Source organism: Medicago sativa, chromosome 6 (assembly GCF_051527215.1).
Source record: "Medicago sativa cultivar Bolivia chromosome 6, Bolivia_mono, whole genome shotgun sequence".
NCBI lineage: Eukaryota > Viridiplantae > Streptophyta > Magnoliopsida > Fabales > Fabaceae > Medicago > Medicago sativa.
In genome coordinates, this window is record NC_140754.1 from 96,170,682 (window position 1) to 96,292,869 (window position 122,188).

General features: G+C 33.2%; 10 protein-coding genes and 3 long non-coding RNA genes across 16 annotated transcripts; 7 read left to right on the forward strand and 6 right to left on the reverse strand.

The window, feature by feature from the left end:
* Nucleotides 1-516: 516 nt before the first annotated feature.
* LOC146918574 (arginine--tRNA ligase, chloroplastic/mitochondrial-like) lies at nucleotides 517-10,163 on the forward strand. 4 transcript variants are annotated; one of them, XR_015016272.1, is made up of 18 exons: nucleotides 517-685; nucleotides 789-907; nucleotides 3,347-3,498; nucleotides 3,643-3,718; nucleotides 4,050-4,151; nucleotides 4,299-4,517; nucleotides 5,051-5,131; nucleotides 5,746-5,829; nucleotides 5,912-6,016; nucleotides 6,610-6,788; nucleotides 7,038-7,122; nucleotides 7,418-7,604; nucleotides 7,731-7,800; nucleotides 7,957-8,026; nucleotides 8,713-8,776; nucleotides 9,130-9,198; nucleotides 9,398-9,499; nucleotides 9,821-10,163. XR_015016272.1 is itself a non-coding variant. In XM_085720229.1 (18 exons), the coding sequence occupies exons 4-18, from the start codon at nucleotides 3,653-3,655 to the stop codon at nucleotides 9,929-9,931; spliced, it is 1,620 nt and encodes a 539-aa protein (XP_085576355.1). In that variant the 5' UTR covers nucleotides 517-685; nucleotides 785-907; nucleotides 3,347-3,498; nucleotides 3,643-3,652; the 3' UTR covers nucleotides 9,932-10,163. The 4 variants fall into 4 exon arrangements, 3 of the variants coding, with proteins under 3 accessions (XP_085576355.1, XP_085576354.1, XP_085576356.1); XM_085720229.1 differs by having other exon boundaries at nucleotides 785-907; nucleotides 8,713-8,802; XM_085720228.1 differs by having other exon boundaries at nucleotides 8,713-8,802.
* A 1,828-nt stretch (nucleotides 10,164-11,991) lies between these two features.
* LOC146918575 (protein OXIDATIVE STRESS 3-like) lies at nucleotides 11,992-13,417 on the reverse strand. The gene is made up of 2 exons (XM_085720231.1): nucleotides 13,114-13,417; nucleotides 11,992-12,422 (listed from the first exon to the last, which is right to left on the reverse strand). Exons 1-2 carry the CDS (start codon nucleotides 13,350-13,352, stop codon nucleotides 12,137-12,139), a joined length of 525 nt encoding a protein of 174 aa, XP_085576357.1. The 5' UTR covers nucleotides 13,353-13,417; the 3' UTR covers nucleotides 11,992-12,136.
* A 15,878-nt stretch (nucleotides 13,418-29,295) lies between these two features.
* On the reverse strand, nucleotides 29,296-36,244 carry MKK6 (MAP kinase kinase 6). The gene is made up of 8 exons (XM_085720192.1): nucleotides 36,003-36,244; nucleotides 33,172-33,256; nucleotides 31,627-31,761; nucleotides 31,118-31,342; nucleotides 30,832-31,014; nucleotides 30,245-30,468; nucleotides 29,710-29,755; nucleotides 29,296-29,606 (listed from the first exon to the last, which is right to left on the reverse strand). The coding sequence occupies exons 1-8, from the start codon at nucleotides 36,074-36,076 to the stop codon at nucleotides 29,514-29,516; spliced, it is 1,065 nt and encodes a 354-aa protein (XP_085576318.1). The 5' UTR covers nucleotides 36,077-36,244; the 3' UTR covers nucleotides 29,296-29,513.
* A 4,170-nt stretch (nucleotides 36,245-40,414) lies between these two features.
* LOC146918577 (small ribosomal subunit protein cS23-like) lies at nucleotides 40,415-42,626 on the reverse strand. Its single transcript, XM_085720193.1, has 2 exons — nucleotides 42,310-42,626; nucleotides 40,415-40,973 (listed from the first exon to the last, which is right to left on the reverse strand). Exons 1-2 carry the CDS (start codon nucleotides 42,550-42,552, stop codon nucleotides 40,689-40,691), a joined length of 528 nt encoding a protein of 175 aa, XP_085576319.1. The 5' UTR covers nucleotides 42,553-42,626; the 3' UTR covers nucleotides 40,415-40,688.
* A 3,377-nt stretch (nucleotides 42,627-46,003) lies between these two features.
* On the reverse strand, nucleotides 46,004-48,452 carry LOC146918578 (protein MAINTENANCE OF MERISTEMS-like). Its single transcript, XM_085720194.1, has 2 exons — nucleotides 47,239-48,452; nucleotides 46,004-46,942 (listed from the first exon to the last, which is right to left on the reverse strand). The coding sequence occupies exons 1-2, from the start codon at nucleotides 47,992-47,994 to the stop codon at nucleotides 46,166-46,168; spliced, it is 1,533 nt and encodes a 510-aa protein (XP_085576320.1). The 5' UTR covers nucleotides 47,995-48,452; the 3' UTR covers nucleotides 46,004-46,165.
* LOC146918579 (uncharacterized) lies at nucleotides 48,342-48,786 on the reverse strand. Its single transcript, XM_085722068.1, has 2 exons — nucleotides 48,449-48,786; nucleotides 48,342-48,351 (listed from the first exon to the last, which is right to left on the reverse strand). Exons 1-2 carry the CDS (start codon nucleotides 48,784-48,786, stop codon nucleotides 48,342-48,344), a joined length of 348 nt encoding a protein of 115 aa, XP_085578194.1.
* A 3,737-nt stretch (nucleotides 48,787-52,523) lies between these two features.
* Nucleotides 52,524-57,608, forward strand: LOC146918580 (glucan endo-1,3-beta-glucosidase 13-like). Its single transcript, XM_085720232.1, has 4 exons — nucleotides 52,524-52,747; nucleotides 55,355-56,638; nucleotides 56,921-56,951; nucleotides 57,074-57,608. The coding sequence occupies exons 1-4, from the start codon at nucleotides 52,690-52,692 to the stop codon at nucleotides 57,222-57,224; spliced, it is 1,524 nt and encodes a 507-aa protein (XP_085576358.1). The 5' UTR covers nucleotides 52,524-52,689; the 3' UTR covers nucleotides 57,225-57,608.
* An 827-nt stretch (nucleotides 57,609-58,435) lies between these two features.
* LOC146918581 (mediator of RNA polymerase II transcription subunit 4-like) lies at nucleotides 58,436-63,817 on the reverse strand. Its single transcript, XM_085720233.1, has 3 exons — nucleotides 63,676-63,817; nucleotides 59,629-60,953; nucleotides 58,436-58,815 (listed from the first exon to the last, which is right to left on the reverse strand). The coding sequence occupies exon 2, from the start codon at nucleotides 60,874-60,876 to the stop codon at nucleotides 59,671-59,673; it is 1,206 nt and encodes a 401-aa protein (XP_085576359.1). The 5' UTR covers nucleotides 60,877-60,953; nucleotides 63,676-63,817; the 3' UTR covers nucleotides 58,436-58,815; nucleotides 59,629-59,670.
* Nucleotides 63,818-69,124: 5,307 nt separating this feature from the next.
* Nucleotides 69,125-71,206, forward strand: LOC146918582 (uncharacterized). The gene is made up of 3 exons (XR_015016274.1): nucleotides 69,125-70,014; nucleotides 70,134-70,428; nucleotides 70,566-71,206. It is a non-coding gene; the product is annotated as an uncharacterized LOC146918582 (long non-coding RNA).
* A 3,950-nt stretch (nucleotides 71,207-75,156) lies between these two features.
* On the forward strand, nucleotides 75,157-96,222 carry LOC146918583 (uncharacterized). Its single transcript, XM_085722069.1, has 5 exons — nucleotides 75,157-75,298; nucleotides 76,199-76,363; nucleotides 76,531-76,613; nucleotides 95,445-95,537; nucleotides 95,680-96,222. The coding sequence occupies exons 1-5, from the start codon at nucleotides 75,157-75,159 to the stop codon at nucleotides 95,842-95,844; spliced, it is 648 nt and encodes a 215-aa protein (XP_085578195.1). The 3' UTR covers nucleotides 95,845-96,222.
* On the forward strand, nucleotides 93,844-95,334 carry LOC146918584 (uncharacterized). The gene is made up of 3 exons (XR_015014346.1): nucleotides 93,844-93,982; nucleotides 94,919-95,083; nucleotides 95,252-95,334. It is a non-coding gene; the product is annotated as an uncharacterized LOC146918584 (long non-coding RNA).
* A 13,050-nt stretch (nucleotides 96,223-109,272) lies between the features above and the next one.
* On the forward strand, nucleotides 109,273-110,146 carry LOC146918585 (uncharacterized). Its single transcript, XR_015014347.1, has 2 exons — nucleotides 109,273-109,686; nucleotides 109,800-110,146. It is a non-coding gene; the product is annotated as an uncharacterized LOC146918585 (long non-coding RNA).
* A 76-nt stretch (nucleotides 110,147-110,222) lies between these two features.
* LOC146918586 (uncharacterized) lies at nucleotides 110,223-119,024 on the forward strand. The gene is made up of 2 exons (XM_085722071.1): nucleotides 110,223-112,800; nucleotides 118,882-119,024. The coding sequence occupies exons 1-2, from the start codon at nucleotides 110,223-110,225 to the stop codon at nucleotides 119,010-119,012; spliced, it is 2,709 nt and encodes a 902-aa protein (XP_085578197.1). The 3' UTR covers nucleotides 119,013-119,024.
* Nucleotides 119,025-122,188: the final 3,164 nt, after the last annotated feature.

Here is a 122,188-nt window from a genome sequence, read left to right on the forward strand (position 1 = left end):
TTAATCAGTAATCACTATAAGAACAGTGATTCATTTTTCCATACGGTATGAGCAGCAGGTTGATAACAAGACAGCTGATACTGATGCAATCTCATTTCTGCTCTATAGTAATTTTTAATTCAAAATTAAACACTGTCTGAAAAAAATCTAAAACTACTTTTAGATTATGTTGTTCTTTTGGGTTTAAAGATGAAGATAGAGATGGAGATGATGAATATTCTTATTTTTTTTTTATTATTAATAAAAAATAATTATTTTCATACTTTCAATTTGGTCCCTATGATTGACACATCATCAATTAACAGAATTTTTAACGGTAAGGACTAAACTGATAACAGAGATGCACATTCAGGGACTATTTTGTATTTTATCCTGAGTCGGGGACTAAAGTGACAGCGAGGTGCAAAGTCAGGGACCAAAGTGACTATTTACTCTTAAAAAAAATGATTATTCGGACTAGAGTGGTGGTGGGGCCACTAGAGCTATCTTGAGCAAATCAGCTTAAACTGCAACGACACTGCTTCTCCTTACTTCTTCTTCTTCCCAACCGTGAAAGTTTCAATTTGAAAACAAAAAACTGAAAAAGAAAGAAGAAGAAGAAGAAAAATGTTAGGGTTAGGGTGCTTAAACCTGAATCGATTATCTCATTTTCATTCTCCACCTTCTCTTCAACCTTCACGTTCTGGTCAGCTTCTTCTTCTCTTTCTATCTCATTGCTTCTTCTTCGTTTTCGTTTTCAATTTTGAATTTAATAATAATAATAATAATGTTAATTATTTTGTAGACAGATTTACTGAAAGTTGCAACTCGAAGATTCACTGCTTTATCTGTTACCAAAACTCAACATTCTTCATCATCATCATCACTCAGTTCTAAAACTCAATCATCTCCTCCTACCTTATCTATTGTAAGTCTTCATTATTCAATTCAATTCAGTTAATTAATTTACTTATTTACTACGAACTACTTCGTTAATTCGATTAATATCGGGCTCATTTGTTACGGATTATGAAAAAAAAAGTGATTTTGATGCTTAGCTATGAAGCACAAACACTCCTCGGAGTAAACGTGGTGTTAGACACGACAACACGTGTTGAGTCTCATATAGTTACACTGAATTATGAAATTTTCTCAAATTATTAGCGGTGTCGGTGTGTCAGTGTCTGTGTCGTGTCCAGTGTCCGTGGTTCATAGCTTAGTAATAATTTAGATACTATATTTTAGTGTGTTTGGTTGATTTTTGAGTGAATTGCTTATGTAAATTTGATTTTGGCTAAAAGTTAGTTGAATGTAAAGTGATTTATGGATTCTAATTAAGGTTAATGATGAGTTGAATTGATTAAGCTTCCGTTTGTTACTGATTAAAAAAAAAAGTGATTTTGATGCTTAATAATTTAGAAATTAGTTTTTCAGTGTATTTGGTTGATTGAGTGACTTGATTTTGTAAAATTGATTCTTGTTGAAAGTGATTTGAATAATAATCTAGTATAAAAATCAATTCTCAATCATCACCGATTTCTAAAACTCAATCATGTACTCCTACCTTATCTATTGTCAGTTTTATTATTCAATTTGTTCATTAATTCACTACTAATTACTTCATTAATCCAATTAATCTGATTAAGAGACTGTTTGTTACAGATTATAGAAAAGTTATTTTGATACTTAATTGATTTTTAGAAATAGTTTTTTTAGTGTGTCTTTGGTTTTGCGGTGACAAGAATATATTTTGAGTGGAATTCATTCCGGCTAATAAAGTGAGTTGAAGATAAAGTTATTTATAATTATAACCCATTTGGATTGGCCTGGTAATGTTGGCTTGAGATCTTAGAGTTTGCTCATCCTCAAGGTCTCAGGTCGATTCTCCCCATGCCAATTTGGATGGTCTAGTTTAGTTTCTTTTTAAAAAAAAAAGATAAAGTTATTTATGTTTGGATGAATTAATGTAAAAGTGATTTGACTAATTAGTTTAAGTGTAAAAATCAATTGTAGAAGCTAAAAGTTACAAATTCTAGATTCAAGTTAGAATCACTTAATTAATTCGATTTAGTGTCCGTTTGTTACGGATTATTAAAAAAATGTGGTTTCGTTGCTTAATAATTTAGAGCTTGGTTGTTAATGATTATAAAAAGAAAGTGATTTTGATACTCAATTTTAGAGTTTTTGACAAAAAGCAGAAGCTGCTTTGTGTTTGTTTACCGGAATGAAGATAACTTTTAAAAGAAAATCTATTATAAAAAAATGATTTTTTGAGAAGCTACTAATGACGTCATCTCATTTGAGGCAGTTTTTAGATATATTTTCAGATTATGATTTTTTTTGAAAATCTGTAACAAATGGATGGAAACTTTAAAAGTGATTATTTTGTTCAAGAAAAGTGATTTTTTCATGAAAAAAGTTGTAACAAACAGGCTCTTAGAATTTTTTTATTCTTTACATTAGCAAAAGCCGTTGTGTTTGTTTGTTTGAAAACACCAGTCATCAAATATGATTTTTCAAGAGAAGCTGCTCAAATCAACTTTCCATTTGAAGCAGTTTGTTTACTTAATTCGATCAAGAGTCTGTTTGTTACGGGTTATAAAAAAATTGATTTTGATGCTTGGCAATTTAGAGATTGATTTTAATTTGGTTCTGTGGTGACAGAATTGATTTTGAGTGACGTGATTATGTAAAATTGATTTTGGCTAGTCTATATTTGGTTTGATGGTTGGAGCAGTTAGAATTGATTCTAACTTTAAGCTAAGATTTGTAGCTTGTGAGTCTAAACATGATTCTTACTTTGAAATTTTTTGTTCAACTTACTTATGCATATATGTATGCAAACATTGATTTTGAGTGAATAGTTTTTGTAAAATTGATTGTGGCTAAAAGTGAGTTGAAAGTGAAACGGTTTATGGTTAGATATATTCATGTAAGAGTGAGTTGAATAATAAATTCGAGTGTAAAAATCAATTCTAGAATCAAAAGCTTCAAGATAGAATCAATTCTAGCGGCACAATCAATTTTATTCGAGGGCAACTAAACATGTCAATGGTTCCTCCAAACGTGGAATCAAACACACCAGAGATTTTTAAAAAAGATAGAAGTTGTTGTGTTTGTTTAGCAAAATGAAAATCACCTTTTGAAAAAAAACCAGTTATCGACAGTAATTTTCAAGAGAAGCTACTCAAAACAGCTTGCCAGTTGAAGAAATTTTTAGTCTTTTTGGAGTCTCATTGTTTTGAAAATCTATATCAAACAGATGAAAACTTCCAAAAGTTATGATTATTTTACATAATAAGCTGTAATAAATGGATTCTAATTTTGTTTGGTGATGTCAGTTTACGTGTTTTGAATTTGGTTATAGGACATTGATAATCCTGCTAGTGTGAAAAGACAGTTAGCACAGCTGTTTGATGTTTCTCTAAAGACAATTGTGCCTGACGAGGAAGATGTTGTGCCCTTAGTTGATGTTTGCACCGCCAAAACTGGCAGTGTAAAATTCGGTGATTATCAATGGTAAGTTCAATTTTTTGGTCACAAATATGTTTGTTGTAAGTTAAATAAGTTCTAAGGTTTTGTATTTCTATAAGCCAAAGTATTTGCATTGTACATTTGCTACTGGGCATGTGTGGAAGGTAAAGAGTTTTTTAATTGGTGCAGTAATAATGCAATGGGTATATGGTCGAAGCTCAAAGGGAAGGAAACTGGATTCAAAGGTCCCCCTGCTATTGGACAGGTATAATCGGACACATTATTTTGTTTTTCCTGCAACCCATATGTAATTGCATTTTAACTGATTACCAATGAGTTTAATGACTATGTACTGAAAGTGTAAAGCAAGTTTTACAAAAATTCTATTCATAGTTTTCCATCTTACTACAATATAAGTAAATTCTAATATGTAACCTGATGATGTTGTAAGATAGTAAAATATGATTAGATGTTTGTGTAAAACTTGTTGAGTGTATATAGTCGTTAAACTCTTTAGTCATTTTTTATTGAAATTAGGTTTTGATTTGTTGTTGTCAAATCCTAACCTGTGTTTTTTTTATTTTTAATTTCTGTAGGCCATCATTAACAATCTTCCTCCATCTGAAATGATAGATTCATGCTCTTTAGCTGGTCCGGGATTTGTTAATGTTGTCTTGTCAAAGCATTGGATAGCTCAGGTGATTGCATTTTCTATCGTATAATTCTACTTTAGAAAGTCTGATATACACGAATTTTATGATTTTTACTTGCGTTTTGATTATCGAGCTTATTCAAGCCCTCTGTTCATGTTTAATGAAAAAAAAAAAAAAAAAATCCTACTGCAGAGCGTACAAAGGATGCTAAATGATGGTATTGATACCTGGGCACCTCGACTTCCAATCAGGAGGGCTATGGTTGATTTTTCCTCTCCTAATATAGCAAAGGAAATGCATGTTGGTCACCTTAGATCTACCATAATTGGAGACACATTAGCCCGTATGCTTGAATTTTCACGTGTGGAACTTGTTACCCGTCGAAATCATGTTGGTGACTGGGGAACACAGGTAGATTTAATTTCTGAAACTCTGCTATTTTTGTGCTACTTGTTTGAATATAGTGTATGTTTAATCTGGAGATAAATTATTTATGCCAATTATCGGGGCTGGATCTTTGCTATACACTGTAAAAGCTAGGCTTCTTCATATATCTCTTGGCTTTGGGTGATTCATTATTGCATTTACATTAGTTGCACGGGAACTAATTACGTAGGGATGGTGGCTGATGTAAGTTGAGTTTCTAACTGTTTTCTTGATAAAGAACATGCATTACATTCCTCCTAATTAAATGTAGTTATAGTGTGTGCTCTGTGTTAAACAGTTGATGTCCTAAGACAGTGCTCTCTTCCCCTTAAATATAATATTTTAGTTATCAAAATAATCAATTAATTCAGTTAGTCACTAAATTAGTAATGGCCATTGATTTTTCGCTGGGATAGTCTAATGAGATATCTGCTGGAACTCTAAAACATTTTACTAGGAAAGTTCTCATTTTTGGTATTGGCACCATAGAGCTCAAAGTCCATGCATTTGTTTTGCAGTTTGGGATGCTGATCGAATACCTTTTTGAAAAATTTCCAAACCAAGAAGATGTTAGTGAAACAGCCATCGGAGATCTTCAGGTGAGAACATACATTGAACTTACTTCTAGTTAATCTTATTCAGGTGTTTAATCATATATTATTTTATTGGCATTTTTTTGGTTCGGATAGAAGCGACATAACTTTGAGTTCATTGTACCACATGCTCATGCTCACTCTAGTTCTAATTCTTACTGAATACATTTCAAAAAGGGAAGTAAAAACAGTTCCAAGCTATCCAGAAGTGACTTAACCCTTGCTTGGAAATATAAGCTGCTATCACATGACCAATGGCATATAAACGATTGGTTTTCTATGCATGCAGTGTTCAATATAGTCGTTTTATGCTTTGTTTGTATTGTATACTTGTATTGTCACGTTTTCCCCCTTAAGTACAAAGAAATTAAGGACTGACATCGGAAAAAACGATTTCGGTTATGTTTGATAAAAAATGTTGATCCTTGTCAATTCTTATAAATGAACCTCCAGCATTGAAATGACAATGTTTATAGGTCTCTGAGGGATACATTCTCATTAATTGTCATTTGTCACTTATTTTTTCGCCTTTTGGTTTTTGTCTCTTAAATATATTTCCTCCGGAAAAGTGATTTAGTATAAGCGATATTGAAACTGACATGAGTTGCTACATTTTTTAGGCATTCTATAAGGCATCTAAAGTGAGGTTTGATGATGATCCCGAATTTAAGCTGAGGGCACAACAGGCAGTGGTTCTGCTCCAGGTATAGCCCGAGTTTACCCCCTACTCATGAGATATCGGGAAACTTAATTTTGACTTGTAGTATGCATTAATTTTTATCTCAGAGTGGGGATACCAGGTATCGCAAGGCATGGCAACAAATTTGTGATATTAGTAGGGCTGAGTTTGACAAGGTCTATCAACGTCTTGGAGTTCAACTGGAGGAAATGGTAAGGGTTCTAGTTTTGTGTTTTTCATTATCTGTGGATTTTATCCATGATGTCTATGTTTTGTACCTTCCTGGAGGAATTTTTGAACTGTTTTAGTACCATGCGTTATCAGATTATTATGAATTCTATACATGCTTGGTATTAGTTTGGTTTATTATAAATTCTGACAGTTGCTTTGCTTTTTAAATTTATCACGTGGCTTAGATACTCCCATTTAACCAAAACCTACCGTATTATGACCAAAGTTTGATTGGTTTCTGTAAATTAGTCTCAGGAACTTGCGTTATCTCTCTCTCTCCCCCCCCCCAATAACTTGACCAATAACTGTTTTTTGTTGGAGTTACATTCGCAAATGAGATAAAAATAAGGATTTCGTTTGAAACACAATTCCACTAATGCTTTACAGCGTTTGCAATGAAAATTATCATTATTGTGGATGAAGGGACATTGCTTTTTACTGACTATCATTAATGTCATGATGTGCGATTAGTGCATCACTAAATTTATGTTGCAGTAATTGCAGATGTTTCTTACTTCAATCAGTGATTTTGACAATTTTTTTACAGCATACTGAATGATATGTTTGACCACAGGGAGAGAGCTTCTATAATCCATATATCCCCGGGGTTATTGAGAAGCTGGATAAATTAGGATTGGTGGAAGATAGTGATGGTGCTCGTGTGATATATGTTGAGGGTGTTAATATACCAATTATTGCTGTGAAAAGAGATGGTGGCTACAACTATTTTTCAACCGATCTCGCATCGCTTTGGTTAGTTTTCTTCTTACAGTTTTTTTGCACATATTTTTGAGTGATCAAACTTTGTTATTAATTATTATATGCCAATTTTTTTATTTTTTTTTATTTTTTATTTTTATCTTGAATGTCTCAATATTCTTCCCTGTAAATTTTTGGTATGCCTATTTCTATTTTTCTATTATTATATGAGAATAGAACATGAAATATATTGACTTAGGAAAATAAACTGTTTTGTTTATCTGAGCTATTTGAACCGTGTAGGTATCGTCTAAATAAAGAAAAACTCGAGTGGATTGTATATGTTACTGATATTGGGCAACAGCAACACTTTGATATGCTATATAAGGTATATCTCAAGTCATGATTTTCATGGTATATTATGGTTACCACATTATATTGTTGTTGTCACTATCCTTTTTACTTGCTTTACCCTGTAGTGAGTTGTCCTTGATAAGTTGTTATCAACTTCTATGGGTTTTGCTGATATCACCCTTAAATAATAGTTATCTGTTTAAGCACTTTTATTGGATCAGTCGTTTCATTTGCTTTGCTTTTTTTGAAAGAGAATAATCACCGACTAGTGCTACTGCTAATATTTCAATGAGTTAAAATGGCTGAGTTCTCCTTTGATTTTCTTTCAGGCCTTTAGGCGTGCAGGTTGGCTTCCACGGAATGAGAACGCGTATCCAAAATGTACCCATATAGGTTTTGGTCTTGTTCTTGGGAATGACGGAAAACGATTTAGGAGTCGGAGCAGTGAGGTTGTTCGTTTGGTTGATTTGCTTGATGAAGCTAAAAGGCGCTGTAAAACTGCCCTTCTTGAACGTGGTAATGTACAAGTTGTTTCTGCTTGATCAAGATCTATGAGTGACTGTGCCTATTTTATTTTCCTTTGGTGAAGTTTTAGTGTCTAGACATCGGAAAGGTAACATTCCATATTCTATATTCTTCTAGATACAACTAATGATTGGTCTGAGGAGGAGATTGAGAAAACATCAGAGGCAATTGGTTACGGGGCTGTTAAGTAAGCTTCTTTAACTTTAAGCCTTTTTCATTTTCCTGCTTTAAAGCAAAATCAACATCCTGTAATGGAAGTCTTCACAATCATGTCACTTGCAATTTCTAAATGACTCCTAGGCTTATAGTCTCCTATGTTCGTTCTTTTGATTTGTGTTTACAGGTATGCTGACTTGAAGATCAACAGATTAACGAATTACAAGTTCGATTTTGATCAGATGCTTAGTGATAAGGTAAGGTGGCATTCACTACATACAAATTGAGAGTTGGCTTGTGAACTTACAGTAAAGAAGCCGGTAGATTTAGTAGCCTTTTTTTTTGGGCCCTGTCCCACTATATTTGAACCCTTTGAAGTATAGGATAACTTTTGATAACAATGGACTGAAAATATCACTATTCTAAATTTTGATTAAATACTACAGATTCACTTAATTCTAACAAATACCATCATATGGATAGCAAACCATTTATTTGTGGAAATCCGCTCCTTTGATTTTGTTTTCAGTGGTTATCACTTGCATTCAATTTTTAAAAGTGCAATTGATTGGAATTAAAAACCAATTGGAATGAACAATGAAATTGGTTTTGTATTTCTGTCAAGAGAGGAATAATTCCTCAATTACAAATACTGAAGTAGTTTTAGCAAAGGGAATTAAGTGAATGATGGATAGAGCAAATCTTCTTACAAGATATCAGAAAAGAAAAATGTACGAGTCTAAGGAAACCCCCTGCTGAGAGAGAGTCGTTCCTTACTCAGCTAAATTGCTCATGAAAACCTTATGAAAATTTCTTTCCAAACAGCTTAGAAGATTTGGTTTGAAGCTCCTGTAGCAATTGATGAACCATTTCTTCATCCCCAACAAAACTAAAAGATCTGAAGTTATTTATGTCTCACCTTCCTAAGTTTATTGTGTAACAGGGGAATACAGCAGTTTATTTGCTCTACGCACATGCTAGGATTTGTTCTATTATCAGGAAATCAGGTAAAGACATTGAAGAAGTAAAGAAGGTAAGTTTATTTTTCTTCCTGATTTGATGACCTACCATATCTATTATAACTTGAGATTTGATGACCTACCATATCTATTATAACTTGATTTATTTGTTTTTGTATTATATGCTTAATTTTACAATCAATATAAGATACAATACTATTACTTGTGCCTAGTTTAGATCCTATGTGGTTGATTCGATACAAGTCAATTCAGCATCCATCTATTACAACTGTGATATGGCTCAGTATATCATGTGTATACATATTTAGTTATGTTCAGATGAAATCAAGTTGGCATATTTCTTACTGTGTATTTTATGTCCGTCATCTTTGTTGCGACAGAATGGGGTTATTGTTTTGGATCATGAATCTGAGCGTTTATTGGGGCTTCATATACTACAATTTCCTGAGGTAGGATACATTTATAGTTTATGTTGTTTTTGAGCTTTAGACTCTGCATACTACTTATAATATTTATGCGTTCCATTTTCTTTAAACAGGAGTCTTGATATATCATTATTAAAGCGGACAGGCATTTTTGCATAATATTTTATAATCCAAAAAGAGACTCTCGCTCACATACGGCTTTGTGTATTGTTTAATTTTTCAGGTGTTTGAGGAGGCATGCAGCAATTTATTGCCTAATGTGTTGTGTGATTACCTCTATACCTTGGCAGAAATTTTTACGAAAAAGTTCTATTCTAATTGTCAGGTATACTTCTGAAGCAGTCATCATATGCTATATATTCATATTTATATGGCTTTTATATTCCTATTTCCCAGTGACGAGGTTTGCATAAAGCTGCCAAATAGAATACTTGTTGTATTATTTACTGTGCAACATGTTAAAGATAAATACTATACATCTTATTGGTCATTGTTTTGTAAAGTACTTGTTAAATCTCTAAATCCACTAAATATTCTTAAATTTTACTTTCAATGTCATTACACAATCTAATGTCCTATTTAAGATGCTGTCAAGGTACGATTTTTAGATTCAAGCCTTTTGATTCAACTTCTTTACCTTTGGCAGGTTGTAGGATCGCCTGAGGAAACTAGTAGACTTTTGCTATGCGAAGCAACTGCAATTGTGATGAAAAAGTGCTTTTATCTCCTTGGAATTGAACCTGTTTACAAATTATAACCCATCTGAAGGAGTTCAAATGATTTTTTTTTTCATAGGATTATTATTATTTTTTTATAAAAACACTTCCAAAATGAAAATTTGTTTTGGCAAATTATCTCATCTTTTTGTTTATTGTATTTGTATGAGGTGTAAGAAGGAAAGTTGTAATTTTTTATAGCATTGTTGCTGGAAACTAATAAGGTTCTCAAATTCATTTCTTTGTTACAAGAGTCATGTATATTCTGCTTAACTTGTGTTCTAATGGACTAGGCAAAAATGAAAATGTACTTCTGCTTAACTTGTGTTCTAATGGACTAGGCAAAAATGAAAATGTACAAATCATTACACACTCTCAATTTAAGTATAAAAGGACAGTTGTTAAAAGGTTTAGGATTTATGTCGATTCTTTGAGCTGGTGAATTTCATTTGATGTTTGTATGTTTGTTCTTTTTCAATAACCATCACCATATTTTCATTCATGATTTTAGTGTATACTTTGTATCATGGTAAGCTTGCAAATCACTGTGATGAGCCACCTTTATAGCAAACATTCTGAGTGAGATTGTCAAGATTAATGTTGTTAGAACGATTATACTCCATCCGATCCGGTCCTAAGTATAAGAAGAAGAAAAATACCTTTTTTAAGTTCATCGAATAATTGATGTATATAGTCTATAATATAGATTAAACACATCGGTTATTCAATGAACCTGAATTTTCTTTCTTATATTTAGGATCAGATGGAGTATTAAATACCGTCCATTCTGACATGTCGCAATGCATATACGATGATTTCAGATTTATATGACCATTATTGCAGGTCTTTTTCCCAATTCATCTTTTATCTCCACCATGTGCCCATCATCTCTTCATTCCCTTTGTCCCTTACTCTTGTCTTCTTCTGTTGCAATGTATTGTATAGCATGAGACATGAGAGGATCCAAATACTCTTGATTAATGCCTGGATATTGCTCTAGCAAGATCACGAATAACCAATTTTAGTACTTTTCTTCGTTGACTTATGTATAGTTAAAAATTGTGATTGCGGCTACCGACTGAGTTTTCTGTGATTACGGCTATTTGTGATCACTACGACACAAATTGCGACTAATGTAGTTGTGAAATACTTTTATGCTCGCACTAAATATATATTTTCTATATATATAAATTATTAGATTTCTTTATATATTTTATTTATACTTTAAGCTAATCTATATTTAAAATTTTGTTGAAGCTAAAAGTAAAAGTATGATGACTGCAAGTTGTACTCAAATTTTCTTACTCTATGCAGACAAAAATGGTTATGTGCTTAATTGAAGTCAAATGATGATGTATTTGCAAAAAACAACAAGAGCTTATTTTATTTGTCAAATTTTGCTTCCACAGAACATGATTCAGTTCTATTTATTAATTGATATAATTTGAATATGAAACTTGAAGGAATCAAAAAATGGTTCGAATCCTTTTGCATATCCAGGTCAGTTCTGCTCACACTCACACGTTGAACAAATTTTTCAAATATAAGATAAGGGATAACTAGTGACAAGTGTGGCAGACAAGGGATAATGTCACAAATTCACAATAAAAATCCATATTGATTTATTTGAACTTATCTACTAGCATAAGTACTTGTGAGAGCCTATTTTTGGATTGAATTATTTGAACTTAACTATCGACATAAAAACTTTTGTGTCTGTTTGGAAGAGCTTATGAAAACAACTTATGTTATGTCTATAAGTTGTTTTCAACTTCTAGTTTATATGAAAATTTATGAAAACAACTTATGTTGTATCTATAAGATAACTTGTTTTTAGCTTTTAGTTTATATGAAAATCATTTGCGATTATTTTTCCTTTTATTATAGAAGTAACTTATGTATAAGTACTTGCATGATAAACACTTATACTATAAGTATTTAATTAAATTGCTTATCCAAAAAGAGTCTTGATATTGAACCAATTACTAATATGGCTTTAACTCAAAGTAAGCTGAAGTTGTGAGATTAAAAAAAAACTCTGATTTTGTACACGAAACCTATGAAGCACAAACACGACACTAACACATTAACACTGATACAATTTTGTAAAAGTGACATAATTCAAAGTAGTCACTTGCATCAGTATCGTGTCGATTTCAAGACACATGTCAGATACATAACATGTCTTCGATTAGAAGTGTCGGTTCTATCAAGCCTTAAACAAACTATGTCTAATTAATTGAATTTCAGAAGTTCTTGTGTACAACAATTGAAGGTCTAGAACGTTCTAATAAACTCCCTCTTTTGCCTAATAAAGATGAACTTAAGGGCCCTCTTGAAGCTTTTTTTGATATTGTAGCCTTTGGACTATACCATATTCTATGATTATCTAAACCTCCTCCGTAACTTCTACATGACTTCATTCTTTTGTTGTAAGATATGCTTTTCTTTGGAAGATCTTCTATGTTTTGTACCTCAGCTAAAGAAGTGAAAGATTGAGCCTTCCCTTGATAAAACATGGACAACCCTCTCCTGCAAAAGTCATAAACTAATTAATACAAAAACTCATACCAATTCACTACATCTAAAAATTAAAAATTAAAGAACATCGATTTTTTTTTTTTTTGAAGGAAAAAGAACATCGATTATATCAATCTATCTACGACTCTACATATTTATCCAGATCTATGAAGCACAAAAACAAACACACTTACAATACTGACACATCAACACCAATAATAATTTTAAAAAATTAAATATTTAAATACAAGTGTATGTGTTTGTGTCGTGTCAAACCTATATAGCAATTTTCTTTTGACAAAAATGGCTATCTATATTTGAGTCTTTGGTTACAATTTTCAACTATAAAAAGTAAAATAAAAGAACCTTGTATAACTATAATTCCTTTTACCTATTTATTAGTTTATTGTATACGTTGAAATAGCTTTTGCATCTCAATAATTATAGAAACTATAGTATGATTTCTTTACATAATCGAAGAATCATAATTGAGTTTGATTCTTCGGTTATGAAAAAAAAATCAAAGAATCATAAATTTATTTTGATTAACAAGATCATGCAAACCAAAAACTAATCTAAACTAGGCATACATATTTGTCAACTTAGGTGGACACATACATAAATAAATAGATAGATATATATATATAGTAGTGACATTTTTTTTTGAATAAAACTTATAAAAATGAAGGATGAAATTGCATACTTTATAGGAAGATTGTTCATGAGCTCTGAGTAATCACATAATGATCCATTTGAATGTGATGATGAAGAAGAAGAAGAAGAATCAGCATCCTCAGTCAAATCTGATGAACAAGAACACAGAGAATTATTTGAATCTTCAGAGAATGTTCCAATGGATGTTGTTGAATCACTATTACTTTCCTTAACAATCCACTTCATGTTTCTTGCACTATCATCACCCATTATTCCCTTCACATTCATTTCAAGAAATATTTTTTTTGTGCTAAGAAAGAAATGTAACAAACCTTGAAAACACGTTATGTTGTATTTATGAAAATATGTTGAAGCTTATATATAAGAAATATTGGATTGGATAACATTGACCAATTATATCCTAGATTGTATTATAAATTTTTGTCACTATCCGATAATGTTATATATGGTGGGAAATGCATGGGTCGTATGAGACAACTAGGATAAAAGATAAGATCTAAATTTGAACACATCTATATCCATATGTTATTTGAGTCACCTCCTTAATTAACATATTTTAATTTTGGGAGGGTGAAGCTAAGGTCCACATCTACCCAACTTTGTTTCATAAAGGCACGACAGCTTGGTATATGATACATTCCTATCTTTTTAATGCACCATTATCTATGACAACGTATATATCTAATAGTATGTAAATACAAAATTAAGGAAACAATTAAATTACTCCCTCTTGATATTATATAATATATAATATATCTATATATATGTTATACATTGTTTATTTTCAAATTATTTGTTATACAATGTTTATTTTCAAATTATTTGTTAACTTTATCTTATATATTAGTAAAGTAGTTGAAAGTATACGGTGTACAAATAATGTACAAAGATCCTTTAAAAAAGAATAATGTACAAAGATATTTTAGTTTTATTATATTCTTTTAAGGAAGTTTTAATATATTGTTTTGCATTAAAAAGTGGTATACGTATTTTTGGGTAGACATATACATTTTTTTTTTTTTGGAAATTCTTATTTACCCATCAATAAAAGGTGAGTAGAAATTATCAATCTAGGTTGTTATAAGTGTTGAGTTTAAACTCCGACCACTGCATTTCAATGTCATGAGCTACCAACTAAACTACATATTTTATCATTTTTTATATTCAGATTTTTGTTTAAAAGATTTATTAGAATTAAATTAACAACTCATTTTATGTGTCAAATAACAACTCTCAATACATAATATGAGACTTGGGGCTAATTGGAATATCAAATCGTTGAATTCAAGTTTGAGTGATTAGTCGCACACTGATCATAAATGAGATAAATATTAGATATATATAAAAGAGATGAGTCATATATTTATTGTTTTAAGAATAATATTAATAACATTCATTTTAACAAACTATTTTTAATACTCATTTTTTTATTGAGTGGAATATATACGAGTCCGATCACTTTACGTGATGGTTATTTCTAAAGTGGTGGAATTTAGTGTATTTCATCAAATGAAAAAGAAAATGTTAAAAAAATATTAGAATGAATGTTACTATCATTATATTTTAGGCGAAGATGTTACGTTTATCTCTCTTCTACAGTTCTACTTGTGGAATATTAACTTGTTAGTTTTGACACACCCCTTCCCCCAACCCCCAACCCCAAACTCTTCAACAGGAAGAAGAGGAGTTACTCTAAATCATTATTTTTTGACGGTTTCATGCAAAAAAATATTTTGCAAGAACTTATATTTCATGCAACATGCTCAACATTTAATACTTTGTATGATAAAATCCAAATTCTCCACTAGACATCGCCTTGCATATATACTAGCACTCTAGCAGCTAGGAGAGTGAATTTTACTCAACTTCCATATACAACTTTGGATCATTTCCATCCAATGGCTAGTATTATCTTGGTCCAAGTTGGACCAATCTATGTCTCCTTTGTCAAACAAAAGAGCAAAGAAGAACATTATGTCTCCATTAATCACGCATCTCATCACTGTTAATGGTCATATAACGACCAAACCTATTCTTCATCTCTAAAATAAAGACCACTTGAGCTTTGTCACAAATTTTTAACTTAAAAGAGATTAGGATTATTAAAATCATTTAAAATCCTTTCCATATAAAAGAAATCATTAAATTAGTGTGATCTGAGTGATAAGCAGCTCATATAATATAAATACGTGATCATATATTTGATCTTGTTTATTATAAAAAAAAAAAATCACTATTTAAGAACAGAAGTTCTATATATTGTAATTAATTGCAACACAAGTTCTTTTGTTATTTAGAATGAGGTGGATTTGGATAAGAAGATTGACTTGGACTCAAAAGTCATGAAGGGTTGGTGTTTCAATATACGTACGTGGAGAATAAGAGTGCCACTCACTCATGCATATATAGTTTTATTCTTTGAGTCAAACACACAAAATGTTTATTCTTTTTTATTTTTTCGTATATTTTTTTTTTCTAATCTTTTAAATGATAATTTTCAGAAAAGAGAGAGAAAGTTCAATAAAAGAGCACGGATTTTTTAGAGACCAAAAGCAAAAATTATCCTATTTTGATATTAAAAACATTAACAGCCTACATAATTCATTTATTTTTTGTAAGGTTGAACCTCTTACACCAACATTACCTTTGTTCAAGTGGAAAATACCTATTTAAGAAACTATCAAATTACTCTATTTAAAATGAAATATAAACATAAATAGTAGTTGAAAAATTGTTTTATTTTGAATCGGTATATTATAATATAATATGTATCTCGAATTTTTTGTCATTTTATAATACTGATATAATATTTATTTATTCTTTTATTAACTCTACTCTAGTTGAAAATATGTGGTGTAACCAAGAACAGTTGAATGATATGATCATAAATGACCTCTTTCGACTTAACTAGATGTCTTGAGTTCGAATCCAAGTTTTGAGACTTAGGGTATTTGGAATTTATAAACGTTGAATTTAAGTATGAATCTCAAGAATGATTGTTCACATTTCTTATATACTTAAACTCAACTTTTCTTGAGTTCGAACTTATGTTGAGAGTGGAAAAAGTTTTTCTCTTTGCTAGTACATTGTAGTTTTTTCGCATGATTTTTAGTAGGGCATCCTGATTATTAAAAAGAAAAGAAAAGAGAGAGCTTCTTTTCTATTCCACATTTATTTCGTATCGATAAATTAAAAAAAAAAAACTTTTTCTTTTGTTCTCCAAATGGATAAATTCCGACAAAAATGATGTTTTTCATTGTTAAAAAACGGATGAGTGTAGTCTTTAAGAAATCAATTAGGAAGATAAAAGTAACTCTAAAAAAAGAGACAGAATAGATGGATTTTGATTTCCACAATCTCGTTTATTTTCTTGACTAAATTTGCAAATTAATAAGCTTCCATATTTGTTAGTGTAACTTGTACACGATAAACACTAAACTATTATTTTCTTAGTCTCTAGGATCTCATTTGGATTGACGAGTTCTTTAAGTCTTTCTCTCTCCTTTTCCAAAGCTCATTCTCATTCTCATATAGTTGAATATTATGTCTCGTTTGTCAAAATAAAGAAAAAAGAACATTATGTCTCCGTTAATCATGCATGTTTGTTTATCAAACCTATTCTTCATATCTAAAATAAAGAACACTTGAGCTTTGTCACAAATTTCTAACATAAAAGATAATACGATTATTATTAAAAATCCCTCCATATTATCAATTTATTAAAGAAATCGTTAAATGAGTGTTATCTGAACGATAAGCATCTCATATAAAATATGAATATTTGATCATATATTTGATCTTGTTTCTTATAAAAATTCATTGTTTAAGAACAGAAGTTCTATTGTTAAAATGCAACACATGTTCTTTTGTTATTTAGAATGAGGTGGATTTGTACAAGTTGGGTATAAGGATAAGAAGATTGACTTGGACTCACAAGTCATGAAGGGTCAGGTATTAGAGTATTATGTGGAGAATAAGAGTGCCACTCACTCACATGGGTATATCGTTTTATTTTGGATTACAATAACGAGGCAATTTCTTCCTTCAAAAAAAAAAAAATAACGAGGCAATTTCTTGAGTCAAACACACAACAAAAAGTTTTTTCCTTATTATTTTTTCATATACTTTATATAATATTTAAAATGATAATTTTCATAAAAGAGAGGCAAAATCCATCAAATGAGAGGCGAAAAGAGCATTTAGGGGGAATTAATTGTGATTAATTTACGAATGGAAAATGTTTGATGGACACCCATCCATCAATTCTACATTCAGGATAAAGCTCATATTTACACCCTCTAAGGATCAAAATAAGGAGCGAAGTGTGAATTTAGGTCCCATAAAAAATGTAGAATAAATGGATCAGAGATGTAGAATGAATGAATGAGGTGTTTGAAGGTGAGAAAAACACAAGAAGGGGGGTTGAATTGTGTTTTGAAAAATTCTTCGTTTCTCCTAAAAACTGAACACACTGATCAGAAGCTAAGTGAGACAGCTTCTGAAGTGATGATCAGAATCTAAATGCAGCGGAATAAAACAGAGAGAGAGAAGAAGAACGACACAAAGCAAATATACTGGTTCCTTCCACAATCCGGAAGTAGTCAAGTCCCCCTTGCACTTCCAAGGAGATTTCACTAAGAGTAATATCTGATTACAATTGCTCAAGCACACAAGCAAGAGACTTCCTTTGCTCAAGCACACAAGCTAGAGACTTCCTTTGCTCAAGAACACAATCAAGAGACTTCCTGCTCAAGCACAACTGCAAGAGACTTCCTAACTAAACAAAATTACACAGAAAATTGTTTAAGGTTGAACACTTGATATACAATCAGAGGTGCTCACAGTATAAATCAGATACAGACTCAATGGACTTAAGAATTTCTAAGATATGACTTTGAGACACAGAAATTCTAAGTGAATGCAGAACAATTTCAGCAGAGGTTTGACACTTGTAAAAATGTTGTGAGTCTTTCGTTCAGCGTTCTTGCATTACCAAAACTCTAAGTCTTCACTCCTTTATATAGAGGTGTGAAAGAGACGTTGTGAAATTGCCAGCACACCAAAGAGTCGTGGTTGAAGCTTGATCTTTCACCAATGATATTTTGCCTGATTTGGTTGTTGTCCTATGAAGAACAAATTTGAAATCCATTCCTTATCCAAAGGAACATCTTTGCAGGCGAAGCCGTATTCTGAAGCTGTTTTCTTGTCTTGTAGCGTGGACACAAAACAGAGTAGTGGAGAAGGTGGTTGTACTGTTCGTACAGAGGTACAATGTCAACGCTTTCGTCCAAAATTGCAAGCACATGCCTTCAAACACCTTTGAAGTGACCGTTGCAATGTTCCACTAGTTTTCTGCTATGTTTTCGAATCCAATAGACAGCTTTTGCAATGTAGATTCTTCAATCTTTGAATCTTTTGCAAATCCAGTTGATCTTCAGCTTCTGGTGAAATGACTTCTGATGAGGCAGCTTCTGATGATGCAGCTTCTGCAGGTGCAGCTTCTGATGATGCAGCTTCTGATAATGTGGCTTCTGGACCTCTTGTCTTCAGGAGCACTATTCTTCAGGAGCACTATTTCTTCAGGAGCAGCTTGACTTCAGGAGCGCTTTTACTTTCAGGAGCGTATTGCCTTCAGAATCATCTATGCTTCATTTTCTTTTGCTCTTTATTTGCTCATTCAGAACCAATTAATGAAGTAACTTTTTAACTGTGGTCCTGTACACTTGAACAAATATTAGCTAGTCCAATTTACAATTTTTAATACCTTGTTATCATCAAAACTCTTTGAGGTTCATTGTTAAACACATTTTGTTCCAACAGTGTTCACCAAACATTAACTTTTATGAAGATAGAGACATGAAACTTGTGATATTTTTCAGAGATCAAAAACAAAAAAAATATCCTATTTTGAGATTAAAAATATTAACAACCTATTTTATTCAAGGTTCAACCTCCTACACCAACATTACTTTTGTTCGAATGGAATTAAATCCTTTAAGCAAGGTCACAAATTTCAACTTTGTAGATGAAAAAAAAAATATAGCTCTATTTGTAATAAAAAAAAACGTATATCTCCTCTTTCTAAAAAGTCACACATGTTTTACAAAGTGTACTTTTCAACCACATATTTTTCTCTCACTCATTAGTGACCTTCCAAACAACACAATGTTTAGGTTTTATTTTATGTGCCCCAAGTCATGTTAAAGATGAGGAAAGTTCCTACTAAATAATGTCTATGAAAAATCTTATTCATGACTTGTATGATCATGACTCTATCTCAATCTATTGCTTCAATTTTCAAAAGACTATCACCCACAGATTCAATGGGAATGTTTGGTCCCATCACTTCCTGTTCTCTTTATTCCTACAAGATAATAACACTACTCATCACATCAATTATCCTTTGCAACATTAGCCAATTAAATTCAATTTGTACTTAAATTAAATGAATAATCACTCCACATGACCTAAATTAGTAGCTGATTTTTGTTTAAATTTGATCATTTTGGTTCTAAAGAAAAAAAGTTTAATGTATACCAAAAAAGAGTCTAATTATATTTCACTATTTTGTTACGGTGTTATCTTGTTTAAAGAATTAATTGCATATGAATGAGTGGTTATGTGAATGAAATTCCTTACACTGTCAATGTTTTAAAAAACTACTGAATTGATCTTATATGACCATTTTATTGAATACATGAAAGAAAAGGTCTGCCGTGAGCCTATCACTTCAAATAGGTTGTGAAGTCAAGATTTCAACTAGTTGACTACCGAAAAACCAAAAAATGAAACATTAAAGAACTCACGTAGGTTGATTTGATGGTATAGGTTTGAGACATTGTAGTGAGTTTATCTTAAAGTCTCAAGCTCAAATTTTCCCATACTGTGAGTTTCCATAAACTAGTCTATACAGAACTTGCTCTAATATTAAATGAACGTTTTGATAGTGGAAAGTGAAATTGGTCTCTCAAACTAACGATCCTTAGGTTAGATATTAGGTTTAAAAAAAAAACACAAAGTGAATATAATAAAAATGTCAAAGAAGCGGGATAGTGCAGACTGTAGATGATTGGATTTTTCTATCTAATGAATAGCCTTACATTATGATATATAGTGTCTATTGAATAACTTAACCAAACTTTAGAAGTGTTTTAGCAGCAGATAAGAAAAGAGTCTTCATAAAGGTAAATTTCTAACATCTGAAGTACAACACACAAATCCGATAATAATGATTAAGACAATGTAAGTGATTAAAAGTAATCACATGTATCGGTGTCGATCACCAACACATGTTGAACAACAAACACACTTTCAATCCAAAATGTCAATGTTGTATAGAGTTCTAATTCAAATTGCTTCATATTCTTGATACTTGCTAACCTCCAAGCTAAAAGTATAATCTTGTTGTAAATAGTGTATATTTTGAAAAATGGGAACTATTTTCATGATTTTAATAAAATAGGAGGATCAAAAGTGCAATTAAGTCTAAAAAAATACATGTATAAAAAAAATAATAGGGTAAAATCATCCACTTTTATAAATCATTTTTTAAAAAATGTAGAAGATTCTTAAAGATAACATGAAATGCAAAAAACAAAGAAATATATTATGTTAATTCTACGAAATATATTATATTTTAAAAACTTAAGAGTTAAATAAATTTTCCAACCTTAAAAATATAGCGAATTTTGATTTTAGTCACTAAAATATAAACAGAGTGTTTTCACTATACCAAAATTTTATGTTTCGATTTTAGCTTTTAATGTACATAATTTTAAATTTTTCTTTTTTTTGACAAAATTTTAAATTTTTCTTGATATAGACATAATAATATTGACATTCACGTATTGGACATAAATTATATACATCTTGAATATAAAAAGTTTATAATTTGACCTAAATATGAATATAAATAAACCAGTCATACGCGACAAAAAATATGGAACGAATTTTTGTGAGGATGAGAACATCCCATTTTGTGCATAAGGAATTAATCATTTAACTAAATAATTTTAGTAAAATAAACTTCGAAAAGCATCTATGCAGCTAAGGAAAGACAATAATAAACTCATAGTTAAAATGGAATAGCCTTTCTTGCATTCTTCATGTTTTCCAACCTTGATAGAAGTTACATCATCAAATATCTATAAAATAAAGGGTCATTAGCATCTTTGAATTGAAGTTACAACATTTTTTGAACATAACCAAACTCACAACAGTTTTTCATAAAAAATGAATCTTTTTGATAATTTCACTAGGGCCATCACAAATATGGAGGATTGGAAATTAGAGTACGAGATTAGAAAGAATTTATGTGTAACATTATCAAGTTTTCGTTTATGTAATGTGATGTTGCAATGTTAGAAAACTTTAAAATTGTTTTGCACAATATAATTTCACTATATAATGAGAATCATTAAACTAGATTTTGGTAGTGAGAATTAGTATAACTTAAACTAAATCAATTGCATTGAAGTGAGAATCACTAACTATAAAAAACTATTAAATGTAAAAATTTAAATGATAGTGTATTAAAAAGAAAAATTAAACATTGTATTTATTAATTTAAAAAAATGTGTTCCAAATTTTAATTATCCTATTTTTTTTATTTTTTTTGTTAGGATCATGAAGGAAATATGAGTGAACCTCATCAAAAGCACCAAATAAAAAAAAAACTAAGCATACCAACTTGTTCATATTATATATATTGTTGAAATGTTATTTGTATAACTTTTGTAACAAGCAAAACATTCAGGTTATGCCTTGGGTAATTCATTATGTTAATTGTATCTTTCAATATAGAGATGTTATAACAACACTTTTAATATGCACGTAATATAAAGAGCAACAATACTTATCATCGTTTTAAACACATTAAATTGAAAACAACTTTCAATGGATTTTAAGAGTGTCATACTAACGTCACTATCACACATATACATTTTCTCAATATTTTCAAGAACATTGAATCCTTGCATAGTATTGGATGCAACTTTGAAGTCGTTGAACTGATAAATTAATTTCACGTGCAAGACCAAAGGTGATTTATCGATCAATGTCTTTAGTTTTATTGTTTATTACTGTAGTTTTATTTTAATAGAAAAGACAATTTCGATTTTGTGAGAACATATACCAAATATTTCTAACATCGAACAAATGAATATAGACACGAATAGGTTGGTTCTTGGTACAATTTATATGGGTATTTCTTGTTGAAAGTTTGATTTTTGATGATTTATCGTATTCTTATAGTGGTCATTTTTATTTTGGTATTTGCTATAGTGGTTATTTGACAACACTAAGAATAACTATCACTAATAATTACTAATAATTATTGAAGTTATTATTAAAGTTAACGTAACTCACATTATGATAATAACGTCCAGGATTTTCCCATAATTGATATTTGATGATAACAGCAAACTACAATTTAGAGAAGGTACATCAATTAATGTTCAATAGATAGATGAAGAATGTGATACAAATCATACTCTAAAAGAGTTTATCAAAAAGCTTAATAGATACCTAATCTTTATCCCCGCTCTTACGAATTAACTCATTTGTATCATTAAACCAAGGCAAAAAATAAATTGCATTCAATTACACACATTACACCGTACATAATTATTTATTACAATTGACGATAATTTAGTTAAAATATATATCACTAACCTCCTCCCGCGTTCCTTTTTTAACTTCAACGAGTTTGTTTTTGTCATCAATCTGTTAGCATAAGATCATATTAGAGAGGTCGAACATATAAGTTGCCTTGGTTAACATCGTAGTTTCTTTCCACCGCAGTTTCTTTAAGACACTAACTACCGTTTTACTTTTATAGACAGCGTAATTCTTCGAAATCTTCTCATTTTTACTATAATCATTTTTACGAAATTCCTGAACAAAAAACATTTCAAGTCATTGTTATTCATTTAACTAAATAATTTTAGTAAAATAAACTTCGCAAAACATCTATGCAGCTAAGGAAAGACAAGAATAAACTCACGAATAAAATGGAATAGCCTTTTTTGCCTTCTTCATGTTTTCCATCCTTGATAGAGTTTACATCATCAAATATCTATAAAATAAAGGGTCATTAGCATCTTTAAATTATTCATCAGATATAGATAAAGGGTAATTAACATATACGAACTATTAATACCTCAAAAACTAAACCCTAATTAACTTGTACTTCAGATAAGGCGGAGAATGAGTATCAAAACTCTCGAGAACCTTCACCTCAATAATAACCACATTTATTCAAGTAACAAATAATTGAAATTCAAACAATCAGACACCAAACAAAGAACATTTAATTTAAACACACCATAATCAAACAACTAATAATCATAACAATTCTAATTTAAGTTTAAAGACACTATAATCAAACAACTAATAATCATAACAATTCTAATTTAAACGTACACTAATCATAACAATAAAAATTAATCGACAAAATAAGAGCAGCAACAACAATATTCTAATATATCAATCCTCAACTTCATCCTTTGTGTCATCATCATCACCTTGTAGGTGCTTCAGAGGATCAATCTACAATTTCTCCAATGTATCTTCAATCTGATCTCCATTGCTTAACCTTTCTTTATCAGATGTGGAGTTGAATCAATAGGAAAAACCGTATGATATAAGTTTTCCTTCAAATGTACCGTCGTCCTCCTCATCGCTCTCTTCAGGACAATGTCAGGATTTTTTTCTAGTTTATACATGTAGTTTCAGTTGATATTAAATCTCCGTCGCGAAAGTTAAAACGCTTAAAAATGCGATCATTGAAAAAATATTCAATTTTAGTGAAATCAAATATGATCGAAAATCCTAATTTTGAATTTGCGTTATATACAACTTCAATAGAAGTGAGATGGTTCCCCAAAATTTCAGAATCTGTTTTATTCAACTGGCTAACAAGGTTTGTATCAGCCTTAATCGCCTTAAGCCTTCTCCAAATACACAGTGTGTGTAAAAATCAACATAAAGAACAGTTTTATATTGTGTGTGCATAAATAAGAAGAATAGATAGATTACATTTCTCAATTTCATCGTTGAAATCACCACCAGGATCAATACGCAATTTTAAAACCCTAACCTCCAAATTAAGAGAATGTTAGTTGGAATGAATGAATATAATATCAAATATTTTTAGAGTATTTTCGTATGAATGTAAAAAACATAAACATAAGCCTTCTTCAAATACGCAATTTTTGAAATCCTAACCCCCAGATTAAGAGAATGTTGGAATGAATAAATGAATGAATATTTGAGCAATCAGTTCAAGAACTAGAAAAGGAAAGAAGAAGAAGAACAAAAATCCATACCTGCAATCAGTGAGAAAAAGAGAGAACTTCGGAAAGAAAGAGAATGTTCAAGACTTTGTTATTTGGTCTTTATGACCGACCCGACCCAAATTTGTGAAAGAGAGAAAGAGAAAATGCAGTTTCAATTTTGTGAGAAAACTTACAAAATTGTTTCAACATCAAACAAATAAATATAGACACGAATAAGTTGGTTCTTGGTACAATTTATATTGGTATTTCTTGCTGAAAGTATTTTCATGATTTATGATCATATTCTTATAATGATATAATGCTTTTTACTATGTGCTAATTTTTGTACTAACTTTTATTTATAACGAATACATATGCATTTTTCATTCTTAATCAACTATAATCAGAAGACTCAATGATAGAGACAATAATAATGACTATAGAGCAAAATAAATTGTGTAAAACATATACGAATAAGAGTTGTGTTATTTGAACAATCATTTTAATGATAACTTTTGGGACAACCATAAATTTACAAAGAAAATAAGGTATTGACACAAAATCGTAAACAATAAATAGAGATGATAAAAATATAATGTGAGTATGAAAGATAAAGTTATTATAAAAGTTGTCGAAAAATGGTTGTACAAATATCATTTCTCTAAAAATAATAATAATTATTAATAAAAAGTTAACTTCTATTTATTAGATACAAATAAAGGACATATATGAACTATTTATTAGATATATATGACTAGAGGAACAATATTGAATGAACTGGTATATAATTAAAAGTGTTTTTATTTGAATTGTATTGGAAAACTTTATATTTGACTTGTGAATAAAATATAGTAAGTGTCCATCAAACAAGCTTAATAAACATTAAATTTCAAGCAATAACAAAATATGACTGGAACATCTCAATTATATAGACCACAAAAGTTATAACTTAATATAGAAATCGGTCAAAAACTCATTAAGTGTAGGATAGTTAAAAGAATGACACAAAAAATAAGGTATTGCAGTTTCAAAACACAGTAAGCAAAAATACATAACCTATATGAAATTGACAACATTTTTTAACATAACCAAACTCACAACAGTTTTCCAGAAAAAATGAATCTTTTTGATAATTTCACTATGACCATCACTAATATGTTTCCTTTTCTTCTTATACTCTTGTTCTAAGTTCAAAAGGAAAACCATTTCCTCTTCAATATCCTACAAACATAACATTAGAAATAACAAGTTTCAACATATCATGTTCATTCAATGGAAGCAAGTCTAATTACAAATAATATATAAGATTGAAGCATACACATAGCAGTTTGTTTGAAAATATCTAAGTCCTCAAGTATTTTTAGAGAAAACAATCCAGTTAATTAAATTGGCTAATGATTCTTTTTATCATTAACAAATATTACAAACAACCAACTTATATTTAGTTTTGATTTAATAACATATATCTAATGTCGTTTATCACATTGAAAATTAATAAACAACTAATGGATATGAATACCTTTTTGATGTCATGTTGGGTTTTAAAGATATCATCAATTGTCTCCTTGATAATTTCGGATTTGGAATTGGATTCAGATTTGAACAAAGAGTAGACCGACGATCTTCTTATTTGCCCTTGGGTCATATTTCTTCGGTTTTTTTTTGGAGGATTCATTCTTTCTCGTCAGAGTGTAACAATGAGAAAAGTAAGTTAAGTAAAGAAATAGTCAGTTAAATAAAGGTGAAATATTAAAGTAAAACAAAGGTGGGACATTGAGTTAAAAATTATGTTACATGATTATGGTTTTGTTCAAAACATTATTCATAACTTTTTTTTGATGGGAGATTATTCATAATTTATCTATATCTCATATGCTTTGAAACATAAATCATAACATTTGCTTATGCTAATGTTGTATCATATTCACTACTTAGAATATCCTGAAAACATAAAACACATAATTACCACATATGCTAACGACAAGATCGAACAAACTTAAAATTTCTTTTGATTTCATATCAAATTTACCAACTTACAAAATAAAATGTTGGGTTTGATTGTGTAAATATTGGTCCATAATAACTACGACACTAACCAATTTTTTTTCCAAATTTTTGTAATGTCACTTTCAATTTTTAATGTAACTTAAACTACTTTAAAGACTTGGTTTGGTGAATATCTAAGAATAATTATCATTATTAATAGAAAGTTAACTTATCATTATTAATAATGATAACTTGTCAAAAAATGGTTGTAGAGATATCATTTATCTAAGAATAATTATCATTATTAATAGAAAGTTAACTTATATTTATCAGATACAAATAAATTGTAATTAACATATATGAACTATTCATCGGATATATATGACTAGAGGAACAACATTGAATAAAATGGTATATAATTAAAAGTGTTTTTATTTGAATTCTTGGAAAACTTTTTATTTGAATTGTGAATAAAATATAATAAGTGGCCATCAAACAAATTTAATAAGCATTAAATTTCAAGTAACAACAAAATAGGACCAGTACATCTTAATTACACAGACCAAAAAAAGTCATACCTTTTTATCAAAATCAGTCAAAAACCCGTTAAGTGTAGGATGGTTCAAAAACTGCACAAAAAATAAGGCATCACATTTTCAAAACATACAACAAGCAAAAATACATAATCTAAATGAAATTTACAACATTTTTTGAACATAACCAAACTCACAACAGTTTTCCAGAAAAAAGAAATCTTTTTTTATAATTTCACTACGGTCATTACAAATATGTTTCTTTCTCTCCATATATTTAAGTTCTAAGTCCAACAGGAAAACCCTTTTCTCTTCAATATCCTACAAACATAACATTAGAAGTAACAAGTTTCAACAATCATATTCAACCAATGGAAGCAAGTCCAATTACAGATAATTTATAAGATTGAAGCATACACATAACAATTTGTTTGAAAATGTCTAAGTCCTCAAGTATTTTTAGAGAAAGCAATCAACTTAATTAAATTGGCCAACGATTTTTTTTTTTATCATTAACAAATATTACAAACAACCAACTTATATCTAGTTTTGTTTTAACAACCTATATCTAATGTCGTTTATCACATTGAAAATTAATAAACAACCAATTGATATGAATACCTTTTTGATGCCTCGCTGGGTTTTAAAGATATCATCAACCGTCTCCTTGATAATTTTGGATTTGGATTCAGATTTGAACAAAGACCAAACTGACGACCTTCTTATTTGCCCTTGAGGTCATATTTCTTCGGCTTCTTCTTTGAAGATCCATTCTTTCTCTTCGAAGTGTAACAATGAGAAAAGTGAGTTAAATAAAGTAATAGTTAGTTAAATAAAGGTGAAATATTGGGGTAAAACAAAGGTGAGACATTAAGTTAAAAATTATGTTACGTGATTTTGGTTCGGTTATTATTGTAAGATAAAGTACTGTAATTAATTAACTTAGAATTGAGGGATTTTGAGTAACACACTCTCTATGGATACATGCTCTGATTAATAATGTGTAACACTCATTCTACACTGAGTAAAAATGGTCGATCAGTTCTCAAGCAGAGATTAATCATCGATAAGCAGTAGATATATTGCACCAAAAATATGGTCGCTAGTTTTTGGTTCCACCTAATGTTTTTAAGGATGGTTTTGACTAATGTTGATAAGCCTAAAAAATATAATTATTATTAATCAAAGATATCAATGATTGTTTTATTTCATTGTAGCTTTTCTCTTTTTTTCGGGCATGAACTCTCTTTGTAATAAAAAAAAAAAATCTACATGTCCCTTCTTTCTAAAAAGTCGTACATGTTTTTAAAAGTGTACTTTAAACCATGTTTTTCCCTCTCTCTCATTAGTGCCCTTAAAAAAACAACATAATGTTTAGGTTTTATTTTGTGTCCCAAGTCATGTTAGAGATGAGGAAAGTTCCTCCTAAATAATGTCTATGCAAAATCTTACTCATGACTGATATGATCATGGACTATATCTCAATCTATTGCTTCAACTTTCAAAAGACTGTCACCATTGATCCCATCACTTCATGCCCTCTTTCCTCGCACAAGATAGTAACACTGCTTATCACATCAATTATTCTATGCAACATTAGCCAATTAAATTCAATTTGTACTTAAAATAAATGAATAATATTAATCACTTCACATGACCTAAAATAATACTACTCCCGTCTCTAAATATAAGACCCTTTTGCCAAAATAAATAGAATTAAGAAAGTTTATATTTGTATTAAAGTTGTTTGTAATCATTATTGAAGAATTCTTGAAGGCTCTCATTATCAAGACCCAATCTTAAATTCACACGGTCAAGCAAATCTAAACCATTGGAAAAAAATGGTTGACAATTAAAGCAAAATTTCAAGACGTGGCCTTTTAATTTTGTTTCAAAGGCTAAGATCTCTCGTGCAGTCAAAAGTTACATTAGGGAATGTATTTTCTAAAGAAAAAGAGTTTAATGTTATACCAAAAAAGAGTCTAATTATATTTAACTATTTTGCTATGGTGTTATCATGTTAAAGAATTAATTGCATGATGTAATAATATAGTCAAATATGATTGAGTGATTATGTGTATGAAATCCCTTACATTGTCAATGTTTTAAAAAACTACTGAATTGATCTTATATGATCATTCCAAATGGTTTTCAGATGATTTGAGAAGATTGGTTGGGGACAGGCTGAACACATAATTTCGGAAACTTCTACCCTATGAAGCACTATAGCCGAATATAACACCAACACATAATAATTTCAAAAAAGTTAAAGTGGTCAAATATAACCACACGTATCAGTGTTGTGTCAGACACTAAACACGCCTTCAATTCAGTGTCGTGAATTGATTCAGTTTTTGGCATTCTATAAAGCGTCATAAGTGATGTTTGATAACAATTCTGAACTTATGCAGAGGGTGCAACAAGAAGTGATCCATATAGATAAGGACTATTTTACAAATATGAAACAACTATTTTACATATCAGTTTCAAGAAGTTGTAATGAAAACAACAAGGATACAGACTAGTATATTTTATACTTGTACTTTCTAACATAGTAACAGTGACTAGGAGAAACTTAACTCATAAAAGTTATGAAATTCGAGTACAAATTTTACACCATATATCTTAAGGAATTATCTAGGAAAATTTACAGGAGGTTCCAAGCCACCTACTAAAATTCCAAGATCTAGATCTTTATCTTCAAACTTTTTTATGAATGGATGATCCTGAAAGGACAGTGAGAATAGAAGAATCAGAAATGACAAATTTTAACAAAACATAAGAATTAGTTTTTTTTTTTTGACAAAAAGAACAGCTTATCATACTAACCAAAAGCTCCAGCGACGTTGATCTTTCGCGAGGATCCTTTTTTATGCTGTAATTAAACAAAGAAATGAACTTAGAAACAAAACAAAACATAAATATGTTTAGAATCATAAGACAAGTCAACACTCAACAAAGTGACTAAAGTGAAAAAGGTAGTTTATATACTGCAGAAACAAGTAAAAACGTAACAAAGTAAAACTGCAGAATCAAGTAAAAAAGTAACAAAGTAACAAAGCTTAAAACGCAACTGAACAAGTAACAGAATTTAAAACTTAATCACCACATTTTTAGATAAACAAAGTTTACAGTGCAACTGAATAAGTAACAAAAAACAGCTCACAATGCAGTCCTATGTTTGAAACACTTGAGTGTCATATCAGGTTTTTTGGTATTGAGTCTAAATTCTGTTTGAAAACGCGGCGAGCTTCTAATAGACGCACGTCCATTCTGAAGCTCAATATTGCAGCTTTCGCGTTGACGTGTATTGAGACACAGTTTAGAGAACATAGTAAGAAAGTAGTAAGAAGGAAAAAATTACCAGGATGACACAAATGAACAAAACTCCGGCGAGAACTGGTCAGGAGGAGCAGAAGGTGGTGGACTTTCAACAATTGCTTGCAAAAGCTCGTAGAAACTTGGCCATGCTTGCTGATCTTCAGACTGAATATAAGGAAACCGTCCTATGGCACACTCAAGTACTACCATCCCCAAACTCCAGATGTCACAGCTATAATCATAAGTACTCCCACTGATTCTTTCTGGCTACACAAGGAAATCAAAAAACCAATACATTAAGTATCATAACATTCTCCATTTGACTGTGAATGCAAGGGAGAAAAAGAGGATGGGGGCATAAATTTGATAGAAGGAGATGCTATGCAGTTTCCGGTAAGAATATTGCTTATTGTTACAAAGGAGTCTCACAAGAAATGCAAGAATAATACGTTGGAGGAAATAACACCAAACAAATAATAACCGCACACTTTCGCATGTATGATCATCCCAAATTTCATTGGTCAAATATCATATTTTCATGCATTCTTCTTTCTTGTAGAAATCATTTGTAAGAAATAACAGTGCTCGTCTGGTAATATATAACAAGCTTAATGAAGAAAAGTTACGTACCGACATGTAATTATAAGTTCCAACAAATGTATCTCTTTGGCCCATTGTGCTTGCCAGCATAGCACTAACACCAAAATCAGTAATCTTCACCTCCCCTTTGTGGTTTACTAGAAGATTGGATGGTTTGATGTCCCTATGTATGACATGTCTTTCATTGTGCAAATAAACAAGGCCCTGTAAAACCTGGAACATAGACACAAATGATTAACATTTAACAAAGAAACAGAACATTGCAACGACAGAATCTGCCAATTTCAACGAAAAATAAAAGTATGGTCGAGGATACCTGTTTACAAACCACAGCAAGATATGGTTCCAGAATTGTATTAACTTGTCTGATTACATCTACGAGAGAACCACGGTCCATGTATTCTAATACAAGAGATATAACTCCATTGTTATAGAATGAGTGATAGCAAACGACAACATGTGGACACTGTGATGCTTGGTTTATTTTCAGTTCCTGAACAATCTGTTTCCGAATATCCTCTTGTATATTCATTGGAATGGCCTGCAATAAAAAGTTCAACAACATGCTTTAATTTCAAAAGGAAATACATAACAACGACGCAAGAACATAATTGTAAACTGTTTTTCAAAACATGGTTTTATGGATATTATCACATATCCTAAAACAATATACATGATCATATGTTATTATAGAAAGAAAACGATTCCAAACTTAAAACAAGCAATGAGATGGAGAGCACGTTCATACAAATTACAATAATGAGTCAAAAGAATAATCATATAGAAAAATCTAGTGATAAGCTGAAAATGGGGATGAATAACAACCTTTAAAGCAAACAATTTTCCAACCCACTTATGGCGAACGAGTTGCACTACACCACCGCTGCCTTTTCCGATTACTTTGACAGTCTCAAGGTCATCCAACGTGAAGTCAAAGTCGAGATCCTTAGCATCTGAAGGCTGCTCAAAGAGACACATTGCAAGTCTTTAGATTAGATGCTTGAAGCCAAAAACAATAAACAAACCAATCCCTAAACTATACAATTAAAAATTGTTGGTGATAAACTAAACTCAGTGTAAGCATGTACAGTGAAAATAATAAACATTTAACACCATTGTTAAATAAATCAAGGCAGGTGCAAATGTAGCAATGGGCTGTTCAAAGTTCCGCATACTATTTTGTCATGGTGTAATTCGTAGACAATACTCATCTCCGCATAGAAGAGGATTGGATGCGAATTTCAAAATTATAAGTCACAAATAAAGCCAAGTTATTTCTTTGGAGAACTGCAAGAAATTGTCTTCCAACTAGAATTACTCTCCAACGCAAGCAAGTGGATTGTCCTGGCATATGTCCTTGCTGTGACAGTGAGGATGAAACAGATTCGCATCTGTTTTTTTACCTGTGCACAGGCGGCTGAATCAGTATGGCCAGAAGTAGGACTATGGAACTTGCTGACAGCCGGGATAAATTCTGCATGAGACTTTAAGGAGTGTCTCTTTAATCTCCTGGCCTCCATTTCAGCGCTACTTGTCAGTGAGTTTGTCAAGCAGCTTTGGTGCATTTGACGTCGAAGAAATGACAAAGTGTGGGACAATATTTTTAGACCAGTTTGGGTATCAGTCTAAGTAACCGGTGAGTAATTACATGAATGGCGGCAAGAAGAAAGCAAGATTCAAGCAATTTGTCTAGCAGGCAGGAGCATATTGTGCAGACACAGGAGAAACCGGGCAGTGGGAAACTAAATGCAACATAGATGCTGTAATTTTTTCACAACTTAGGCAATATGGTATCAGCATCTAAGTAAGAGACAACTCTGGTAACTTCGTATGTGCAAAAGCAGTAGTTCACAACAGTTTTTTTAGCTTCAAAGGCGGAAGCAGCAGGGTGTTATGAGGTGCTGGTTTGATAGCAGGAGTTGGGTGTTCAAAGCGTGAACATCAAGCTGGATTGTGAGGTAGAGTAGTAGACGGGAACAAGGGAAATCAAACAAATGTAAGTGAATTTGGCTCAATTTTGCAACGATGCAAAAATATTATCCATCATTTACAAAACCTTACGGTTAGTTTTATCATGTAGCAATCGAATTTTATTGCTCCTACTCTTGCAAGAGCATCAAGGACCCAAGGTTTTATGCTAGCTTAAAAGTTTTTGATGATATTCCCGAACCCTAATTGTATAGCAAATTTGATCTTAAATGAAATGCAATAAGTTTGTTACCATCAAAAATAAAATAAAAAAATAATAAATCAAGGCATGCAAATTCTAGATTCTACAGAAAAAAGAAAAAAAAAATCAATCTGAAATAGTATACATCTATAACTGAAACTATTAAAACAAAAACGACTGGAGAAGTGAAATTAACTTACCCTTGATTCCTTTTCTTCAGAAATAAGACGCATCCCTTTCTGGTTCAACATCAGATCTCCATCATGAAATGTACCACTTGCAGTCCTAACAACAATTTCAACACAATCAAGTCAATTTCATAAACACAAAAAGAAGAAAAGATAGCTATTTTTCTGTTGGAAACACCAAAATATGAAATATTCATTTGATTTTCTAACTGAAATAATTAGTTTCAAAATCCTGATAATACCAAAACTAAATTCTAAGCAATGTCAGATTAAAGGGTAGTTAAATCCCTCAAAGCATTCAAAGCCTCAACCAAACCCTCTTCCACAGCACCTTGATCATGCATAGAATCATGGAACTTCACCATTGATCCTTGTTCAGTTCCTCATCGCACTCATCTGTGGGTTCACCTACACCCTTGATTCCACAGACATCAACCAAATCACCCTCAACCCTGCAAGCTACTCCGGCTCACTCACCTCACGCATCTCTTAAATCACCCAACTTGTCACATTATATTATACCTATCTGACAACAACTTCTTTTGCTCAATCCATACGAAGTACAAACACAAACATGCACACCAGACACCACACTAAAATATAGTAATAATTTGAGAAAATGACATGATTTGACCCCTCCTTCTATAATAACCCTCAATCTCTTGACCTTTCACACAATTCTCTCACAACCCAATCAATTTGAGCTTCAACAAACTAACCAATTCAGTCCCAAAACTACCACCCAACTTACCCAAACTCACACTCCAGATCAATTCTTTATCTAACCCTCTTCAAATAACAGCCTTTAAGGGATTAAACAAATTAAACCCTGAAACTAGCAATTAGACCATAGTGATAAATAGGAATAAAAATGCAAACTTTATAGATAAATTAGAGTAATGAATAAAAAAAAATGGGTTAGCAAAAGAAAGAGAAAAATGTATGAAATCAACTCTGTTTTTTTGTTTTCAAATCCAAAATGTGAAATTTCATTTCGTTTTCAAATCATGATAATAATACTAAAATTTTAATCCATTTCAGATTAAAGGGTAGTTGAATCCTTCAAAGCCTTAATCAAACCCTCTTCCATCACACTATTGATCCTTCTCAGTCCCAGAACCTATGAAGCACTGACACATACATGGACACATGACACGACATTGACACCGATAGTAATAAAAGAAAATGACATAATTGACTGTTATCACATGTGTCGGTGTAGCCACGTCTTCAATCAAAAATGTTGGTGCAACAATCCCATAATCGATTTGATCTTCAACAAACTAAACGGATCAAAATGTGATTTATTTTGAAATGGAAAAATCAAAATGTGCAATCTTCAACTTGTATTTTAACTAAAATAAAATCATGATAACAACACTACTCAAACTAAAACTCCAAGCTATTTCAGAGTAAAGGGTAGTTGAATCCTTCAAAACACTGAAGCCCTCAAAGCATTCAAAGCCTCAATCAAACCCTCTTCCATCACACCATAATCATGCATTGCATAGCATCATGGAACTTCATTTGCGAGTTCACCTGCACCCTTCATTCCACATGCATCAACCAAATTACCCTCGACCCTGCAAGCTACTCAGGTTCACTCACTCCACTCATCTCTCAACTCACCCAAGTCATCACACTAGACCTCTCCAACAACAATTTCTTTGGCTCAATCCCCATGAAGCACTGACACATACACAAGACACGACTGACACAACAGTAATAATTTGAGAAAATGACATTCATTGTAATCACACCACACGTGTCAGTTTCTTGAATCTCACGAGACGAGACACTAACAAAGTTCGCAGACACAGACACTAGACACAGACCCGTGTCATACACCGGACCTTGCTACAGAGATCTATACCTCTTAAATATCTTCCCTTCCAATTAAATTCCTTCTCCGGTTAAATCCCTCCTTCCATCACCACCCTCAAATCTCTTGACCTTTCACACAATACCCTATCTGGGTCTCTCGAAACTCCATTAATTCTCTCACAATCCTTCACAGAATCAATTTGAGCTTCAATAAACTAAACAATTCAGTCCCAAAACCACAACCTGATTAGCTAACTCACACTCAAGGCCAAATCTTTATCTAACCCTCTTAAAAAAACATTTGATGGATCATCAAACCAATTAAACCCTGAAGCTAACAATTAGACTATAGTAATAAATAGGAATAAAAATGCAAACTTTATATGATAAATTAGAGCAATGAATCAAAAAAACAAAACGAGAAAGAGAAAAATCTATGAAATCAACTCTCTCTTTTTGTTTTCAAATCCAAACTGTGAAATTTTCATTTTGTTTTCAAATCATGATAATAATACTAAAATTTTAATCCATTTCAGATTAAAGGGTAGTCAAGTCCTTCAAAGCCTTAATCAAACCCTCTTCCATCACACCATTGATCGTTCCCAGTCCCAAAATCCATGAATCATTGACACATAAACGGACACACGACACGACGCTGACACTAATAGTAATATAAGAAAATGACATAATTGACTGTAATCACATGTGTCGGTGTCAAACACATGTCGAACACCATACACGTCTTCAATCAAAAATGTCTGTGCCACAATCCCAGAATCTATTTGAGCTTCAACAAACTAACCGGATCAATCCTAAAACTACAACCCAACTTACTAAAACTCACAATCAAGGTCAAATCTTTATCTGGGCCACTTCAAAAAACAACCTTTAAGGGATCAATTAACAGAGACTATAATAACACATGTTCATAAAAATGCAAACTTTATACATAAATTAGATTAATGAAGCAAAAAATCAAAATGGGTCGGTAAAAGAAAGATGAAAGTTGAAGAAATTACAGGAATGAAGTGATGGGTGTTTCTTGAGCTGGAACTGAGAGCTTGAGCTGCTTCAATGGCGTCTTGGTCTTCATCTTTGTGAATGAAAATTTTCAGTGCTATGGTGTAGATGGTTTTTTAGGGTTTAAGATTCAATGTTGATTTCAAGGTTTTTCATACAGTGAGAAAGAAATGGAAAAAGGGATGAAAAAGAAGAAAGAGAGAGAGAAAAAAAAGTGATTAATTTTGAAGTGTGTTGTGTTGAATATAGAAAAGTGATTATTAAAATTCAAACTAAAGTGGCCGCGAAAATTATTTAATTAATTAAATATATTTTATTTTGAATTGTTGATTGCATATAGGATCCGGTTGTGCACTTGAACCGGCCGGTTTTTCAGACCAACCTGTGAACCCGTGGTTTGTTGGACCGGACTGGTTTTCACATTTTGCATTTTGTTGAAGCTCTCATGGTGGGTGGTGGTGTGTGATGGTATGCATTTTTTTTTTCTTCTTTTTTTGAATTGAGTATCATCTGTTCGTAACTGATAATATATTAAGCACATGTGCAATGAATCTATCAAATAATAAATTTGGTCTTATCTTACATGACTAGCTTAATTGAATGACACTTTGCACTAATTTTAATCATGAGATGAACTTTTTACTCTTCCACTTTCACTATAAATACCTACACCCTTAGCTTAAGTTACTCACAAGCAAACCAAAATGTTTCACTATACAAGCTAGCAACTAAGTACAAATTAGTCACCTTCCTTAGCCTCCTAAACTAGTATCATCTTCTAGCTTTCATTTCATCACCTTAAAGTAAAAATATTAAGTTGGAAGTTGTGCATCTCACTAGTAGATTCTAAAGATGAAATTTTCTCATAGGGTTAATTATGTTTTTGGTCCCTATAAAATTGCGACCTTGTAAGTTTAGTCCTTACTTAATTTTAATAGTTTTTTTAATCCCTACAAAAAATTTCTGCACTCAATATTAGTCCTTACTCGATCCAAATTTGTTTAATTTATGCTTAAACTCATAAGTTTTTCAACAATTTTTTACAGGCGTGTTAAGAACGTTATTAAAAGGTCCTCCGAAAAAAATATCGCAAAAATTTGATTTCTACGTCCATATTTTTGTTACTTATATCTTAAACTTTTGTCGTTTTAAAAAATTCATATTTAATTTATTTCATGTTAAAAAATTATAGATTTTAGTAAATGAACCTTTCATAGTGTTCTAAACTTGTATAAAAAGAATCGTTAAAAAATTTAAGAGTTTAAGGATAATTAAACAAAATTTATTTTAGCAGGGACTAAAATTATAAGTAAATTTTTTTTTGTAGGGATTAAAAAAGCTATTAAAATTAAGTAAGGACTAAACTTAGAAGGTCGCAATTTTATAGGGACCAAAAACATATTTAACCCTTTCTCATATTCACCACACTTTACACTTTTTGTTTATGTTTTTATTTTCTTTAGGTGCATCCCATTATATTTTTATTTTCTAAAGGTAAAATTTTCTCATAATATTAAGCTAGCCATGTAATTACTAAGATAAGATCAAATTTATTATTGGATAGATTCATTCGCACGTGCTTAATGAATATATATTTTTTATTCTAATTTCATGCATCTGGTTACTATATTATCAGTTCATGAATGCATGTAGTTACTACTATTAATTCATTTGTAAGAGAAGTCTAGTCTTTAGTAAATGTATTTACTTGTCTTAGTTGTATGGTAGTACACCTTACGTCACATTCTTTCTAAATTAGTTAATAGGTTTTATTTACTAAATGTTGCATATTTTTATATATATAAATAGTACGACTAATGAAACCTTAAAAATGAATATTTTCTTACATTCGAGACTGGAGGGAGGGAGTAAATAATATTTTTATCATATTGTCAAGTTTATTCAGGAAGTCAAGTAACAGAAAACTGAAAAGCACTGCAGAGATTGAAGAGAGCCTGCAATGTTGGCTCAGGTTCATAGTTTCCAACTCCAAAAGAAAAGCACAACAGTGCATGCTACCAATTGTAGCTGGTTTTTTTGACAAACTTCGATAAAATCAACAAATCATCACAAAACTTGAATAAAATAGTTGATTCAATTCAAAGTTTGAGAGACACGTTTCAAGGCTATGTCGATTTCTACCCAACTGTGGATGCAAGGTTATCAGCATTCTATGGCTTTTATCAGATTGGAGATCAGAGAGTTACAACAAGCAACCAAAGAAGTGGAAGGAGTTTGGTGGGCTATGCCAAGTAAAAGTCCCACCTTTGAGAATTCAATCAAGACATTATATTAAAGTGGCGGTGGAAATGAAGCGAAAAGCTATTGCGACTTGTCTTCATCACATCGGTGAAGTGATTTCTTTTGATGAGTTGGGGTTTCAAATTTTGGATTGTGAGTGGTTCTGTGGTGAAGAACTTGGTCAGCTCATAAAGTTGAATGTTAGAAAGCAGCACTCTTCAGAAAACAACGAATTCATCATTAGCATGAAGGAATTGGAGACAATCTCGAGGAAGTTTACAAAGCCTAACTCCTGGGTATGGGATCAAAGGTATTTGAGAACTTAAATGCTAGTGACCTTGTGAGAATGATGCTAAAACTTGAACTTTGTTATGAGCAAGATCCCTCAAATCGAAATTTGTCATGATTGATTACATCCATTTTTGAGGAAAGGTAGAGGAATGCCTCAGAGGTGGCAGATAAGCTCGCCAGATTGCCTTTAAGCCGGACGCAGTCTTGAATGTGACAATTCAATCCATATGTTTCTAACTCCAGGATTCTTGCCTCGTTTTTAGCAAGAGTTTCTCCATCATGTTTCTCTTTTTTTCCTCCTCAGTTTCAACCTTTTCAATTTCTTCTTTCTCATTATTTTATATGAATTTATCCCCCAACTCAAATGAGGTTAAAAAATGCAAAAACATAAGGTTGTTTGGAGAGGAAACTCATTAGGATTTTCCTATTTTGATTATTTATTATAAGTTTATAACATCATGCACAAAAAACTAACTATATGCTACACATTTACAAACTGATACTATTATGATCTTTATTAATAAGTCTTTATGCTATAATATCTATGATTTCCAGTTTGCATCCTGACTACAATTTTCTGATTTGGTGCTGCAGGTGCACCTTCACAACAGAATAATGGCTCTAATAAATCAACACAGTGCAACTTACAGTCTTGAGAAGCACCTTATTTCAATCAGCATTAATGGAATCTACATCAGATTTGATCTTGGAGATTACAACTTGGTTACTGTATTGACATCCTTGCACAATCCACCAAAAAACTTGACAAAAACTCTAATTTTATGGAATGTTTTGAGGGAATGTAATGTTATGAGGGAATTCAAATACTTTGAGGTGAATTCCATTGTTTGGATGAGGGAATGTAATGTAATGTTGAGGAAATGTAATGTTATGAGGGAATTCAAATACTTTGAGGTAAATTGCCTAGAATTTTAAATTCTTTAAAATTTCCATATTACCTCATCCAAACACACTCTAAGAGTCATTTAGAAACTTATAATCTTGATGATTCAAAGTATTAGCCATGGGATCACCATGACTGAAAATGTCATTAGACCTGAATAAGTGTGAAATTTGACACCCCCTAGATACAGACAAACTCAATGATCCTCTCTGCAGCAACTGAAACATGCACTACTTCCACTTCAGGCAGACAATATGTATGTAGGCCTGTTCATGGTTCACAAAAAACTGAACCAAACTGTGAACTGCACTTGAACCAAACTGAAAATAACCAAATTGTTCACGGTTCAGTAACTGCACATTTATAGCAGTTCAGTTTGATAACCGGAGGGTCGGAAAAGAATAAGTATGACAAGGAAGTGGAATGCATCACCGCCATATGCTGACTGTTTTATAGACTCGCCGTTTCTTTCTTCCAAGTTTTTCTTATCTTTCTTTATGACATCAGAAATTGACTTCATGAATACACAATTTGTTGCGTCCACAGAGAATAAAACGTGAGGTTGAAGGTTCTGTGTGGGTGTTGGTGACATAAGAAGCAGTGCACTGAAGTTCAAAATCAGTTTAGTTAATTTCTCATAAATTTAGGACAGTTAGGTACAGTTCATCAAAACTGTTTTTTAAGTTCAGTTTTGTTTAATTTGGTTTTCTGTATAAACTGAACCATGACCATTCCTATGTATGATTATCAACACACATGGAGTCCTGTCTTGAACTCCGGCAGGCCTATTCTCTGAGTTAGGGTCAGAATCGCTAACAATTTCACAATGGCATGGAGTCACAGACTTGGCCTTTCCATCATAGTGTAAATCAAAGTCCGTGTAATAGTCTTATTTAGCAGAAGCATATATATGTTTAGAATGTCTGGATCATTTCAAAGCATATATATGTTTAAAATCTACATCATAGTAAAAAATTGCACAAAGAAGCAAATATCAATACTTCAATCGTGTGATGCATTCACATTTCACATACAAACACGGTAGCAGAAGCGAAACCGTGAAACAACAAGTTCAGTGATAAAACTACGATAGACCAAAGAGTAATTATTCACCTAAAAGAATGTGGCACTTGTCTAGTGTACATAATAATAACAACAAATGCAATACAACAGAACAACAATAACATTAAAAGGTGAACATCCTATTGACAGAAAAAAACATCGCTTGAAATTATCCTACATTTGAGCCTTAGGAGGACAAGTTACCGCCGCTCTGCTGCCACAAATTGATAATATCGGTGGCTTGATTGAGAAGAATAATCATTTGCTTTTGTGATATCCAAGGCTTACTCTCTAGCAACTCCTTGAGTTCTTCCCAAGCATCTTTCCTTGGCCAAAAGTAATAAGGGCTTAGAGGAATGGTTCCATGGCCAGGTATCAATTGGTCAAGTCCAATACCGATGTTCTTCTCCATCCAAATGAACTTCAACACGAGTCTTGGTTTGTCTGTTGGTTTCACAACCACTCCTAGCTTCTACATCACAACAACCATCGTAACAATTAGAAAAGTTCTTAAATAAGAGAAACTAAAAAGCTTATATTATGTTTGGATTCACGATCACATGCATATCAACTGACATAGAAATGGAAGCTTGTAGTTGTAGCTTCTGCATCCAAACATAGGTTTCATGTGTGTTTGGTTTTATGGTAGGGAGAGTCAAAAGTGATTCCAGACACATAAAATTGATTTAAACATGTTTGAGTGGTGTCTATTGAAATTGATTTGTTCTCTAGAATTGATTCTAACTTGGAGCTGGATTTGTAGCATTTGACTCCAAAGGTGATTTTATACTCAAATTTATTGTTCAATTCATGTTTACATGATTGTATCCAAACATAAACCAATAATTCACATTCAACTCACTTTAAACTCAAATCAATCCATTCAAAATCATTTCTATTACCGCAGAACCAAACATGATTATTTTTTACAATATTTCAATTATCAGACATAGTAATATCCTTAAGTTTTACCTAAAGGTACCCTTTCAAACTTGTGTATTAGTCTACATCACAACCATAATAACAACACTTGTCAAAAAAAAAAAAAAAAAAACATAATAACAACAGCTATGTTACTTGCACATCAAAATACTAACACCATATGCGACACAATATGTGTTTATCTGTATCTCTCTCCTACTTCTAATCTTCTACACTTTACACACATTTAAAAAATACACACAAAAAACACTCACACCTTATTCGACACCAAATGTTTTGAAGGTCAAACATCATTTCTCTACCAACAATTATAAAACAAAAATGCTTAAATTAGAGAAAAAAAAAAAAAAACACTTTTTAAAGATTTCATTTCTTAATGAAACTACAAAAGGGGCCCTAAAACTGTTTTATATTAATACAAAAATGCTTAAATTACAGGGAGAAAAATCATTTTTTAAGATTTCAATAATCAGAGATAACAATATCATATGTGTAAGTCTGGTTTCACTTTTGGAGGAGCCAAAATTGATTCTATAGGTGACATGTTTGGTTCCTCTAATAGAATTGATTCTACTTGAAGCTAGAAAATGTAGCTTCTCATTCTAGAATTAATTTTTACAATCAAACTTATTGTTAAACCCACTTTTACATAAATCATTTTACCTTCAACTAAATTTTAATCATAATCAATTCACTCAAAAATCAAATTTTCTCACCGTAGAACCAAACATACACCAAAATTTCAACACCCCTTTTAAACATTCACACTGAAATTACAATAACATGTTTCTGTATGTTAACACAACAACAATTTAAGCACCCCTTTGAAACAAACTTAGAATTAAGTGCATAGAAAGAGAGAGAACCTGAGATTGAGGTGGAGGTTGAAGAGAAGGAGAGGATTGAGAAGAAACAGCAGCAGCATCTTCAGCAACAAGAGCAGAAACAGTAAAGCGGTTAGTTTTCATCTTCAACTTGTTCATATGTACGCTGTTTGTTTTGATGGGTCGAATTGAAAAGGTTGTTGTAAAAAGAGGCTTTGAAGTTGTTGGAAGAAGAACAGACATTGATGTTGTTGTTGTTGATGATGATGATGCTAACATGTTCATTGTTGTTAGATTCGATTTGAATGATGATTTTGTAGAATGTTGAGAAGTGAATGAACGAACACAAAGTGCACGACAGAACCAGAGTGAGTTATCGTGTTCTAGATAAGGAGGCTGTTTTTACCTGTTTGCACTCGTGTAATTTTTGTAGTACTTCTTTTATTTTTATCATTTTTTTTATAAATAAATGTTGATTTATTTATTTAATTTTGAAGGGATTCATTTTGATTTATCATTAACATCTTAATGTGATTTTTGAAGGAAAAAAATAATATTAGCAAAGACTTTTTAAAATTAGCATTCAATTTAAAATTATTAATTAAAATATATTTAAATATGTAAATTTAATTAAAAAAAGATACGTTCATCTAAAATAATTAAATTTTATGTACCAAAAAAAAAATTAAATTTTTTTGACTAATAATTTGGTTCAACCGAAAGAATCAAACTTGAGTTTAAATAATACACCCTCCGTGTTATTATAAATAAAGCTTTGCATTTTATCTTAAAAAACATTATTTTTTAGATTCATTCAATTAATGATGTATATGGTCTTTATTTTAGACCACATATATCATTTAATAAATGAATCTAAAAGAGTGTATTAGTGTATGTATCCTACAATGTTAATGTAAAAAGTATATATATTTCATGTGTAACCAAATTAAACATTTCAAAGGAACGTACACCCTCCGGTCACTATTATAAGCAAAACTTTGCATTTTAGATTCATTCAATTAATGATGTATATGGTCTTTATTATAGACCATATACATCATTTAATGAATGAATTTAAAATGCAAAATTTTGCTTATATAAATGACCGGAGGGTGTATTAACTAAGAACATAACTTACCAAATGATGGAGGACATAATGCCTTAATTTGAGACAAGAAGGTGATGATAAACATTTGAAACACGCGTGCCATCTACATGCATTTTAATGGCCGAAAGAGAATCACCCTCTATTATGATTTGTTGAAATCCACGTTTCTTAGACATCAAAAGATCATGGTAAATACTTACCTCATAACTTACCACAGGTTATAGAACATTTACCCAGCTTATAGGAAAAAGCCGCAATAAAAGTACCACGGTAAATGTTAATCAGTAATCACATAGAATTCCTCCACACACTCCCGAAGGTAGAGGACGGTGAGCCTGAATATGATTGGTATAAGCAAATAAACCATCCATTAGAAGCTTAAGATAGTTCATCAAGAACTTCACAAGGAGGTGTGAGAATAGCTAAGAAATCATTACATATGTTAGGAGGCAACCATTCCCATAACAAGTCAAAATTCCAATTACATGAAGACAACACAAAATCTTTTACCTGCAAGCAATTATCCACATCATTCAAAGGACGTGTATTATATATGCTGAAAATTGCTGTTGACACATTAGAGAAGGCTGGGACACACATGTAAAATACGCTTTTGCCCCCTCGGCAGTTAACTGCCGAGGAATTTAAAATCCGGCTGCAGTTAACTGCCGAGGATTTCCTCGGTAGTTAACTGCCGAGGATTTCCTCGGTAGTTAACTGCCGAGGATCTTCTGCTACAAGTCTGGCAGAAGCTCTCTCATCTCCATTATTCATCACATCTTCAAATTTTTTTTCTCAAATCTCTCTCACAAATCTCTCTAAAAAACCCAACCAAATCCAACCAAATTTATTCAACAAAATCACAAGTAAGTAATTATAATGCTATTAACTTAAATTTTAGTTGTTATAAATGTTTTTATTTTTTAGTTTTTGAGTATATTTATTTTATTTTAGTTTTTGAGTAGATTTACATAGTATAATTCATTTTTAGAGTAAAATGTTTGTATGATGTTTGTATGATGTTTATGTTATAGTTTAAAGTTTATTGGTTATATTTTAATTTGGTGTTTTAAATTAATTTTTTATTTTAGTTTTTAATTAGATTTTCATGTTATAAATCATTTTTAGATTAGATGTTAGTTGATTAATTTTGTTAAAATGTTTGCATGATGATTATGTTATAATTTAAAAATTTTAGGGTTATTTTTTAATTTGGTGTTTTATATTTTTTATTTTATTTTAGTAAGACTATATGATTTATTTTAAGAGTAAATATAATTTGAATAATTTTGCTATATTTTACGTTAATTTTTTTTTTTTAGACAATTACATTTTAGGGTTATTTTTATGATTTTTAGAGTCTATGTATAATTTGCACATTAAGTGTTTGATGAAATGTTTGAATGAGTTTTTCATTGATTATTTTAAATTTCTATGTGCGTAGATTTGAAACAATGGCCGGATGGATCGACGTTCATGCAACATTCAACGGAGGAGAACCTCAAAGGTTGAAGGTTCGGTGCCTTGATGTAACGTTAAGAGATCTCAAGGATCAACTGAATGAATTCAACCAAGGAGTCAACCCAAGAGACACAAGAAGGGTGCAAAATGTTCGGTATAAACGTCCAAAGCTCGACGAGGGGAGCGTATCATTCACTTGGGTGGAGTTAAAGAACGACGAAAATGTGACGAGTATGTTTTGGGAGCACACCAAGTTCCAGTGGATCGATATGCGGGTGACGTTGCTGAGATCAACTGAAGATATCATCAACAACTTGATTCCGCTAGAAGATCGTCATTAGTTAGGGTAAGGTGCATTCAAACTACAACAATTGTCTTACCTCTGAAATGGGGTGATTCAAACTTGCCAAACGGCTAGGACTCAAGCATTTCGCCTCGCGTTCATGTTTTTCCTTTGAAAAGGTTAAATTCTTGTTAGACTGATTTAGATGATGGTATTAAGTGTCAAGGAATGGACCTCATTTCGTTGGCACTTGAATACCATCATCTAAATCAAATCTGACAAAAATTTATTCTTTTCAAAGGAAAGCATGAACGCGAGGCGAAATGCTTGAGTCCTGTTGTTTGGCAAGTTTGAATTTACCCCATTTCAGAGGTAAGACAGTTGTTGTAGTTGGAAGGTACATTCAGGAATGTAATGTAATTGTTTTTTTTTTAAATACGGCGTTTATGTAATGTAACGAAACCTGTATCGCAATATTTATTCGAACGAATTCATGCTATTGTAATTTACCAGATTAAAAAAAAAACAAATATTTGCTATTGTAATTGCCAAATAACATAAAATAATTTTTTAAAAATTTCTAATAATTTTCTACCACAATTCTATTCTAAACAAAATAAAACAAAAAAAAAATTAAAAAAAAAAACAAACTCGGCAGTTAAGTGCCGAGGAAAACCTCGGCAGTTTAGTACCGAGGAAAACCTCGGCAGTTTACTACCGCCGGTTTCATCATTTCCTCGGCAGTTAACTGCCGAGTCGTCCTGAACCCAGAATTTGCAGAACCTGTTGTAGGCAGAACCTGTTTACAATGTGTTTTTACACATTGTAAACACATTGTTTCGATGCCAAACCATAAAGCTAGTCAAATAAAATTACAAACATAATTGAAATTGAAAATATAATACGGAAACGAGCAATTGTCATAAAAAAATGTCATCCAAACAAAGTAACAACAAATGTACTGGAAGTACTAACAAAACGGCCAAATGTCATGAAAATACACCAAGTCCTAAAAATAAATCCTAAAAATACTACCAGTCCTAATCCTACTGCTGGTCCTGGTCATGCTGGTGCTGCTGGTGCCTCCTCCTCGGTCTCTGGGCTCTCCTCCTGGTAATGATCGGCGCGATCTGCTGCCTAACATCCTGCAAGGCCGCATACAACTCCTGAGGGGTCATGCTCGTCACCTCCTGACCCAAAAACTGATCAGCATGGGCAACATCGCCGCTAACCATGTCATAGGTGTCAGGGGAGCTTCTCTCCTCGTACCGCTCCCACTGCTCTGCAACGATCTGCTCCTCGTTTGGAGGCCTCGGAACATCTCCCGGGAGAAGTGGCAAAATCTGAGGGTGAGACACAACCGTGTACCATCGTACATAGCCCTCTGCCATACGCCATGGTTGCTCTCCTGCCTGCTCACCCCAATCAGCCGCCTTAAGTGTGCGCGGGCGTAAGTCGATGAAGGCTTGCACAATCTCAGCCGGTGTCAGCTCTGCAATATCCGTCGGAGGTCTAGGGACCGACTGGACGTATCCGTACTGCCTCAATACCCTCTCCGGGAGGTGACGGTACACCCTAATATCGCCGCACATGATCCAGCCAGAATACCAGAATACCTCCTCGAACGGCTGGAACTCCCTGTGCCCTTCGTACGGCCTCCAGCATACGTCATCAAACGTAATGCGATCAAGCAATGACCGATACGTGGCCCCCTCTCCATGACCCTTCTGAAGAGTCCACCTCGCTGCAACCGGTAAATTTTCAATGTAGTCTGGGTTTGGATCAACAGTGTAAAACTTAGGGAAGTGCGACAAAAACCATGCCTGCATAAACCATACAAATCACATATAAATAAATTAAAGTTAACTAAAAAAATAAAATTTACAATTAACAAAAAAATATAACAAAATAATAATAGTTAACAAAAAAAAATTAAAGTTAACAAAAAAATATAACAAAATATAACAAAATAATAATAGTTAACAAAAAAAAATTAAAGTTAACAAAAAAATATAACAAAATAATAATAGTTAACAAAAAAAATTAAAGTTAACAAAAAAATATAACAAAATAATAATAGTTAACAAAAAAATTAAATTTAAATTTAATTTTTACTTACAGTGAGCAGTGTCACGCTTCCCCCAAGCTGCCTGTCTCTGGGCAAACAGGCATGAGCTAACTCATCGTACAGGTATGCAAGTGTCATCCCTCCCCACGAATAAGCACGCATCCCCGCGTAGCCGTCCGCCATAGTCGTCAAATAGATCAATTGGATGTGCTTGTTGCTTCTATCCCCAAACAACAGGCATCCAACCAAGTATAGAAGGTAGCACTTCACACAATAAGTCCTAACCCTCTCCAGCTCCTCCAGCTCCCCTGGATCCTCTGTATCCGCCAACAAGTTAGCTCTACCAAGGTGCGTCGTATAGAAATCCCTCAACTTTGGATAACTAATGTATCCACCATACTCTGTATTGCAGATTTTCTCTGCCTCCTTCCTCGACGCACCCAAGTGAGTCATCAGTAGTGCCTCTCCCTCATGTCTCAGCATCTTCTTCCGGTGGCCCAACATCCGCCCTTCAATCGGGACATGCATAAGACATGCGACATCGTCCAAAGTCACAGTCATCTCCCCCATGGGCATGTGAAAAGTGCTGGTCTCGGGATGCCACCTCTCGCATAGAGTCATCAGCAAAGCGTGAGGCACAGTGGCGTAGCCCAAGTAGACCAAGTCATGTAAGCCACTCGCCCTAAGCGGATCCCAAAACCATCTCTGATTGGGGTTTGGACGTCCGAGACTCAAAATCTTAGGGCCGTGATTAATTGACTTTACAACACGCTTCTTGCGGCACTGAAAAAATAGAAAATTAAACATAGTTTAAACAATGTAAACATTTAACTAATAAATATAAAACTTGATAAATGCTAAAATAAAAATAAAGAAAACATATAAAGAAAATAACATATTAATAAAAGTTGATATAATAATTAAAAAAAACATATTAAGAAAACATATAAAAAAAACATATTAATAAAACATATAAATAAAACATATTAATAAAAATTAAACAAACACACACATAATTAAACATATTAAACATATAAAATGGAGAAAACATATTAAGAAAACATATTAAATCAAGAAAGAAAAAATAAAGAAAATAATTAAACAAACACACATATAATTAAACATAAAGAAAGAACATTTTAAAAAAAAAATACTTACGTCATCCTTATTATACCAAAGTGGCAATGCCACATGATTGGCATAAGAGTGAAGCAGATCAATGATCTGCGGTCCTCCAGGAAAGGGAGCGTCCGTAGGCAACACCTCCGGGGCAGCCGTCATTGCAATGCCATCATCGTCTGGCTCCCCTGGCATATGCGGCTGCTCTGGCTCGTCGTACCCACCATCAGTCACATCATGGTGATCCTGATAGTTCAGGTACTCCACCGCCTGGGTCGGGTCAACCACCTGCGACTCTTCAGGCTGTGCCTGAGAAGCCTCAGAAGGCTGAGAAGTCCCTGAACCATCCCCCCCCCTCCGACCTCTTCCCCTCTTTGGGATATGTGCGTTTCTCCTCTCCTTCTCCTTCCGGTAGCTTTGTGTCTGAGCACGCCTACCACCAATCATCTTAGATGGATCAATGGGCTCCTGATCGGCCATATCTACACAAATTTTTAATAAATTAACATCATTTTCCATAACATAATCAAACACATTAAACACACTAGTCATAACTTAATCATTAACATTAACAACAATCAACATCATTTCCATAACCTAAAATCATTCATACAATCATCATTACAATAAAATCAATAACCTAAACTAATCATTTCTATGCACTTACAATAAAATCATTCATACAATCATCATTATGTCCATCATTTCCATCATAACTTAATCATTTCTATACACTTAATCATTCACATCATAACCCAAATACACTAAAAAATCAATATACACTTAATCAAACTATAATTAACATCACTTCTATCATTTCCATAACCTAAACTAACTAAATAATCAAAATAATTTTCATTGAGGCATTTGATCAAACACTTTGTGTGCAAAGTATAAAACATATTCAAATTGTGTTCATTTGCCACCATTCAAAGCCACATTACCATTTAAACAGCATAGGCAACATCTACATTCATTTATCAATTCAAAAACTACACATGCAATCATCAAATTGTCAATTTTAATCATCAAATCATCATTAACCTAACCACATGCAAACTACTCTAATTTTTTTAAAAAATAAACCTAACAAACTAACATTAACATTGCAATGATTAAGGGTACTTACTTGTGATAATGTGGTGATGATTTGCTTGCAATTCGTGAAAATGTGCTTTTGGAGAGAATTTGGATGTGTTTGAAACAAAATATTGAAACTTGAAACTGCTTCTGTTCGTTCTGTTTATGTTCAGAAAACCTCGGCAGTTAACTACCGAGGAAATCCTCGGCAGTTAACTGCAGCCGGAATTAAAATTCCTCGGCAGTTAACTGCCGAGGGGGCAAAAACGTATTTTACATGTGTGTCCCAGCCTTCTCTAATGTGTGAACAGCAATTTTCATATATGCTTAGTCTTCATGGGTCAAGATCCTCTCCATTTATAACTTTTTCCATTTGTTGCAATTTGGAGAGAGATAAACACTATAGAATAGAGGCTGCGTTCTCAATAAGCTTAGTCTTCGGTAATGATAAATTCTTCCAAATAGAACAGAGGCTGCTTTCTCAACTCTCTAACGGTGATTAGCCTAAACTTTATCAAATACACTATATTATATAAAGATCAAATTAAATACAAAATATACTTAATCCAGAGATCAAGATTGATTATGAGTTATTCTTAACCCAATACAACACCATAAAACTTGTCACAAGACCAACACGATATCATCTAAGAGTCAGGGACGTCCCTAAGAAATTGGAGGCTTGATTATTAAATACAAATGTTTATAATGTTTGTTTCATTTTTTTTTAGAGAATAATTATAATGTTTGTCAGTAGAACTTTGATGTTTTATACTATAAGTATGGGTCAAAAATTGCAAGTGCACTAAAAAAATTAAAAAGAAAAAAAAGTTATATTGTATTTGTATTTGCAAATATATATAGTCCAACAAAATAAGAAAAAAAAATAATTAAAGGAAAAAACATGAGTCCTAGCAATGCGGAATGCTACCACTGGACCATCTTCATTTTGTTAAAATACATTGCAATGCTATTTTGGAATTTTAGATGGACAACCATAAGATTTGCATCAGTTATTATGCACAAGTTTCACCTTCATCAAATGTCCCCATAGAAAAATCTGGTAAGTTCTCAAATAGTGAAACATATTACAAATCTTCTACTAGAGCCACTTTGATTCACTACTACAAATATGGACCAAAAATTGCAATTGCTCTAGAAATTTAAAATTGTAACCGCATTTGTCACTTTTGGAAATCACGATGAAACACACCTACTCCCTCCGGTCTCAAATATAAGAAAAGATTCTTTTTTTAGGTTCATTAAATAATTAATGTATCTGCTTTACAATGTAGACCACATACATTAACTACTCAATGAGTTTCTGACATCCAATCTCGAATCTAGCATCCCAATTATCACAATTCCACACATTCATTTGTTTCTGACATCAATAGTCGTTCAATCAAGATGAAACGAACCATATTCAAATTCGATATTTATGATTATCAATTAAAAAATAAAAAACATATTATCTAACTCTTTTGATCAAAATCGAACGACTAGTTGTCGATTATCAGTATCTCAAATGCATGAATGTGGTAATTTTCCAACCAATCTAGTCCTAGTTGTGAATCCTTTCACATCTTGAGGATGGATTATTGTTTATAAATAAATCCAATTTTTTTCTTAAAAAAGTATAGGGGCATTCATTCATCGACTCATTGATAAGGGTGTACGTAAGGGTAGTGGGAGACAGAACAAAAACAAACATACTATTATGCTGTTAATGAATAAACGGAATCGAGAAAAATGTATAAAATTCAAATTGATAAAAATATTTGAGGTCCATTGTTACTTTAATTAAACATATGCTGACACATTACATTACTCTGAGCTCAACCCGATGATACTTCACTATCACAGTGTGTGTAGAGAGTAGCTCTATTTATTTATTCATTCATTTCTGTTTGTGTCTTGTGGGGCCCACAGATACAGTAGATTGCCTTTCTTGTTTTGCAAAATGTTACTTTTTCTTTTAGCTTCACTTGTTTGTTTGTATTATTTTTTTTTTTGAGGGAAAATTTATCTTGTTTGTTTGTATTATTATCATGCATTTAATTATAAAATCATTGTTAAACTTTATGTTAAATAAGTTTTTCATTCTTAAATATATTATAAATTTTGATTTTAATTTATAAAATAAATATGATATTTTTTCTCTCCCAAAATTTTTCATTTTGTTTTTGATCTATAATGAGTAATTTATGTTTATATTAAGTTGTCTTCAAAGTATGTCAAATTATTATGTTTAATCTCATGTTCATATTATTTTTATGATGTATCAAGAACATGTCAAAATTATTTCACAATGTCTAATACACTTTAATCTCACGATAATTATTGCATTTGAAAATTTCATACAAATTTTATTTTAAGTTGGGGGGAGGCGTGTGTGTCGAGATCGAATTAGACTTATGTCTTAGTAGTGCTTACCACTACGCTACATTCATATCTTATTTGTACTAATTACTGATGTATTTTTACTGTCATAAATTCAAAGTAGAAAATAATAGATTTGAAGTGATGCGTATTAATTAGAGAATGCATTTGAAAAAAAATTAAAATTAGATTGAAAATTGAAAATGACAATCTTTTAGATACAATTTGTTTGCAACTGTGATTATTATTTTTATTATGATGATGATGATGAGACAAGAATACAACTATATTACCACAATGAATTTCAAAACGGATAATCTTCATCTATCATTATAGTTTTTAATGTATGAAAATTACAAATACATTCTCAAATTTCCCTAGTTAGCCATTTGATACTTGAATGCGTATTTTATTAGTTATTTTGATCATTAATTAATTTAGTTCATAAAATTAGAAATAAAAGTAACAATGATGACATATTTACAATTTTAATACACTAAAAAACTTTAGTGATAAAAATTCACACAAGGATCAAAATCTCTATTTATCCAATAAAAAACTATGTGCTGCCGTAAATCTTATTAAAAATGATTTAATAAAGGGTCTTGCTAACAAGTGTCCTAAGGGCGTTGTTTAAAGAACCCAAAAAAAGAAACTATGTCTTGAAAATACAAGTCAAACACTTTTATAAGTCATAACCGTACAATTTCCAATGCAAAAATTGTCACTTTTAGATGCTTAAACAATGCCCTCAGGGCACTTGTTAACATTTTCCTTTAATAAATTGTACACTCCATTCTAGACTCTACACAGGAAACAAGTACCGTTACTTTATGTCTTTATCTGAACCAAGCAAACAAGAACAAGAACAAGTACCTTCACTCTCTTCAGAGCAGTGAGAATCTAGAGATAGAGAGAACAATGGCAAGAGGGTTTTGCTTCATCTTGGTTGTTGCTTCAGTTTTGCTTATGCTTCTTGGTTTGTACTTCTTTCTCTTTCGATGAACACTTTGCATTATGTTTATGATCTAAGTACTTTTGTTGCATGTTTCTTGGTTCATGATGTTTTTATGTTGTGTTTTTTGTAATGTACTTGTTTCTAAGTACTTTTTGTTGCATGTTTCTTGGTTCATGATGTCACTATTTTCTCATAGCTATATTTTCTCTCAATTTTTTTTAAAAGTTGTTTGTGATGTTAAGCTTGTTACCCTTTATGGAAAACATGAGAAATGGAAGACTTCTAAGTTTGGAACTAGATAGAAAATAGGTCAAAAGCTGTTTCTAATGTAATTGTTCATAGACATTAATCTCATTAAGTGGCTTGTGTTAGAATAATTAATCAAGTACTTAGTGGAGATATTGGAAAGTTGTGACTATTTAGTTTTAACTCCACTAGTCATTGTATTGATTGTATTGATTAATCTTCCTTATTAATTAGGGGTTAACTAGGAGACTCCTACCTATATAAATGTACATTCTCACCACATAATATGATATAATAAACATATTTTCAGTTTTAATATGGTATCAGAGCTTCTTGATCCAGAGCCATGTCTACTGCTACGTCTTCTTGCCCTCACCAATGACATCTAGTACAAATTTAGACAATTTTGTACTAGATGCCATTGGTGAGGGCATGCTATTAGCATTAATCATGTTAGCTTTCTGAAGAAGGTCCTTGATATATTTGGTTTGAGAGAGAAGTAAAGAGCCAGATGGTGAGTGATGCACCTCTATGCCAAGAAAATAATCTAGTATACCCAAATCTTTAAGGGAGAACTCAGAATTGAGCTGATGAACTAGATTCTGAATAGCCAGTTTTGAGTTTCCAGTGATGATAATATCATCAACATAAACCAATATAAAAATGCAGTTAATGCTTACACCTGCCAGCTCCACTGAACCTATTGCAATCACTGGCTTTTGTGATGCTGACTGGGCTTCAGATCCTGATGACAGAAGAAGCACATCGGGAGCCTGCATATTTCTGGGTCCCAATCTAGTTTCCTGGTGGGCAAGGAAACAGACCCTTGTAGCTAGATCTAGTGCAGAGGCTGAATATAGAAGCCTTGCACAAGCTTTTGCTGAGATTATTTGGATCCAGTCTCTTCTCAATGAATTGCAAATTAAGAGTAAAATTCCTCATGTCTATTGTGATAATCTCAGTGCAGTTTCACTTGCTCACAACCCAGTCCTGCACTCAAGAACCAAGCACATGGAATTGGATATTTTCTTTGTGAGAGAAAAGGTTATAGGGAAGGAACTGAATGTCTCACATGTGCTTGCTCAAGACCAGTGGGCAGATGTCTTGACTAAGCCTCTGTCCACTGCCAGATTCCTTTATCTTAGAGACAAACTGAGGGTTTGTGACACCCTCGGTTTGAAGGGGGGCTGTTAGAATAATTAATCAAGTACTTAGTGGAGATATTGGAAAGTTGTGACTATTTAGTTTTAACTCCACTAGTCATTGTATTGATTGTATTGATTAATCTTCCTTATTAATTAGGGGTTAACTAGGAGACTCCTACCTATATAAATGTACATTCTCACCACATAATATGATATAATAAACATATTTTCAGTTTTAATAGCTTGCATAATCAGTTTCATTTCATGTGGATCTAACTTTTCTAACCATCATTAACCAACCATGTAGTGTGTGTTCGGTTATGCGGTGACAAAACTTGATTTTGAACTGAAGCACGGACACTCCTCGAATTACAGGTGTCCCGTTGTCGGACACATGTCGTGTCTGACACTGACACCGACCCATATAATTACATTGAATTATGAGATTTTCTCAAATTATTAGCGGTGTTGGCATGTCAGTGTCCGTGTCGTGTCCAGTGTCCGTGCTTCATAGATTTTGAATAATTAATTATGTAAAATTGATTCTGCTTAAAAATGAGTTGAATATAAAGTTATTTATGTTTGGATACACTCGTGGACACTTTAGTTTGAAGGCGCGTCTGCGTGTGTCCAACATTCATACGATAGTGACACATAATCACTTTCATTTTCTTAAATTTCTATTTACTACTATGTCTACATATCAGTGTTTGTGTGTGTCCGAGTCCGACGGTGTCTCATAGGGTTTAACTCACATTTGAGAGATTTGGTTTTGATTTTGTAAAAAAAACTATATTTTTGGATATATCAAGCCTAAACTACTTTTGTTCCATTTAGCATGATTAACTAAAACAAAGCTTTGTAACATCGGTTAAGAATTTGTTGGCTAACCATGTTAATGTCATTAGTCAAAGTATCCACTGACTTAGTCGTTGACTGACATTCGTTGGGGAACCTGGTTGACCACCTTTTGTAGAGTCTCCCCTACAACCACATTTGTTCCATCGACAAGGCTCGCACATGAAATATTACTTAAGAGATCCGAGTCCAGTTTCACTCGAATGAATGTAATGTTGGTTGGTTAAGAATTTGATACTGAAATAATTGCAAATTAATAAATTGTTGTTTTGACTTGCAGATACTATTCTCAATTGTAATTCTTATTTCTTCAATTTGATATTTATGGAATTTTGTAATTCTTATTTATTTTATTTGATTTTTATGAATTTATTTCCAGATTGTTGCTACGGGAGTTTTGTCGGAATTTGCTATGGAAGAAATGCTGATGACCTGCCTCCACCTGATAAGGTGTCACAGTTGGTTCAAGATCACAAAATCAAATATGTCAGAATTTACGATTCTAACATACAAGTTCTAAAATCTTTTGCAAACACCGGCGTCGAACTTATGATTGGAATTCCAAATCTAGATTTGCTTCCGTTCTCTCAGTTCCAAACTAATGCAGACACTTGGCTGAGAAATAGCATCCTTCCTTACTATCCAGCCACCAAGATCACATACATAACTGTCGGTGCCGAAGTTACAGAAAGTCCCGAAAACATTTCCGCATTAGTTGTGCCAGCCATGACTAATGTCCTTGCAGCACTCAAGAAAGCTGGACTTCATAAGAAGATAAAAGTTTCCAGTACTCATTCCCTTGGAGTTTTGTCTCGATCGTTCCCTCCTTCGGCTGGTGCTTTTAATAGCAAACATGCTCATTTCCTTAAGCCACTGCTGGAATTTCTTGCGGAAAATCAGTCGCCTTTTATGATCGATCTGTATCCTTATTACGCATATCGTGACTCTCCAACCAAAGTGTCCTTGGACTATGCATTGTTTGAGTCCTCCTCCGAAGTTATTGATCCTAACACTGGTTTGCTTTATACAAACATGTTTGATGCTCAGATTGATGCAATTTATTTTGCGTTAACGGCGTTGAATTTCAGAACGATTAAAGTCATGGTAACCGAGACAGGTTGGCCTTCGAAAGGTTCACCTAAGGAGACAGCTGCTACTCCTGATAATGCACAAACATATAATACCAATCTGATAAGACATGTTATCAATGAAACCGGTACACCTGCAAAGCCGGGGGAAGAGCTAGACGTCTACATATTTTCATTGTTCAATGAAAATAGGAAGCCAGGTTTGGAATCTGAAAGGAACTGGGGAATAGTTTATCCGGACCTAACAAACGTGTACAGCCTAGATTTTACTGGACGAGGTCCTGTTGACATGACCGCAGATGCAAATGCTACTAGTTCAACTTCAAATGGAACAAAATGGTGCATTGCTTCGAGTAACGCAACTCAACTTGACTTACAAAATGCGATAAATTGGGCTTGTGGTACTTCTGGAAATGTGGACTGTACTGCTATTCAGCCTAGCCAGCCTTGTTTTGAGCCGGATAACTTAGTCTCGCATGCTTCATATGCTTTTAATAGCTATTACCAGCAAAATGGTGCTTCTGATGTTGCCTGTAGTTTTGGAGGGACTGGTGTACTTGTTGATAAGGATCCAAGTATGTTCATATCCCATCACTTAATTAATTTGCCTTTCCATTTTTCAGTTTTTTTCGTATACTTATCTTTTCGGCAGCTATTGCATGCTTTTTTTAGGTTTAAATATGTTATGGTCCCTGTAAATATGCAATATTTTCCATTTGTCCTTGCTATTTTTTTGGTCCTGATAAATTTGTTCATCTTTGAATGATCCTGTAATATGTGTAGATGATTTATTGTTGCTAAAGCATTTCTGTAGACCGTTTTTCTTACTGAACAAACTATTTTTTTCGATTTTGCAGCCTATGACAACTGCATCTACATGAAAACTGGGTATGTTCAGTCCTTGAAAATTTCTTTGTTGGTTTTATATCCGTAAATTGTTGTATTACGCCTTATCATTATTAAGACTGAAGCATGACATTTGAGTCTTTTTCTCTCCTGTTTTTGTGCAGAACTAACCAAACTTTGGCAAGTAATAATACAACGGCGACATCAATATCTTCACCTCCGTCCTCCTCAAGCAAAGAAGTCTACTCATCAATCTCGACTAGTGCTCTTCTTTTGATCTTTCTCCTCTTTCTTTTGGATATCGGACAAGCCTAACAAGTTTGATTGATGACAAGAGGCAAGCTTTCGATTGTTGAAAAGGCAACATGATTAATTTTTTACCACGTTGAGGTGTATGCTGCTTTTGGCACGAAGGAAAAGTAATGATTTCAGAAGATTTTTTAGCAGTGCATCAGAGAAATGTAAATTTGTATGAAATTTAACTACTGCATGTAGATTAGAGCAATCTGTCTTCTAGTTTTGTATTCAAGTGACAGGCCAAATAGCAGGATGAACATTTTATGTGGTTTAGTTTTGTAAGTGTTGCTGCAACTTTTGAATGTGGAAGTTTAGGTACAGTCTCAATAGTTTCATGTAGGGGATGTATAACAATGGATTCATATTTTCTATTTCATCAATGCATGTGTTATTGGTGAAAAATGACACCAAAAGGTCTGCAGTACCAAATTTGCTTTTAGCATCGGCATCCAGTTTTCATTATATACATGGCGAATATGAATGTTATCTATGCAACCTCGACACTATAGATTAATGATACGGTGTTTGACATGTTTCGGTACACAAACACCTGCAACACTGCTTTATAGTATGTTATTAGTTTGTTAACAAGCTTTTAATGAGATGATTTATCAGTGCCTGTTTTAATTGTTTAGGAACATACATGTTTTGTTCAATTGGTTTTAATGATGATTCAAGCATTTTTGTCAGCAACAATGAGCAAATCTCTCCGTCTTTATTTTTTGGTCAGCTTAATAATATTACCAGGGGGCTGCTTTCCCCACCACTACTCAACCTCCATGTTTTTGGTAATATGCATCTCGCCTGCACAAATTGTTCGAAATCACGCATATGAGCTACATAAGTTTGACATATGTTTTAGATGCATATGTATCGGATTGCCCATGACATATTAGTGATTTTGTATGAGCTGTTAATTTTTTTTTTTTATTGTTGGCTCATTTGTGGTCTTCATCATCATTCAGATTTTGTGCGGTCAACATTTTCAATGATCCATGAATGGAAAACTAAAGGTTAGTGACAACATTGAACTGAAAACTCAGCTTTGATGTTTCTCATAATTCCTCATATGTCACAATTAATTAAAGCATGCAACAATTAGAACATGCACCATTCACATACGACACAACATTTGAGATCACTCAAAGTCCCTCGCCATTGAGCAAAACCAGCAACTTTAAATACAACATCATAACCAATTACAAAAAAACAACTCGCGTTAAAATCAATTGCAAAGAAGGATCCAAAACAGATAAACAAGGGCATTACAGAATACAAACATCAACATCTGTAATTACAATATCATTATGCCATGCAAACCAACAGCAATAAAATAAAATCATCAGCCTACTATTCCTTTTGTTCAGAGGTTTTCAAACCAAGACAATAAAGTAAACTCATTAGCACCCTAAACGAAATCTAGAAATCATGAAAATTATAGTTACAAACTGTCAGAATCAACTAATTACATTTAACTTCTACTATCTCAGGTTATCTTCTGAAATTGACTGATGTAGCTAGATGACCCAGTACGATTCAACTGCTTTCCCAGCTGCTTACCCTTCTCAGCCTTTTCCCCCATGCTAAATTTGGCCCTCCTGTGCTTAATCTGAGAATCAATGTGCATGAGTCAAAAGTCTGAATGTTTATGTGTTATGTGTATGAGCATAATCATTGCATAAAAAATAAGTGAGTGCGCATGCATGGGCGTGCAATGAGTATGATGCATCAAAAATAGGGTGAAAACATGAATTAGAGTACTTGTGAGTGGGTAAGGTGTATGCTTTGGGGGTTTGAAAAAGGAGTAAATGGGTGAAAAATTCAGTGAGTGAGGAGTTTGTATATCATTGAGACAACGGTGTATTGGTCAATGATGGTGAAAATGAAAGATAATTGCTACATTCGCAGCGGGTGAAAGTGAAAAATGATGCTGTGCACAATGATTCACGAGAGTATCATCAATGCAAGTAAATAAGGCTGACATAAATGTTATCCTTTTTATTCATCGTGTAATTTTAGTAGCATATGTCGTTCTATATGCGAAACAGCTCTATGGCTATTGCTAAACACAATCCTCTATTTGTATAAATGCAGTTGCTTATGGAATTTTTCATGATTATAAAGCATATGGGGTGTGCTTTCTTCCTTCTAGAGCCTACAGTACAGGATTATGACCTATTACTCAAAGCATCAACGAGGCCTACTACAGGATAAAGAGTATTGTTATTCTACTCAACTCATCAAATCATCTTAAACTCAATGCTTAGGACACAAATGACAAGACCTAAAACTAAAACACAGGCAAAGCACCATAGGCATGTGAGGCTTATATCAAATGCAAATGTGCAGATTACTAGAAGGAAAATATTGATGCTATTAATTCACATCGATCAAGCATTTCAAACTATTTTAAATTAATCACCTGTACATTCGCTGATTTGAGAAGATAATTATCAAGACCTGCTCAATCTTCATCATCAGTGCTGGCATCATCACTACTATAGTCACTACTGTCACTTTCTCCAAGATCCAAATTAACTGGTGCGACTTGAATAATTTCTGGCAGCTTTGGCTGAGGAACATGAGGGTGCAACTGTTGTTCCTCAATCCTTGGTACTGGAAGGGAGTCCAATGCCACAGGATCCCCTGGTTTCCACCCAGGTGGTGGCTTAATTGGTATATCAATAGGCAATTGTACAGGCATTCCAGGCTTCCAACCGTCCGGAACAGTAAAATTTGGAGGTAGCAGTCCTTGAATTCCAGGCAAATTTGCAAGTGAATTGGTATCCACAGGCTGTAGAGGTGGAGGCTCAACAATAGCCTCAATTGTTTTCTCTTTGGTTTCAACCGATTTTGGTAATCCAATATCCAGATCTGCAAAATTATATAACTGTGAAGCTCTCATTTGCTCGTCTTGCGGTGCAGGTGGAAGTGCACCCCGGAGAGGGGCCTGCCCTGCTCCAAATTCTGGCGGTGCAAAAGTTGTATAACTTATTCGATGAGCATATGATAATATATCTGACAGCTTCAGCTGAGACGATACGGTTGAGGTAGTCAAAGAAGAATCATCTTCACTTCCATCTCCTAATTTCAATCTCTTGGTTTTGCTGCGATAATCAGAGTAATCATCAACAAGAATATCAAGTACCCTCTCAGCATCTTTGAGTTTGTTGGCAAATGCAAGAAGTGCTGAATCTTTTGAGCGAATTTCCTCGTCGATCTTTTGCTTAGCATCTTTTTGATCAAGAACTTCCTGGAGTTCGGAAACAGCTTCAAACATTTGGGTTTGAAGGTTGGTGAAAAGTGAAAGGATTTCTTTGGTGGTAGAAGGAGAAGAGTCGAGCGATGCAGAAGAACGTGGTTGGCCTTGTGAAGAAAGGAAGGTTGGGAGTGATCCACGGAATGCACTAACCCAAAGGGACTTGTTGGGTGATACTTCAAAGAGCTTAGTAGATAAGGAAGCCATTTGCTGAAGAAGTGCTTGTGCTCTAGGAAGGGGTGGGAGAAGAGAGAGTAGAGCAGGAGAAGGGGTTGCCAAATGGCGGTCTTGATGGTGATGGGTAGTCTGAGGAGGAGGGAGCTTTGGAGGGGTAGGGTTTGGAATCAACGGTGAGTTAGGGTTTGTTAGGCCTAGCCTAGCAGGTGACTGTACAACTTGGTGTTGAAGCATTTTTTGTCAATGATTCTTGTGTCTCCAACAAGGTAACTGAAGGGCTTGAGCCAGAGCTACCCACTGATAAATGTCACCTGTGTAATAGAATGTCAATGGACAAGTATTCAGTATATTACAATACGTCACCTAAAGTAACAAGTGATAACCGAATTTCTCGAGACTAATCCAAGTTGAAGTAAAGTATATCAATTTATCAAATGACATATAAGTTATAAGCAACCAAATGCATAAATCCAGGCATAGAAATTAATAGTTTAGAATTGATTTGTATCAATTTAATGCTTAACAAAATCTTAATAATGCTTAAAATAACATTGCTCATAAGATTTTTGTGAGACAAACAAGTCAAACAACTAACTAGATGAGCATAATCAAACTTTGTTACTGCCACAAGACCAATAGCCCAAATTTGATTACATCTTCATCAACTTACCCTTAACAGCACTGCCGTCATTTCATATAAAATGATGTTTAAGGTTATTAGTTCATATAGATTGGATTTTAAAAATTCATATAAACCCTCCAAAACCTCTCAAAAACCTCCCCCAATACAATTATTGAGTTCCCCCTAATAAGGGTATAATTGAAAAAAACATTAATTAGATTTTAGATTCCTAAAACATCAATAGTTATGAAATAGAGGGAGTAATATATTTGACAAAGTTGACGACCTATTGATAACTAGGTCTGCATGTGAATTCTATTTGAAAATTTCTGACAAGATCAGTATATTGAAACGTGCAGATGATACAAAAAGTGTGTGAGATGTAGAGAATTTCCCTGCACTAAAAAATTTGCGAATACTCATACAAATAATAATTGATAAAACTTATAAACATGACCCATTATGCAATGGAAATTATAGACAGGCCATGCAATTCAATACTTTCTGCTCAATTTGCTGTAGGACTTGAACAACATAGAAAACAAAATATCAGTTGATGTATAAACCTTCATAAAGGATAAAAAAGGACAGTCTACATAATTTCAAACACTTCTTTTCAGAATGATCCCTGTTTTGATAAAACTGAACATATATTTTACCAAGATTTCAAATTGTAAGGGAACCAAAACACAGTGTACATCAGTATAAACCAGAAAGTAAAACCAATCTTAGATTAACCTATCTGATAACCAAGAGTAGATTCAGATAACAAGTGTAACATATAAAACATCTTTATTTTTGAAAACTATGGCACCTCTTTAAATAAAACGAGCATGCGAAAGGATTTGCTTACTTATTGTATGCATATAAATTAATTATTATCATCTTATTATAATTAATTAATTATGTTTATATGTGCTTCAGGAAGACCTCTCTAATGATTCTTATATATGCTTTCTAGTTTCGGTAGAAGCATATCATCCAATCTTGTCAATCTCGGATTGCGGAAAAGACGGAAAAGAACAGTCTGTTCAAAGTCTGCTAGGCTACACAGCTATAGTGCCACAATAGCCGCTATTTGACAATATTTTGTACTAAATAGCGTATTGCGGAACAATAGCGACTAGTTCAAATTCTGCTACACACAGCACTATAGCGCCGTAATAGCCACTATTTTACAATATTTCTCTCATCTATTTTGGATTTGAAACAATCAACTGCACGAAATACTATGTCAGCTGGCACATTCGGTGCAATTTTGGACTTCTAGGAGCCATGCTTACTGAGCTTCAAACCAACTGGACTATTTATGAAAATAAGCTACTTTATATTGTAATGTCGTGTTGGAAAATAGTGGCGCCACCACGTCATAACATGGTGGATTTTGTGCCAACCGCCATAAGCCTCAACATTCAATACCTATTATATCTGCCATGTTTCCGCCATAGGTCACAACGCCATGTTTATATGGCGGATTTCACCTGGCCTCCATAATCCGCCATTGATAACACTAGTGAAAGTTGAGTTGAGCATTATTCCTAATAATAGGGGCACAAGTCTCCCACCAAGTGGAGTTTAGGGAGGGTAGATCTACTGAGTCATACTCCCATAAACGGAGAGACTGATTCTAGGATTCAAACCCCTGACTTCCCAGTCACAAAGCAACAACCTTACCGTTGCACCAAGGCATTGTTATCAATTAAAATACGGCTAAAACTAATTAAATGAAAATAACTATGCCAATCATGTATCATTCATTACATTTTTTTTCCGATTCAAACTGATATAAAAATACTCTCGCCACAAGGGGGACTGGCCATGTAATCCAATCTATAAAAATTCAGAATTTTTCTTCAAAAATAAATAAATTGAGAAACGGAAACCCTATTAATAATCGTGACACTAATGAACAATTTACAACTATTTTAGGTGAGATTTGAACCTTGTAGTTGTATCTTGATATTACAAAGTCAAACTCTTAATCAGAGATCCACAAAGTCAAGCTCAATCACTTATTCATTTATGAAGATTAAGTTTTCCTAATCTCATAACACAATATTCACATAGATCAACAAAAACCCAATCACATAATTATCATGAAATTGTAAAAAAACCTAACTTTATGATTTTCACTTACAAAAAAACCGTAACACTAACAAACCCATAACTTAAATTCCAATTTTTATACCTACACATAAACAAGCTTCATAAAAAAAAAAAAAATCAAATTCCACCTGAGACAGTTGAAAAATAACCGTTAATAATAATAAATTTTTAAAATTTTCCATTTTTTAAAAATATTCATCAAACCCATCTTGAAAATAAAGTAAAAGGGGTAATAGGGTTTATGTAAATGAAAAATTCCAAAAAAAAAAAAAAAAAAGAAAAAAGAAAATGAATGAAAATTTTACCTCTGCAAGTTTGAATGTTTGAGAATGAGAAGCTAAGTAGAAGTTGCAGCTCACAAACACTCTGCCGCTTGACGCCGGTGGTGGAGAATTGGTGATCAAAGGCGGAAGCTTTTCTCATAAAACCATATCATTCAATGGTGGTGGGAAATTAAGGGAAAAAAAGTTTAATCATTTAACTAGTATAAAATTATAATAAAAAATATATTATATTAAATTAAAAATTAGTTTATAAAAAATAAAAAACATTTCACACAAAATTAGTTTATATTTAAGTTATTTATTTAACATATAAGTCAACATAATTTTAAAGTAAATTTTGTATAAAATTACAAAGAAATTAATTGTAATATTTACAAAGAAATTAATCGTAATATTGTATAATTTCCATGAAAATTATATATTATATAGTTGTAATAGCGTATGTTAACGAAGTTTGACTATGCTGGTAAATAGTTGACTCACTTGCAAGGTTGTGAGTTTAACTTTTGTTGTCAATATCAGTACCTCTATGGTATGGTGTGTGTGTGTCTCTCTCTCTCTCTCTATATATATATATATATATTTATAAGTTCTGTGAACCTTGAGGTCTGCTCTGACTCTGGTGAGCTCTCAGACCCAACTAAAAAAAAGTATATAAAATCTATCAAGGTTATCAACATATTTGCACATTTAAATATAAGCAAATCTTCACAATTTTTTATCTTATGTCACCTTTATTTATCAAGCTCTGGCTACCTTATGTCACTTTTATTTATCAAACTCTAATAGATAAACTATCTATTATTGATTCTATTTCTTATTTGCATTAACAAAAATGGTACCATTAGCAAAGTTATTCAAAATATATGTTCCAGTCATTCCGAAATTTAACTGATGGTAACACCTAGAAGCAAATGAAAGACCAAACAAATAATCAAAATTTCAGGTTCTAGCTAGAATTGAAAATTGAAACTATTGAGAATCTTCACCCCGAATAATGCTAAATGAAGATGTATTGTAAAAACTAAATGGAGATTTGTTATAGTTAATTTATAGATTGCAAAGGAGTTGACAAAATAAATTATTAGACAAAATATCAATGAAACTACATTTGATATAGCAAGAACTACTAGGACTTCAATTATCATCGGTAACTCTATTTATGATACATACTTCTCCCTTTCAATGTTCCTTCCCATGACCATTTGTTGACATCCCATTCATCATCCATGAAATGAACATCACATATATAAATGATGAACTATTAGGCAAAAAAATCAATTCTATAAACTGGAAAAAACTTGAAAATCAATCTCATAATCACAAAGAACAAAGTTCCACAAAGGTTATGAAAGATGTCAAATAATGCAAGTATACCAAACACATTAAATAGAACACACTTTCATCATGAACATTAATATTGTTGTGAATTCGGACAAAATTACACCAATGAAACAAAAATGTATGGAGTAAAGGAAATAGTAATCAATGGATAAAGTAGCCTCAAGATGATTATTGAAATTGTTTTAAATTCTTATTATTAGCACATGTTGTATGATGATTATTGAAATTTATTTTAAGATATGAAAAATAAAACATTTTATACATTTTTTTATATTTAAATATTTTATACTTAATTTTATTAAAATAATATTTTCTCCACGTGGTACACGGGTATACACACTAGTACAACATAGGTTTAGTTTAAATTAAAACATCAAAAAATTGTTTGATTTATATATTTTATATTGTTTAAAAAAATATTTATATTAAATTAAAACAATTCTATGATTTTATAAAATATAATTTTATCATCTTTATTTTTATTCTTACATAATTGCATTTTTGGTCCCCCTATTTTATTAAACTCATGAAAATAATTACCTTTTAACTAAATCAAACTTTTTGGTCCTCTATTTTCATATTTGTTATAATTTTGGTCTCAGTCCAAGTCTTTTACTTCAAAAATGGTTATTTTTGGCACAAAAAAAAGTGATTTAGGTGCGTTTTTTTTGTTTATTACATGTGTTGGTCTATTCCATACATACATAACAAAACTTGAAACATTACAAATTCAAAGTTTCCTTAATGTACCTAAACATGTTCCAACTTTGAGATCACTCATATACTCGAGTTAATTCACCATCTCTATCTTTGGGTTCATCATCATCAACTTCAATTGGCTTTGATTGTTCAGTTCGAGGTGCACTAAGCTTGATATAGGTCCAAATTAAAATATGTACAGTCCTTCCACTCCTTCTTAATATGGTGAAATCAACCTTTTGTAACTACTTTTGCATGTTTTGTCTTAGGAATTAACAAGTGGTGCAAGTTTTTTCTTATAGTAACTAGTTCATCATGTTTGATCTTAGGTAATGGTTCATCATGTTTTGGCTTAGGGGCTGATTCAAGTTGTGGTCGTAGGACTGATTCAGGTTGTGGTCCTATGATTGGGGCGAGAAAGTCTTTCATAGACACAACTTCAAATAAATATTAGGGGAATTAGTCACTTTAGTCCCTGAATGAGAGATGATTCGTCACTTTAGTCCCTGAATGAAGAGAAATTGCAAAACACTCCCTGAATGTAAACTCTGTTAGTCAATTTCGTCCCTGAGATAGAACTTCATGTTCTCCAACATTACCAGAACTTCTATCTCATGGACGAAATTGACTAACAGAGTTTATATTCAGGGACTATTTTGCAATTTCTCTGCATTCAAGGACGAAATTGACTAACAAAGTTTACATTCAGGGACTGTTTTGCAATTTCTCTGCATTCAGGGACTAAAGTGACGATTTATCTCCCATTGAGGGACTAAAGTGACTAATTCCCCTAAATATTATTTGGACACACTTACATAAAACTAATAAAATTAAATAAAAAATATTTAGTTACATCAATTGATACATTGTAATTTTATTTTTTCTTTAGTTTTTTCTTGGTTTTGTACATGTTCCAAGGTACTTATAGTATATTATTTGGTTTCCTTAACTAGTGCCCCGGAGGCACTTGTTAACATTTTCCTTTTTTTATTTGGGTTTGTGCCCAACCAAGTGTCTCTATGATTGGGGCATTTGATAGGACTTATGTTGAAGTCATAACATATCTCATATGTCATATGTCTATCTTGAGTAACAATCATTAACCTAATCCTTAGGTTTCTGTGATCTTGACATGGTAGCCACAACATGTTTGCGGATTACCCACTAATTTCCAAAGTCTACAATTACAAGATCTTCGCAATGTCTACAAGAAATCTACTTCCACCATAGAGTTTTCCACTCCAAATTTGTCATCCTGCCCATGTTGGCACACAACTGACACTATATTCTACATCTTTACCTAGCCTCTTCCTAGGAATATGCATAATCATACCTTGGCATCCACCGAGATAATATCCACTCACACATTGTTATACTCGGGTAAATGAACTAATCCACTAACACTATTCACACCGTGTTCAAATAACTCACAACATAAAACTCTATCCAGTCACATTTATTAGAAACTTTTCACTTTTTAGATTCATTAAATAACTAATGTATCTGAACTACATAAAGTCTTGATTCATTAGTTAATTATTAAATTTGAACAAAAAAGTTGCTTATAAATGTGATCAGAGGAAGTACATCCATTTTGCATGTGTTACTTTCAAGAATGAATCTCAATTGTCAATTCAATTGGGAACTTATACACCTCTGTTTTTTTTCTTCACAAAGAACACGATTTTGAGCAACGATTCTCAACAAAGTTTCGAACTTGAACACAACCAAGAACAAACAACAACGAACATACTAAAGAACAAAGAACTTTCATAAACTCATTCTCTTTTTCTATGAACACAAACAAAACCTAATGTTGGGCCCTTCTGAGTTTAATGTCAATAAAATTAGTGTTTTAAATTAAAAAAGTTTATCTTTTTTAATATCAATAATTTTTTTATTAGTTTTCAACTAGTATAAAATATAAGGGAAATGTTAACTAGTGCCCCCGGGGCACTGGTTAAGGACCTAAAATAGCAACTTTTTATAAAAGTTTGTGTAATCAGTGCATTGGAAATTGAAAACTTTTAAATTTTGAAAAAATAATTACTTTATTTAGCATACTTAAAGAGTGCCCCGGGGGCACTCGTTAACAAGACCCAAAATATAATTATGCCATGTCATTAATACAAAATCCAACTCAAGGATTTTTTTAATTATTTTTGAAATTTAGGAGAAGAAATTATCGTTTTTATAAGGACCAAAACTGAAGTGACAACCCCCACCACCACACACATATTGATTTGGCTCATAAAATAAAAACTGAACAATACATAACTTAAGTTCAGTTCATTTATTAACGAGATTAATTATCAACTTAGGTTAGACTCATTTTGATGAATCATGTTTAACAAATCAGTTATTGAATCAAATCTTGATTTATTTTTGATTTGGTTTTATTCATTATTAGCCATAAAAAAAATCAATGGTTTGAAAACCATACCGGTCATTGATCCAAAGACAACCGTTTTAGTTTCAACTGTGGTTGAACTAGTAGTTACTAAGGGCACAAATTAACTGACATTTTATTAAATGGGAGTACAACTCTATCCCATTAAAACATATGGTGTTTAATGGGAAAATAAGTCCTGATTTTGTAATGTTGCTACACATGAACCAAGTTCACGACAAAGTTTTGATGATGTCTACCACCAAGGATGCATCACCCATGGTTCCTTTAAAATAAAGTTTTTCTTTTCTCTTCTTCAATCCTATTCCCTTTAATCTAGATCGAAATTCCAACAAGTGTTCAACTCCCACCAAGTATATATATATCTTATTACATTTTGTCGTGTAGTATTGTAGCTTCTTTACGTCTCTCACACATGACATTCTTCTTATTCTTATTATTTCTCAAAAATTTCTTCTCTTCTTCTTTTTTCCTTTTCAGTTCTAGTTGATAATGAATATCTCTTGTTTGTGATTAATACACTTTCTTTAGGGTTAGGGTTTATACAAAATTTCTGAATTTGGGATTTTCTGTTCTGTCACGGAATGAATTAAACTAATTTTTTTTGTCCTTGTTTGGTTTTTAATTTCCCAATTCAAGTCAATGATTTTGTTTTGATTTTCGTCGCTGGATGGATGCAATCTGGTGTTTGTGTGTTGAGGGTTTAGAGCACCCTCCGTGGTTAATGGATACACATGATTACACTCTATTATGCCATTTTCTTAAATTTTCACCGATGTCGAAGGCCTTGTCTGGGTAACCCTATATTTTTTTAGGATCATGCTAACTTCCGAGGCATTAGTTAAACAAATAAATATAGAAAGAATATATTTTTTTTTTCTTCAAAAAGTAAACTACACAATTTCCAAACTAATATTTCGTTAACTTATGTTCGGAGCATTTTCCTTTTTTTATACCGTCCATCGTTGTTCTATTCTTGTGCATTGATTGTTGTATATTGTTTTTTTTTTTTTTGAAGAATGATTGTTGTATATTGTTATAGATTATTATTATAATCAAATTAAATTTGTCTTTTCACGACTTTGTTCTTTCATTATACATGTGCAGCTGAGTCTCCCCCCAATCTTCAACATTTCACAAGCGCAAATGAGAAAGAGAAGTTGGCCAAAATCTCGAGGCCCTAATGCTTATATGCACCTTCTTTAAAAAAAAAAAAAAAAGAAGCTTATATGCACCTGGCAAGTTTTTTCTTACAAATATTAAGGGGTCTTTAGCAATGCTTTTATTCAAATAATTTTAGTTTCTTTGTTCATATTTAAGGTCTTTTTAATATTAATCTCTAAACCAACTGATGCTTCAAAAGGAGAGAGCACTAGCTGAAGGTCGAAATAAAGCTGAACTTCCAAAGCTGAGAGCTGAACTTCAAAGGAAATATTCTAATTTTCTCGGATTTGGTGGTTAGGTTTCTAATTTTCTTGCCTTCGAACGGAGAAGGCAGACTTTTATTGTTGTTGTTATTGTTATTATTATTATTTTTATTAACATCATCTTGCCTTGATTGCTATAAATATTCAAATCTTTTCAGAATTAGGGGGTTAAGTTTTTACTTTTTTTATTCAATGCTTTTTGTCTAGGTTTTACCGTTTTCGTAATATCTTTCTCTTATTTCAATAATCAAGCTATTTCATTCTTGCTTTACTTTTTCATGTATGTATTTTCATTCTTACCTCGAGCACGTGCAGAAAGAATGAATTGGGAAAGTTTAACCGAAGATCTACAAATAGAGATACTAAGTCGTCTACCAAGAAAATCATTGATGCATTTCAAATGCGTTCAACGTTCTTGGAACATTCTATTCAAAACTCCTTCCTTTCAGAATAAGAGGAGGCTGCACTGTTATGAAAATGGTAAAGTCCATATCTCATAGTTCTTTTTTTTTTGTGGGGTTACTGTTTATTAAATTTTTTTGTCCTTTTTTTGTTTTTTATATTTTCTAATTCAATGTTTCTCTTGTTTGTTATCAAAGGCTATGATGTGAATGAATCAATCAATTTTATGAGATACTCCAAAAGGAGGAGATATCCCAAAAGGAGATCTCGGGCAAAATCCAAGGCAAGTTTCTTCGAGAAATGTCATGGGACAAATAACAATGCTTTTGATTCAAACAATTTAATTATTTTCTTTGTCCAAATTTGAGTTCTTTTTAATATTAATTTGTATACCTACAGAAGTCGGTGGCGAAGATGTCGTATTCTGATATCGTTACTGAAATTCGAAACAGCATGAATGATGCAAAGTGTGCATATGATATAAAAACCGAGGCAAGTTTTTCTGGAAATGTTAACGAAGTTTATGGGGCCGACATTTAGCAATGCTTTTGATTCAAGTTTCACAACTTTAATTTCTTTGTTCATATATATTTGAGTTCTTTGATATTAATTACCCTCTAAATCAACAGATGAGGTTTCTAGAGGATGTGCTGAAATTTAAAAGGTGATAGCTATACTTCAAAAGAGGATAGATGAAGTTCAAAAGCATACAACTAAGACATATGAAGAAGCAGGAGAAGAAAGTGTTGGAGGCTTAAGATGAAGTAGAAACAATGCTTTTTTCCTTCAATTGTTTTAATGGACCAAACATAATGTGGGATTTAATTTACTATTTTAAACCTTTATTATTTAAGTTTTACAATATGAATTGAAAATGTAATAGTTTATATAGTTTTTATTTCTAATTTTATTACTTTTAATTATAAAAGGAGACATGAAGATAACATTAGAAGGACAACAAACACAAAACAAGGAGTCTGTCCTTAATGCTTCCCTAATTCTCTCACTTCTTTGGGGTGAGTAGCGGCGATGAGTGGTTATGGATATCGTTTTCAATGGTGGTTTGCAACAGAGTCTGATTTTGGTGGTGAGGTTTATTTTGGTGGTTATTGTCCTCATGGGAGTTGAAGGCAGGGCGTGGTTTAGGTGTTGTGTGTATGGATGTCTTTTATGGTGTTTATATTGTGTGTTCCGCCTATATTTGACAATTTTAATTTGTAGTCTTTGATTCACCGATCTCGGTTTGTCTTGAGCAGGGATCTGATTTGTTTAATAAATTATGTTGTTAAAAAAAATAAAGAAGTTGATTTACCTTTTCAATACTAGTTGATTGATTATTATGTCTCTTCTTGCCTATGATTTCTGTTATGTGATAATGTCACTTTCTTTACATATAAGGGTTTTTACCTTTTTTTGAATTCAGAATTTTCTGTTCTGTCATAGGCTTTCTACCCTTTTCAATCAAGTTAAGCACGGAAAAACACTCTTTATAACTCCTTAAAAAAAACACTCTTTATAATACTAAGATTATAAGCAACTTTCAAAGTCATTTAAATATGGGTCATGTTAACCAGTGTCCCTGGGGCACTGGTTAAGGAAGCCAAAAGTGGAAATTTTAAGTCAAAAAGAACACTTTTTAAGCTTTTAATGCAATGACAACACAACTTTCAATGCAAGATACTGCTATATTTAACTCCTTAACCAGTGTCCCGGGGGCACTGGTTAACATTTCCCTTTAAATATTTAAACATTAGAATACAAGTTAATTATTAATTTGATCTGACATTGTTGTTGTCTATGACAACTAATCGCTGTCGTCAGTGGTGGTTCTAAGGCCCGGCGAGCCCGGACACTTGCCCGGGCTCCGGCTCGATTTTTTTTGCAATTTCTTATGTAAATTCCCTTGAATTTCTTATATAAACCCCTATAAATTGGACAGTTTCTTTGGATTTTTGATTATTTGCTTGCAATTTCCTATGTAAACCCCTATAAATTTGTTGCAATTTTTTTTCCCAGACTTTATAATAATCCTAGCTTGTCGTGTGCGGTCAAAATATTGAGATTTTTAAAAGTAGTACAAGGTTGTTAAACCTTGGCCATCTCACAAGGAACTCTAATTTATCAATAACATAATTAAGAACAATGTCAGAAATATAATTTAGGGGATTCTTGTTTGTAGAAAACAATGTGCAATTTAATGAAATAACAATGCTTAAAAATTCAATCGTGTAAAGCATCAACCGATTCATAAAAATTTCTATGGTTATATGAACAAGCGACAATATAACCTAGAATTTGATTAATCATAATTATGGAAGAAGCGTCACAAACCTGTGATTAACCTAATAACTGAATTCTATCAAACCGATGACGTGAGAACCTAACAATCTTCATTGAATAAGTTAAAACAAGTGTCTTAATTAATTCTCGAATAACCCTAAGGAGGTGCACAATTACAAGTTAGCAGAATCATATTTGAATTGAAACAAATTAAACGTTCAAATACATACACAATTATGAATTGGAATTGATAGAATCAATACGAATCAAAACAAGAGTTTAAACATATACGATCATACAAAATTGAAGATTGAAAGGGAAAAAAAACATTAAATCAAGAAAACAAATTGGCATTATTAAAATCTAAAGCTTAAGACATTAAACAAAATCCTTAACCAATGATTGATCTACAAAATTAAGCTTCCATGCTATTGGTTTCGACAAAAATGAAATTGTAAAACGGCTCAAGAGATTTTGAGGTTTTTCTATAACATCCTCACTATATCTTTATGGGTTAAACCCAAACATATATGAACTTACGAATTCCTAGACCTCCCTGAGTCTTAATACGAGCAATTTTATCCCAATTCACCAAGTTGAGGCCTTTGTCGTTGGAGTATTTCCATATGAACTTTCGAATGGTTTGATTGGGTAGGTCACAAATATCTCGAGTTGTTGAACTGTAATTGATTCAACAATAGTTTTTTTTTTTTTTTTTGAGAGATGAATCAACAATAGTCTAGTGGTTAGAAAATTACCTCTTAAGGTGAATAAATGAGGTGTTCGATTTTCGAATCCGGCCCTGCATGAATTCACATAGACGAACAAATAATAATTAAATAATACTTTTTAATATTTTTTTAAATTTATTTATTTAGAGGAATTTTTTTAATCCTTGTATTTAATTTTTTTTGGTGGGATACTTCATACTTGTTTTTTTTATTTTTTTATTTTTATTTTTTTAAGGATTGGTGGGATACTTGTATTTAGTATTATATTGGTATTTTTGTTAGAAAAATATTAAGATGATATATCATACATTACTTGTGCTAATTGTGCTAATATTAAGACGATATATTATATATTTCTATACTATTTTATTATTTTAATCGACCGCTCAAATTGGGAGAAAGTTATTTTTTTTTTTGGTAGAATGGAGAAAGTTAAATTTTTTTGGTAGAATGGAGAAAGTTAAATTAAATACTCCCTCCATTTCAAAATACATGTCCAAGTCAACCACTTCACATATGCCAATGCACAATTTTGACAGTTAATATCTTTAATTTTCTAAAGAAAAAATTATAAAAATTTAATATTTTGAAAATATTTGTCGAGACAAATCAAACAACATCTTACATGCTAATATTTGTATTTGTACATTAGTAAAAAAAGTATGGTCAAAGTAAGTCAAGTGAATAGTGCACATTGCAAAAATTGGACATGTATTTTGAAACGGAGGGAGTACAATATACAGTAAACATTAACAACTATGTAAAATACGTGTCTCTTACATTGACATTCATATTTTCCTTTCCTTCTTTTAATAATTATGTAAAATACGTGTCTCTTACATTGACATTCATATTTTCCTTTCCTTCCTTCATCCGTCACACTAGTAAATTTGATCATTCTCTCTTCTCTTCTTGGCTTTTCCTTCATTCACAAGCACACTCACAAATCACAAATGGTGGTGCTGTTACCGTTGAGGAAATTGTCAGATCTTCAACAACAACTGCTTGAGACCAATGAGCCATCGATTTACGTCCTTTTTTCGGTTTCTGGAACTTCCCCCGGTTATGATGTCAGTCAAAGAAAGAAGAAAGGAGGCTTGGGCTTAGGCTTGGGCAAGGGCTTGGGTTTTCAAATATCATTCGGCCCAGTGGCGGAGTCAGAATTATTATAAAGCATGGGAAAAATAAATTTGCAACACATTTACATGGGTTTACATAAGAAATGGTAAGAAAATAATAAAAAAGTCTAAAGAAATTGCCCAATTTATAGGGGTTTATATAAGAAATACAGAGGAATTTACATAATAAATTACAAAAATTTTTGGCCAGAGCCCGGACAACTACCCAGGCTCATTGGGCCTTAGAACCGCCCCTGATTCAGCCCACATGGCTTATACTCTCATTTATTACTATATATTCTTACTTGTCTCTACAGGGCTTCACAATTTTTAGTTCATACATAAGTTTTCTTAATTTCTCCGATATTCATATATCTAGGTAATTTCATTCATCTTCTTCTTTTTTCTTTTTTAATTATAGTTGTTAATGGATGTCTCTTGTTGCCTTTCAATCTGTTCAGTGATTAATGCACTTGTTTTAGGGTTAGGGTTTAAACAAGCTTTTTGAATTTGGGATTTTATGTTCTATCAATTCAACTAGTCTTTTGTTTTCAAATTTGGTCCTAGATGAATGAAATATGGTGTCTGTGTGTTTAGGGTTCATGTCATTTTCTTAAATCTCTACCGATACTCGGTGTTCATGTAACTCATTGTGTCTAACTTGTAATTGATGGTGTCTTATATACAATACATGTTGTTCCTCAATTTTCTTACTTATTATTATTATTAACTTCGTCGTCGTCATCATCAAATTAAATTTGTCTTTTTTACATTTTTGTTCTTTCATTTTTCCCGTGCAGCCAAGTCTCTTCACAATCTTCAACATCTCACAAGCGCAAATGCCTTGGAGTAGAAATTTGCTATGTTCCTTGTGTACTGCTGCTAGGGATAATATGCTGGCTAGAATTCGAAGACACATGAATGAGTGGGATTCTGAGTTTAAGTTAACATACGAGGCAAGTTTTATTTGGATATGTTAACAAAGTTTATGGGGCTAGCCTTTAGCAATGATTTTGATTCAAGTTTCACAATTTTGATTTTTTTTGTTCATATTTGAGTTCTTTAATACTAATTAATCTCTAAATTAACAGATGCGGTTGCTGGAGCATGCGCAGAGACGCGAGGATGATCTTCAAAAGGAGAATGCTGCTGAATTTCTGAAAGAGAATGATGAACTTCAAAAACTGAGAGCTGTTCTTCAAAAGAAATATTCAATTCTTCTCGGATTTGGGGGTCAGATTTTTAATTTTTGTAGCCTTCAAAAGAAGACTGAAATTTATTATTATTTATTGTTATGTCTCATATTTCCTTTCAATCATTAACGTGATTGATTGGTCGAAATAGATTTGGGGGGTGGGGGGTGGGCAGATCATTTTTGCTTCGAGATTAGAAGTTAGTGTCTAGGTTCAAGTTTTTTGATTGGTTAATGTATGTGACTTCTATGCTGGACCGAGAGTTGAAGGGTGCCTTAGTGATTTGTTTCTAGAGTTTGGTGGGCCGATCACTTTTGATTCGAGATCGGGAGTCAACTTCTTGACTCAAATTTTTGGCTTGTTATGGTGTCTTCTCTGACACACTGGGGGTCAGTGCTGATGTTTAATAGCGCACATCTGTGGTGATGAGGAGAGTTTTTAGGGGGTTGGTGTGATGAGTAACAGGCGATAGGTTATTGAATTTTGTTCATGTGGTTATTCACGATGAAGTTGGAGGTTTAAGCTCAAGTTTGGTTTATGTTGGTTCGTAGGGGTTTAACTTTGTATTGGCGTTGGCCTTGTATTTGGAGGTTTTTATTTATTGGAGTTGACGGTATCCCTTGATTGGGATTTGTCGATATGCGTGATTATGATGAACGAGAGGTGTATGAATTTTCTTTTGGGTGTTTCGACTATATACAGCGCCCTTTGTTTTAATGTTCCTATATTGTCGGTCTTTGCTCGTTTTGTAAAAAGACCTGGTTATTAATAAACTTTGCTGTTAAGAAAAAAAATGCTTCTTGTCAATGGTTTACAACCATTTTCTTTATCTCTTTCTCTTATTTTCATAACCACGCTATTTCAATTATTTCCTTACTATTCTTTCTTTTTTCAATTCAAGTTTAAACTTAGTGGTTTTATTCACCTTGTGTATGTACAGAGAGAATGAACTGGGCAAGTTTAACTGAAGATCTACAGATAGAGATATTGGTTCGTCTACCGAAAAAATCATTGATGCGTTTCAAAAGTGTTCAACGATCTTGGAACATTCTATTTAATACTCCTTCCTTTGTCAATAAGAGGATGCTGCATAATTCTCAAAATGGTAAAGCCCATAGTCTCACCATCCTTTCTTTAGGGGTTAAGGTTTATTAAACCCTTTTTTGATCGGATTTTATATTATTTTGTCATGGAATTTAACTGATTAATTTATTGTCTTATTTTATTTTTAAAATTTTCCATTTTCAATGTTTATTTCATTTGTTTTGAAAGGCCGTGCTGCGAATGAATCATTCAATTTTAGATACCCTAATAGGAGTAGATACCCGAAAAGGAGAGCTTGGGTAAAATCCAAGGCAAGTTTTTTTCTGGAATTGTTAAGGAACCTGTTGAAATGCCTTTGATTCAAACAATCTTAGTTCCCTGTCCATATATGAGTTCTTTAATATTAATCTCTATATCTGCAGAAGTTAGTGGGAGAGATGTCGCATGATGATGTCCTAGCTGAAATTAAAAGCGGCATGAAAAAGGCGAAGTGTGCGTTTGATATAAAAACTGAGGCAAGTTTTTTTTGAAATCTTAATAAAGTTTATGGGGGCCAACATTTATTGATGCTTTTGATTCAAGTTTCACAATTTTAGTTTCCTTGTTCATATTTGAGTTATTTAATATTAATAAATTTACCACTGAACCAGCAGATGAGGTTTCTGGAGGATGTGTTGACTTGCAAGGCTGAACTTGAAAAGGAGCTAGCTGCTGAATATCAAAAGAATAACGCTGAAAGTCAAAAGTTGAGAGTTGCACTTCAAAAGAGGATCGATGAAGTTCGAAAGTTGACAACTAGTACAGATGAAGCAGCATGAGACAAAATTGTTGGAGGCTTATGATGAAGCACTTCAAAATAGTGGAATTTAATTTACTATTTTGAACCTTCATTTATGTTGGACAAAAAAGGGTTGATTTACATTTTAGTTGATAGATTATTATATCTCTTATAGCCTTTGATTGTGTTGTGTGATAATGCCGATTTCTTTGGGGGTTAGGGTTACTATCACTTTATTGTTTGGGAAACGATTTGATACACTTGTCATATTCGACCATCAGCTGCTCGGTCTTTGTTTTTTTGGGTGTTATGTTTTTGTAGTGCTGGAAACTTTTTTGGGTGTGTGATGAGATTGTGGTGTTTGTTTTGTATTAGGTGGTGCTATATGATTGTTAATGGAGTTATTTCTTGTGTGGTGGCCGCCTCAGTGTTGGGTCCATATTCGTCGTCGCTAACTCTTTTTGTGTTTGGGTGCTTAGAGTGTGGGTGGTATTCAAGCTAAACCTGTTTCCTTTTCTGTCATGATTTCGGTTAAATCACTGCCCATCCTATCGAATGCCTTACTGTTTGGTGCTTTGGATGTTGGTGGGCCGATTACTTTTTCTTCGAGATTGGGAACTAGTGTCTAGGTACAAGTGGTTTGGCTGGTTATGGTGTCTTCTTCGGCGGATTGGAGATGAGGGGTACCTTACTGATTTGTCTCTGGAGTCTGGTGAGCCGATCGCTTTTGATTATAGATCGAATGTCAATTCTTTGATTCAAGTTTGCTTTAGTCATTTTGGTGTTTTAAATCACTTTTTTTTTTAAAAAATAATCGCTTTTAAGAGTGTTGCATCCGTTTGTTACAACCTTTTAAATAAATAGGAATCTAAAAAAAGTTTCAAATGAGAATCTGTTAAGAGAAGATTCTCAAAAAATAGATTTTTTCAAACTCTAAATTATTTTATAGAAAAATCACTTTTATTTTAATATGTAACAAACATGCCATATATTTAAACTCAACTTTTAATTTATAATTAAGAGTCAAATACGTTTTTAACCCTATAATATATGAAATTTTGTATCCTATATGAAATTGGAAGAAAGCTAGCAAAACACATTTTAACACAAACTTTTTAAAACACTCTATGTGATTGGTTAAAATAATTTATATGGTTCCCACTAAATCACGTGGATCTCATATAAATTTAGTGGATCCCATGTGAATTTTAACCAATCAAAAAGAGTATGTTGCAAAGTGTGTTACTAGCAATTTTCATTAAATTTTGTTTAATTAGACATGAATGAAAAGTCAAGTCATGACGCAAAGTATTTGGAACCATAACTTATGATTTTTTTTTGAAGGGTTTAAAAACAAAATCTAAAATATTTATAAGGATAAAAAAGTTATTTAACCATAAAATTATGGCTTAAATAAGCATTCCGTCCCTGTAATTTGGGCGCGTTTTGACTTTTGTCCTTGTAAAAAAAAATTTAAAAACATCCTTCCAAATTTTTTTTTTTGTTTTAAAAAGGTCCCTGACCTCACTTTTTTACTGACATGGGATGGCTTTGGCCACGTGGCAGTTGCTGACTGTGCAACTATTGCCACGTTGCCCAGACGTGGTAGTCCACGTCATTAAAAATTGTAAAAATATTTTATAAATTCTGAAAATTAATTTTTAAAATAAAAACTGAAAATAAATTAAAAAATCATAAAAAATTCGAATTTTTTTTTTGGAAATATGAAGAAAAAAATTGGAAATTAGTTTTTTTTTTAAATCTGGAAATAAATGTTTGAAAAATAAAATAAAAAATTATATAATCTCAAAATTTATAACTTTTGAAAATATAATTTTCAGTATTTTCGAAAAACATGTAATGTATAATTTTCAAATTTAAAAAAAAAAGAATTTTCGAAAATTTAATTTTCAGTTTTTTCCGATTTTTTAATTTTTATATGATTTTTAAATTTATTTTCAGATTGTTTTAATTTAAAAAAAAAGAATTTGCAGAATTTTTAAAAAATACAATTTTTTAATTAAAGATCAATAATTAATTTCAGGTTTTTTTCCGATTATTTTTTTTAGATTTTATAATTTTTTTATGTTTTTTAAATTTATTTTCAGATTTTTTAATTTAAAAAAGAATTTTCAGAATTTTGAAAAGAAAAAATAATAATTATGTGGCATGCCACGTCAGCGCCACATGGCAAAAATTTCACAGTCAGCAACTGCCACGATGCCAAAACCATGCCACTTCAACTGAATAGTGGGGGCCAGGGACCTTTTTAAAACTAATTTTTTTTTGCAGGGATATTTTAATTTTTTTTTTTTTTACAAGGACGAAAATCAAAACGCGCCCTAATTACAGGGACGAATTGCATATTTAAGCCTAATATTATTATGGGGACAAAATCGATTTTACTCCAAACATGTCAAAATTAGTTTTACACCTATAAATTAATTTTTTTTGTCTCCAAATGTGGAATACAACATAGGTTTAGTTTAATTTAGACTCAACATAAAATTTTAATTAATTATTTTAAATAAATCTGTTTCAATTAATACATAAAAAAATGTTTGATTTATATATTTTATATTGTTTAAAATCTATATTTTATATTAAATTAAAATATTGTATGATTTTACATTTTTTTTTCTTCATAATTACATTTTTGGTTCCTCTATTTTTTTAAACTCACGAAAATAATTACCTTTTTACAAAATCTTCAATTTTTTTTAAAGGCAAAATATCATTTATGAGACCAAAGTCCACATTTTTAAGACCAAATTGGTGATACACAACCAAAACAACAAAGTACAACCAAAATAGATTGTTCATTACTTATATTGGTTTATTCCATGAATGAAAAAACTTGAAACATTACAAATTCAAAGAAGTTTCCTTTATGTTCTTAAACATGTTCCAACTTTGAGATCATTTATCTACTCTTGAGTTAATTCATCATCTCCATCTTTAGGTTCATCATCATCAATTTGAATTGGCTTTGATTGTTCAGTTCGAGGTGCACTAAATTTGATAGGTCCAAAATTAAATATACAGTACTCTCTTTCTAGGAATATGCATAATCATATCTTGGCATCAACCAAGAAAATATCTTGTTATTGCAATCCTATTCGTGAGATATCAAGGAGACATGAAGATAACATTAGAAGGACAACAAACACAAAACAAGGAGTCTAGTCCTTATTGCTTCCCTTGTTCTCTCACTTCTTTCGGGTGAGTAGTGGCGATGAGTGGTTATGGATATCATTTTCAATGATGGTTTGCAACGGAGTCTGATTTTGGTGGTTATTGTCCTCATGGGTGTTGAAGGCAGGGTGTGGTTTAGGTGTTGTGTGTATGAATGTCTTTTATGGTGTTTATTTTGGATGTTCCGCCTATATTCGACAATTTTAATTTGTGGTATTCATCGATCTCGGTTTGTCTTGAGCAGGGATCTGATTTGTTTAATAGATTTTGCTGTTAAAAAAAAAGAAGTTGATTTACCTTTTCAATACTAGTTGATTGATTATTATGACTCTTCTTTCCTATGACTTCTGTTATGTGATAATGTCACTTTCTTTACAGATAAGGGTTTCTACCTTTTTTTGAATTCAGGATTTCCTGTTCTGTCATAGAATTCAACTAATATTCTTTCATTGAGGGCTAGGCTTTCTACCCTTTTTAATCAAGTTAAGCACGGAAAAATACTCTTTATAACTCTTTTAAAAAAAACACTCTTTATTATACTACAAGATATTATAAAGCAACTTTCAAAGCAAAGTGATTTAAATATATAAACATTAGAATACAAGTTAATTAATAATTAATTTGATCTGACATTGTTGTTGTCTGTGACAACTGATCGCTTTCGTATGCGGTCAAAATATTGAGATTTTTTAAAAGTAGTACAAGGTTGTTAAACCTTGGCTGTCTCACAAGGAGCTCTAATTTATCAATAACATAAATAAAAACAATGTCAGAAATATAATTTGGGGGATTCTTGTTTGTAGAAAACAAAGTCCAATTTAAGCTTCCATGCAATTGGTTTCAACAAAAATGAAAATTGTAAAACGGCTCATGAGATTTTGAGGTTTTTCTGGAACATCCTCACTATATCTTTAGGGTTAAACCCAAACAGGCAAAATCTCCACACTTCCTTCAAAAAAATAAAAATAAAAAATCTCCACACTAAGATGCAATAGAATATTGATCCAAAGTTTGTTAGACACCTGTAGCATAACCCAAACCGACTTACCAAGAAAGGCCTTTGTCGTTAGAGTATTTCCATGTGAACTTTCGAATGGTTTGATTGGGTAGGTCACAAATATCTCGAGTTGTTGAACCATAATTGAATCAACAATAATTAATTATTTATTTTGTATAAGTAGTCTAGTGGTTAGAAAATTACATCTTAAGGTGAATAAATGAGGTGTTCGAATCCGGCCTTGCATAATGTCCGTACCAACTGAGCTGAATTCACATAGACGAACAAATAATAATTAAATAATACTTTTTAATATTTTTTTCATTTATTTATTTATTTTGAAAAAGCCAAAATGAAATTTATTTAAAGCACAGAATCCTAGCAAGCACAAGGAATGCTAAGCTATGAGACTTAAAGAGCAACATACAATGGAAAAGTGTTCGTATATATGCGGAACACCCAAACAAACACCATGTATCAAATACAAACTTCTACAAGCAAACCAAAAACACCCTCCACAAAGGCCCTCGAAACCAATAAAAACCAAACACCAAACCAAGAAGTCATCTCCAAAAACTAAAGTCTAAACGCATGCGCAATAGCAGAAACAACCATCAAACCTCGCCAAACCTACCATCAAACCTACCAAAAACCCATGTAACCGCACCTTAAACAAACCACACCACCTAACATAAGTGTGTTTGAAAACCCCATCAGCAACAAACTCAAAAGAAAACCCACAAAAAACATAACCACCACTAGCATCACCACCACCACCAAAACTACCATTTACCACCAAAAAACCGCCATTAATGCTCACCAAAAACCAGCACCAGCCACCACGAAAAACAATAAACCCCACTGACCCTCCCATCAGCCACCACCACACACCCCTAGCCACCACGAAAATTGCTGCGACGTTTTCGATGCTCTCTATCACCACTTCATCACCACCAGCACACAAATCCACCACCACACCGCAGATCCGCAACCACAGATCCTAGATCCCCCACCACAATACCACAAAGTTGGACACTTCTCTCAACCGATCCACCAAAACAGCATCGTCGCCACCACTGCAAAACCACCACGTCATCACCACCTTCACCTTTTATCACCGCCAAAACCGTGCCCTACACCACAACACCAACAGAAAATAAAACACGCAACAGTTCAAAACGAAAAAAGTCACCGCCGTTTCGAAAAGAAACAAAAACAACCAAAACACACAAGACCATCAGAGAACAACAACCTTAACGCCGGCGCCGACAAATCTGGCGTTTAGAGGTGGTGCGGAGGACTGGTGTCACTCGTCGTACCACCACCCTGACAGGCTACATCTTGTAAATTGAGGGTTTGGATTGAGTTGTAAGGGGTGACTTGGTTGAGATTTTCTAAGAATATTTGTTCCTCAAGATACAAGGATTGAATGCCACAGGAGGCAAATAAATCACGAATTGATCAACAAGTTATCAAATATGTAAGAAATACTATAAGTAAAATTCCAATAGGGTGACTGTTAGAATTGAATTTTATTTTGGAAGTTTAGTCCCCGATAAGTCAAATTTCCTAGGTTCGTCACTGTCTCAAGAGATGTTATTGATTGTTTTTATTTTGGCAAAAAGTGGAACATCAGAAAACTGTTTCCACCAAAATATATTAAAAACCAAAGAGAAACAAAGAAAAAAGAGGGGGGGGGGGGACTAGGCCAAAACCCCCTCAAAATGGAACAAACCTAAAGTTAGGCCACCCTAACTTGTTCAAAACAAAATGAGGGTGATGGAAATGCTTTTCAGGCTGAGCTGATTGGTGCCATGAAAGCAATAGAGATAGCCCACCAACAGGGGTGGAACCATCTTTGGTTGGAATTGGACTCTGCGGTGGTGGTTCATGCCCTAAAGAACAATTCTCAGGTTCCTTGCAATTTAAGAAACAGATGGAGAAACTGCAGTCAAATAATAAAGAATATGAATTTTGTTGTTTCTCATGTGTATGGAGAAGGGAATCAATGTGCAGATGGTCTTGCCAACATTGGTTTAACCTTAGACACTTTCACTTCATGGAACTCTATTAGGAATAGAGTTCCATGAAGTGAAAGTGTCTAAGGTTAAACCAATGTTGGCAAGACCATCTGCACATTGATTCCCTTCTCCATACACATGAGAAACAACAAAATTCATATTCTTTATTATTTGACTGCAGTTTCTCCATCTGTTTCTTAAATTGCAAGGAACCTAAGAATTGTTCTTTAGGGCATGAACCACCACCGCAGAGTCCAATTCCAACCAAAGATGGTTCCACCCCTGTTGGTGGGCTATCTCTATTGCTTTCATGGCACCAATCAGCTCAGCCTGAAAAGCATTTCCATCACCAATCTTCTCAGCAAAACAAAGCAAAGTATCAGCCGAGGCATTCCTAAAAATGCCACCATAGGAAGATGTACTGGTAGTAGCGCATCCATATGTGTTACACTTAATCCAAGGAGCAACTGGGGGGGATCCAAATCACCTCTATAATTTTAGGGGCTTTGGGAGGATTTAGAGTAATATCAAACTTCTTAAGGATGGTAAAATCTGACATGGAAAGAGAGTATGTTTTGGAGTTGTTGCCTGCTAAAGATACCAAAGCAGTAATAGATGAAATTGAACTTCTCCAAGATATTTTCTTGTTGTTGAATCTTACTTGGTTCCTAGCAAACCATATGGTATTGATGATGTTAACAATTGCAGAGTTGACGACAAGTTTTGTTTGCTGATTAGAGAATCTGTAAATGGTTGACCAGATGTCTTCGATGTCTTGGAAATGAAGAGGTATATTTAGAATTCTAGAGAGCCAACACCAAATATTGCAAGAGTAAATGCATTCAAAAAAGAGATGAAAAGAAGTTTCTTGAAATTTATAGCACAAAGAGCACATTGAGGGAAGATTGAAACCTCTATGAGAAAGCTTGTCATCAGTTGGTAACTTGTCCAACATTAGTCTCCAGACCATTAAAGATTTTACTGGAGGAACATCTTTGTTCCAGACATATTTGGTCCAAGGAAGCTTCACTAAGCTGTGCTTCTTGAACTTGTAGGCTTCTTTTAGAGACAGCTTACCATCAGGAGTGTGTTGCCATACCAGCATGTCATCAGTGTCAAAAGTAGGGAGAGTAACTTGAGAAACAAGATTCCTCAGATTTGGGAAGTAATCATCTAACTCATCTGATATGTTCCATTTGAACTGTTCGATATAGTCACAGACCCGTGGAGGAAGAGAACTGATCTGGTCATCAGAAATTTGGTACAAGTAACATAGGGGTTCTCCACACCATTGGTCAGTCCAAAATTTTTCTTGTCTGCCATTTCCAATAAGCCAGTTTGAATTGTTCAAAATTGTTTGGAACTCAGGCTTAATACTACTCCATATTGATGAAAAAACATGATGGGAAATGCAAGTAGATCCTCTAAAGGCCCTACTTCTGAGAAGAGATGCCCATTGTTCATTAGAGGTGAATAAATCCCAGCAGCACTTTAGGTTTGTAGCTTCATTTAACCAGATAAGGGACTTCACTCCTAAACATCCTTCTTCAAATTCAGAGCAGACTTTTTTCCAAGCTACTATAACCATTTTCCTTTTGGAGCTATCTCCACTCCATATGAAATTTCTTATGCATCTTTCTATGTCCTTGATCAGGGAGACTTGCCAAGAATATATTGTCATTGTGTGAAGTAACATGCTTTGAATTACAGATTTTACCATTTGGACCCTGCCAGCAATGGATAGAAGCGCAACTTTCCATGTTGCAAGTTTGTTTTTCACCTTATCAGCAATTGGTTGGAAATGAATGACCTTAGGTTTTCCTTTGAAGATTGGTGCTCCAAGATAAGTGAAAGGGAGATTTCCAACGTTAAAACCCAAAGTGTTTGTGATATGAGCAAGTCTGTTTGGATTAACACCGCCAGCAAAGAAAAAAGATTTGTGAGCATTGATGACTTGTCCTGAGCAGTTGGCATACCTGATGAATAAGTTTTTGAGAGCTTCGAGATTTGAAATCTTACCTTTGCAAAAGATCATAAGATCATCTGCATAGAAACAGTGAGAGGGTACATAACAACCTCTTGAGCTTGATATAAGATCTACTTCCCCATCTTCAACAAGTTTCAATATGCCTCTACTCAATGCCTCCTCTTCCAAACAAAAAAGAAGAGGGGACAGGGGGTCCCCTTGTCTAACTCCTCTATTGCAAGCAAAGTATCCCTGTTGAGATCCATTAATAGAAATAGAAACCTTTGCTGATCTTAAAATAACATCAATCTAGTGACAAAAAGTTTCATTGAAGCCAAAACCTCTAAGGACATTCATCAAAAACCCCCAATCAAGAGTGTCAAATGCCTTAGAAACATCTATCTTGAGGGCTAAGTTACCACCAAAGCATTTTTTATCAAGGAGATTAATTGCTTCAGATGTTAAAGCAATGCAGTCTTTTATGTTTCTACCTCTTATGAAGCCCCTCTGTTCCTTTGACACTATATTTGGAAGAATTATAGCCAGCCTGTCAGCCATAATCTTTGAAATGATCTTGAATTGGAAGTTTGCCAATGCTATAGGTCTGTACTGCTCAATTGTATCTGCATTGTTATTTTTAGGAATTAGCACAATGGTATTAGAGTTGAATCCTGGAAGCAGCCATCCTGATGAGAAGAATTGAGTTGTTGCAGCAATAACTTTTGATTTGATAATCTCCCAATATTCTTGAAAGAATCCTGCTCCAAAGCCATCAGGGCCAGGTGCCCCATCTCTATTCATGTCAAACACTGCATGCTTGATTTCATCTGGAGTTGGAATTTGAGTTAACAAGTTGTTTATTTGTGGATTAACAAGATTTGGGATGACTTCCTCCACAAGCGAGCTATCCTGCAAAACAGTGTTAGTTGAAAATAAACATTTATAATGAGAAACAATATGGTCAGCTATCAAAGAAGGGTCAGTGAGAATTTGATTATCATTTCTGATTGAAGAAATGATTTTTGTTTTGTTTTTGATTTTTGTGACTCTATGAAAAAACTTGGTATTTCTGTCACCATGAAGGTGCCAATTGACTCTAGCTTTATCTTTCCAGAAAATTTCTTGTTTTTTGAGAGCTTCTTCCAGCTGAACATTAGCCTCCTTCTCTTGGTGTAGCAGGGAATCTGTATGGCCATTGGTATTGATAAGGTTTTGGATGTGGTTACGGTTAGTTTCAACAAGATGTACATTGTAACACCCTATTTCTATTAAGCGGTAAAACGCGCGAATACATCAGAAATATTCTAGAAATAGATGCTACGTCTCAAAACAGACCAAAAGATATCATACATATATATAATATTTCAACGAACACAGCGGAATTCAAAATCATAAACTTCAACATATACATGCCATGGTCAAATAAATCCTCATATGAAAATACTTCAAGTCCGACAAGTGGACAATAGCAACAACATAGCAACAGAATCCAAAACAACAGCAGACGCTAATCCTAATCAGAGCCTAGATACTATGACACTGACACGACAACGGAGAAAGCTCCCGTCGTCCAAACATCCAAGCAAACTCACCAAGCGTCTAGCCCTGCACAACGTCTACCCATCCATACAGACAGGTAGGCGGTCGAAACCACTGGGGGTAAGTATTACATTAATCATAATCAAATCATGATAGACAGATATAATTAGAAAAGAATTCATAAGTATTTGCATGCATGTCCAACATCAACATTCAATCATACAAGCAATACAAGTCCACACTTACCACCCATCATCAACAATCACAAACACAATCATCTGACAATTTAATTTATGCAATGCGCCTAAACTTGACACATATATGCATGTGGTACCAGATCAACAACAGTAGATGCAACAAAAACATCTAAGTAAGAGTACACCTCCTCTTACTATGTAAAAGTACACCTCCTTTTACATTTTAACAACAACAACAACATGGTATGATGCATGGACATATAGCAATGACTCGATAATGCACATCTTCAACAACTATCAAAACAATGTAAAAGTACACCTCCCTTTACATTTTAACAACTCAACAACATTGCATTATCAAGAATCATGCCCATACATTCAACAATCACATCTCACATAAGATTCATCAACATTCATCAACATCAATTTACAATTCATTTCCATTTACATCACATAATCAAGTAAAATGGAACAACACAACAATTTATGACAAAAATCATTCTCAACCTTCCACAACCATTCAAACACAGTTATTTAATCATATGTGACCATTCACAAAAGATTCATAAGACTTTAGTCCAACAAGATTCATTTCTACTAAGTTCGTCTCCAAAGTCACCATTTTAAAAATACTAGAGGTTATGAACCAAACTCAACTCTACAAGCTCAATTGCCTATGCCATGTATTCTCACAAGTCACTTATAGGTGCAGTAGAGGATACATAAGCATTTCATCGGCCAAAAACGACGAATTCAAGAAAAACCCAAAGTTCGTCTCACTCTTCACTTTTTACAAAATTTTCCATTTTCAAAGCAAAACAAGTTCAAACTTGATAGAACCAATCACATCCATTTTTAAAAATCATATAAACAATATACAACTCTAATCCCACTTCAATTTCCGGAGAAAACGAGTTTTTGGAAAAGTTGACGTTTGGACCGTTTTCACAAAAGTTAGACGATTTTCATAAATCCAAGTCCAAACCAACTCAAATCTTGTTCCAGTAGGATTAAAGGGGTAAACAGGTGTTAATTAAGTCCAAAGAAACATTTTAGAAGTATTGGATTGGTCCCCCAAAGCTCAAAACAATCAAAACAGAAAACTGTTTCTGGGCAATTTCGCTATTAACGAAATCTGCGCTATTAGCGAAATTCCTAGACAATTTCGCTATTAGCGAAACTTGTCCAGACAGTTTCGCTATTAGCGCCGTTCTTGCGAAATTATGCAGAAGTTTCGGGTTTTCACACCATTTTTGCCCAAAAATCCCAATTTTCAAACCCCCAACTCCCAAATCAACTTCTAGAAAGTGTTTATGTGTCAAAACAGGTTCAATCCACTTAAACAAACATGTTTCAAGCATTAAAAACAACAACATAGCTCATTTCATCAAATTCACAAAATTCTTTCAAAACACCAACATAACCACAAATCTCCTCATGAATCCATAAACAACGTTTCCAGTTACATAATTTTGATTCCAACAGTTCAACAATCATCAACAACAACTAATGAACACAAATTCATGCACAATTCAACATCACAACTTCATTTTTCATCAAAATTGCTCAAGAACACAATATACCCACAATTGCACATTTCAACATGTTAATTCACATACTAACTTGCAATTATCATACAAATCATGTTCTCAATCATAACAGCAACAATTATGCACGAATTCAGAACAATTGGATTCAATTTATCAATTTCATAAAAATGGGTTTAAATGAAAAATGATGAAATTATGATCAAAAACTAACCCCCTTACCTCTAACACCAAGAATCTTTAATTCAAGCCTCAATTTAGCTCCTAGGTGTTGAATCCACTCTTCTAGCTCTAGCCCTTGCTATTGTTGTTGTCTCTAGTCTCTATCTCTTCTCCTCCCAAATGAAATGAAATGAATAATGTTGTGAAACCTAATTTTCACCAACAACTAGAGTTTATATATGTGCTCTATTCAATTGGGCTTATCTCTCAACCTTAATGGGCCTAACCCATTTCTATTATAACACCCCAAAATGTCACTACTCACTTAATGGTAAATTACAACACTAACGGTCACTTACCGGTAAATCAATTAATTACTACACCTTCTCTAGTAACTTGGTAAAACAACATTCTTACTAACACTCAAAATAATTCTCATCTAAAATTACAAAATTACCCCCCACTCTCAAAATGACCAAAATGCCCCTAAGTCCAAAATGACTAAAATACCCTTCTGCACCGAATTCTACAATTCCCAACCAAAAATACACAGATGCAAATAATCACATAATAGCACACACAACACACATAAATAAATAATAAAATAAAACTAGCGAAAATCGGGCTGTTACATACATGCTCATGAATGTTTCCATAAACCTCTTTGTTCCATGTTTTTAGTTTAGATTTAAGGTTTTTTAGCTTTGTGTTCAGAATCACCATTGGGCACCCAACAACTCTTTCATTCCAACATTGTTCAATGAGGGGCCTACAGTCTTTGTGAAGGGACCACATATTCATGAATTTAAAACTGGATGCAAAAGAATGTTCTTCAGTGTCTATATCCAGCAAAATGGGGTAATGATCAGAAGTATGCTTAATTAATGTCATGCAAGAAATAGACGAACAACTATTAATTAAATCATGATTACAAATGGCCCTGTCAAGCCTTCTTTTTGTATGTCTGTGTCCAGACCTTCTATTATCCCAAGTAAATGCTGCACCTTTAGTTGGGATATGGAACAAGTCATTGAGGTCAGTCCATTGCTGAAAATCTATAATGGGAGGTCTAGCATGATTAAAGTATCCCTGATGTTCATGTGCACCAATTATAGTGTTGAAATCACCAATGAAGCACCAAGGGCCAATATGAATGTTTTGAAGGTTGGAAAGGGTTTGCCAAAGTTGTTTTCTAGTGATATTGCTTGTTGAAGCATAAATGGCTGAAAAGTAAAAGTTTTGTTGGTTAATAAAAAGGCTAAAGGAAACTTGTTGATTGTCAACTTGAATAGTAACTGGGTTCAAGTTAAGGGAGCAGATGCACCATAGGTTTGGAATGTTGTTTGCTCTAGAGTTAAAAGATAAGACTTTATAACCTAATCTGTACAACCAAGTGGCAGGAAAAGCGTCATAGCTCATCCAGGGTTCAGCAATAAACAGGAAATTAGGTTTATGTTGGAGTAATAGTCTATTAAGGGCCAATCTTGAGGGAGAGTTGGCTATTCCCCTAATGTTCCAATACAAAAGCTTCATTTAAAAGGTTTGGGATGAGAGGCTTTAGCTCCTGTTGTGTAATTTGATTTCAAAGGAGATTTCTTACTTTTACCTTTTTTTCTGCTGACCACTTGAAAATCATCAGCATTCATTGGTTGTTGCAGCTCACCAGGATCAGTTTCTAGTTGTTTCAAAAGCCTATGCTCAGCTGCTTCATCCGCTGCCATATTGGCCCAGGACTGTTGTAAAAAGTTTCTGTTGATGCTGTCTAAATATTTTAATTTATCTTGCACCACAACATCATTACCAGTATGATTCACAATGATTGCAGTTCCAACACCATGATTTGTATTCCCATCCATGTCATCCCCCTGGGTCACATGCTCATCATGCACCTGAATCTGAGTAGCATCAACAGACTCAGATTCATCTGAGGAGTTGTCATCACTTTCAACTTCAGTGTTTTCCCCTTGATGCTGAAATGTCAGCTCAGCATTAACTTCTTTTTCCAGTTGTAAATCCTCCTCCCTCAATGTATCAGCAGTTTTGTCTTGCAAAGCTTGAAACCTATTTGTTTGTTGACAACCACTGGTGCTAGCAATATCAATTGGTGCAGCAACCTTTGTTTGAGTCACTGTGCCAACTTTCCTATTGTTATCAACAATAATAGGATTCTCTATATTCTTGCCCTGTTCCAGGTTTCTGTCTCTAACTGGAACATAATTTTGCTTCTGAACCTTGTTGAATCCTTTGTTTCCAGCAGTGTCTTCCTGTGCAGTGTCCCTCTTTAAAAGCTTGCAAATTTCCAGATAATGGCAAATTTTCTTGCAATCAGTGCAGAAGTCAGGGATGTTTTCATAATCCAAATCCACAAAAAATGCATACCCTTTTCTTTCCACCAAAACTTTGTATCTCAGGCTTTGTGTTACATCCATATCTACTAAAACTCTAACATATTGACCAAATGTTCTTTCAATCATGGGTTTAGTATAAGTTGAGTCGGTACAAATAGGCGTACCAACACTGCTAGCTATAGCAAAGAAAATTTTAGGCCTCCAATACTCTTGTGCTAAGCCATAAATTCTAACCCAGACCTGAGCAGTATTACTGTTTTGCAAATTAGGGCTAAAGTCTTTGGTCCAACCAAACAGTTTTAACACGCCAGGGTTTAAATTCCATGAAACAACAGATCTAACCCTTTTAACATCTTCCAAGCAAGAAAATGTAAATTCATAATATCCCTTACCTAGTGAAGAAACTCCCCACTGTTTCAAATCTTTCCATTAAGAAGTTAGCTTGTTGCGTAGGGCAAGGATGGTGAGGGGAGTAGCTCCCTTTGGCTAGATGATCCTTGCATGAAGGTTGCGTTTGCATGCATCCATTCCTGCTTCATATTCTTCCTCCGAAATCGATATTGCAAAGTTATCTCCTTTAAGAACTGCTTGAGGCAACTGTGATGAAGGAATATCACACAAATGGGTCAGCGCTTGCGCAAAAGTTTTTGGTTTCGGTTTGATGTTTTATGAAGCTGTATTTGCTTGTTTAGGGTCAGATTGATCATCAGAGCGATGAATCTTTGACTGATCCGTGGTGGATCTGGTTGAGGTGAAGTTCAGTGAAGTATTAGGGTATGAATGAGATGGTGCAGTTTTGGGTCGGTTTTGTGGTGATTTCGAGATAGGTGGATCATCTATAATACAAGGCCAGTTGACTATTGCATTAACCACGGTGATCGGTGAAGAAAAGAGGATGGCAGTGGTGGTTAGGAAGGTTACCTAGGATAAAAGTAAGGTTGAAGAAGGTGGTTTATGAACAGTGAAAAAAGCACTCAAAAAATCGCCAGAGCAAATTCATTTTTCAACCATCACTGTTCGATAATTTGTTCAATCAAATGTTATTAATTGTACGTTGAAGACTAACTTTATTAAAATTTATTAATTTTGAGGAATTTTTTTTAATCCTTGTATTTAATTTTTTTTTTTGGTGGGGCACTTGTTTTTTTTTTTTTTTTTAAGAATTGGTGGGATACTTGTATTTAGTATTATATTGGTATTTTTGTTAGAAAAATATTAAGATGATATATCATACATTACTTGTGCTAATATTAAGACGATATATTATATTTCTATACTATTTTATTAGTTCAATCGACCGCTCAAATTGGGAGAAAGTTAATTTTTTTTTATATTATATTTCTATACTATTTTATTAGTTCAATCGACCGCTCATATTGGGAGAAAGTTATTTTTTTTTTGATAGAACGGAGAAAGTTAAATTAAATACAATATACTGTAAACATTAATAACTATGTAAAATACGTGTCTCTTACATTGACATTCAGATCTTCTCTTCTTGGTTTTTCCTTCATTCACAAGCACACTCACAAAAAATCCAAATGGTGGTGCTGTTACCGTTGAGGAAATTGTCAGATCTTCAACAACAACTACTTGAGACCAATGAGCCATCGATTCACGTCCTTTTTTCGGTTTCTGGAAATTCCCCCGATTATGATGTCAGCCAAAGAAAGAAGAAAGGAGGCTCGGGCTAGGGCTTGGGTTTTCAAATATCATTCAGCTCAGTGGCGGTGCCTGGATTATTAGAAAGCCTGGGAAAAATAAATTTGGCAACACGTTTACAGGGGTTTACATAAGAAATTGCAAGAAAATAATAAAAAAATCTAAAGAAATTGCCCAATTTATATGATTTTATATAAGAAATTCGGAGGAATTACATAATAAATTACAAAGAAATTTGGGCCAGAGCCCAGACAACTACCCAGGTTCGTTGAGCCTTAGAACCGTCCCTGATTCAGCCCACACAGCTTTTACTCTCATTTATTACTATATATTCTTACTTGTCTCGACAGGGCTTCCCAATTTTCAGTTCATTCATAAGTTTTCTTAATTTCTCCGATATTCATATATCAAGGTAATTTCATTCATCTTCTTCTTTTTTCTTTTTCAATTCTAGTTGTTAATGGATGTCTCTTGTTGCCTTTCAATCTGTTCGGTGATTAATGCACTTGTTTTAGGGTTAGGGTTTAAATAAACTTTTTTAATTTGGGATTTTCTGTTCTATCAATTCTACGAGTCTTTTGTTTTCAAATTTGGTCCTAGATGAATGCAATATGGTGTCTGTGTGTTGAGGGTTCATGTCATTTACTTAAATCTCTACCGATACCCGGTGTTCATGTAACTCATTGTGTCTAACTTGTAATTGATGGTGTCTTATATACAATACATGTTGTTCCTCATTTTTCTTAAATATTATTATTATTATCTTCGTCGTCATCATCATCAAATTAAATTTGTCTTTTTTATATTTTTGTTCTTTCATTTTTCCCGTGCAGCCAAGTCTCTTCACAATCTTCAACATCTCGCAAGCGCAAATGCCTTGGAGTAGAAATGTGCTATGTTCCTTGTGTGCTGCTGCTAGGGATAATATGCTGGCTAGAATTCGAAGACACATGAATGAGTGGGATTCTGAGTATAAGTTAACATACGAGGCAAGTTTTATTTAGATATGTTAACAAAGTTTATGGGGCTAGCCTTTAGCAATGATTTTGATTCAAGTTTCACAATTTTGATTTTTTTTTGGTTCATATTTGAGTTCTTTAATACTAATTAATCTCTAATTTAACAGATGCGGTTGCTGGAGCATGCGCAGAGTCGCGAGGATGATCTTCAAAAGGAGAATGCTGCTGAATTTCTGAAAGAGAATGATGAACTTCAAAAACTGAGAGCTGTTCTTCAAAAGAAATATTCAATTCTTCTCGGATTTGGGGGTCAGATTTTTAATTTTTCTAGCCTTCAAAAGAAGATTGAATTTATTATTATTTATTGTTATGTCTCATCTTTCCTTTCAACCTTTAACGTGATTGATTGGTCGAAATATTCAAATCATCTCAGATTTGGGGGGAAGGGGGGGGGGGGGGGGGGGGGGGGGGGGGCGATCATTTTTGCTTCGAGATCAGAAGTTAGTTTCTAGTTTCAAGTTTTTTGATTGGTTAATGTATGTGACTTCTATGCTGGACCGAGAGTTGAAGGGTGCCTTAGTGATTTGTTTCTAGAGTTTCGTGGGCCGATTACTTTTGATTCGAGATCGGGAGTCAACTTCTTGACTCAAATTTTTGGCTTGTTATGGTGTCCTCTCTGACACACCGAGGGTCAGTTTAGGTGTTTAATAACGCTCAACTGTGGTGATGAGGAGAGTTTTTAGGGGGTTGGTGTGATGAGTAGCGGGCGATAGGTTATTGAATTTTGTTTATGTGGTTGTCCACGATGAAGTTGGAGGTTTAAGCTCAAGTTTGGTTTATGTTGGTGCGTAGGGGTTTAACTTTGTATTGGCGCTGGCCTTGTATTTGGAGGTTTTTTTTTATTGGAGTTGACAGTATCCCTCGATTGGGATTTGTCGATATGCGTGATTATGATGAACGAGAGGTGTATGAATTTTCTTTTGGGTGTTTCGACTATATATATACGGCGCCCTTTGTTTTGTTGTTCCTATATTGTCGGTTTTTGCTCGTCTTGTACAAAGACTTGGTTATTAATAAACTTTGCTGTTAAGAAAAAAAATGCTTCTTGTCAATGGTTTACAACTATTTTCTTTATCTCTTTCTCTTATTTTCATAACCACGCTATTTCAATTATTTCCTTACTATTCTTTCTTTTTTCAATTCAAGTTTAAACTTAGAGGTTTTATTCACCTTGTGTATGTACAGAGAGAATGAATTGGGCAAGTTTAACTGAAGATCTACAGATAGAGATATTAGTTCGTCTACCGAGAAAATCATTGATGCGTTTCAAAAGTGTTCAACGATCTTGGAACATTCTATTTAATACTCCTTCCTTTGTCAATAAGAGCATGCTGCATAATTCTGAAAATGGTAAAGCCCATAGTCTCACCATCCTTTCTTTGGGGGTTAGGGTTTATTAAACCTTTTTTTGATCGGATTTTATAGTATTTTGTCATGGAATTTAACTGATTAATTTTTTTGTCTTATTTTATTTTTAAAGTTTTCCATTTTCAATGTTTATTTCATTTGTTTTGAAAGGCCGTGCTGCGAATGAATCATTCAATTTTAGATACCCCAAAAGGAGTAGATACCCGAAAAGGAGAGCGTGGGTAAAATCCAAGGCAAGTTTTTTCTGGAAATGTTAAGGAACTTGTAGAAATGCCTTTGATTCGAACAATATTAGTTCCCTGTCCATATCTAAGTTCTTTAATATTAATCTCTATATCTGCAGAAGTTAGTGGCAGAGATGACGCATGATGATGTCCTAGCTGAAATTAAAAGCGGTATGAAAAAGGCGAAGTGTGCGTTTGATATAAAAACCGAGGCAAGTTTTTTTTGAAATCTTAATAAAGTTTATGGGGGCCAACATTTATCGATGCTTTAGATTCAAGCTAAGTTTCACAATTTTAGTTTCCTTGTTCATATTTGAGTTATTTAATATTAATTAATTTACCACTGAACAGCAGATGAGGTTTCTGGAGGATGTGTTGACTTGCAAGGCTGAACTTGAAAAGGAGCTTGCTGCTGAACATCAAAAGCATAACGATGAAAGTCAAAAGTTGAGAGCTGCACTTCAAAAGAGGATCGATGAAGTTCGAAAGTTGACAGCTAGTACAGATGAAGCAGCATGAGACAAAATTGTTGGAGGCTTAGGATGAAGCACTTCAAAATAGTGGAATTTAATTTACTATTTTGAACCTTTATTTCTGTTGGACAAAAAAGGGTTGATTTACTTTTAGTTGATAGATTATTATATCTCTTATAGCCTTTGATTGTGTTGTGTGATAATACCGATTTCTTTGGGGGTTAGGGTTACTATCACTTTATTTTTCGGGAAACGATTTGATACAATTATCATATCCGACCATCAGCTGCTCGGTGTTTGTTTTTTGGGTGTTATGTTTTTGTAGTGCTGCAAACTTTTTTGGGTGTGTGATGAGATTGTGGTGTTTGTTTTGTATTAGGTGGTGCTATATGATTGTTACTGGAGTTATTTCTTGTGTGGTGGCCGCCTCTGTGTTGGGTCCATATTCGTTGTCGCTAACTCTTGTTGTGTTTTGGTGCTTAGAGTGTGGGTGGTATTCGAGCTGAACCTGTTTCCTTTTCTGTCATGATTTTGGTTAAATCAATGCCCATCCTATCGAATGCCTTACTGTTTGGTGCTTTGGATGTTGGTGGGCCGATTACTTTTGCTTCGAGATCGGGAAATAGTGTCTAGCTACAAGTGGTTTGGCTGGTTATGGTGTCTTCTTCGGCGGATTGGAGATGAGGGGTACCTTACTGATTTGTCTCTGGAGTCTGGTGAGCCGATTGCTTTTGATTAGAGATCGAAAGTCAATTCTTTGATTCAAGTTTGCTTTAGTCAATTTGGTGTTTTAAATCACTTTTTTTTTAAAAAATAATCCCTTTTAAGAGTGTTGCATCCGTTTGTTACAACCTTTTAAAAAAATCGGAATCTAAAGAAAATCTAAAAATAGTTTCAAATGAGAATTTGTTATGAGAAGCTTCTAAAAAAAAAGGTTTTTTCAATCTCTAAATTATTTTATGGAAAAATCACTTTTATTTTAATATGTAACAAACAGGCCATATATTTAAACTCAACTTTTAAGTTATAATTAAGAGTCAAATACGTTTTTAACCCTATAATATATGAAATTTTGTTTCCTATATGAAATTTGAAGAACGCTAGCAAAACACATTTTATCACAAACTTTTTAAAACACTCTATGTGATTGGTTAAAATAATTTATATGGTTCCCACTAAATCACGTGGATCTCATAAATTTAGTGGGTCCCATGTGAATTTTAACCAATCAAAAAGAGTATGTTGAAAAGTGTGTTGCTAGCAATTTTCATTAAATTTTGTTTACTTTCCTTTCAAAAAAAAATTGAATTTTGTTTACTTAGACATGAATGAAAAGTCAAGTCATGACACAAAGTATTTGGAACCAAAATTTATGAATTTTTTTTGAAGGATTTAAAAACAAAATCTAAAATATTTATAAGGATAAAAAACTTATTTAACCATAAAATTATTAGACAGATACTACCCACACCCCAAATAATCCAAGTTACACCTCAAAATTACTAATATACCCTTTAATTAAAATAAATTATTTTATGTAAACTGAGTTTACATACACTACGTAAACTGAGTTTACACAGTTTATGTAAACTAAGTTTACGTAGTTTATGTAATCTGAGTTTACATAAATTGAGTTTACATAAGTTAAGTAAACTAACGTAAACTGATTTTACACAGTTTAAGTAAACTGAGTTTACGTAGTTTATGTAAACTCAATTTACGTAGTTTATCTAAACTGAGTTTACATATACTACGAAAACTGAGTTTATGTAAACTGAGTTTACTTAAGTTCATGTAAACTGATTTTACTTAAGTTCATGTAAACTGAGTTTACGTGTATGTTATTCCTCTTTAGAATATGTACGTAAACTAAATTCACGTGAGACCTATGTAAACGTAAATTACGTTACCCTTCTACGTAAAATTAAATCAAACAAATCGACAGAAAAACGTGAAATTAACAATAACGATAAACATCCATGGTAAAATTAACAACATCAAATAAATCATAGAGCAAACGATAAATAGAAACTCGAAGAAAATTATGAAATTCACTTACTTGTATGAATCGAGTACGTATCAATGGATGAGATGTTGATTTAATTGGCGATTTTAGTAGGTATTGATTGCATATCCATGGTGGTTTGTGGGTGAAAAAGGGGTGAGGGTTTAGAATGATAATGAAATAAGGGTTTTTAGAAATTTACATGAAGAGGACAATTTTGGTATTATTGTAAAATTTTAAATAAATTTGGGTGTAACTAAAATTATATGGGGTGAGACTAGAAAGAGTCAAATTATTATGGGGACAAAATCGATTTTACTCCAAACATGTCAAAATTAGTTTTACACCTATAAATTAATTTTTTTTGTCTCCAAATGTGGAATACAACATAGGTTTAGTTTTATTTAGACTCAACATAAAATTTTAATTAACTATTTTAAATAAACCTGTTTCAATTAATACATAAAAAATGTTTGATTTAGATATTTTATATTGTTTAAAATCTAAATTTTATATTAAATTAATAAAAACACTCTCTTTGATTGGTTAAAATAATTTATATGGGTCCCACTAAATCATGTGGATTTCATATAAATTTAGTAAGCCCCATATGAATTTTAACCAATCAAAGAGAGTGTGTTGAAAAGTGTGTTGCTAGCAATTTTCATAAAATTTTGTTTACTTAGACATGAATGAAAAGTCATGGCGCAAAGTATTTGGAACTAAAGCTTACGAATTTTTTTAAATGGTTTAAAAACAAAATTTAAAATATTTATAAGGATCAAAAACTTATGGGGACAAAATTGATTTTACTCCAAACATGTCAATATTATTTTTACACCTATAAATTCATTTTTTTGTCTCCAAATATGGAATAGAACATAGGTTAGTTTAATTTAGACTCAACATAAAATTTTAATTAATTATTTTAATTAAATTTGTTTCAATTAATACATAAAAATGTTTGATTTAGATATTTTATGTTGTTTAAAATCTATATTTTATATTAAATTAAAATATTGTATGATTTTACATTTTTTTTGTTATAATTACATTTTTGGTTCCTCTATTTTTTTTAAACTCACGAAAATAATTTCCTTTTTACAAAATCTTCAATTTTTTTTTAAAGACAAAATATCATTTATGAGACCAAAGTCCACATTTTTAAGACCAAATTGGTGATACACAACTAAAACAACAAAGTACAGCCAAAATAGATTGTTCATAATTACATATGTTGGTTTATTCCATGAATGAAAAAACTTGAAACATTACAAATTCAAAGAAGTTTCCTTTATGTCCTTAAACATGTTCCAACTTTGAGATCATTTATCTACTTTTGAGTTAATTCATCATCTCCATCTTTAGGTTCATCATCATCAATTTGAATTGGCTTTGATTGTTCAGTTCGAGGTGCACTAAGTTTGATAGGTCCAAAATTAAATATACAGTCCTTCCACTCATTAATATGGTGAAATAAACCTTTGTAACTACTTTTGCATGTTTTATCTTAGGAATTAGTGGTGCAAGTTTTTTCCTTAGTAACTAGTTCATCATGTTTGATCTTATGTAATGGTTCATCATGTTGTAGTCCTATGATCGGGGAATGTTTGATAGGACTTACGTTGAAGTTATAACATATATTGAGTAACAATCATTAACCCTTAGGTTGTAATATGGTAGCCACAGCATGTCTGCATGGATTATCCACTAATTTCCAAAGTTTACAATTACAAGATCTCTTCGCAATGTCTACAAGAAATCTACTTCCTCCATAGAGTTTTCCACTTCAAATTTGTTTCATCTTTTATCTATAGCTACTCTCTTTCTAGGAATATGCATAATCATATCTTGGAATCCACCAAAAAAATATCTTGTTTTGCAACCCTATTCATGAGATATCCTCCCACATTGTTATATATATACTTAGGTAAATGAACTAATCCACTAACATCATTCACACCGTGTTATTGACCCTACAATTTTTCCTCACAACATAATACTTACCAGTTACCAGTTTGCACTCTATTCAATCTAGCAAAAAGAAGTTATACACGTCTGTTCTTCTTCACCAAGAACACGATTTCGAACAACGATTCCTTAACACAGATTCAAACTTGAACACAACTAAGAACAAACATTAGTGAACATACTAAAGAACATAGAACTTGCATCAATTCAATATAAAATTAGTGTTTTTTTGAAGGAATAAAATTAGTGTTTTAAAATTAAAATAGGAGAAGGAAACACGAGTGCTGATTGGCTAGCCAGTCTTAGTTTTTCTATGGACTCTTTTAACTTTCATGTTATGGATACTCCTCCTAGTGAGGTCTCTAGTCTCCTTTTTGATGACATTTCTGGGGATAGTATGCCTAGAAACATTCATGTAACTTTGTAGTTTTTTTCGTTTTCTGAGCGTCAGCCCTCTTTTATTACCAAAAATAAAAAAATTAAAATAGTTTATGTTATAAAACTAAGTAAATAGAAACAATAATAGAGAGAATGAGAGAAACAGAGAATAGAAAGAAATATTATTATTCTCTGGTGTGTTTGAAAATGTTACAAATTAGCTCTATTTACAGGGAAATAGAATAGATTATGGACTAAGCCCAATAATCTAGTAGTATAGCCCATTAACCCATTTGCTATTTGGACATCCACTATTAATATTTATAACACTCCCCCTTGGATGTCCATCAAGGATATGCCTCATTAAAACCTTACTAAAATAAAACCCAGTGGGAAAAATTCTAGTGAAGGAAAAAAGTACAATATCCCTTTGAGTGTGAGCTGCCTCGTTAAAAACCTTACCAGGAAAACCCAATGGGATAAAACCTTGGTGAAGGGAAAAAGAGTGCATAACACATTTATTTCTCCCCCTCATGAAGATAAATATCTCTTAGACGGCGAAGACCAATTCTTAATATAAGTTTCTCAAAAGCTTTAATTGGGAGTGACATTGTAAAAACATATGCAAGATTATCACACGAACAAATTTGTTGAATATTGATATCATCATTCTTCTGAAGATCATGAGTGAAAAAGAATTTGGGAGAAATATGTTTTGTTCGGTCTCCTTTAATGTATCCTTCTTTCAACTGAGCAATACATGTTGTATTATCTTCATAAATAATTGTTGCATCCATTCTTCCAAAAGATAAACCACAATTATTTTGTATATGTTGAATCAAAGACCTTAATCAAACACATTCTCTACTTGCCTCGTGAAGTGCTGAAAGTTTTGCATGATTTGATGATGTTGCTGTTATGGTCTGCTTTACAGATCTCCATGAAATGGTTGTATCTCCACTTCTAAACAAGTAATTTGTTTATGATCTACCATGATGAGGATCTGACAAATAACCTACATCTGTATAACCAATTAATTATAGTTTGGGTGCTTTGGGAAAAAACAATCCCATATCCATTGTACCTCGAAGGTAACGAAGTACATGTTTGACTCCGTTCCAATGTCTTCGTGTAGGTGAAGAACTATATCTTGATAATAAATTGACATAAATAATATATCAGGACGTGTATAATTAGCAAGATACATCAATGCTCCTATTGCACTGAGATATGGTACTTCAGGACCAAGTAGTTCTTCACCCTTCTTCTTGAGGTCTGAAAGGATCTTTCTCCACATATAAAGATCTAACAACCATTGGAGTAGACAATGGATGAGATTTGTCCATATCAACCTTTATATAATAAAATTTAGAATCTCTTCAGGAGTTCTAATAATATTTATGTCATTATCATAAATTCAATTATAACAAGTTCATTTCCAAATCCTTAAAATGGACAAATGATGCCATCTTTTCAATAGTTTTGATAGTATGTCTTATGCAAATGAAATCCTTCAGGGAGTTTCATATAATCATCACTATTAAGTGAGTGATACAAATAAATTGTAGCGCATCATTCATATAATTTGATCCTTTCATGTGCTACTAAACTTAACCAAGTATGGAAAAGTTCTTGAATTCACTTCAGGTGAATATGTCTCTTAAAAATAGTTGTCTATTAAAAATAAATGGTAGACATTTACTAATTCACTTCCGGTGAACATATCAAACTCTATATACATGTATTTTACCAATTTAATTCCCCTTTCGCGCGAAAAGTCATATATATCCATTTAACTTCACACCTTCAAGTGTGTGGACTACAAGTCCAAAAAAATCTGCTTTATGAAGCGAGTTTGATTTCACTAGAATTGTCTCTTTTCATTTGTAAATATTTTCATTATCTATAACTTTAATAGACTTTAACCCGTGATCCTCGTTATTACTTATCCCATATAGCGCTATATTATATGCAAAAACACGTCAATGTTGACTTCATTTCGGTTCCATCTCATTCCACTGAGATCTTTCATTCATGACATAATTAATTGATATTTCATAAATTTTACGTACCTGATCAGTTCTTCTGGAACTGGAAAATCGATTATGTCAGAACACTCTTTTAAAGTTTCTATATCCTCGTTTGGGTTATCTTTCCTTTAAGCTCCTTTTCGTATTCGAGGTTTTTTATATTTGGAACCGATTGGTCTACCGTGCTTCAGGCACGGTTGAGACTCATTTGCAATGTTAGAATATCCTACATGGATATCTATTTCGTTTGGAGCATTAGCAGCTGATATTCAATTTGTTTAACTTTGCAAATGAGTTATATCTTGAGGATCATGATGAGACAATAATATTTCCTTTCAAATAATTTATTCGAACTTCAGGTTCACATTTTTTAGCTGCTTATCATCTCCCCCTAATATTGGGAAAACTAATCTATCAATCGACAATCAACCTACTGGGTTTTAAACAAGTTGACTTAATATAATTTATGATAGATGGAGATTCATATCAAATATGTTTTCCCAATATTCTTTCAAGATTTATCTTAGTGCATTATATTGAAGCAATTGTGATATACACAACACATTCAAAAAATTACTAGGATGGTAAATATTAGGTTGTTAACCTAAAACCAATGATAAATTAAGGGGAGGACTTACATATAGTAATGTGTTGGCTTGATGCAAATCAATACATCAATATCAAAGATTGTTGATTGCCAAAATAGAGTTTATAATGTATGGTTTGATAAGTATCAAACATACAATTAACTTTAGACGTCTAAAGAATGGATCTTCAAGTCCATTTTTTTTATGAGCATATGCTAGCAGTTGTTCAATATCGATTTCAATTGACAAATGATACTTATCAAATGCTTTCTGAAAAGTTCAGAAAATAAACTCATTGTCAAATTTGTGACAAAATAATCTCACAAACTTCTGGTTTGTAAGTCAACAATAATCATACATTGTTGGTCGAATAATCTCACAAGCTTCAAGTTTGTGAGTTAACAATAACCACACATGTCATTTAGTTGATCCACATTTTCGATGTATTTATTCAGAAATATCACCTTACCCGCATTTACATATATTGAGAGACTAAAATCCTCAAATTTTCTATTTCCTTTGGGGGGAAAAAAGGTTAAGACACATAAATTATTTGATTGAAGAATCTTCTGGCTCTTCAACACAAATCCATTAAAATTTAACTATTTTTGCATCAAATAGAATCCGGGATAACCCAACCGGTATTGCCAACGACAAACTTAATATAATATGTAAATTTCTGGTTTACATAATATGTGCTTCCATTGCACTAATATAAGTGTATTACAAATCATAGACAACATCACTTTTCCATTACGCTTATTTTCACTAGAGTATATCTCGCAATAGAGATGTATAACATATATTTTTCAATATGATATCCATTTAGATGAATATCTTAAAACTCAATAAAATTATATTAAATGCAACCTCAATATGTAATTTTGTTACTCTATGTAACAATACATTATCTCGTCAGGAGCTTTGAGTAATCTGTGTAGTTATTCGAAAACTATATCGCAAATGATCAAGAAAAATCATTATTTAAGCAATCCTTCGGGGATTGTTAATATTTTTAGGAATTACCATTTGAAAGATGATTTGTAAACTTCTGGTTTACAATAATATGCGTTTCATTTGTTTTTATCCATTTGAGGTTTGAAACATGATTCGTAAACTTCTGGTTTACAATAATATGTGTTACATTTGTTCTTATCCACAATGTATCCAAATGAAACTATATAATAAATATGCTAAAGTCTTGATTTATCTCTCGTATTACCATAGGTATAAAAAGAGCTAAACTCAAAATTTATCCAAGAAAAAAAAACTTTATAAATCATATGTATTTTTCAGGTGAATACTTGCGCAACAAAAATTGTCCATAAGATATATTTCCAAAGTTTGATATCTTCAAAATGCAAATTACATGTGAGATCAATATCAAATAAATTTATTTCTTAAGAAAATATATATATCTAACATGTAATGTTTATGAGATAATAATCTTAAAGGATTTAGAAGTAAATAAGAGAACATTGATTCATAGAAGGTATTTTTAAGAATTATGTAGAGAAGAATTTGTGCTTACCTTGTAATTCAGGCCATCTAGAAGTCATATGCAATAATAAAGAAGAAAATCATAACCAAACTTTGATCATGCAATAAGGAAACAATCGTGCAAGATTCAATCCATATAATAGTAACATCCCAACTGATCTAAGTTCATACTAAAGGAATTGTACGACTTTGACATGTATCATATCAATAGTAATATTTACTAAATCAATTACCATAACTATGATATTAGTTATATAAAACAAATAGTATGAACCATTCACTTCTGGGAATGACGTTCAATGTGACCTTTCACCATTTTAATAAAAAATCACTCATTATTCAATTACAAATGCGAGTAATTTTTCAAAAAATATTCTTGAAGATATTCACTCATTTTGGTACTTCAGGAGCATATTCGAGTGATATAAATTTGTATTCTATTATGACTTAAATGTGTAGTTTTTCAAAAACTCAACATCAAATTTACATAAACGGTGACCAAGAAAAATCATTTTTTTTACGGCCCACATAGGTGTTTGATATTAAAGCAATAGTTCTTCATGAACTATGCCACAAATCTTCATGAACAATATTGAGATAATTCATTCCTTAAGTAGTCCTTCAAGGATGCTTTCAATAATATGTTTATTTTAGTTCTTCAAGAACCATATCACAGATGTTCATAACCAATGATCTTTGAAAATTATTCTTCAAGTAATCCTTCAAGCTACATCACTATTGAATTTTTCAAGAATTCATTGAGATTAAAAATTGGACTTTTAAATTTTCAAAAATTAACCAACAGATTTAAACAAATTTTGAGACTTTTGAGTTCTTCTGAAACTCATAGAGAATAAACTCTAGACTTTTGAATTCTTGTGTAATTCATATAAAATTTATTTTTTAAGTTCTTCAAGAACTATATAACCAATCCAATTAGTAATTGTAGGATCCTTCTAGGATGTATCATCACCGAATTCGTCAGGAATTCATAGAAAATAAAACCGAGTGTTTAAGTTCTTCAAGAACTATGCAATATATTTAAACAATAAAATCAATTCTCTAAGCAAACCTTTAGAGATTAACTACTTCTGAATTCTTCAAAAATGTATATAGAATAAATAATCACAGTAATATAAAACAATTTACATAATAATGATTTAATGCAACCATAATGACATAATGTTTTAATATGGTAATTATTCATGCATATTAAAATAGTATTGATTACAATATTAATACAATAAAATTCAAATTAAAGAAAAAAATTGTTACTACTCTTGCACATTAAGGTATTATTCATCACAAGAATTAAAATAAACACTAAAAATGATCGATCATACTAAAACAGAGCAAATTTACGATAAAAATAATGAAAATTGTGCTACATTTGCAATCTTTCAGAGATATTAAAATACTTATTGAATTCTTTGTGAGTTTTTCCGGAACTATATAATAAATTTAATCTTGATCAAAAATATAATAAATCTAATTAATTCATTTGTATAATCCTTATGCAATCCTTCAAGGATGCATGACGTTGAATTCTGCAAGAACTCAACAATTAAAAAAACCTTTTATTTGATTATTTTATGTAATCTCATATCTCCTATTATAAGCCATCAATTATCGTTTCAATATTTCACTTTAGCTTTTGTATATAATCAAAAGAAAGAAGAGAAAAAAAAACAAATAGGCATAATTAATGGTTCAAATTCAAACATGTTCATATCATACGATTTAAAAATAACAAATAAGCGCAATAACATATATATACGGCTTTGATTCCAAATTGATGGAATTGTAACAATAGCCTATAATCATCGATACAAAATTACAAGAAGAATTATGTACCTTCTCAGTTGATTAGAGCGTGCTGATAACGTGTTATAAAACTAAGTAAATAGAAACAATAATAGAGAGAAGGAGAGAATAGAAAGAAGTATTATTATTCTCTGGTGTGTTTGAAAATGTTACAAATGAGCTCTATTTATAGGGAAATAGAATAGCTTATGGACTAAGCCCAATAATCTAGTAGTATAGCTCATTAACCCATTTGCTATTTGGACATCCACTATTAATATTTATAACAGTTTATCTTTTTAATATCGATATATTTTTTTATTAGTTTTTAATTAGTATAAAATATAATTATGCCATGTTATTAACACAACATTGTTTTTATAAGGACCAAAACGGAAGTGACACCCCCCACCACAACACACACATATTGATTTGGCTCATAAAATAAAACATTGAACACTACATAACTCAAGTTCAATTCATTTATTAACGAGATTAATTGTTAACTTAAGTTGGACTCATTTGATGAGTCATGTTTAACGAATTAGTTAATGAATCACATTGCGAATTTTTAAGTTGGTTCGGTTCATTATAAGAAAAATCAATGGTTTGCAAACCATCCCGGTCATCAAACCAATAAAGACAACAACTTTAGTGTCAATTGTGGTTGAACCGGAATTGAATCAGTAGTAATTAAGAGCGCATGTTAACATGGAACCATCTTTTAATTTTTTTTTATTAGCAAGAAATTTTATTAAATGGGAGCATAAGAGGGAACTCTATCCCATTAAAACATATAGTGTTTAACACTTAACATGAAATACAAAGTAATGGATATGAGTGCCACATTGAGAAACTAAGTCCTAGTTTTGTAATATTGTTGCTACCCATGAACCAAGTTCACAACAAAGTTTTGATGATCTCTACCATCAATGATGCATCGCCCGCACCATTAAAATAATTTTGATTGATATATTTGATAGAAATATATTAACATGATATACTATCATTTTTTTTGCTAATATTAAGACCATATATTTTTTGAAGGAATATTTTTTTTTTTTGAGGATTTTTTGAAGGAATATCAAGACTATATTTATATTTCTTTATACTATTTTATTTTTATTAGTCTGATCGACCACCCAAATCGGGAAAAAGTTCAATTAATTACAATATACGGTAAAAAAAATTATTACGCAAAATAAGTCTCTCTCAGACGACATTCATATTTTCCTTTCCTTCCTTCTTCTGTCACGCGTAAATTTGATCACTCTCTCTTCTCTTCTTAGTTTTTCCTTCCTTCACAAGAACACTGACAAATCATAAATGGTGGTACTGGTACCGTTGAGGAAATCGTCGGATCTTCAACGACAGCCGCTTCAGAACGGCGAACCATAGGTTTACGTCTGTTTTTCGGTTTCTGGAATTTCCTCTGGTTATGAAGCCAGTCAAAGAAAGAAGAAAGGAGGCTCAGGCTTGGGCTTGGGCTTGAGTTTTCAATTATCATTCAGCCCACATAGCTTATACTCTCAGTTACTACTATATATACTTACTTGTTTCTCTAGGGCTTCACAGTTTCCATTTCCTTCATAATCTTTCTTAATTTCTCGGATATTCATATATCAAGGTTTTTTCATTCTTCTTCTTCTTCTTATTATTATTATTATTATTATTATTATTATTATTATTATTATTATTATTATTATTATTATTATTAATATCATTTGTAGAAAAAACTTCTTCTTCTTCTTTTTTCTTTTTTAATTCTAGTTGTTTATGGAATGTCTCTTGCTGCCTTTCAATCTGTTCAGTGATTAATAGACTTTCTTTAGGGTTAGGGTTTATACAAACTTTTTGAATTTGGGATTTTCTGTTGTGTCAATTCAACGAGTCTTTTGTTTTCAATTTGGTCACAAGATGGATGCAATATGGTGTCTGTGTTCATGTAACTCATTTTGCCTAACTTGTAATTGATGGTGTGAGGTGTCTTATATACATACATGTTGTTCCTCATTTTTTTATAATTATTATTATTACTATGATACTATCATCATTGTCGTCGTCATCATCGTCAAATTAAATTTGTCTTTTCACATTTTTGTTCTTTCATTTTACCCATGCAGCCGAGTCTCTTCCCAATCTTCAACATCTCACAAGCGCAAATGGCTAGAAGTAGAAATAGGCGATGTTCCATGTGTGCTGCTGCTAGGGTAAATTATGTGGCAAGTCTTAGCATTTTTATTTTTTTTTATTGAAAACAATTTTAGTTTCTTTGTCCATATTTGATGAGTTCTTTAATATTAAACTCTATATCACCAGAAGCCAGTGGAATCACTTGATAAAATGCTGGCTAGAATTCGAAGACACATGAATATGTGGGATTCTGAGTTTAAGTTAACATACGAGGCAAGTTTTGTTTGGAAATGCTAACAAAGTTTATGGGGCTAGCCTTTATCAATGATTTTGATTCAATTTTCACAATTTTAATTTTTTTGTTCATATTTGAGTTCTTTAATATTAATTAATCTCTAAATCAACAGATGGGGTTGCTGGAGAAGGCACAGAGTCGCGAGGATGATCTTCAAAAGAAGAATGCTGCTAAACTTCTGAAAGAGAATGATGAACTTCAAAATCTGAGAGCTATACTTCAAAAGAAATATTCAAATTTCCTCGGATTTGGGGGTTAGATTTTTAATTTTCCTGCCTTCGAAAGAACACTGACCTTTATTATTATTAGTATTATGTCTCATCTTTCCTTTCAATCTATTATGTGATTGATTGCTCGAAATATTCAAATGTTCTCAGATTTGGGAGGTTTGGTTTTTAATTTTCTTATTCAATGCTTCTTGTTTACGGTTCACCATTTTCATTATCTCTTTCTCCTATTTTCATAACTATGCTATTTCAATTATTTCCTTAATTGCTCTTCTTTATTTTATTTTTTCAATTCAAGTTTTAACTTAGAGTTTTATTCACCTCGTGTATGTACAGAGAGAATGAATTGGGCAAGTTTAAATGAAGATCTACAGATAGAGATACTAGTTCGTCTACCCAGAAAATCGCTGATGCGTTTCAATTGCGTTCAGCGATCTTGGAACATTCTATTCAAAACTCCTTCCTTTGTCAATAAGAGGATGCTGCACATTTCTGAAAAAGGTAAAGCCCATAGTCTCACCATCCTTTCTTTGGGGGTTAGGGTTTATGAAACCCTTTTTTGATCGGATTTTATATTATTTTGTCATGGAATTTAACTGATTAATTTTTTGTCCTATTTTATTTTTTAAAGTTTGCATTTTCAATGTTTATTTTGTTTATTTTTAAAGGCCATGCTACGAATGAATCATTCAATTATAGATACCCCAAAAGGAGTAGATACCCAAAAAGGAGATCTTGGGTAAAATCCAAGGCAAGTTTTTTTTCTTCTGGAAACGTTTAGGAACCTGTAGAAATGCCTTTGACTCGAACAATATTAGCTCCCTGTCCATATCTGAGTTCTTCAATATAAATCTGTATATCTGCAGAATTTATTGGCGAAGATGTCGCATGATGATGTCCTTGCTGAAATTAAAAGCGGCATGAAAACAGCGAAGTGCGCGTATGATTTAAAAACCGAGGCAAGTTCTTCAAATTTTTCTAGAAATGCCTTTTGAATAAAGTTTCACAATTTTAGTTTCCTTGTTCACATTTGAGTTCTTTAATATTAATTAATTTACCTCTAAACAAGCAGATGAGGTTTCTGGAGGATGTGTTGACTTGCAAGGCTGAACTTGAAAATGAGCTAGCAGCTAAACATCAAAAGCATAATGCTGAAATTCAAAAGTTGAGAGCTGCACTTCAAAAGAGGATCGATGAAGTTCGAAAGTTGAGAGCAGGAGAAGAAAGTGTTGTAGGCTTAGGATGAAATACATCCAAAGTGTGATGAGTCAGTTGATGAGTAGACTCCTTTGCTTCATTAATTTACTACTTTAAACCTTTATTTCTGTTGCAAAAGAAAGAGCTCTAGAACTTTTAAGGTTTAGAATATGCAAATGCAAGATTATGTATGGTTTTTATTTCTAATTTTCTATTCTCAAATTGATTTTCCTTTTATTACATTTAATTATAAAGGAAGGAGGCATGAATTTAACAATAGAAGGTGGAGAGAAACACCATGAGAGCGAGCGACAGAGAGGTGGAGAGAGACGCCCGTTTGCGGCACCTTCGCAGGCAGGGCTACCGGCGGTCACCATCGCCGATTGAGAGAGTTAGTTGGGGGGGAAGGGGGCCAGGCTGGGTGCCACTTAAAGGGGGGGATGAGAGTGATTGGCTTGATGTGAGACCTAGAAGGGGGAAAGCGCGGCGACAGGGAGATCGAGGTCAGAATTGGAAGCGGGAGGACAAGCGATACAGGGATCGGAACGAAGCCGGCAACCGACAGTCTAGAGTTAGGGATTCTCGAGGGTCCTTCTACGGCAGCGATGCAGACTACTACCAAGACAGGCATTCTGATCGGTTGTATGAGGAATCGGACCAGGAATGGATTCGGGTTGAGAGCAGGAGGCGAGCTGGCAGGCTGAGCAGACGTGAAGAAGGGGCTGCACGACAGAACCTGGTACTGGACAGACGTAGTGATGAAGGAAGGAAGGCTGAGGCGCGTGAGATTGTACCAACCAGCATGGAGACAGCGAATGAAGCTCAATTTCGACGGTTTGTCACTTTTTATTTTACTAATTTTCCACCGCAATTGTCGAATTTTTATTTACGAAAGGGGTTCGAGGTTTGTGGTATGTTAGAAGAGGTGGTGGTACCTAGTAGATGCAATGTTAATGGGGAACGTTACGGTTTTGTGAGATTCTCGAATGTCCGTGATGTCTGTAAATTGTTGAAAGCGGTGAATGCTGTTTGGTTCGGTAATTTCCAAGTTAAGGCAAAAGTTGCTAATTTTGATAAGGCAGCAACTAGAGTGGTAGAGAAGGAGTTAGAGGGAAGTGGAGGTGTCAATAAGGTTCAGCAGGGACGGGAGAGTGTTAGGGGCCCCGAGAAGATGCTGGTTGATGAGGGAGGGAAGCATACCGACGGTGGTATTGTTAAGATGGGAGTAGGAGCTAACAAAGTGTGCGACGGTGCTGTCCAGAAAGGTGGAGCGAAAACTGGTGATGGAAAGATAGATGAGCTAGAGGGTAAGGTGTCTAAAGTTAGAGGGGTACCATTGGAGAAAGTGCAGGTTGGGGACGTCACGGTGCGTTTGGCTAAGGATTCTAATAAGGAGCAAGAGGGTGGTAGTAGGAAAGGGTGGCCTGTTAAGTGTGCTGGTAGTCATCTAAATGCAGGGGGGCAACCTTCAATCCAAAATTTGGTCCGGACGTACCGCTCAAGCGTGGAAGATCTTAAGTGGGCTCGTAATGGTGTAACTGCTACGGTGATTAATGGTGAGAGTATTCCTGTTGTTCAAGATAGAATTGCGGATGCGGGCATGACAAATATTGACATTATTCCTTTAGGAGCTGACAAAGTTTTCATCCGTAGTATTTCTGAGGTTAGTGTTACCACTATTTTGAACGATGCTAAGGAGTTCTTTGATCATATTTTCGTCAATATTGTGAGATGGGAAAAGAATGTTGTTCCGTTTCAACGAGGGGCATGGTTGAGGCTGTATGGTATACCGTTACATGCATGGAATGAAAGCTTTTTCAAACTATGTATTCTCGATATAGGTAGGTTTTTACGTTCGGATTCCTGCACGGTGGAGAAAGAAAGATTTGATTATGCTAGGATTTTGGTTGCCACAAATTCTTTTGAGATTATAAATTGCTCCGAGAAGCTTATGATAGACGGAGTTATGGTGACTGTGAAAATTGTAGAGGAGTGGGGTTTTAACATTGGGGATGATGCTTGCCTTTACGAAGAAGATGGGAACGAGTCGAATGATGAACAGGCTGATCAGGAAGACTTGCAGATTGAACACGAACATGAGGTTAACGCTGATTTTTTGGTTGATAAAATAGTGCAGGATATCGTTGCATCAGAGAGTAATGAAAGAATTAGTCAAGATATTGGGGTTCGGCCTGGAACGGAGAATGTAAATGTCACGTGCAAAGAAGCTTTGGCCGAGGTGGAGTTACAACCAGTCCTCTCAGAGCCGATTGTGAACCAACCGACGGGATGTGATGCTCTTGTTAGTGTTGATGATGGTCATGGTAGTGGTGACATCCCTGTTGTTAGTGTTATTGATGCAGATGTGTGTCCGAGTGATGGAGGGTCAGAATCTATAAATAAGCAACGAAGTCGTCGAACGGCTTCATGCCCTCCCCGAGCTGATCGTTCAGTGGTATCTGGTCCCTGGAGCTTGGAATGGTTAAATGATCAACATCATAGTGAAGCAGGGGTTGTGTCTTCTTCTCGGAAATTTGTTAAAAAGGGTTTGCGACTCAAGATTGGTCGTAATCTAGCAGAGGATGTTGTTCACAAGCGCAAGAAAGTGAAGGGGATGTTGCGTCATTCAGTTCATAGTTTGAAAAAAGTGGCAAGGCTTCCTACTAAAGATCGGGCAGCGGTTATGCAAATTCTAAAGAAAAATACTCGGAAGTTTAAAGGATCACATTCTCTCAAAAAGGCGGTTAGGATGATATCTAAAGACTTATCTGAAGAATCATCTTCTTCTAGCTCTGTTAATAATAATGACTGGAAGCATTGGGTGGTCCTGCATGGGAGTGAGAAGGTGGTGAGGGAGGATGTGAGGACTTTAGGTGAAACTTGTTGTTTTTGGATTTCCAAACTATTGTATTTGGATTTCCAAATTCTATTATCTACCGAAGTTGTTACTAGGTTGAGTCACGACCAGGTCGCTCTCTTTAAGACGTTTCGTGGCACTACCCAAAATTGTAAGGTAGACTATCAACCACGCCGCCTCCAGGATAAAACAAGCCCAGCTACAACTGTTCGATTAACTACTGCACTGTAGAAAATCGTTCGAGATTTACACCTTCGAATATGGTACTAAGACCACTCTTTAATACTGAAACCACTTTAATATGGTACCATTACCATTCTATTATGGTGCTAAGACCACTCAAATATGGTGTTTCCACCATTCTAACCTTTAAGTTCTCCAAACTATCAATATGGTACTATAACCACTCAAATATGGTGTTACCACCATTTCTCCTCAAATAAAATTATTGAATAATTTTTATATACCGTTAAGATCATTCTTGATTCCGACGGGACATTATTATTTCAAATAGGGACTATGATCTTAAAAGTACTCTTTATTCCGAAGGGACATATATTACCGAAGGGACTATGAACTTAAGACCATTCTTAATTCCGAAGGGACATTAAACCGAAAAGGGACTATGGTCTTAAGAACACTCTTAATTCCGAAGGGACAGAAAGGAGTAGAAAAAGGAGAAAGACTTGTTAAACAAGTCGAAGGAGGGAGAAGAGATGAAAGACTCGTCAACACAAGTCAAAAAAGGGAGAAGAGAGAAAGAGTTCCCGACAACTCAATGAAACTCTTTGGTGTGTGGAATGCACTGTGTGAGCTCTCTATTTATAGAGAAAATTCACAACTAATAAGTGAGAAACTTTGGGAACAAGTAATATGAGAAACTTTGGGAACAAGTAACATATTACTTTGCGATTAAGTAATTCACATATTAGATCTAGTACAAAAATATCTTAATTGAGTACTAAAATATATTAAATTTAGCACAAAAATATATTATATTATGTACCAAAATATTTTAGCAAAACTTGGGGACTAAGAAAACACTTTCTAATAATGATTAAATTAATTATTTAATTTATCATTTCCAAATAATAATATATATATCAATATATATTTTTTCTCTAGTGCTTATGTACCCCCATTAATTAGAGGTACACCCCCACTATATAAACACTACTAATGTGTGTGTTCCATCCGATGTGGGACTTCCACTTTTTTCAATTCACACAACACTAGTTCTACCCAACATGGGAATTTGTGTTTAGTCTTTTTACTCAATTTTCACACATGTTCCAACAATCCCCCACTTGAATTTAAAAAATGGTTTCAGAAATAACGTCAAAAACGTCTCCATAAGATTTGCTAGTAAACAAAGGTGTCGCCTACAACTTGAACCTTTGCATAGCGAGTAAAATTCTGATTAACAAGAGTTGCTTACAACATTGAACTCTATCTCAGACATAGAACCCACACACAAACCTTTTCATAAGGTGTATTCTAAAAGCCCGTGCGTTTATGGCCTTGCACGTGTATCCCGGTTTTAACGAACGCTCTAGGTATTCTGCCCCGAATCCCATAGGAACCGGCCCTTAGTTCCACATTCATATAGGTGAGTCTATCAAGAGTACTCCTGTAGCTATGTACTCCACTCCAAATAGAGTATAGATCTCATTAAGAGTTTCTATTATCTCATCCTTCTATCGCTGCAGGAATCATGCTTTCTTACTTTTATCATAGCATGTTCTATCACTTGTGACTTGTTATTACCCATTGAACCTATTTCTTGGGATCTCCAGTCATGTAGGTCGGGTTACCATCACTTGTGACCTTTGGGCATTAGTCCCATCCTATTGGATGTGTTTAGGACTTTCTTTCTAGTAATTCCTTTCGTCAAAGGATTGACTATTCTTTATCAGTACGCGCACGATCTACTTCAACTGTTCCTTTTGAGAGTAGCTAGCTCTCTAATCCTTTATGTGTTTGTGCCTTAATAATCGTCTCTTGCCATTGTAGTAACGATTCTCAATTTTGTAATAGCTGCAGACTATCACAATAAATTAACACTTCTGGAAACAGTTTTACCCACTAAGGGTTCTCAGCTAGCAAGTATCTTATCAACTTGCTTCTTCACTAGTTTTCTCTAGTGTTCTCATCCCAGATTAATTCCATAGTGGACTGAGTCAATATCATTTGTTTTAACAAACAACTCCTCTAGTGATGCTCAATGTACAGTCACTAGTCGCTTTAAGACTCATCTGAAGGATGTTCTATTTTGTATCTTTTGCCATTCATGTACAATATGATACTTCTCATTTGTATCTTGTACCATTCAAGTACAATAGGATACTTCTCATAATGTAATCTTAGAGTCATAGTTTTCTTAAGGCACCTCATGACTCTTTCTATAGCATGGCAATGCTTCTCATCCGTCTACTAGTAAACTTGCACAAGAGTTTCACGACATTAGCAATGTCGGGTCGAATACATTCAGTGGCTTACCTAAGGACTGCCAATGATGCTCGCATATTCTGTTTGTTTAACTCCATCTCAAGTGTTCTTACACTTGGATCATAATATATGATTGCAAGTTTACGGTGAAATAATAATATTTCCTTAAGAACTTCAACTTTGTCTAGGTCTTTCTTATCAATGTTATTGATAAACAATGATTTCACATAATTCATAACATGAATCTTTAAATCAAATATGAGCAAGTCGTCTTTATAGAGACTTATGATCGTGCAAATATTATTTGTCACTTTCATTCACTTTATACTCATTCGATAGCATTAGAATGTTAAATTTTTCATGTCATTCCTTAGGAGTTTATTTTAGACCATACAAATAATTATCTAACTTACAGACCTTGTTTTCTTGTCCATGAATCGCAAAACTTTCAGGTTGTTTCATATAGATTTCTTCTTCTAGTTCACCATAAAAAGAGGCAACTTTCACATCCATTTGGAGTACTATTGAGTTATGAACGGCGGCTAAAGGGACTAGTACTCTTATGGATATGATTTTCGTGACTGGTGAATGAATGTCGAAGAAGTCTATATTTTTCTCTTTGTCTAAAACCTTTGACTACAAGGAGAGCCTTGTATTCATCAACCGTCCCGTGAGGTTTTAGTTTCCTTTTCCAAATCCAAATACAACCGATTGGTTTTGCAACTATGAGACAAGTCAACCAAGTGTCATGTTTTGTTAGACTCTAGAAAATCCATTTCATCGTTTATTGCTTCTTGCCATAATTCAGCATCCATTAAGGATATAGCTTTTTAAGGCTTAATGGATCTTCTTCCAATGTATAAATCAAGTTCATACTCTTTAGCATTTTTAGCTTTCTTACCTCCTTGAGGTTCTATAACATCTCGTATGATGTTTTCATAACTATTTCTAATTACATGAATGTGATTAGATATAGTGCCCCCACTAGTTCTTAATTTTTAGAAGGGAATTTAGTTTACCCCCACTAGTGCCCCCACTATTCTTTAATTTACAGGGGTACTTACTTCATAGAAATCAGCATCTTTTAATTCTATGATCACTTTAACATTTAGGTCCTAAAACCTATATGCTTCGTTATTTATAACATACCTAATGAATACACATTCATAGGCTCTACTAGTGAGTTTAACTCTCTTGGGGTCCTAAAGCCAAATATAGTCCGGACAATCCCAAGTTCAAAAATAAGACAAGTTGGATTGTCTTTTCTTCAAAAATTTCTTAATTAGAATTTTTGTTCTTAGACTTGGGTACTCTATAAATTTCAATTTTCGTTATAAAAATTGAACATTCAAGCATGTCAATTTTATTTTCCAAAATTCACAGTCATCAATAAATATGATAAAAACATCATTTTATCATTTCTAATTTATGTGTCATCAAATTCACACATATCATAATTTATTATGTTTAGAGATTCATATTCTCTAAATTCTGATTTATATGAACTTTTGGTTCATATTTCTTGACTGCAATAAATAAAATTGTCTAATTATATAACTTTGGAATTAAGTCCAAGTTACTCAAGTTTAAAATTAAACGCTTGTTCACATGTCAAATATTAAAATCACACGACTAAAATAGAAGGAGAATTTTAATTTTGAACATCAATGCGAAGTCTTTTCCTGACAAGAGTGAATGGTACACAAGTCTCTCTTTAAGTCTGAGTCAACCCAGTCTTATTCAATAGAAATCTGAAATTCAGATTCTTTCTTATTTTTTTAGGGTAGCTAAATTCTCAATTTTAGCACTCCCTATCGAACTAAAATCATACTAGTTCCTTTAACCAACCAAGGACATAAATTTAAGAATATTAAATTTTCAGATGGTTATTCCAGAATAATATAGAACAATTTACTGATGTAACAACCGAGTCCATCTGAACTAATTGCATTCCAAGAAATTATTAGCGCATTCATCCATTCTTTAATAACAGGTTCGCATGTTGGCTTTATAATAGCATCAATGACGTCACATCAATTGCCAATATACATTCAATTGCCAATATGCATTCTTTAGCAACCACACAGAAGTCACATTCTTATAATATGAATGAAGAGGTAAACTAGCCATGCCACATGGAATGTTTCGACTGTGGCTTCTAAGACCAATATTGTTCTCTGATGGATTTTCGTGTTGTTGTTTAAAAACAACAACTACTTCGTCGTTTCAGTCAAAAGATGTAATTCTTATAGCTTGATTTATCCATAATTTATTTAGGGACAATTTAATCTCAATAAGTAACTTCTTCGGTAGACATAACATATCGAAACGTCTTAAAATTGTTGTTTTTGGATTTCCAAACTATTGTATTTGGATTTCCAAATTCTATTATCTACCGACTATTGTATTTGGATTTCCAAATTCTATTATCTACCGAAGTTGTTACTAGGTTGAGTCACGACCAGGTCGCTCTCTTTAAGACGTTTCGTGGCACTACCCAAAATTGTAAGGTAGACTATCAACCACGCCGCCTCCAGGATAAAACAAGCCCAGCTACAACTGTTCGATTAACTACTGCACTGTAGAAAATCGTTCGAGATTTACACCTTCGAATATGGTACTAAGACCACTCTTTAATACTGAAACCACTTTAATATGGTACCATTACCATTCTATTATGGTGCTAAGACCACTCAAATATGGTGTTTCCACCATTCTAACCTTTAAGTTCTCCAAACTATCAATATGGTACTATAACCACTCAAATATGGTGTTACCACCATTTCTCCTCAAATAAAATTATTGAATAATTTTTATATACCGTTAAGATCATTCTTGATTCCGACGGGACATTATTATTTCAAATAGGGACTATGATCTTAAAAGTACTCTTTATTCCGAAGGGACATATATTACCGAAGGGACTATGAACTTAAGACCATTCTTAATTCCGAAGGGACATTAAACCGAAAAGGGACTATGGTCTTAAGAACACTCTTAATTCCGAAGGGACAGAAAGGAGTAGAAAAAGGAGAAAGACTTGTTAAACAAGTCGAAGGAGGGAGAAGAGATGAAAGACTCGTCAACACAAGTCAAAAAAGGGAGAAGAGAGAAAGAGTTCCCGACAACTCAATGAAACTCTTTGGTGTGTGGAATGCACTGTGTGAGCTCTCTATTTATAGAGAAAATTCACAACTAATAAGTGAGAAACTTTGGGAACAAGTAATATGAGAAACTTTGGGAACAAGTAACATATTACTTTGCGATTAAGTAATTCACATATTAGATCTAGTACAAAAATATCTTAATTGAGTACTAAAATATATTAAATTTAGCACAAAAATATATTATATTATGTACCAAAATATTTTAGCAAAACTTGGGGACTAAGAAAACACTTTCTAATAATGATTAAATTAATTATTTAATTTATCATTTCCAAATAATAATATATATATCAATATATATTTTTTCTCTAGTGCTTATGTACCCCCATTAATTAGAGGTACACCCCCACTATATAAACACTACTAATGTGTGTGTTCCATCCGATGTGGGACTTCCACTTTTTTCAATTCACACAACACTAGTTCTACCCAACATGGGAATTTGTGTTTAGTCTTTTTACTCAATTTTCACACATGTTCCAACAAAACTATTGGTGTGACTCTGGGCGGATGTAACAATAGGTTTGGGGTGTTAGCTGGAAAGGAGAAGGGGAAGAAGAAGGTGTCAGTTGTTGTTGATGGTGATGTAGGCGGGGTGGTTGAGGGTGCAGTGTAGGTATGGGAGGCGGTTGTGGGGAGGGTGAGGGTGAGGGTGTGGGAGATGAAGTTGTTATCGTGGAATGTTAGGGGGTTGGGTAGTTATGAAAAGAGAAAGGAAGTTCGATCTCTGGTGAAGGCCAAGAACCCGTTGGTTATGTGTCTGCAAGAAACCAAACTTCAAATGTGTGATGTTAATGTGTGTTCGTCGTTGTGGGATAGGCAGTCTGTGGAGTTCTCTTTTCGTCCGTCCCAAGGGGCGTCTGGAGGTCTGTTGACCGTTTGGGATGCTTCGGAGGTAGAGGTGTGGTCGACGAGCAGCTTTGATCATGTCTTGAGTATTCATGGCCGTTCATAACATCAAATGAAGAATTCTACATTTTCAATGTGTACGCTCCTTGTGATGGAGGTGCTAGGCAGTTGTTATGGGATGCGTTGTCGGCTCGCTTGCAGGTGCTGAGGGGTAAGAAGGTGTGCGTTTGTGGTGACTTTAATGCAGTCCGGAGTCGGGAAGAAAGAAGGTCGGTGACGGCTTCTGGTGGTGTGTCGGATTATGTTCCTTTTAACCAGTTTATAGAGGAAAATGGTTTGCTTGATTTACCGTTGTGTGGGCGTAATTTTACTTGGTTCAAAGGGGATGGCAGATCGATGAGTCGAATTGATCGGTTTTTAATTTCTGAAGAGTGGTGTTTGGTGTGGCCAAACTGCATTCAGGTTGCGCAGCTGCGAGGTTTATCAGACCATTGTTCGCTGATTTTGTCTGTCGATGAGGATAACTGGGGTCCTAGGCCTACTCGGTTCCTGAAATGCTGGTCGGATCTACCAGGATATAAGCAATTTGTTTCGGACAAGTGGAGATCTTTGCAGGTGGAAGGTTGGGGTGGGTTTGTTTTAAAAGAAAAGTTTAAGTTGATTAAAATGGCGCTGAAAGAGTGGCACACATCTCATTCTCAGAATTTACCTGCGAAAATTGCTTCTCTGAAAGTCCGGTTGGCCGAGTTAGATGGTAAAGGGGAGGTCGATGAGTTGTCTGAAGCTGATTGTGTTGAGTTGCATGGTGTGTCAGCAGATATTCATTCTTTATCCAGGCTTAATAATAGTATTTGTTGGCAGCAATCGAGGAATCAGTGGCTGCGTGAAGGTGATGCGAATTCTAAGTTTTTCCATTCTATTATGTCCTCTCGACGCCGTCATAATACAATTTGCTCTATTTTGGTTGATGGTGTGATGATTGAGGGTGTGGAACCTGTCAGAAATGTTGTTTTCACACATTTTGCGAGCCATTTTCAAGCGCAGACTGTGGTGCGACCAAGTGTGTCGAATCTCCAGTTTCGCTCTTTATCTGTGGTTGAGGGAGGGGGTCTGATCAAGCCTTTTTCGGTGGATGAAGTGAAGGACGCTGTATGGGACTGTGATAGTTTCAAGAGTCCGGGTCCGGATGGGGTTAATTTTGGTTTCATTAAGGAGTTTTGGGTTGAGCTGAAAGATGATATCATGAGGTTTGTTACTGAGTTCCATCGCAACGGGAAGTTGGCCAAAGGTATTAATACTACTTTCATTGTTCTTATTCCAAAAGTAGATAACCCGCAAAGGCTTAATGAGTTTAGACCCATCTCTTTGGTGGGGAGCATGTACAAAATTATTGCAAAATTGTTAGCAAACAGATTGAGAGTGGTGATTGGTAGTGTGATTTCCGAAACACAGTCGGCTTTTATTAAGAATAGACAGATTCTTGATGGTATTCTTATAGCCAATGAGGTGGTTGATGAAGCCAAAAAGTTATAGAAAGATCTCATGTTGTTTAAGGTGGACTTCGAAAAAGCGTATGATTATGTTGATTGGGTTTATCTGGACTCGGTTATGGAGCGTATGTCGTTCCCGGTGTTGTGGAGGAAATGGATTAGAGAATGTGTGGGTACTGCTACAGCTTCTGTTCTTGTTAACGGAAGCCCTACAGATGAATTTAACCTGCACAGAGGTCTGCGTCAGGGGGATCCTCTGTCCCCTTTTTTGTTCCTTATTGCGGCTGAGGGACTTCACATTTTGATGAAAGCTATGGTTGACAACCAGCTGTTTACTGGGTACTCGGTGGGGGCAGCCAACCCGGTGGTTGTTTCTCATCTTCAATTTGCTGACGACACTCTGCTGTTAGGTAACAAAAGTTGGGCAAATGTTCGTGCTCTTAGAGCCACTCTTGTCATTTTCGAGCTGATGTCGGGTTTGAAAGTAAATTTTAATAAAAGCTTGTTGGTGGGAATTAATATCTCTGATTCTTGGCTGAGTGAGGCGGCCTCGGTGTTGAGTTGTAAAGTGGGTAAGGTTCCTTTTTTGTACCTAGGTTTGCCTATTGGGGGTAATCCGCGAAGACTCTCGTTTTGGGACCCTGTTGTGAATCGTATTAAATCTAGACTGTCGGGGTGGAATAGCCGGTTTCTCTCGTTTGGTGGTCGCTTGATCCTTTTGAAAGCAGTTTTGACTTCTTTGCCTGTCTATGCTCTTTCCTTCTTTAAAGCTCCATCAGGTATAATCTTTTCCATTGAATCTTTGTTGAATAAATTTTTTTTGGGGGGGGGGGGGGGAGTGAGGACCGTAGGAAAATTACTTGGATAGATTGGAATACTGTTTGTTCTAAAAAGGAGTTTGGAGGGTTGGGGGTCAGGAGGTTGAAGGAGTTTAATGTAGCATTGTTAGGGAAATGGTGTTGGAGGATGTTAGTGGATAGAGAAGGTTTGTGGTATCATGTTTTAGTCGCCCGTTATGGCGAAATAGGTGGGAGGTTGGAGGTTGGGGGCCGGAGTTGTTCTTCTTGGTGGAGGGAGGTTGGGAGGATTTGTCAGGGTGTTGGTGATGTAGGGGGTGGTTGGTTCGGTGGTAGTGTGCGTAGGAAGGTGGGGGATGGTGCTGATACGTTGTTTTGGACTCATAGGTGGTGTGGTGATGTTCCTTTTAATGAGCGGTTTCGTAGGTTGTTTGGTTTAGCTGAGAACAAAATCATTTCGGTGGCGAATATGTTCTCTCTTGGTGTGGAGCAGGGAGGGGATGGGTGGAGTTGGAGGCGTAGGTTGTGGGCATGGGAGGAAAGTTTATTAGAGGAGTTTAGGGCTTTACTGCTTGATGTCTCTTTGTTGCCTAATGTTTCAGACAGATGGGTGTGGTTACCTGACCCTGTTGGGGGTTATACCGTCCGAGGAGCGT

Bases quoted from the DNA above. Each gene is read 5' to 3' on its own strand.
- LOC146918574 (XM_085720228.1), top strand. From the start codon at position 607: ATGTTAGGGTTAGGGTGCTTAAACCTGAATCGATTATCTCATTTTCAT. The intron at 686-788 runs GTCAGCTTCTTC...TTTTGTAGACAG, and splicing joins TCTTCAACCTTCACGTTCTG to ATTTACTGAAAGTTGCAACT. The intron at 8,027-8,712 runs GTAAGGTGGCAT...ATTGTGTAACAG, and splicing joins ATCAGATGCTTAGTGATAAG to GGGAATACAGCAGTTTATTT.
- LOC146918575 (XM_085720231.1), bottom strand. From the start codon at position 13,352: ATGAATGTGAAGGGAATAATGGGTGATGATAGTGCAAGAAACATGAAG. The intron at 12,423-13,113 runs GTATGCAATTTC...TGACTTTTGCAG, and splicing joins ATGAACAATCTTCCTATAAA to GAGAGGGTTGTCCATGTTTT.
- MKK6 (XM_085720192.1), bottom strand. From the start codon at position 36,076: ATGAAGACCAAGACGCCATTGAAGCAGCTCAAGCTCTCAGTTCCAGCT. The intron at 33,257-36,002 runs GTAATTTCTTCA...AATTGTTGTTAG, and splicing joins ACACCCATCACTTCATTCCT to GACTGCAAGTGGTACATTTC. The intron at 31,343-31,626 runs GTTGTTATTCAT...TTTTTATTGCAG, and splicing joins GAAAATTGTTTGCTTTAAAG to GCCATTCCAATGAATATACA.
- LOC146918577 (XM_085720193.1), bottom strand. From the start codon at position 42,552: ATGAACATGTTAGCATCATCATCATCAACAACAACAACATCAATGTCT. The intron at 40,974-42,309 runs GTTCTCTCTCTT...GTTGTGATGTAG, and splicing joins AACCTCCACCTCAATCTCAG to AAGCTAGGAGTGGTTGTGAA.
- LOC146918578 (XM_085720194.1), bottom strand. From the start codon at position 47,994: ATGTTTAATTTTCTATTTTTTCAGTGCCGCAAGAAGCGTGTTGTAAAG. The intron at 46,943-47,238 runs GTAAGTAAAAAT...TGGTTTATGCAG, and splicing joins GAAGCGTGACACTGCTCACT to GCATGGTTTTTGTCGCACTT.
- LOC146918579 (XM_085722068.1), bottom strand. From the start codon at position 48,786: ATGGCCGATCAGGAGCCCATTGATCCATCTAAGATGATTGGTGGTAGG.
- LOC146918580 (XM_085720232.1), top strand. From the start codon at position 52,690: ATGGCAAGAGGGTTTTGCTTCATCTTGGTTGTTGCTTCAGTTTTGCTT. The intron at 52,748-55,354 runs GTTTGTACTTCT...ATTTATTTCCAG, and splicing joins AGTTTTGCTTATGCTTCTTG to ATTGTTGCTACGGGAGTTTT. The intron at 56,639-56,920 runs GTATGTTCATAT...TCGATTTTGCAG, and splicing joins ACTTGTTGATAAGGATCCAA to CCTATGACAACTGCATCTAC.
- LOC146918581 (XM_085720233.1), bottom strand. From the start codon at position 60,876: ATGCTTCAACACCAAGTTGTACAGTCACCTGCTAGGCTAGGCCTAACA.
- LOC146918583 (XM_085722069.1), top strand. From the start codon at position 75,157: ATGCGGTTGCTGGAGCATGCGCAGAGACGCGAGGATGATCTTCAAAAG. The intron at 75,299-76,198 runs GTCAGATTTTTA...GTGTATGTACAG, and splicing joins AATTCTTCTCGGATTTGGGG to AGAGAATGAACTGGGCAAGT. The intron at 95,538-95,679 runs GCAAGTTTTTTT...ACTGAACAGCAG, and splicing joins CGTTTGATATAAAAACCGAG to ATGAGGTTTCTGGAGGATGT.
- LOC146918586 (XM_085722071.1), top strand. From the start codon at position 110,223: ATGAGAGCGAGCGACAGAGAGGTGGAGAGAGACGCCCGTTTGCGGCAC. The intron at 112,801-118,881 runs AAACTTGTTGTT...CATGTTCCAACA, and splicing joins GGATGTGAGGACTTTAGGTG to AAACTATTGGTGTGACTCTG.